The 144,179-nt window shown below is 41.2% G+C and overlaps 2 protein-coding genes and 1 long non-coding RNA gene across 65 annotated transcripts; 1 reads left to right on the top strand and 2 right to left on the bottom strand.

Annotated features, from left to right (window-relative positions):
* Positions 1–14,093: 14,093 nt before the first annotated feature.
* On the bottom strand, positions 14,094–66,367 carry ZFAND4 (zinc finger AN1-type containing 4). 50 transcript variants are annotated; one of them, XR_015156632.1, is made up of 13 exons: positions 65,744–66,068; positions 59,949–60,249; positions 55,947–56,020; positions 55,670–55,697; positions 40,435–40,510; positions 39,469–39,536; positions 35,189–35,375; positions 28,426–28,570; positions 27,230–27,294; positions 22,381–23,556; positions 21,677–21,731; positions 15,995–16,112; positions 14,094–15,014 (listed from the first exon to the last, which is right to left on the bottom strand). XR_015156632.1 is itself a non-coding variant. In XM_086381367.1 (12 exons), exons 2-12 carry the CDS (start codon positions 60,130–60,132, stop codon positions 14,879–14,881), a joined length of 2,265 nt encoding a protein of 754 aa, XP_086237493.1. In that variant the 5' UTR covers positions 60,133–60,249; positions 66,057–66,367; the 3' UTR covers positions 14,094–14,878. The 50 variants fall into 50 exon arrangements, 33 of the variants coding, with proteins under 33 accessions (XP_086237493.1, XP_086237497.1, XP_086237496.1 ...); XR_015156631.1 differs by having other exon boundaries at positions 28,426–28,573; XR_015156629.1 differs by having other exon boundaries at positions 35,189–35,390.
* Positions 66,368–69,297: 2,930 nt separating this feature from the next.
* On the bottom strand, positions 69,298–116,276 carry WASHC2A (WASH complex subunit 2A). 14 transcript variants are annotated; one of them, XM_086381358.1, is made up of 31 exons: positions 116,155–116,276; positions 115,947–116,069; positions 115,005–115,169; positions 109,350–109,412; positions 107,335–107,508; positions 105,029–105,122; positions 103,153–103,211; positions 100,915–100,962; positions 98,102–98,212; positions 97,445–97,532; positions 96,768–96,839; positions 95,943–96,061; positions 95,179–95,236; positions 94,101–94,160; positions 93,546–93,719; positions 91,299–91,426; positions 90,160–90,246; positions 88,088–88,189; positions 86,572–86,703; positions 84,170–84,333; positions 83,463–83,565; positions 81,117–81,272; positions 79,104–79,286; positions 76,469–76,597; positions 76,264–76,344; positions 75,559–75,681; positions 74,549–74,611; positions 73,983–74,195; positions 71,726–72,331; positions 70,420–70,597; positions 69,298–69,627 (listed from the first exon to the last, which is right to left on the bottom strand). In XM_086381358.1, the coding sequence occupies exons 1-31, from the start codon at positions 116,155–116,157 to the stop codon at positions 69,488–69,490; spliced, it is 3,999 nt and encodes a 1,332-aa protein (XP_086237484.1). In that variant the 5' UTR covers positions 116,158–116,276; the 3' UTR covers positions 69,298–69,487. The 14 variants fall into 14 exon arrangements, with proteins under 14 accessions (XP_086237484.1, XP_086237480.1, XP_086237485.1 ...); XM_086381354.1 differs by having other exon boundaries at positions 93,546–93,776; XM_086381359.1 differs by having other exon boundaries at positions 95,179–95,239.
* Positions 116,277–116,300: 24 nt separating this feature from the next.
* Positions 116,301–117,551, top strand: LOC147342725 (uncharacterized). The gene is made up of 2 exons (XR_015156649.1): positions 116,301–116,475; positions 116,771–117,551. It is a non-coding gene; the product is annotated as an uncharacterized LOC147342725 (long non-coding RNA).
* The last annotated feature ends 26,628 nt before the right edge of the window (positions 117,552–144,179 follow it).

Genomic DNA, 144,179 nt, shown 5'->3' on the forward strand with positions numbered 1-144,179 from the left:
CAAATTGACACGGTCACAACAGTGGACTCAAAATATCCTCTAGGTCAGCATTTACCCGCAGTGTGCTGAGTCGCTCAGTCGCGTCCTACTCTGTGACCCCATGAACTGTAGTCCACCAGGCTCCTCTGTCCATGGGGATTCTCTGGGCAAGAATACTTGAGTGGGTTGCCGTGCCCTCCTCCAGGGGATCTTCCTAGTCCAGGGATGAAACCCAGGTCTCCGGCACTGCAGGTGGATTCTTTACCATCTGAGCCACCAGGGGCAGTAGGACAAGGTCAACACCGTCTTCATTTTGTAACACACCCAGAATGCAGCACTCCAGAGTACAAAATATAGTGATGGATCGTCTGCATGTCCATCCTGTACTACGGAGAACAGGCAAGGGGCCACAACTTGGCTCATTTCTGCTGCCTGTGGCAGCGGATGTTCCGTGAAGGCAGAGCAGTATCTTCCACTGGTACTCCTTATGCCTAGACCATATCTGGGAAGCAAAGAAAGTTGTCTAGTCTATGGCCATGGAACCCTGCCATCCTTCTGAAGGAAGTGGCAAAGAACCTTTGTAGATCCAGAAGGATCTGTTAGGCAGTACTCATAGAGGCAGTGAATGCTAAGGAAAGTCCTGGCTCACCCATTACTGTGTAGGCAGTTTAACATTTGATCCCCTTTCTCCATCTATCTAAGAAACTACCTATTGAATAAAGATGAAATAAAATAATGCTGGCACACCACTTTAAAGTGCCCAGCACATCCAGTGCCCATTAAATGCTAATCGTATTATAGACCTATGGCAAGAGGCTAGTAGGACAGATCAGAGTCCCAAGGGAATGGGAGCTTACAACTTGAATATATCCAGGTCCTAGATCTGGATTCTTGCCACATGGACTGCAGTTGGGGGCTTCCCAGGTGGCTCAGTGGTAAAGCATCCTCCTGTCAGTGCAGAGATGTGGATTTGATCTCTGGATTGGTAAAATAACCCTGGAGGAGGAAATGGCAACCCACTCTAGTCTTATTGCCAGGATAATCCCATGGACCAAGGAGCCTGGCATGCTATAGTCCATGGGGTAACAAAGAGGCAGACAAGACTGAAGCAACTCAGCATGCAGGGACTGGGGTTGAGGACAAGATTACCAGCAAGGAAATTATAAGCACAACTGGAAAGAAGTCTTTGCACCTAGAATGGGAGTTTGCTGGTAAGGAAAGTGTGGGTGACCAGGTGCTCACTCCAAAGGGAGCACAATTCCAAGTCTGCCTGTGGCGATGGGGACTCCTAATATACTAGCTTTCCATTGCCTAAACCCGGAGAGGCATCGCCTACTCTTTCCTAGAGTTGTGGGCAAAGGGTCAGTCCTGAGCCAGATGACCAGTATTACCCCAAGAGCCAGTCAAACCTGACCATCCACCAAATGGTTAAACACATGTAACCATTTCCAGTTTTTTAATGTTTCACTGCAAACAAGATATAAGATATACTGCAATTGTACATAACTCTATAGTGGCATTTCCTCTAATACAGTGGCTATACAAGCAGCAGAATGATGACTATAAAGGAATAATGGGGACCTCCAGAGAGGGGACAGTAACTGGCAGAGGTGCCGCAAAGCTATGAAGGCAGCACCAGCCCTGGTATTTATGTTTCCTGATTCTAAGTGTCTTTTTATTAATAATTACAAAGTCCATGGTTTCATCATGCTGTTTGCCTCTTCTTTCTTGATTTTGAACTTCCTGTAGTACACTGGTGACAGTTTTCTTTCACATGTTGTTTGGTATATTTCAAATATAGAGTAAATGGGATTTTCAGACTGATTAGAGGTGGATGTGAAAGAACAGTGAAGGATGACAGGAAGGTTTCAGACCTGTACAACCAAAGGATCAGAACTGTCATTTAGACAGAGAAGAAGGGATATCTGCAGTTTTGGGGGGAAATCAATAATTTGATTCTGAACAGTAGACATTGAAATGGAGAAATACAGTTAGCAATGGACTATAAGATAGTGGCATTCTGGGGAGACACACAGAGATAAAAATTGGTCAGTGTGTTAAAGAAAGCCACAGGATTGAATGAGATCACAGAGAGCACTAACTTTGATAACTTCTGACTTCAATCCAGAATACAAAATATATTTTCCTTACTGACCAAATACATGTGTATAAAAGTTTCAAGAAGCAAATTTACCCTCCTTTTACCTTTATTTTGTTGGGGTTTTTTGTTTTTTTAAACTTCTGCTCCCAACTCAATTGATTTTTTAACTGAGTACTGGTTGTGTCCTACAGTTTGAAAGTCACTGAAAGTTCCTGACCAAGGACATTAATTACATAATTTCTGGCAAAAGAGAAATCCAAAGGCTAGTCACGTGGCACTTCAGAAATGAGAAGATCAGCAAAGGAAACTTAGGAGCAGCCAGAGGTAAGAGGAGTCACAAAAGAGAGGAATCCTAAAGCCTGAAGGAGGAGAGTGCTGCAGGTGTCACTGGCCCTGAGGAGCTGAGTACAGTGAGAACTGACTTTGGGTTTGGCAGTACTATGGTCTGTTGAGGGCTTCAGACCAGAGCCTTTAAGACAGTGCTAGGCTGGGACAACCCTGAGGGATGGGGTGGGGAGAGAGCTGGGAGGGGGGTTCAAGGATGGGGGACACAGGTACACCCATGGCTGATTCATGTCAGTGTATGGCAAAAACCAGTACAGTATTGTAATTAGCCTCCAATTAAAATATATATTTTTTAAAAAAGACAGTGCTAGGAATACAAGCTTGATGTTTTTCAAGTTTGAGTTTCAAGAGAGTAAATGGTGATAGCAAGTAGCTGTTTTTTGTTGTAAAGAGAAGCAGGGGAATGGCACAACAGCAGGCAAAAGATGTGGGTGTTAAGGTTTTCTGTTTAAATATTTATATGCTAATAGAAACAGCCCAGTGATAAGGAAAGACCGATGCAGCAGAGTGTGACAACCATAGAAAGAAACTCCTCAAGAAGGGGTCAGTCATCTGCAGATAGGTAAACAAGGGCTGGTGAGAAGACAGATACGGTTAGCTTGGTAGACTTGTTTGAAGCATGTGGAATTTCTTCTCCAGTTATTCATAGTTGAATAAAAAAAAATAAAAGCTGAGGGGGAAATGTTGCTGTTGGTTTCGGGAGAGGGTGCAGATCATCCAGGAGAATGCTGCAGCCCCACGCAGCCCAGCCCTGATTCCACATGGACTGCTATACCTTTCCGCTTCCTGACTTCCACCCTACAGTCTTTTTTCTCCACTATCCCCAGTATGAGTTTTCAAAACTTAAATCCAGTTTTCTCAATTCAGAATAAAGCCCAAAGTTCTTGCCTATAGACCACTCCATGAAACAGCCCTTTATTTCCTGTCATCTCCCTCACTTGCTTTGCTCCAGCCACCAGGCTTCCCCGGTATTTCTTCATTCAGTTCACTCACTCAGTCATGTCCGACTCTCTGCGACCCCATGGACTGCAGCACACCAGGCTTCCCCGTCCCATCACCAACTCTGGGAGCTTGCTCAAACTCATGTCTGTCGAGTTGGTGACGCCATCCAAGCATCCCATTCTCCGCCATCCCCTTCTCCTCCTGCCTTCAGTCTTTCCCAGCATCAAGGTCTTTTCCAATGCTGGAGCTCTTTCTGCACTCTCCTCAAGAAGCATGCTGGGCACCTACCGACCTTTCAGTGTCCTGTCTTTTTGCCTTTTCATGCTGCTCATGGGGCTCTCAAAGCAAGAATCCTGCGGGGTTCACCATCCCCTTCTCCAGTGGACCATGTTTCTCAGAACTCTCCACCATGACCCGTGTGTTCTGAGTGGCCCTACGTGGCATGGCTCATAGTTTCATGAGTTACACAAGGCTGTGATCCAAGGGATCAGTTTGGTTAGTTTTCTGTAATTGTGGTCTGCCCTCCTTTCTTCATTACCTCAGGCAAAGAACACTTTCTCCCCATTTCTTCACTTTGCGACTCTCCTTAAATGTTAACTTTCTCATAGTGACTGTACGTGACCACCCTTTTTAAAACAGCACTTGTATCTGTCACCCTTCTCGGCTTGGTTTCTGTCTTAGCACTTATTACCATCTGTGGCTGAGACATTTCCAGCTCATGAACTATCCATTCCCCACCCCCACAATTCTTACAATTAGGGCCATATGCCTAGCTCCAACCAATGGGCTGTGAGCAGAAGGATGCTTCTATGCTTCTAGGCAAAAGCATATGGGAGCCACCATGCAACCCTCCAGCTCTCTTCTGCTGTTGCAGCAATCTCAGAGATCATGTGTTGCACCAGCAGGCCATACAACAGCAACAGACTGAATCACTGAGTCACCTCCTCAGGCAGTTAGTTGCCTGAGAAGTTGCAGGGGTGAGGAATAAACTTTGTTGTGTTAAGCCACTGAGCTTTGGGGAGTTAATGTGTTACCACATCATAACAGCATCTATTTATTATGGTCTGAATTATGTCTTTAAAAGTTATATGTTTAAGTCCTAAGTCCAAGGACCTCTGAATGTGACTGTATCCAAGAAAGGTCCTTTAAAAAGGTGCTTAAGTTAAAGTAAGATCATTTGAGTGGTCCCTCATCCATTATAAGTGGGCATCCTCGTAAGAGGAGGACAGGTGCCCACAGAGGGAAGACAACGTGAAGACTCAGGGAGAAGGCTCCTATCTGGAAGCCACGGGGAGTGGCGTCACAGACCAGCCCTGCCAGCTTCTTGATCTCAGACTTCCAGCTTCCAGACCTGGCAGAAAACAAACTGGTTAAGCCACCCAGTCTATGATACGTTGTTACGACAGCCCGAGTGAACAAATAGATCCTAACACCAGTGCTCCACCTGGCATGTGTATTTCTGTGGTTTCCCTTCTCTAGAATGTAAGCACACGACGAAAGCATGCTACATCCACAGCCTTTAGAATAGTATCTGACACCTACCTCCCAGAGGCTCAATAAATATTGAATGAATGAATCCTGTATTTAAATGAAATTTAAACTGAGGGGAACCCTTAAACTGTTATGAGTAAAGACGAACTGGTAAAACCTACTTTGGAAAACTCATTACTATCATCTAATAGGTCTGTGATCCAGCAACTCTGCTCTCAGACAGACTCCAAAGAAATGTGTATAATGTGCTCCAAGGGACATATGTACCAGTGTCCACAGCAGCACTGTATGTAGTACTCAGAGCTAGAAACAACCCAAATGTCCGTTAACAGTAGATGGAAGAGTTGTGGCACCAGTCATATATCGGGTTGGCCAAACCGTTCAGGTTTTTCTGTAACATGGTACAAAAAAGTCTGAATGAGCTTTTTGTTCAACCCAGTAAATAATACAGTGATGAAAAATTCAGTACTACATGCAACCCAAATAAGTCCCACAATCAACACTGAATGAAAAAAGCCATGGAAATATATGCCATACAATTCCACTAAGAGTGTTTTTTTTTTTTTTTTCCCTGTAAAGCAAAACTGCAGGAATACATGCTTAGGTGGTAAACCCATTTTAAAAAATGCAATAAAATTACTATCACAGCAAGGAAGAATGGTGGCTACGTTTAGAGAAGAGGGGGCAGTGACTGGGAAAGGGTAGGAAGCAGGAATGAGTTCTGGGTGCTAACAGTGTTCCATATTTCTTAATGTGGGCAATAGTTTACACAGTGATTTGCTCTGTGGTTAAGTCCCTGAACCATATGTATTTTGTATATATTCACTTTTCTGTGTTTTTAAATTTTTAAATGGTTAAAAATGGGAAAAAATAAAAATGCAGGCTTTGTCTAGGGGACAGACCATCCAACAGAATTATCATGATAACAGAATAGAGGCAATGCAGAGATTACTTTTTTTTAATTAAATCCCTGAGCTATAGAAAATGTTGAGACTTCAAAACAAGTAGACACATCAAACATCAAGAAAAATTGATGCAAGTGAAATTTCAGACATCTAAAAACTAAGACAAAATCTGTAAAGTCTCCAGAAACAACCAAATAAAAAACAAACCACCTTACTATCCAAGACCTAAGTATTAGACTAGCACTAGGGTTCTGTCAGCAACACTGCATACGTAAGTGAGTAGCCAACTGTCTTCAAACTTTTGAGGGAAAAGACTGCTAGACCAGACAAACCCCCAGCCAAGGGTGAGGGCATATGAAAGACACTTTTATACACGTCAGGAAGGCCTCAAAGCTACTTCTTCCTAGGCCCTCTGAAATGTTCCTCAAGGATCCTGAACAAGAGATGAAAAGAAACACTGTTGTCTAAGTTGGTGAAGTTTCAATGGGGTGTGTTAAGACTGGATGGTAAAATAAAAGTCAATACTGATTTCCTTTTTCAGAGGGTTAGATGGAAGTTGTATAGGAGGGTGTCCTTAGAGGAAATAAACTGGAATATTTATTGCTGGATGGGCATGCTGCATGTTACTCTTAAATGGCTCAGAAAAAGACTAATGAAAATGATTATATACACTCAAAGAGAGTACAAAAATGAAAAATCAGCAGCTAAGGAATCAGTGAAAAGACTGTGGGCATTTTTTTTTTCCTGTGCTTAAAACTTTTCTGTAAATTTGAAAGGATTTCAAAATAAAACAGGCTAAATTAAAACAGAAGGCAAATAAATGATTATGTGAAGAATGTCTTCAAGACTAATTCATAGGGAATTCCCTAGCAGTCCAATGGACTTCTGTGTTTTCACTGTCAAAGCTGAGGGCCAGGGTTCATTCAATCCCTGGTTGAGGAACTAAGACCCCATAAGCCACGTATGGCATGACCAAAGTGAATGAATTAAATAATAAAAAATTAAAATTATCAAGAAACAAAGGGAGAAAAATCAAATCAATAAAATCAGAAATGAAAATGGAGAGATCACAACAGACAACACAGAAATACAAAGGATCATAAGAGACTACTATCAGCAATTATATGCCAATAAAATGGACAATGTGGAAGAAATGGACAAATTCTTAGAAAAGTACAACTTTCCAAAACTGACCCAGGAAGAAATAGAAAATCTTAACAGACCCATCACAAGCATGGAAATTGAAACTGTAATCAGAAATCTTCCAGCAAACAAAAGCCCAGGTCCAGACGGCTTCACAGCTGAATTCTACCGAAAATTTAGAGAAGAGCTAACACCTATCCTACTCAAACTCTTCCAGAAAATTGCAGAGCAAGGTAAACTTCCAAACTCATTCTATGAGGCCACCATCACCCTAATACCAAAACCTGACAAAGATGCCACAAAAAAAACTACAGGCCAATATCACTGATGAACATAGATGCAAAAATCCTTAACAAAATTCTAGCAATCAGAATCCAACAACACATTAAAAAGATCATACACCATGATCAAGTGGGCTTTATCCCAGGGATGCAAGGATTCTTCAATATCCACAAATCAATCAATGTAATACACCACATTAACAAACTGAAAAATAAAAGCCATATGATTATCTCAATAGATGCAGAGAAAGCCTTTGACAAAATTCAACATCCATTTATGATAAAAACTCTCCAGAAAGCAGGAATAGGAGGAACATACCTCCACATAATAGAAGCTATATATGACAAACCCACAGCAAACATTATCCTCAATGGTGAAAAATTGAAAGCATTTCCCCTAAAGTCAGGAACAACACAAGGGTGCCACTTTCACCATTACTATTCAACATAGTTTTGGAAGTTTTGGCCACAGCAATCAGAGCAGAAAAAGAAATAAAAGGAATCCAAATTGGAAAATAAGAAGTAAAACTCTCACTGTTTTGCAGATGACATAATCCTCTACATAGAAAACCCTAAAGACTCCACCAGAAAATTACTAGAACTAATCAATGAATATAGTAAAGTTGCAGGATATAAAATCAACACACAGAAATCCCTTGCATTCCTATACACTAATAATGAGAAAATAGAAAGAGAAATTAAGGAAACAATTCCATTCACCATTGCAATGAAAATAATAAAATACTTAGGAATATGTCTACCTAAAGAAACTAAAGACCTATATATAGAAAACTATAAAACACTGGTGAAAGAAATCAAAGAGGACACTAATAGATGGAGAAATACACCATGTTCATGGATCAGAAGAATCAATATAGTGAAAATGAGTATACTACTCAAAGCAATCTATAGATTCAATGAAATCCCTATCAAGCTACCAACAGTATTCTTCACAGAGCTAGAACAAATAATTTCACAATTTGTATGGAAATACAAAAAACCTCGAATAGCCAAAGTAATCTTGAGAAAGAAGAATGGAACTGGAGGAATCAACCTGCCTGACTTCAGGCTCTACTACAAAGCCACAGTCATCAAGACAGTATGGTACTGGCACAAAGACAGAAATATAGATCAATGGAATAAAATAGAAAGCCCAGAGATAAATCCACGGACCTATGGACACCTTATCTTTGACAAAGGAGGCAAGAATATACAATGAATTAAAGACAATCTCTTTAACAAGTGGTGCTGGGAAAACTGGTCAACCACTTGTAAAAGAATGAAACTAAAACACTTTCTAAGACCATACACAAAAATAAACTCAAAATGGATTAAAGATCTAAACGTAAGACCAGAAACTATAAAACTCCTAGAGGAGAACATAGGCAAAACACCCTCTGACATACATCACAGCAGGATCCTCTATGACCCACCTCCCAGAATATTGGAAATAAAAGCAAAAATAAACAAATGGGACCTAATTAAAATTAAAAGCCTCTGCACAACAAAGGAAACTATAAGCAAGGTGAAAAAGCCTTCAGAATGGGAGAAAATAATAGCAAAAGAAGCAACAGACAAACAACTAATGTCAAAAATATACAAGCAACTCCTACAGCTCAATTCCAGAAAAATAAACGACCCAATCAAAAAAATGGGCCAAAGAACTAAATAGACATTTCTCCAAAGAAGACATACAGATGGCTAACACACACATGAAAAGATGCTCAACATCACTCATTATCAGAGAAATGCAAATCAAAACCACAATGAGGTACCATTTCATGCCAGTCAGAATGGCTGCAATCCAAAAGTCTACAAGCAATAAATGCTGGAGAGGGTGTGGAGAAAAGGGAACCCTCTTACACTGTTGGTGGGAATGCAAACTAGTACAGCCACTATGGAGAACAGTGTGGAGATTCCTTAAAAAACTAGAAATAGAACTGCCTTATGATCCAGCAATCCCACTGCTGGGCATACACACTGAGGAAACCAGAAGGGAAAGAGACACGTGTACCCCAGTGTTCATCGCAGCACTGTTTGTAATAGCCAGGACATGGAAGCAACCTAGATGTCCATCAGCAGACGAATGGATAAGAAAGCTGTGGTACATATACACAATGGAGGATTACTCAGCCATTAAAAAGAATACATTTGAATCAGTTCTAATGAGGTGGATGAAACTGGAGCTTATTATACAGAGTGAAGTAAGTCAGAAAGAAAAACACCAATACAGTATACTAATGCATATATATGGAATTTAGAAAGAGGGTAACAATAACCCTGTATGCGAGACAGCAAAAGAGACACAGATGTATAGAACAGTCTTTTGGACTCTGTGGGAGAGGGAGAGGGTGGGATGATTTGGGAGAATGGCATTGAAACATGTATAATATCATATAAGAAACGAATCGCCAGTCCAGGTTCAATGCAGGATACAGGATGCTTGGGGCTGGTGCACTGGAATGACCTAGAGGGATGGTATGGGGAGGGAGGTGGGGAGGGGGGGTCAGGATGGGGAACACGTGTACACCCATGGCAGATTCATGTTGATGTATGGCAAAACCAATACAATACTGTAAAGTAATTAACCTCCAATTAAATAAATTTAAAATTTTAAAAATGTTTAAAAATAAAACAAAAAAATTATTTTTAAAAATGAAGAATTCATAACAAACAATATGATTTAGAACATGAACATTCTTAATCTGATAAAAGCAAAGAGAAAAGCAACTGGAAACAAACCCCATGAGCTGTACAAAAAAGGAATGAAAATGACAAAAATATGTATATTTTTGAGCAAAAGAAAGGAATTAAAGGAAAGCCCATTCTAGCAACCCTGGATTATGGAAAAAAAATATCATACTATTTGTGTCTTCAATAATATTTCTATAAATTTAATACTTTAACTTATTTGTTGCCTTTTAATGTAAAATCAACCTAAAAGCAAAGCAGAAAAGACTATATAATCACTTAAAGTTGATTTAACGAGGGTTAATATGCAATGCTTGGGAACAAGGATAGATAGATGGACAGGAAGGGAATTCCTGCCTTCACGGACTTGGCATCTTGTGCAATTCAAAGGATAGCACAAGTGTCAAAATAATACCATGGTATATTCCATGAAGCAAAAGTACTAATGTAAGAGAGAAAGGGTACTGACTTAAAGATCAGGGAAGCCTTCCTTCAGAAAGTAATGATGGAGCTGGCATCTGACAAAATAGAGTAGGTGTTAATGGGCAAACAAGCTAGGAAAACTAAAAGTTAGTGTGGGCAAATCCCAGAAAACGTGGATAAGACAGTACAGCATGAGGCTGGAGAAGCAGATGGAAACCGGAATACAGAGGCCTTACTAGTAAGAAGGGTTGGGATTTGAGTCTTTGTAAAAGAACACAAGTCACTGATACATTTTGACGTTGATGTGCTTAATTTTTTTGGTTCTGTAAGAACAGTACGTTTAAGAATATAAAATGGGTCATGAAGGGCATAGAACTAAATTCAAGGAGCTTGGTCAGGAAACTATTGCAATAGCTCAGGTGAAAGCTATGGTAACATGGACTAGGGTAATTGCAGAGGAGTCAGTGAATTTGAAATACTTTCCTGGTGGCTCAGATGGTAAAGAATCTACCTGCAATATAGAAGATATGGGTTCTATCCCTGGGTCAGGAAGATCCCCGGAGGAGGAAATGGCTACCCACTCCAGTATTCTTGCCTGGACAATTCCATGGACAGAAGAAACTGGCAGGTATAGTCCATGGGGTTGCAGAGAGTCAGACAAGACTGAGGGACTAACATTTTCACTTTTTTCAATGTAACTCAGCTGACTGCTGCTGCTGCTAAGTCGCTTCAGTTGTGTCCGACTCTGTGCGACCCCAGAGACGGCAGCCTACCAGGTTCCCCCGTCCCTGGGATTCTCCAGGCAAGAACAGTGGAGTGGGTTGCCATTTCCTTCTCCAATGCATGAAAGTGGAAAGTGAAAGTAGGAAGTCACTTAGTCGTGTCCAACTCTCAGCGACCCCTTGGACTGCAGCCTACCAGGCTCCTCCATCCATGGGATTTTCCAGGCAAGAGTACTGCAGTGGGGTGCCATTGCCTTCTCCAAACTCGGCTGACTACTGTGGGCTAAATATGTGTCTCCTCCAAATTCCTATGTTGAAGCCCTAAACCCAATGAGGATGTATTAGGTTTAGGACGAGTAAGGAAGTAATTAAGATTAATGAGGTCATAAGAGTGAAACTCTGACCCCATGGTATTGTCTTTTTTTTATTTACTGATTTGCATTCGATGGGTCTTAGTTGTGGTACACAGACTGACTCTCTTAATTGTGGCTCACAGGCTTAGCTGCTCCGGAGATGTGGGATCTCAGTTCCCTGAAGAGGGATCAGTGTCCCCTGCACTGTAAGGCAGATTGTTAACCACTGGCCCACCAGGGAAGTCATGCTATTAATGTATGTCTTCATGAGAAGAGACGTCAGAGTTCCATGTGTACACACTAAGGAAAGGCCATGTCAGAAAGCAGCTCTCCGAAAGGCAGCGAGAGAGAGGGCTCACCAGAGGCCCCCGGTGCTGGACCGTGACCTGGACTTCTAGCCTCCAGAACTGTGAGAAAGCTCATTTCTGTGGTTTAAGCCACACAGCCTGTGGTGTTCTGTTATGGCAGTACAAGCACTAGACTAAGGCACTGAAAAACTGGGAAGTGAAAGTCTAAAATGTATTATCATGCTAAATTCCTTGCCTGTAATAATGTGGTATCAAAAAATAATGTCTATTTACCTTGGCTAGTGTTATGATGGTAACTACCAAAAAAATAAAATTAGAAATCATTACGAGATTGGGGAGGTATTTGGTGAAATCTTTACTTTCATTTTTCATCCTTTTATAGTTTCCCTAAAACTATGTAATTTACTTTCATCACTTTGAAAGGTTAACATAATTTTCAAAGAAAAGTGAAAACATACCTTTTTTCCTAAATTCCAGCCACTCACATCTGTTTTTACAATTTTTGCTGTATGTAACCTTGTCAGTTTTCAATCAACTTTCTTAACCTATATCAATTTATTTTCTACTTGTTACTTAGAGTTACATTTTTCTTCTGATACACATTAAAAATATATAATTATTCTTAAAATGTTCACCTGTGTACTACTTAAAATCATCTCATGTTCCAGGAGTGGTACAGGGGTCATAATTTGGAAAACACTGCTAAATATAAGACTGAATTATCTGTCATAATGGTATAAAACCATATTATTAAATATGTATCAAAAAATTAACTCCTGTCTTTTTCATAATTAAATACCTCCATAAGTCACAACACTTACAAAACTTTAAAACATCCTAGTATGTAAAATTCCCATATTAGAATGACTAAAATTCACTAAACTTAACTATGTGAAATATTTGCAAGTTAAAAGTTAAAAATTTTCAGACATTTTTAGTGCCACTAAAACCAAATGCTTACTGTTTTTAAAAATCCAGAAGCTAGATTTTATTAGTTATATAGAACAGTATAAACGCATTTATTTTTATCATGGTTAAACTGTCCAATACAACAGCGCCTATATGTAAGGCCTTCTATTTACTAGCAATGCAAGGACAGATCTAAGGTCTCTAAAAATTATGATCACTTCCTCATAAGAATTTAAGACATTAAGAAATGCTTCCCAATAATGATATAATATCTTGAATTAAACTGGTTTATTTCTCAGTGACTTAGAAATTAGTAAAAAGACTCAACTTTGACCAAAATCTTTGGTAAACTTAAAGCAAGAGTGATTTCCACAATGCATGGTCTTGGTTTAAAAAGCATAGTGCACTAAGCATATATCAAATGTGTCCTAAGCATTCATTTTTATCTATAGAATAAAACATTTTGCTCCATTTTTCAGCAGCCTATCCACATAACAGAGTTCTTAAGATTTTAAATATCTAAAGCACAGGTGGTCTTGATAAAGGGAAAAAAAGTGAACTACGCGACACAGAAATATTTTTCACTAGCCTATACAGATAGCTCCCCTTAAAAAGCATGCTATTAACCCTTACTAGCAGAGGGAAGTAGAGGGCTTCCCAGCTGGCACAGTGGTAAAAAATCTTCCTGCCAGTGCAGGAGACATAAGAGATGCTGCTTCAATCCCTGGGTCAGGAAGATCCCCTGGAGTAGGAAATGGCAACCCAGTCTAGTATTTTTGCCTGGAAAAAGTCTCATATACAGAGGAGCCTGGTGGACTACAGTCCATGTGGCTGCAAAGAATTGGACACGACTGAGCACAAGAATGGAGAAGGCGATGGCACCCCACTCCAGTACTCTTGCCTGGAAAATCCCATGGACGGAGGAGCCTGGTAGGCTGTAGTCCATGGGGTCGCTAAGAGTCGGACACGACTGAGCGACTTCACTTTCACTTTTCACTTTCATGCATTGGAGAAGGAAATGGCAACCCACTCCAGTGTTCTTGCCTGGAGAACCCCAGGGACGGGGGAGCCTGGTGGGCTGCTGTCTCTGGGGTTGCACAGAGTCAGACACGACTGACGTGACTTAGCAGCAGCAGCAGAGCACAAGAAATAGAGGAAAGATAACAGGACTCCGCATTTTGCTCACTTCTGTATTAGCCTCTGGCACCCACACATGTCCCACCCGGGCTGGACCAGAGTTGCAGAGTCCACGTGGGTTGCCTGTTAGCTATTTGCCAGGGTTCAGCATCAGATTCAACTAAGCTTCCATAAGGCAAGCGGCCTCCTCAAAGCTTGAATGCTGTATTAGCTACATCTGGGGAGCAGGATCCTTATACTGTAAAAGAATTCTTTTATACTGATAGTCATTTTTTCCAAGCAGAATAAATTACTGATTTATTGAAATGGTTTTATTTTTTAAGTATTTATAAGAGAAAATTATTGTAAATAATCAAATCAAAATCATAATGAAATTGAATATTTATTTGAATTTTTCCTGGTAATAGCACTCAACATAAGAAAAACAAACCAAGCTCTGAGATTTTGTTTTCAATATACTCACTTTTCAAAAGGTGAAAAGTTGGGTTCTCTATTTAATGGCAACAAGTGGGACTACCATTCAAAAAGCAGTATTTTAAGAGAGATATACTATGATTAACATGATGTGTTTTATATTGTAGAATGGATACATACCAAATGCCAATCTGAATACAGAAGAAATACATGTGTTAAAACCACACTGGAAAACCAAATGTTCTTTTTTATAAAAAGCTTGACATAAAAAGGAACTTGCCAGTAAATTCAATGAACTTTCACGTATGGGTTTTTTTTAAATCCCCACCCACACCACCCCCACAAAAAAACTGTAGATTTGAGTAGAGCCATTATATGACAGCTCATTTCTGTACAACATGGAAGCTGGCTACGCAGTCAGTGTCAGCTTCCTAAAGTGCATCTTTTGAAGACTTGTTTAGTAAAATTGCAATATCAAATACTTAACACAAGACATGTAATAACAGAGCTACATCATTATGAAGTTTTTAAAACTACTTTTTAAACTTTTTGATTCACCAAAGAATAAAGGTGTCAAATACAGTAGCTTTCTCATTCTACAACAGTATACATAATAAGCTTTTGTTATTTGGCAAGTCTTTTGGAGTCGAACAAAAATAATGCAGTCTAAACAATATTTCTTCTGTCACTGTAATACGACTCCTTGTGCAGAACAGTTAGGCGCAGAGCAAGAGTTAGATTTTTGGAAGCTTTGGTGCATTAACCACAGGATTTGCCTCCTGTAAGTATCTCCTCCCTGCACTCTTGTAATCATAGGTACAGCTGTGAGTTTCTGCATAGCGATGAGATGCACAGAAGTTGTTTCCACATCTAAAGCACAAAAAAAGTTTATGTGAATAGCCACATTCCTGTAAGAGCCTCCTCTCTGGGAGATCAAAGCTTGACTTCAGGTAGTCCAACAGGAGCCTTTCGGTTCTCTTTAGCAATTTCAGAATTGACATTTCCCTTATACTCATAAACAAGCACAGGCACCCCCCCCCAAAAAAAGAACAAGTTAATTGTCCCTGAATGTCCAAGTGTATAATAAAGAATCTCCTCTGAAGTGAAAGAGGATGTAGACCTTTATGAAGCAGTAAAGCTGCGAGAGCCAATAGATACGTGCACCGCCTTCTTTCATATCTGGCAAGCCTGGGCAAACCGTGGATTTCTGAGAAATTCAGTCTTATAAGAAAATCAAATTATGTAAAACCTAACTATGCCATGGAAGGATTTTAAAGTATTTCAGCAATAAGGTAAGCTGTTTCTATTTGAACAGAATACACTCTAAAAAGCAGCAGCTTTACTTAATGCCTGGCCTCAACCTAAGAGCAGACACCATCCTTGGAGCATATTAATCAATACTACTAAATAGTTATTGGTAGAAAAACTCATTATTTTTGTAAACATATTATTCATCTCTTTTGAAACAAAAGTGTACCATATAATTAACAGTACATTAACATTAAATTTAGTCCTTTTTATTCAATTTAAAATAGAATCTTGGAAGAGGCTTTCTCCCAAGCTACATTCAAAGAAAAACCAAGACTATCTATCATAAGACAAAGAGAACACACTCTTCAATTGGTTTATATATCCTACTTTAAAGGGCAGGAGAGGATCTCAGGAGTTTGGAAATGCGTAAGCTATCTATCTGCTATTTATTCAGCCAATAAGGAGTTCAGCTGAGGAGTGCTATTTGAACATCATCTAAATGATATTATGAAGCGGCAATTTAAAGAATATTTTCTATTGTATCCCTAAGCTGGGTCACCACAAAGCAAGCATCTCAACTTTTCAGCTAGCCAACCTGCCTGCATTCGTAGCTAGTAGCCAGTCCAGTTTTCTTTCCACAGAGAAAACAATGCTTTGTTGTTTTCTTCTTTGTTTGAATAGGGGCTTTCACAGGCGGGAGGTGATGACTACATTCTCCTGTTCAGAGAAAGGACACCTTGATTAACACAGAAATAAAATTCTAAATGTGAAATACTAAGAAACAAAACATTAAACACATCCTGTCACAGCAAACCTCTCAGCCATAAATATCAATTTGTGCTTTTTTATATCTAAAATTATTTACAGAGTCTGTAATAAAGATGAACTAGAACTGTTATTTCTCTTAAGACATGGTAATTTCTACTGACTAAGACATTTTTATACATATCAATACCTTTCTGATTATTTCTGAAGGCAATACGTATATTTAAAGTACACTACACTCTGACAGAGAATCAAGAAAAATGTCTGGCTCAAAATAGTATTTATGAAGCTTCTGAGGAATAACATACGTATTAAAATCACCCTGTTCTTTCACGCCAAGCAGGAGCACGAGAATGTCATGAAACTGAGCTCTTGGTGCTAATTATACCACAGAAACTAAATGCATCGAGCCATCAGCAAATTATTTAACTTTAAAGCTTCAATTTGTTCATTTTTAAGATAACAGGACATGTATTTTTCTCCCTAAGTTTCTAAGTGTTCAAAGGTCAACTCAGTTCTCACAATAAAAAGCATTCTGAATTTTTAAAATATTAAAATTATATAAAATACGGTATTATCAATAGTGACTTGTAGGGTGCACTGTTCAATTTCACGGTACTACGACCGTTCCAAAATATATTTACTAAACTCTGGGCTATAGCAACAGGTTGACTTTTTATCTTAAATGTAAGAGCACATCTGCTATTATATGAGAAAGGATTAAATCAGTTTAATACTAAGTGAAATGCTTTTAAAACTGAGCAAAACTCCAAGAAACCCCACTGACGAGCAGAGAGGCTCAATGTCGTCATCCAAAGCTGTTACATAAAAGTACAAGTGCCCAGTGCTTGGTGGCCCCAAAGGCCAAGGAGGAAAAGGCAAACAAAGCAAACACAAAGGGAAGGCGTGTCAGTGGAAATGGCGCCCACTCTCTACCAAAACAGCTTTGGGAGGCCTGGCTTAATGCTATGTAGCAGCTGAAAGTAATCCTTCAAGGGTTCAAAACGTTGAATTACATTTAATTGGCAGCATGCCTTTTGCCACAATCCGGGTTGGGTTCTGTATATACAAGCCGAATAAAATGAATGCTTTATGACTAGTCTAAAATACACTCCCAGATCTTGCCCAAAACTGGGGGGAAAAAACTGCCCCAAACTGGAAACTAACTTATGACTCCTAATGGTGGTCAGGTAGCAACTCAAGCTAATAAGCACTTTCTTCTTCAAGGGCACTTAAGAGTTATCAAGAACATTTCACCAAGGTGATGGGATGCTTTCCTCTTCTTAAATAATGAAAATAAGACAGGCATTTGCACAGGATGCAGAGGAAAGGCGCATACTGCCAGATACCCTCTGACGTCCATCTAATTGCAATTATCTCTGGAATTCAGGCTTAGGATATTGTTCCTTAAACAGAAGTTAAAAAAAAAATCTGTTGACAAAAATTTAGTTCAGCGTAGTCATTATTTTCATGTCTTTCTTTCCTTGGGGTACTTAAGTTTCCCAACCCTTTTTCATTCACAAACTCCTGTGAATGTGCAGAAACAGAGCACACAGTAGTGACCAGCATGAGGTGGCACAGAAACAGAACTGCAGTCTTCTCCTATGACAATGGTTTCCATTTATCCTTCTCCCCACTACAGAAAAAAACAAGTATTAGTCACATACTCTATGCTGGGAACCAGCCCAAATAGGTAAGTTCCCTCCTACAAAGAGGAAAAATTCAAACTCCATGGGCTGACATTCAAGGACTTGTGTGTCCAATATGCCTTTATAACTTTCCAGGGCCATTTTCTATCACGTGCCACATCATCCCCACCCTGAATGACACACCAGATCCATTTACAAGTGCCACCTCCTCTTCTAAAACGCTCAGGAACTTTGTCAACTTAGTAACATTCTACTTATCCAGTAAGAAGATATCACTAATCATTAACTCTTCTCTGAAGCCTTCTCTCAAATATGTAATGAACATATATGAAAACAGAAAAAGTCAATAAAATAATGCTGATGTGAAAAGTTGCTTTTCAGAATGAGAATAAAGATATTTGGATTAAGGCACTTGTTTGGTACTTCCTACTTTAATATTTGGTCTAACACAATTATCTATAAAAATTCACCCAAAAGAAAAGTCAGGCAATAAAGTAATAAGGCAGTGTTTGTGATACAAGTTTGGTAGTCATCTGCCTAAAAATGATAACTAAAATGATGAGGATGGGTATGATTTCCAAGGAAGACCTTACAGTGAAAAGCAAAGAGAACCAATGGAAAACCTTAAGTCAATTAAACAAAACTTACACCAGAATTTTCACAAACTCTTCTAAGTAATTGAGAATGATACTGTTATTACTGTATGGCAGGAAGGAAATGGCAAAAAGTTACACAGCTCTAGTTTGGGGAATCATAAACTGCAGGTAGCAGTTGATGACTTGACCTAAATGAAATCAATCAAGAGTATATATCTGGGGACAAGCAGAGGGGCTGGTAAAACAAGTTCAAAAGAAACCTGAAGTTTAAAAAAAAAAAAAAACAGAAACAAAAACAAAAAGCTACAAAAATGTAACAGCCCAGAATAAAAAAAGAAAGGAAAGAGAAAAACTCTTCTAAGAAGAAGGGCCATAACAATCAAGTTAAGTGTACAGAATCATCCACTGGATTGAAAATTATGAAGATCTTTTCAGCAACAGCAGTTTCAGAAGAAAGCACTGTAGCTTGAATTAGAGTTTAGGGAGATAGAACAAGTACAATTCAAACTTCCAAGAGGCTGAGCTGTGGATTAGTACAAGACAGATTTAAATAGATGTCAAAAGAAAACTGCCATCTATTTATGGCTTTCCAGGTGGCACTAGTGGTAAAGAACCTTCTGCCAATGCAGGATATGTAAGAGATGCAGGTTTGATCCCTGGGTTGGGAAGATCCCCTAGAGAAGGGTATGGCAACCCATGCCGGTATTTTTGCCTGGAGAATCCCATAGACAGAGGAGCCTGGCAGGCAACAGTCCACGGGGTCGCAAAGAGTTGGACACAACTGAAGCAATTTAGCACACATGCTCAAAGGAAAATAATTATAATATTAAAAGTAGATACACATTAATCAAAAACAGCATGGCACTGGCATACAGACAGACATACAGATCAATGGAACACAACAGAGAACTCTGAAATAAACTCTCACATATATAATGAAATGATTTTTGACAAGGTACTAATAAGACCATTTGATGGGGAAAAGGACAGGTTTTTTTTTTTTTAATGAATATAGCCTCAAAACCTGGATGAAAAATTTGTGACCCCATGGACTGCAGTCCATGGAATTCTCCAGGCCAGAATACTGGAGTGGGTAGCCTTTCCCTTCTCCAGGGAATCTTCCCAACCCAGGGATCAAACCCAGGTCTCCCACATTGCAGGCGGATTCTTTACCAGCTGAGCCACAAGGGAAGCCCAAGAATACTGGGGTGGGAAGTCTATCCCTTCTCCAGCAGATCTCCCTGACCCAGGAATCGAACTGGGCTCTCCTGCACTGCAGGCAGATTCTTTACCAACTGAGCTATCAGGGAAGCCCCGAAAACTGGATATCCACATGGAAAAGAATGAAGTTGGACCCTTACATTACACCATATATAAAAATTAATTCAAATGTATTAAAGACCTAATGTAAGACCTAAAACTACACAACTTCTAGAAGAAAACGTAAAGGAAAAGCTTCATTAACGGTGGATTTGGTAACAATTTGTTGAACACAATACTCGGCACAGGCAACAAAGAAAAAAAAGAGACAAATTGAACTTTATGAAAATTAAAAACTGTTGAGCATCAAGACATCATCAACAGAGTAAAAAGGTGACCTATAGATGGGAGAAAAATTTGCAAATCATACATAAGGAATTAATATCCAGAATATATGGCGACAAGAAAACCAAGACACAAATTCAAAAATGGGCAAGGTGTTTTTTTTTTATTTCCTGCCTCCAGGGCAAGGAATTTGAACACACATTTCTCCAAAGATCTCCAAATAGCACATTAAGAGGTACTCAACATAACTAGTCATCAGGGAAATGCCAATCTAAATCACAGTAAGATACCGCCTCATATCTGCTAGGATGCCCACTATCAGACAAAACATAAAATAACAAATATGGTGAGAAAGTAGAGAAACTGGAAACCTGCACACTGCCGCTGGGAATGTGGCACAGCACAGCTACTATGGAAACAGATGCAGCAACTCCTAAAAAACTGAGACCAGAACTGCCACATGCTCCGGTAATGCCACTGCTGGATATGCACTCAAAGAACTGCAATCAGAGTCTCACAGAGATACTTGTACAGTGTCTGTAGCAGCATTGTTCACAGTAGCTAAACTGTAGAAGTGACACAAGTGTCCATCCATAGACGCACAGAAAAGCAAGAGACTGTGTATACACACAACGGAATGTTGTTCCGCTTAAAAAGTATGGGGATTTGGACACATGCTACAACATAGGTGAACCCTGGGAACATTATGCTACATAAAGTAAGCCAGGCACAAAAAGACAAATACTGAGTGATTTCACTTATGTGAGGTACCGAGAGTAGTTAAAATTATAGACAGAAAACAGAACGGTGGTTGCCAGGGTCTGGGGAGACAGAGTAATGAGGAGTTAAAGTTTAATGGGCACAGATTTTTCCATTTTGATGAAATGAGTTCTGGAGATACATGGTGATACTGGTTGGCTAAAAATGTGAATGTACTTAACACAATTCAATTGTACACTTAAAAATGGTTAGGATAGTAAATTTTATTACAATAAAAAAAAGTAGATATATTACAACTTTAGAACCTTGGGCTTTGTACAGTAGTGGAAACAAACCTTAGTTATCTCTTTAAAGACAGGAAACGCACATGACAACCATAATACGTAAGGTAGCCTTTAGAAGCTGGGGCTACAAACGCGGTGCACATGTGCTAGTCTCCATCCCTAGCCTGGGCACCAGGACACAAAAGGTGAAGTGATGGCTTCTTCACAAGTGTTTGGCCAGTATGCCTTTAAGACACCATTGGTAGAAGGAACGCTAATAAGGAAAGTGCTAGTCAAAGAGACCAGCCCTTTCTTTTATCCAGAAATAACCAGTTCATCAAGTGGAGCTCTTACTGTCCTTGATATTGGACCATGAGTTTAAGAAACACCTTTCTAGGGTATTTTCTCAAAACTCATCCTGTACCCCACATGGCTCTCGAGTGGCCAGGACTAGATAAATTGTGAAATACATGTTAATTTTTCATTCATCTTATCTTTTCACATAGACCATATCCTTTTCCAGACAATAGAGACCTCAACCTCAATTTCTGTTTCAGTCTTCAAATATGCCCTACGGTCAGTTCTCTCAATCGTTTCTTCAGTGGAACAAAGTCTAAGGAAGTTTGCTCTGTATACACCACAGAGAATGTTCTTCTCAGTACTCTCTGAAAATTCACATTCATAGTACGCATAATGCTATGATTATTAACCTTATATTGTTTTCAAAATTATCTGTAGCTTACCTACTCTTTTCCCTGATGTTGTATTATTTCCATTCATTCCAAAACCACGGGCAGACTACAATGAAAACACAAAACATCTATACAGGTGAGTTAATGGAAAACAGAGGAGATCACCTAACATGAAATAATTACATTTTATGACGAAAGTGTTGATGAACTTTCACTTTAAATTATTTAATCTGTTTTTAAGTAAATTAACCTGGTACCTGGCTGTCACATCCGTCAATACCGTACTTATTCTTTACCTTCAAGAGAGCCACAGCTGTCTACGGCCATATGACTCTCAATGTGTCTGACCCTGTCTGCGCCTGGAAGCTAGGCAAGGTCAGGCCTGGTTAATACTTGGATGGAAGAGAGTGAAATTTGATGGCTCAAATAAAATTTCTTATTAGGGAAAAACATTAATTAAAATATTTAGCATTTTAAAATATATGATAAAGTGTTTAAAATTAAAATAATCTTAAGGTACTATAAAAATAGTTTATATTAAATTACTTTCAAATTATAATTCTAAATTTAGAACTAAAACATTATTTAAAATTCAACTGTCAAAAATTTTTCTATAAACTAGACAGACATTTTAAGAGGAAGTTATGAAAAGAATTCAACCTTGGACCTCTTTATTTAACATGTAAACAAAAAACAAAGTACCCTGAGTCACTACAAGGATAACTAGCAGAACACATTGAAAGGCAAATACTTACTAAAAAAAATTCTGTAGTTTCTAACTGAGGAGAACTTCTCCTAAGGCTTTCTTCCTGAAAATGCTGGAGGTTTGCAGACAGCCCAACTCCAGAGGCCCGCAGCCTGCCTGCCCCACGTGCACTCTGTAAGCTGTCTCTGCTTGCGCTCCGGGCCAGCGAAGCAAGAAAACCTATATTATTTACAAAACCAACAGGCTCTTTGGATGCCCTGTTAGCCATTTCTGTGATATCCCGAGCCTCAACTTTAGAAATAATATCAGATCTTTTCCCAGTTGAATCAACTTTAACAGCTCGAAAGCGAGTAGTCCTAGAGAAAGACGAATCACATGTATTTCGAACATCCAATGACCGAAGCAGGTTTTGTGAAGCAGAAGACTGGAGGCTCCCAGACTCAAAACATTTGGACTGTCTCTGTGGTTTCGCCAGAGAATTATGGAGTGACGTTGGTGCAGAACAGCGAAGAGGTGATAAGAGTCTATTCTTGTGAGGACTTAATTCACGGCGGCTGAGAACTGAAGCCTCTACCGATTCACCATTCCACACTTTTGCAGCGTGTTTCAGATGCTGCTCTTTAGCTTTCGACCCTTTATCACCATTAATGAGACAGGGTTCTGGGTTCACCTTGCGCATGCCTCCTACGCCACTGCTCTGTTCACCAGCATTCCCTTCTGTAATGGAAGCAGATGAACCCACTTCAGGTGGAAGTGACTCTTCAGTGACACACTCTTCTGAAGTTGGAAATAAAACAGTGTCATCCTCGTTGTTAGATGACAGACTTCCCGGAAAGTGCTTTGTCCTCCGAGGCAGGGACGATCCAAGGTGGAGCACAGCATCAGCAAGCTCTTTGTCAGTTTCAAACTCCATGTGAGGCATCTGAGATGGTAGTCTGAAGCCACTACTGGAGTGAGACAGTGCGTAACTCTCCCAGTTCTCACCTTCCTTAAGAAGATCACTAGTGATCGATGATACGGGTCTATCAGCAGCGGGCAGAGCTGCCAAACTGGAAACTGCACTGCTGGCCAAGTCAGGGAGATGTGTGCTCCCAGGAGAAGGTAAACAAGACTGCCCGATGTGGGGAAGAACTCTTAACAACCTATGGCGAGCAGCTGCTGTGGAACTACTACAAGGTCGAGGAGCTACGGGCGGACGAGGTTTTACCTTGACAGCTTTCTTAGGCTAAAAGAAAGGAATGAATACATAATTCTTTACACAATCATTTTCTCCACGCAATAACAAAAATTATCAAAGAAAAGGTTACTTACATATTGGCAATTGGATTACCTCAATCTAAAATATTTAAAAAGATTAAAATCTTAAGCTTATGATTGAGAAGAATTTTGCTATCTTTCCTCATTGAGTATAATTTCCAACAATGTTAAAGAAAACCAATTTTCCTTTTCATCACTATTGACTGTCAGTTTTGTTGAGAAGAAAATTGATTATATTAGATATAACACAGCTGACCTATTTCAGATCCCCAACAACTTTTCCTAGTAAGATGAGTCAAGTGTTTGGATAGGTAGCTACTGAAGAAGAGAGTTAATACATGACCTAAACTGCTATCCTTGAAAACGCCTGCTTGCAAGTCTGGCCCTTGGCTGGCTTCTAGAAACTTGTATTTCAAGAAGGTTCCTGCTACCTTCATTGTGCCTAATTTGTTTGTGCAAGCAATATGGTTTATGCTGAACATTGACTTTTCTTCTGGGAGTCTGGAATTTTGGTACATGCTAGGCAGAGGGTGCCTTCATTAAGAGCTCCGAATGAAATCCCTGGGCACAAAGTCTTTAACGAGCTTCCCTAGTAGACAACATTCCACATGTGCTGATCAAACTCACAGACAAAGTAAGTATATACATTTTATGAGACTTCATTGGGAAAGTTTGTACCTGATTTCCTCTATATTTCACCCACCAAGCACCTTTTCCCTTTGCTGATTTTGCTTTGTACCCCTTTGCTAAAATAAATCTTAACCATGAGTAAAACGATATGCTAGTCCTGTGAGCCCTTCAAGCAAACCCAACCATCAAATCTAGGAGTGGTCTAGGGGTTCCCAATATAGTTGATTTTAATAGAAGTGTCACAGCAATTCATGATGTATGGTTAAAGCTGAAAATTAAAAATATGAAGCCTTAGCACTTATCTTTAAGATATGGACTGATATGAGCATGACAAAGAATGGAATACCTGATGAAATACCAAAACTCCCAACCTAGAAATATAAGAATAAGTAGATAATGTAATATCCAGCCAAAAATGTTTGACTTGCATCTAATCATGATGAAACAATAAGATAAATTCAAATTGAGGATATTCTACAAAACTAACCAACACTTCAAAACTATTTGACATGAATGTTTAAAAAAAGGCTAAGAAATAATTCTGCATAAAAAAGCAGACCAAGAAAACATTACAACTAAATACAGCACATGATTCTTGATTAGATCTCAAACTGAAGAGAGAACAAAAAATCAAAATAAAACAAAATGCTAGCAAATACATTATTGAGAAATGAAGAAATATGAATATAGATTATATAATGTGTATCAGTGATAAATTATGTGTATGATAACTGTATTGCAGTTATATAGGAGAAGACTCTATTCTTAGGAGTTATATACTGAATATTTAGGGGGAACTAACTCCCAAATGAATCAGGTAAAAAAAACAGAGAAAGCAAATGTGGAAAAAATGTTAACTGTTGAATCTAGGTAAAATGTCCATGGATGTTCACAGGTATAACATTTCTGAAGGACTGAACATTTTTCAAAATAAAAAAAGGCAAAGTAAGGGTTCAGACAAAGACTGAGATATTTAATTGCCAAAAGTCATAAATGAAAAAAAAAAGGGCACTAGAAGATTCAGACAGAAGGAAAATAATCTTTAAAGGAAGCAAGTAATTGCAGGAAAGAATAAAGAGCAACAGAAAAGGTAAATATGTGGATAAATATAAATAATATTGGCAATATAAAACAACTTGAGGTGTTCAAAATATATGTAAATTAAAATGCATGACAAAAACGACACAAAAGATGTTCCTAAGTGTAACTGGAGTTAGTGTTCTAAGATTCTAGCATTAAAAGAAAAGGGATAAAAATCATTTTTATTATACTATAGTCAAGAATGTACAAATAATCTCTAGAGCAACCATTTGAAAAAACTACTAATAACAAAGTAACAGGATAAAAACTGAAAAACAAAAAGTAGATTAAAGAAAGGAAGAAAGAGAGGAAAAAGAAACATAAAACAGGTGTTTAAATAGAAAACAAACAGTAAGATGATAAAAATTCACATGTATTGGTAATTATATTAAATGTTACAGAATGAAAAGCTTGTCAGTTTGAATAAAAAGATAATAAAAAAATCCATCATCCATTGATTATAAGCAAAATTCTTAAATGTAGAAACATAGGAGTAAAAGTAATAAAATGGAAAGGATATACGATAGAAATATAAATCAAAAGAAAGCTAGCTTAGCTATACTAATATTAGACAAAATAGCTTTTAACACAAGTGCATTACAAGACAAACATTTTTATAATAATAAATAACAGTATTTATAATACTAACTACAAGGAAGATACCGTAATTCCTTGGATATCATACAAATCTGTCCTATATCATCTGACCTTGTTTGACAGTTTCAAAATATATAAAGCAAAAATAAACATACTAAAAGAAAAGACACACAAATTCACAACCAAAGGAGAGATTTCTAATAAATTTCTCTCAATAACTGATGGAAAACAGACACACACAAAAATCAGAAAGGCTCCAGAAGATCGAACACAAAAAACACTTATCTAACTGATATATGCAGACCACCACACACACACACACACACACAGAGTATCAGACTACAGTCTTTCCAAATGGCATTTACCAATATGCTTAGTCACGAATCAATCCTCAACTTATTTCAAAGGTCTGAAATCATTTAGAGTATGTTCTCTGACTACAGTGATATTAAACTACAAATCAATAAAAAAGATATATAATATTCTACATATTTGTAAACTAAGGAGTTCAGAGCCATGAGTCACATGGATCTAAAGATTAAATATAATTCCTATCAAAAAATCCCAATGGATTTTTTTTTTTTTTGCAAAAATAGAATAATCCATCCTAAAATTCGCAAGTGACCACAAGGAACTCCAAAGAGTCAAAATAATCTTGACAAAGAACAAAGTTGCAGGTCTCACATTTCCTGATTTCAAAACCTACTGCAAAGCTCAGTAAATCAGAAAAGTTGGTACTGGCATAAAGACAGACATACTGGCCAATAGAACAGAATCAAGAGCCCAGAGGTTCTCTATAAATCCATTCCTAGCTACATGCCCCAAAGAAAAGAGTGCATGTGTCCACCAAAGACGTGTATAAAAGAATGCTCAAAGCAGCTTTGTTGACGAAAGCCAAAAATGTCAAAAGGAGAAAGAATAAACGAAGTACAGGCATATCTCGTTTTATTGCACTTTGTAGATATTGCTTTTTTACAAGTTGAAGGTTTGCTGCAACCCTGCATTGAGCAAGTCTATACTGATGCCATTTTTCCAACAGCATTTGCTCACTTTGCATCTCTGGGTCTCATTTTGGTAATTCTTGTAGTATTTCAGGCTTTTTCATTATTATTATTATATTTCTTATGGTGATCTGTGATCAGTGATCTTTGATGTTACTACTACAACTCACTGAAGGCTCAGATGATGGCTAGCATTTTTCAGCAATAAGTATTTTCAATTAAGGTATTTACATTGTTTTTAGATATAATGCTATTGTACACTTAACAGACTATAGTATAGTGTAAATATAAATTTTATATGCACTGGGAAACCAAGAAATTCGTGTGACTCACTTTATTGTGATATTCGCTTTATTGTGGCGGTCTGGAACCGAATCTGCAATATCTCCGAGGTATGCCTGTATAGTCATACAATGGATTAGTACACAGCAGTAAAAGAGAATGAGCCGATACATGCAACAAACGGATGAATTGCAAAAGTATTATGTTGACCAAAAGAAACCAGACCAAAAAAAGGAAGTATATTACATACGATATCATTTGTACCAAGTTCAAGAACAGTAAAAACTAATTTGTGGCGACACATGTAAGAACAGTAGTTATTCTGGGAGCAGGGAAAGGGAGGCACTGACTGGGAAAGGCTGTAAGAAAACGTGGAGAGAAAAACAGGTCCTATTTTAATTTGAGTTGTACCTACATGACTGTATATAAATGTAAAAATTCATCAAGCAATATTAAAGACTTGTGAATTTTATTTTATGTACATAGTACATTTCAATAAAGAAAAAGTTACTAACAGAGTGAAAAGCAAAGTTATAGAGTAGTGCTATACATATGACAAAGAACTAATATACAGAATATATAAAAATCTCCAAAAAAATCAGTAAGCAAAATGAACACAATCCAATTTTTTAAATGGGCAAAAAAACTGAATACACATTTTACAAAAAAGGATATCCAAATACCCAATAAATATATGAAAGGTGCTCAACTTCATTAATCAGAGAAATGAAAATTAAAACTATAATGTAATGCCACTACACACCAATGAGAATGACAAAAATAAAACAGAAGAACCATATCAAATACTGGTAAGAACCCATGAAAACTGTAACTCTCATTCACTACTGGAGAGAATTCATTCAATTATTTTGGAAAACTGACAATATCTAGGATAGCTAAACATTCCTTACCAACCCCAGACAGACCTATCCCTAATAAGTAAATATTAACAGCATTTTAAAAAGTAACTTGCAAAATTAAGGTTAGACTCTCTTTTATTATCCTTCTTAGTTCTAGAATCATGAAATTTTTTAAAGCCATGAGTTATTTTGAGTGCAATATTATCACATTAAGTACACTGCTGGCTGAAAAAAATTAATTCTTTACAGTTAATATTTCAATAAATGAGGTCAGAAACTTGAGATGAATAACATTTTATATAAATGTTTTTCCCAACAATTACCAACAGACCTCAATGCTGCGAGCCCTGCAAGGATACACTGAAGAAAGACCTGGCCCAGCTTCACCTTTTTGCTGAGATTCATGTTCTCCATCTTAGCCTTCAGCAGCTTCATCTTATTCATAGTTATTGAATTTTCAATTATCTGTTGCCCAGAAGGAGAAGGCTCTATTTCCTCATCTTCATCAGCATACAAACTATACACAGAACCACTACTGCAAAGAAAATGATAATTGCTATTGAAATGCACCTGATACCTGCCCAATGACTAAAAATATTTAAGTACAATATAAAGCTATAGATGATACTAATGATAAAATAAGTTCATTTTCTCAATGGAAGTTCAAGGCAAATGTACTTCAAAAATGTATTTCTTATGAGAAAAAATAAATGAGGATAAATACTATAATTTAACTTTATCAAAAATCTAGTATAACTGAGCTTTTCTTTAAAGTCAATATACCATAAGCGAAGATCTTTTGTTTGGAAACGGAACCACTCAGAATAGCATAGATTTTACAATGAAAAGACACACTTTGGTCACGTCATGACAAATTATTACAAATGTAAGACACTCCAATTACTGATCAATTACAATAACATCTATTCACACCTTATTATTTGGAATCCCTTCTGACTACATAATGCCATGGTATAAGGGTACTATCACACTGCCCCGCTATTACATGTCTATCTTTCCCTCTTACTCCTCTATATGTGAGCAAGTTGAAAGCAGGTATTAATACTGGGCTTTTTCCATCTTCCCAGTCTTAGCACCTGGCACAATGCCTGGCACATATTTAATAAATGTTTGCTAGATTTATTAAACATTTAATAAATGTTTGCTAGAACACAAATAATTGTAATTTCATTCAACTTTTTCAATAAGGGGAAAACTTAAATGGCTACATAATCTCAGTGTATTTGAAGAATGACTGAAATTTTAAATAGAGCATAGCAAGACTTTATATTAGTCACTGTGTCCAGTGTACTACAGGAGAACTAAAGTATGCATGCTAAAGCAGTATGAGAATTAATAAGATTCCTGTTCTACATGATTGCTAAGAAATGGAAACAATCTAAGACAACCCTAGCAAGGCATATTCCCTACCACTTCTGAAGGACTATTGCCATCACGCAAAGATGAAGCTGGGAGTGGATGTGTCCCTTCCTAAAATTCACGTTTAGGGAAACAAATGTGAAACTGGTGACGTTTTGAAACCATGGGTCAGTTACACTACACAGCAGCAATGGCGTCAGGAGGAGTAACGGTGGGAACGGGCCTCCACGATCAATTCAGTCCCTCTGCCTGGTCTGTGACCATCATTTCCACCTAAATACAAGACACGTCTAGTATAAAACGAAAACTGGCACAATGACAGAAGACCAAGTTAGCACTGCTGCTCGCTACTCAACGCCTAATCGCCAGGCACTTTCCACATAATACTTCTAATCCTCACAGAATTTACATGAAATGATATTACACCCCATTTTATAAATGAGGAGCCTGCAGCTGAGAGAAGTTAGATGATTCTGTTCAGTCATGAGTAAAATCAGAACGCGTAAACGATGCATCTAAGACTCAAGTCCTTCCTCTCTCTGGCTCCAAAGCCGGTGCTTTACCCTGCTTCCTGCTGTCCCCAGGCACCAAGCAACAGCCCTTACTGCGCCATGCTTATCCAAACGGGAGACAGAGCTCAGGGGCGTGACGGCTCTCGTCAGAGGCCAGCTACACCTGAAAATGAGGGCTGAGTGAAGATTTCTGCCAGTTCTCCCTTGGAGTTGGAAGGAATGACTCAAGATATTCTATTCTTGCTCATCTTATAATACTTTAACTTCAACTACTTCTCATTATATCTCATGGCATTTTAAACTTATCCATATTGAACGCTGAAAGAGGTTTCTGACTCACTCTTCCTGTAATAAAATGCTGGCCCTTTACCGTTTTCCCACAGAGACCAATGTGTTTCTGTGTTTCTGTGTGTGTGTGAATACACATACATACACACGTGAGAAACACTTCATGGGATGCATTGTAGCAGGTAAAAAACACTTTTAAGTTCACCTGATTTTTTAAAGCACCACCTTATTGTGTTTTCTCTCGCAGCGCACAGATTCATGATTCACTGAGAAGCCAATCTCAAGTTTTTTCTAAATGGAAAAATGTAACTAGGATAACACATTAATTTATCAACTTAATCCAAGAATATCCTTCTTTATATTTAAATGCTGTAAATATTTTCTTGAATGCTATATTTAACTTTTTATAAATCTTTTAATCTAATAATATGATTAAAGAATAAGAGATGTGCAAATGCAATATTTATTTCAACAAGAATACTGTTCATCCTGAAGCCAAGTCCTCATGCGACTTTCACAGATAAGTTAGAATTTAATTAACTTTTGCAATGCTTCCTTTTATTTCTTCCCACTTAAAAAAGCGGTAAGGTGGAAAGATTTGAGATTAATAGTGATGACTGATACTAGATGTTGCATCAAATCAAATAATTCTATTTCTTTTTTAGAGCAAGAATTGGCAAACTGAGACCAAGATCAAACTTAGTCCACCACTTATTTCTTATTGACCCATGAGCTAAGAATAGTCTTTATAACTTTAAACAGTTGAAAAAAATTCAAAATAATATTTCATAATGTGAAAATGTGAAATTCATATTTGTGTCCAATAAAGTTTTACTGGAATATAGTCACACTCGATCACACGTTACACATACTGCTCTTGCACTACAACAGCAGAGTTGACAGCTACTACGGAAATTGTACGTGGCTCTCTCGTTGCTTTGCTCTGTGGCTTAGCGCTATAAATCACAGTGGCACAGGCATAATTCAACAGCATTTTGAGTGCCATGTGTATCACTGTACAATGATATTTTTTACTAGTACATACCCAACAAGTCAAAACAAAGAGAAGAATGAATTTCAAAAGTTGCAGTTTTAAAGCACTGCAGAGAGTGCTCGGTCTTGCCAGACTCTGCAACCCCACGGACTATAGCCCTTCAGGCGCCTCTGTCCGTTCGACTTCCCAGGCAAGAGTACTGGAGCGGGTCCACTTTCCCCTCCAGGGGGTCTTCCCTACCCAGGGACTGAACCCAGGTCTCCCGCTTGGCAGTTGGATTCTTTACCACTGAGCCACCAGGGAAGATCATTTTGCGATCAATTAAGCAGCAGAGTACTGTCTTTATGATACAAGGACACTCACTACAGGTATGCTAAAGAAAAACAACATATTTGGACATTATCAGATTAAGGAATCATGACAACATGCCCAACTTGCAGGAAAGCAAGAATAAGAAAGAGCAGAAAATAAAAAATGGAATATATCATCACAGTGTGAGAACGAACATGAGAGTGCAGCCGAAAGGAGCTTCAGAGTGGCTTGTCTACCAGCCACACAAGGAAATGTTTACCAATTGTGAATTAAGCAGTTGAACACAGCAGTTGAAAAAACGTGGCCAGAGAAAATAAACTTGTTTAAAGACCATTTTTTGGCAAGAACAATTTCTAGAAGAGATGAGAACAGTGGAAGCAACATCGATAGTCAGTTAAAAGAGGAGGCAAATGAGCCACTTTCTTCCTTGGCTTCTGATGAGTTAATATAAGCCACCTGTTACTCAGTTGTCTTTGTTTATTCAGGGTATCAATACCAAATTCGAAGTGACTGAAGAACTAGACTCAATGTACAGTCTGCATGAAATAAGCACAGGTAAGAATATTTTCAAAAAAGTTGCTAAATCGCCAAGCATAGCTTGAAGTGAAACTGTGAAAGTGAGAGTCACTCAGTCATGGCCCACTCTTTGAGACCCCATGGACTGTGGCCCGCCAGGCTCCTCTCTCCATGGATTTCTCAGGCAAGAATACTGGAGTGGGTTGCCATTCCCTTCTCCAGGGCATCTTCCCAGCCCAGGGGAAGAACCCCAGGTTTTCTACACCGCAGGCAGACTCTTTCCCGTCTGAGCCCCCAAGAAGTGAGACCTGCCACAGCTGACAGAACAGGAGAACCTTGCCGAACAAATGTACAAAGCTAACGAAAATGCGAGGCACGCAGAGCCTACGGCTGTCTGTGTTATTCGTCAGAAGGCATTCCGCAGTAATACTTCAGTCTGTCACGTATCACTGAACCAACAGTGTCCATGGAAGTTAAAGGAAACCTGCATATTTCAAAAATCTGTTTAAATGTGCAATTGAGAAGCTCCACCTATGTTCAACTGGAAGTGCAACATAGTCACACACTAAAGGCAAACAGCAAAAAATACTCTAAGAGTATTCTATAAATGCCTTCCTAGTGACGAAAGTGCTCAGTTAAAATCATGTGCTCATGGACTGCTACCAGTATTTGGAAGTACAAATTTTTCAAGATAAATAAAATCTCATTCCAGATCAATATTAACAAATAAATTTTCACAACTGATTCCACAAATTTTGACAGGTAACGCTTTCAACCCCAATTAACTAAACTATTACTCCCACAAAAGAGAACTCCATTCTTCTCGTTAGTAGACCTGAATTAGATACACACACACTCAATTATTATATTTTGAATTTTGTCTGTAAAAATTTTGTGAAAATTTGTTTTATTTGGTTATGTAAGTACTTTTACATGGTATCCTTAACTTCATCTCTTGGCCTGAAAACCCTAGAATAGTTACTATCTGGCCCTTTACAGAAATGGTTGCTGTCTCCTATTATAAGAGTTAAGAAAGCCTCTCTCGGGGTAAGAAAAGAACTTTCTGCTCTGCTTCTTCATCCACCCTATCCCTTGTCCAATTCTGGTAAGTGACTACAGAGAAAAGTAAAAGAAACAAAGAATATATTAAGAGGAACAATAATATAATTTTAATTGAAATCCATAATAACATTTGGATAATGTCTTAAACACAAATAGAAGTTTTGTGTTTACTCTTAGTAAAAGGAGTAAGTGATGTTTCAAGCAAACGAAAAAGAAGTACAAAAGCATGGCATAGTAAACAGGAGCTATAAAAATGATAACAGGTGTAAAAGGCCGTCCACGCCAAGCTGTGGAGCTTAGATTCTCTCCTCTAGTAAAGGAGAGCCAAAGAGGACGTCCTGAGGAAGAAAACCGAGACAACCGCAAACTGGCGAAAGGCAAGACGGGCATAAAGGAATCCTACTCACGGCCTAAACCGAGAGACGCTGGATTAAAGCCGCGGCCTCACTGCTCCCTCTTCTCCACTTTTATGTTTAAGGCACGTTTGCAGTGCTAACCAGATTCTGACACAGAGTCAACAAAAAACGCCATTCCTGATGTCTGCTCTCTGCCAACAGAGTAAGTATGGCGAGGCAGAATCCTAAAGGAACTCCCTGATTCCCAATTCTAGGTGCTCACACCCTGTATATTCTCCTAACCTCGAGTCTGGCATGACCTATGCCTTGCTTCTATTCAACAGAATATGGCAAAAGTAGAGGGATTTTTCAGATAGAACTCAGGCTCCAAAATCAGCTGATTTTGAGTTAATCAAAAGAGAACTGAAGGCAGCCTCTACCCAAAAGCCAGCAAAAACACCAGGGCCCTCAGTCATACGACTGTCAGGAACAGGCCAACGAAGTGAATGAGCTTGAAAGCAGATTATCTTCCCCACTGAAATGTCCAGGTGGGGGTGCGCCTTTGCCAACACCTTGACTGCAGCTTTGCAGAGGCCTGAGAAGAGCACCGGCTAACCTGTGCCTAGACTCCCCAGCCACGGGACCGACTCCAGACGGCAAGTTAAGCTCCGTGCACGTGGGACTGCTGCTAGGCTTTAATGCTGTGGGATTAAATCTTAGTCTCCTGTAACCTTTCCTTCGCTGCCTGTCCTACTTCTCTTTTAAGGTTACTTTTTCTCAGAGGTTATTCCTAACTCCCCACCTTTCAGATAAAATGAAGACCCTCTTATTTGCTTTTCCAGAGACTTTAATGTCTTTTTACAACAAATAACAAAATTATATTATAGATACAATTTATAGCAGATTTCATGTTCCATAAAGGAAGGAATATAATTTTTATAACTTAGTGTGTAGTATAAAAACAGACTATAAAAGTTCAGTTAAATGTTTAGTGAATGTTTTAAAGTGAAATAAGGTTAAAAAAATCATAGTAAGGCAGAGTGCACAGAAACTTAAAACTTACCTTACCCAATTTACTAACTTTTCCACTGCCTAGCCCAAGTACCTTTGTTTCCTTCTGACTTTAAAACAACCCTCCTTCCTTTTTTTAAGGATTATACATTATATAATTTGTTATTTTATTTATTTATCATTTTTTGATGCTGTGCCCCACAGCTTGTGGGATCTTAGTTCGCAAACCAGGGATTGAATCTGGGCCCCCGTCAGTGAGAACACTGAGTCCTAACAACTGGCCCACCAAGAAATCCCCCTCTCCTTTCACAGAGTAGGGAAATAGGACTAGAGAAGTAAAGATTTATCCACCTTTAAGCAACAGTTAAATTTGGGGGGAAAAAAGAGTAACTTTAGGCTTAATCCTTTATATTATGCCATAGCTATATTGATATAACATCATACTATTATAACAAAACTCAATAACCCAGTAGGCATCTTAGAGTGTTAATGACAAATATTTTTATAAAAAATCCTACTCCATAAAGAAACTTCAGTTTTAGAAATTACTCCTAACAATCATAGGAAGGACAATTTCAGAATTATACAACTGAGGTGGGATGGGGAGAATGCATAAAACTTAGTCAATCTTTTGACTACAGTAAGATTATCCTGACAACACAAGATAAACCTGAGGTTTATGGGTGTATCATATGACGTTCTCCTTTCCTAAGTGAGACATGTAAATGAAACCTCTTTACCTTAAAGATTCAGACAACGGTGTTAGAGTGCCGTCTCCCCTGTCTACTACACGGAAGAAATTCAACTGATCTCCTTCTTGGTATACCAGAAGTGTAACTTGCTTGTTGCAGGAGGTCTTCTCCCAGACCTCATCTCGGCTGGAATCCATGTACTCAGCCATGTCCTTAAGTGGATCTTCCAGAGGAACTACAAATGGAAACACTGATAGATAAGTTTTCAATTTATATCAAGTTCAATGCATTTTTGTACACCATCAGGATATAACATGTCAAATTTGAACAACAATCCTGTGCATACAATACATATATATTATATTCTTCAAATAAGTTTTTGGTCTTTTTATAGTTAGTACAACATTTACTATGCTGTATTAATATGAGAGAAAAGAAATATGTTGTTATGTACAAAGACAGGGTTTAACCAAATGCATGAGGCTTTCCTGGGCCACTGGAGTGTACATTCACTGATTCTATGACGTAATTATCTATAACTACTTTCACTTCATATCTTTCACTCCCTATACGTTCAAATATTGGTTTCAACAATCAATAATTAAAAATTAATGTAAATTCCACTTACTTTAGATTTAAAAAACACACACACACAACTGGGAGGCATATTTTAGAAATTAGAAGTGAATCCCTTTTTCCTTTCTGGTTTTATATAAAGGCTGATTCTTCTCAGAGTTCTTTCTTGACGTGAAGACAGGTAATTTTAAAAAAGCAAAAGTGAGGTCACTCAGTCGTGTCCAACTCTTTGAGACCCCATGGACTGCAGCCTCCAGGCTCCTCTGTCCATGGGGTTTTCTAGGCAAGAGTACTGGAATGGGGCGCCATTTCGGTACATAGTAACTCAAGACCACAAGGGGGCCGCTTATTATACAAAAACTGCTGTCTGTAATGATTAATATGCTGCTACTTGAAAGCATCCGCCCAGGACCCCACATGTTCTGGTGTACATCTGTGTGTCTCGTCAGCGTACACGGCTCCAGTGATCTAGAGCAGTCGTCAGGCTTGAATGATATTGCTACCATCATCTCAAGCCACTCTCATCCACGGCAGCCACAGATCCTGCTCTTGTGGTGGGAACAAGCCTCAAGAGGTGGCTAGCTCACAGGCTCAATGTTCTAAAAGCCCCTGAACCCCAGATCGGGGCGTCTAAGTAATGGCTACAGCAAAAAGAGCTCATTCCCAAAGACATTTTCACGTCAAGTTGCACAAACACTGTTCTTTCTTAAAGAGGCAACAATTTCCCAAATTCCATAACTTTCATTCAAGTAGCTCATTTATTAACAGAATCACAGTGCTAAACTACCCTTTAGAAAGTCACAACAATAATGAATATTAAAGTCTGAAGCTAATTAACCATTAATGATGTCCCCATATCCTAAATTCAATACCCCACTATTAATAAAACACAGAAACTTTAGAAACACAGTAAGATTTACCTTGTTTTTGATAAGACTTTCATAGACACAAAATGTATTTATGCAACACTTTCCGCATTACATTAACAAGAAACAAAAGCTATGCGCTGCCATTACTAAAACCACAGGGAAGTCTTGTTTAAACCAAGAGTGTGCCCATCTTCAGGAGTCGTTGGCACTGACTCTGTGTATGCACTTAATGTCTACACACACACATCCTTTTCCAGAATAGAAAAATCACTTAGGTTTCATCAAGTATAAAATATTATGCATATAGTTTAGGATAAAATTGAGTTTTAGAAAGGAAAATATTTTCCTTTTCTGGCTGTGCCATGCAGCTTGCAGGATCTTAGTTCCTACCAGGGATCAAAATCATGCCCCCTGCTGTGGAAGCAGAATCCAAACCACTGGACTGCCAAGGAAGTCCTTTTCTAGGTTGCTTTGATAATGTTTAATTCAAAAACAATTTTAAAAGCTAAGTATTACTAGCATTCACATGATAAAGATATTTTCTAAACCACGAATTTCAAGTAAGACTCAGTAGCTAAAAATAAGGTTTCTGATATACAGTATGGAAAAGTTCTAGATTTGGGTAGTTTTTCCTTTTCACAAAGTTTTCAATGATGTAAAGCAGACAACTGGAGAAGGAAATGGTAACCCACTCCAGTATTTTTTCCTGGAGAACCTCATGGGGAAAGGAGACTAGCAGGTGAAAAATAGAGTCCATGAAGTTGCAGAGTCAGACACAACTTAGCAACCAAACAAACAAAGGAGGTAGACAACAGCAAGCTGTTAAATTTTAAAAGCTGACTCAATAAAGGCAAACTTATTAAAAACTTAATCTAAAATATCAAATAAGACAAGTTCTAGGGTTTGACTTTTTCAGTTACAAACAAGGCACAGGAAATTGTAGGCAAAATGTATGACAACACTTCAACTACAAAAGGGTAGTGATAACTTTCACTTACTTTAAATTTAAAAAATACACATATTTTAAATTCAGAACCCGTGGTGCACATACTCTTTCTTATATATATTATTGTAGTCCTAGTAAGAAAAGCAGGTAATAAATAATAATAATAATAAATAATAATAAAACATCCATGTTTAAAGACAATCCTCTACACAAATAACAAACTTCGAAAACATAACGCAATGGAATTCACACGTCATTAAATTCGCGTCTATCGTAGCAGCTCAGGAAATGCATTAGGGTTTTTGTACTACTTTCAGAATTGGTAGTATAGACGTCACATGGGCCAATTTAAGTCCAATTAATTGGAAGTCCCTGATATTACGAGTCTAGTTAATCAGCTCTCACATTATTATCTTTGTTTTTTTCTAACTTATCCATAAGAGTTCAACAGTCACAGTAACCTATCTCAAAAAATCCTCTTGAAATAGCTAAGAAAAAGACGGTGATAACCCTATTTTCTAATCAAAATTAGGAAGCATGGAGATGGAATCTGACTTGTGGAAGCAGTATTAAGCCATCAGTGGAATCAATACTTAACATTCAATTTTCTGGTTAGTAAAGGATCAAACACAAAGACCCTCCCCAAAACGAGGCCTACAGAGCAGGACTGCTCTCGGAAGCGACGGACGCCTCTGCTTTGCGGGGACTCGCGTGACAGACCTGAGTCAGGGACACAGGCGAGCACTCCCAGCTCCTCCCGTGCTCGGAGCTTTCCTGCTACTCCAGCCTCTGCTCAGGCCGCCATCCCCAGGGCGCTCCTCCTGCCCCGCGACCCTACCCCCACAGACACTGTCATGCTGCTGCCGCCCCTGCAGCACTGACAGCCGCTTAGAGCGACATCGATTCTCCTCACGCCTACTGTGGGCACTGGAATGAGGCAGGGACACTCTCTCCCAAGAACACTGCACTGAACATCTAGGAGATGCTCAACATGTGCTTCCTGAATGAATCAATGAACGGACTCTCAGAGACACCCACGTCCTGAAAAAAAGGCTTTAACAGATAGTATCTATAAAATCCAAATGCATCACAAACCAGGCTAAGAGGCGTCTTTGGAATTTCCTATAACAATCATTACCCCAGGAGTTGAAGACTCAGTGGACTGAAAAAAGCAACAAGACCAGTAAACTGCACCTGAAGACAGGGATAACAATGTAATATTTATACCACACCATCCCACTGTCCTTTCCTATACTGGTGAGGTTTACATTTAAATCTTTCTGGATTGAATGAGGAATCATGAGATTTTCTGGAACATGAGTTCCTGCCTCTGTGCATTTAGGCTTTATAAAACAATGCTGAAGGACCTATTATATGGCACAAGGAAGTATACTTAATATAATAACCTATAAAGGAAAAGAATCTAAAAAAGATACATACATATACAAATAAACACACATATAAATAAGTATGACTGAATCACTTTGCTAGATACTTAAAATTAACACACCACTGTAAATCAACTATACTTCAATAAAAATAGATTTTTAAAAAATAAAAAAAAATGCTCAGAGAAACAAGTGTGGTTCTTCTAAGACGTAATAGCAGGGAAAAACACCTGAATAAAACCTGAGGCTAGGTGACAGCCTGGCGGCCTGGCCACGTTCATCCCATCCAGACACAGACAGACCCCCCACCCTTGGCCAGTTGAGTTTAGTACCCGTGCAGATCCTGCATTCCCGCTCCAATGCAATGAAAAGTGCCTGATGATGCTGATGTACTTACAGACACAAGAACAATCTTTGCTATTATTGTATAAAGCCATAAATGTACATAAATCATGTTTAAAAAAAAAAAACTGAGGCTATAACATCATCTGGCTTGAAGATTACTACTGTCAAATGGCTTTAATATACGTAATTTGAACATATGCCTACCTCTACTAGTATTTATAGGTCCACCGCGCATAGCCAAAACCAGCTTCAAGGTACAACCGTCTGAAATGCTGCGGATAATTAACACACACAAAAAAAAACCACAAACATCAAAATACATTCAGTGTTAAATATACACATACTTATGTGTTGGTTTATCAGGCATAGTGCCTACTCTAAATGATTTTTTAAAAGATATAGCAATGTGCATAAATATAAAATGTTAACTTATTTACTTGCATAAATAATGAAAACATGAAGTTCTCATAAGACTTAAATATGAAATGAATAAAAAGTATGAAAAGGACCTCTGTGGTTTAGCCTCATCATTTCACATGTTAGGCCCTAAGAAGAAAAGAAGCTGTTAAGACCCAAAGTGTCAGAAATAACAGATCTAACTAATAAAATAGAAAAACTGCCAGTCTACAAAGCTCCCAATGCCCAGTGCTCTCCCAGCTATTCCACATGGCCTCTGACCTTTTTGTTTTAGGAAAGAATGAAGAATTACGTGAGAGAAGGGAGAAAGACAGAAGGTCAGAGAGCACACCTGCAATCGCTGATGCACAGAGTGGCGCTTAGTGTCGTATCAGGAGAGCTTAAGAAAAATGAGGCGTGAAGAGCAACACTCCCTTACCCAGTACACTTGCGAAAACCAAAGAAAAGGAGTGAAGCCAGGTGGGAGTAAATCAATATTCAAAGAAGGTAAGATAAGAAGGAAGTCTAAAAATGCAGGGGTCAACAGCTTGGTATAAATAGTGAAAAGGTGAAACAGAGAATCAGAGGACAAGGACCAGGTGGCATGGGTATGGAACCAACACATCTTAAAGCATGGAGTTTACACTGAGATCCAGGGCCAAGAATTATTCAGAAGAAGACGAGACATAATTCAAGGATTCAGAAGAAAAGCAAAGGTAAATGGAGTCATAATTCTGAGCATCTATAAAACATCTGATATGCAATTACACTCACTTGTAATAATTCAAGCAATAATCATCTTCAAGTTCCATGTTATTCCAAATTAAGTGCTGCTGACAGATGGGAATACCTTAGGGGAAGGTTATAAAGAAATTGGTTAAAACTTTAATAGAAGCTTTGGAAGAGTATGATACAAATCTATTTCATTAAATAAACAATAATAAACACAACTCTAAACTGAATGACATTGCTTAGCTAAAACGTACAGCATTGTAGGAAAAAGGCATGGCTAAAAGTAGATACGGTTCCATCCACTCACTAGAGAAGGACAGTGAGAACAGTATGTGTCAGTAGCTCTCTGGCCTTGAAACAAAGTGTAAGAATAGGAAGTTGTTTAAAAAAATATCTCGAAATCAGCTCTGAAGAGTTTAGATCTAAGGCCTAGAGAACAGTTCTCAATATTGCAAAGTACGGCCTCATTTAGTTATATTAAGCATTAAAAGTGTGTTACGAGTAGAAGGTGAGCAACATGGGTGAAGGGGGTTAAACGTGTAAAGTGCAAGTTAGAAAATAAGAGAAGTCAGGGGATATGATGCACAACATGCAGACTACAGTTAATAAGAGTGTCTTGGCTATTATAAACAGTGCTGCGATGAACATTGGGGTACACGTGTCTCTTTCCCTTCTGGTTTCCTCAGTGTGTATGCCCAGCAGTGGGGTTGCTGGATCATAAGGCAGTTCTATTTCCAGTTTTTTAAGGAATCTCCACACTGTTCTCCATAGTGGCTGTACTAGTTTGCATTCCCACCAACAGTGTAAGAGGGTTCCCTTTTCTCCACACCCTCTCCAGCATTTATTATTTGTAGACTTTTGGATCGCAGCCATTCTGACTGGTGTGAAATGGTACCTCATAGTGGTTTTGATTTGCATTTCTCTGGTAATGAGTGATGCCAGTCCAGGTTCAATGCACGATGCTGGATGCTTGGGGCTGGTGCACTGGGACGGCCCAGAGGGATGGTATGGGGAGGGAGGAGGGAGGAGGGTTCGGGATGGGGAACACATGTATACCTGTGGCGGATTCATTTTGATATTTGGCAAAACTAATACAATTATGTAAAGTTTAAAAATAAAATAAAATTAGAAGAAAAAAAAAGAGTGTGTTGTATATCTAAAAGTTGCTAAAAGCGTAGGTCCTCAAATTTTTCATCATTAAGAAAACAAACTTTTGTAACTGTATGGTGATGGATGTTAACTATCAACTAGACTTACTGCATTGATCATTTTACAATAAAGCAGCCCCTGGGTATCCGAGGGATACTGGTTCCAGGTCCCCCACAAATACCAAAATCCCTGGATGTTTAAGTACCTTATATATAAAATTTGTACATAACCTTATACTCATCCTCCTGTATACTTTAAGTCATCTCTAGACTACTTACAATACTTAATACAATATAAACACTATGTAAATAGTTGCTAATGATGTAAATTCAAGTTTTGCTTTTTGCAATTTTCTGTAATTTTTCCCCAATATTTTCAATCCATAATTGATTAAATCCTGCAGAACCAGAGGGTATGAGGTGCCAACTTTATATACAAACATCAAATCATTATGCTGTATACCTCTGAAATAATATAATGTCAATTATATCTATATTTAAAAATACAACATTTAGTTTACTTGGCCTTAAGTATTTGTATTCTAAAAGTCTGTTCCCAGAGCAGCATGTACACATGGAATAATGATTGTTTATATGTGAGATTATTTAGTGATTCAGATGCATCTTTCATACCTCTTCCAAATAGAAAAGTCAATAATCTTGAAACAGGGCACAGAATATAATTTACCATAAAACATTAATATATTAGAAAATTCCTTCCACCTTGAATGGGATTATAGTCCATAATCGCATATTAACATGCCTTTTGTAGTCTGAACACTGCTGCTGCTGCTGCTGCTAAGTCGCTTCAGTCGTGTCCGACTCTGCGACCCCATAAATGGCAGCCCACCAGGCTCCCCCGTCCCTGGGATTCTCCAGGCAAGAACACTGGAGTGGGTTGCCATTTCCTTCTCCAATACATGAAAGTGAAAAGTGAAAGTGAAGCCGCTCAGTCGTGTCCGACCCTCAGCAACCTCATGGATTGCAGACTTCCAGGATCCTCCGTCCACGGGATTTTCCAGGCAAGAGTACTGGAGTGGGGCGCCATTGCCTTCTCCGAGTCTGAACACTAAGTAAAGAATAATTTAATCTTGAAAAAAAAGTGTATTATGGACTATTTTCAGGCTTACTTGGTGGCTCAGATGGTAAAGAATACAACTGCAACGCAAGAGACCTGGGTTCGATCCCTGAGTCGTGAAGATACCGTGGAGAAGGAATGACTACCCACTCCAGTATTCTTGCCTGGACAAGAATACTTGAGAAGAGTTGGACATGACTGAGCAACTAAGTATGCACACAATGGGCAATTTTCAATGCTGAAAATTATGGTCTACAAGACAGTGTCTTCACACCTCCGTGATGCTGAAAAAGTGTTAAGGCAGAACCCACGTGTGAGTGTGTGTGTGCATGCGCTCAGTTGTGCCCAACCCTCTGGGACCCGTGGGCTGGAGCCCACCAGGCTTCTCTGTCCATTGTACTTTCCAGGCAAGAATACTGGAGTGAGTTGCCATTTCCTACTCCAGGGGGTCTTCCCGACCCAGGGATCCAACCGGCATCTCTTGCATCTCCAGCACTGGCAGCTGGATTCTTTACCACTGCAGCACCTGGGAAGCCCAGATTCCATACTTCAGCATAAACTTCTTTTTCTGCAAACTGTACATTTGAATCCCTGAAGACTATACTAGCCAGAGTGAGCATTATACTCAAGAGAACATTTAATGGTTGATATGTTGATGAATATCTTTTCCAAATACTTTACATACTGCCTTCTCAAGTTACTTTTGCTTATGATGCTACAAAAAAAGTTGACTAGAATGATAGCAGTAAGTGCAATATGTGTTAGTTTTTATTATTATAAGCTAGGCACTGTTATAAATGCTTGACCTGTATTATCATAATCTAACTGCAACAATAATAATCTTGTGAAGCAGGCAACACTATGATATATATTTCACAAATGCTAAAACTGAAGCACTGAGAGACTAAGTGACACCTGGAGAGTGTGGATTAGAGATGTAAGCCCCAACAGGCTAACTCCAGAGACCGCAGTCAACCTTTATGCTGATCAGTCTGAAGATAAGCCAGTCTCCACAAAGCAAAAGTAGCTGTTTGGGTGTATGTTTAAGTAGTATTGCCTGTTAGTAGACCTGCTGCTGCTGCTGCTGCTAAGTCACGTCAGTCATGTCCGACTCTGTGCAACCCCATAGATGGCAGCCCACCAGGCTCCCCCGTCCCTGGGATTCTCCAGGCAAGAACACTGGACTGGGTTGCCATTTCCTTCTCCAATGCATGAAAGTAAAAAGTGAAAGTGAAGTCCTGAACGGCTACTAAACATTCTTTAAATGTTCCAAAAGATCATGAAATACAGCCCATGGGCTCAGGAGGTGAATATACATGTATCTCCCAACTGGGAACAGTTCACTTTTTTGCTTGCCTGGAAAATCCCATGGATGGAGGAGCGTGGTAGGCTACAGTCCAAGGGTTCGCTAAGAGTCGGACACGACTGAGCGACTTCACTTTCACTTTTTCACTTTCATGCATTGGAGAAGGAAATGGCAACCCACTCCAGTGTCCTTGCCTGGAGAATCCCAGGGGTAGGAGAGCCTGGTGGGCTGATGTCTATGGGGTCACACAGAGTTGGACACGACTGAAGTGACTTAGCAGTAGCAGCAGCAAGAAAGAATGCCACTGAGGAAAGGCTTTTAAGCTAGAAATTATTTCATGTTAAAAGTACTTTAATATTTTAAAAAACTTAGTGCTTCCCTGGTGGCTCAGTGGTAAAGAGTCTGCCTGCCAATGCAGGAAACAAGGCAGGTTTGATCCCCCGTCCGGAAAGATCCCACATGCCGCGGGTAGCTGAGCCAGGACACCGTAACTATTGAGTCTGCGCTCTAGAGCCCAGGAACTGCAACTCCTGAGCCCACAGGCCCCAGAGCCCATGGGCCACAACAGAAGCCACTGCAATGAGAAGCCCATGGGCCACGACCGGAGAGTGGCCCCACTCAGCACGACTAGAGCAGAGCTCAAGCAGCAACACAGACCCAGCACAGCCAAAAATAAATAAAGAAATATTTTTTAAAAATGTGTTTAATATGCTGTGGTCATCTTTTCAACCTAAATTACAGGATTTTGCCAGCATAGCTAGATAAAAGCAATACGGGTAGGTAGTGAGGTGAGGTGAGGTGAAAGTCGCTCAGTCATGTCCGCCTCTGTGACCCCAAGGAATTCTTCAGGCAAGAATACTGGAGTGGGTAGCCATTCCCTTCTCCAGGGGATCTTCCCAACTCAGGGATCGAACCGAGATTTCCCACATTGCACGCAGATTCTTTACCAGCTGAGCCACAAGGAAAGCCCGGGAATACTGGAGTGAGTATCCTATCCCTTCTCCAGCGGATCTTCCTGACACAGGAATCAAACCGGGGTCTCCTGCATTGCAGCCGGATTCTTTACCAACTGAGCTATCAGGGAAGCCCATGGGTAGGTAAGACCATTATTTATTTAACCAACATTGTATAGCATTATTGAGTTAAAGAAAAAAAACTTTAAAACAGGATTAAAGACAAAGTAACAACACTGCTTAGATTAACTCCTATAATCACTATTAACAGAATCTAGCTATCAGTTAGCAAGCTAAAAATACAGAAGGTTGACACGCAAGACAGGGTGGCAAGAATTGTGCAAGACTTGAGTTGTGTTCCTGACAGCCACCTGAGTTGCTGGATGACCTTGAGGAAGTCATCAACCTCTGTGACCCTTAACCTCCTCATGTGCACACTGAAAAATATTTGGGTTCTTTCTACTATGAACACTTTTAGAATCTCAAATATACAAAGTAAATCATATTTCTTTAATATAGGGTTGTCAGATTTAGCAAAGAGAAATATGGCATCCCTCTTTAAAGGTGGCCCTTTGCCTTTAAGCCTCAACTCTTAACTACATTCAGAAAAATTAATTCCTATTAAACAAACATGTCTTCCCAAAAGACAGATTCCATATATATGATTTTTCCGTCAGTGTTTTTAGGACTTTTTACAAATTCAAGTATTTGTTTATGATAAAACAACTTATTAAAAAGACAACACAGAAATATTCAAAAGAAAATTAAAACTACATGCAGTCCTAAGTCCAATAAAATCTATATTCAATATTTGGGGTATATTTCCTTTAAAAACTTATTCCTTTTAATAAAACTGGAACATACTTTGAGCTGTTTTATAAAGTTTTCACTTAAATACTGCATACATCTTTCGTATCAATAAATGAAAATACGCCTTGTGCACAGTGACTAGACGATATTCCAGTGTGTGTTTCGGTCGTAAGTTTTATTTACCCAGTCCTCTGCTAAGATATATTTTCACACATCCAAATTTTTTACTGTTACAAAAAAATCTGTAATAATACACACGTGTACACGTATCTGTGAGTGTGTGTGCGTCTGTACATGTGTGTCTTGGCCTACGTAGGCTGCTGTAACAAAATACAACAGACTGGGTGGTTTAAACAACAGAAATTTATTTTTTCACAATTCTGAAGGCTGGGAAACCCAAGATCAAAGCATAAGTTTCATTCTGAAACCACTTCTCTTAGCTTATAGGTGGCTGACATTTTTCTGTGAGCTCACGTTTTCTTCTTTATGAGCACGCCCAGAAAAAAAGAATTCCCAGGTTATCTCTTCTAAAAAGCGCACTATTCCCATTAAGGTGGGGAGGGTCCCCACACTTACAACCTCACCTAACCATAATAATGACTCAAACATGTTTCTTGTGTCTTTTTTAGAATTTTCACACAGATATTTGTATGTTTGAGAACATGTTCATATCTACATTTATAAAATAAACCCAGAATCAATACCATTTATGGATAATTAAAGACAGTGGTGGGCTATCGCTTCCCTCTTTCAACATTTTCTCCCAAAATAGTACAGAACAAAAAGAAGGGAAGTGAATCCACACAGAAACTATGCCCTCAGCCCTCATAATTTGAAGACTGAGAATGTCTAAACTTCAAAATGACTGGAAATAAAAAGGGGCAATCTCTCTGTCCCAGAGGGGGAAGTCTTATGCTCCTGCTCCTGCAAGGCTGATCAAGAAAAACTGGAAAAGTTAATGCTAATGGCGGTATACAAGTTCAATACAAAACCATCACAAGGAAGAGGAAGGCATTTTAAGTCTGAAAAGTCTACAAAAAGGACTCACACCAGAAAACTGCCTACAAGTAAAGGACTTTTAAGGACGAACAATTTGAGGGAACTTCTATAGGAGGCAAAAAACAAAAAAGGAAGTGCATCCATTAGTAATTTCAGTTTCTGGGGGAAAAGAAACACTGGGTAAAAACTTAGAGTCCTGCAAGTAAAAAGATAACCACAGAACTGGAGACACTCATCTCTCCCCACCGTCACCACAAAACAGACGTAAAACGCCCATGTAAATGTCTGGACGTTGTTAACTGGCGGAGCACCAGTAGACAGGATCTGTAGAATACCTGAATATCACAAAATCAACAGGAGAGAAAGTAACAAATCCACAGAGAGTTAATAGTAAAATCTAAACAATGAAATTCTGCACCTATCAACCAGGGTAAACTTTACCCAGAACAGTAACCGTGAAGGAAAACTGTAAGGCCACACCCTAAACATACTAAAGCATCTGAAATATTCAGTACTCTGAATCAGGAATTCAGAAATTAAGGACAGAAAATGTCCAAAAAGGAAGAGGAGATAAAATGATTGCCGACAGAACTCAGAAAAGACAGTGGACAGTGCAGGCGAAAAGACGAGAGACGGTGCAGGCCAAAAGGAAACAGTGTACTGTGGAGTTTACAACACGCGTAAGAGAAAATGCCTGACAGTAAAAGCATAAAGGCCATCAGGGGAGAAATGAAAGCAACCGATTGTGAGGTTCTTGTAAGATACGTGAAATGGTATATCACTTGAAGACAGAAAATAAGTAAAGATGTGCATTACAGACCACCAAAGCCAATAGCTAAAATATTAGGGCAAAGAGTTATAATTGATAAGCCAACAAAGGAGAACAAAATAGAATGATAACAAATACTCAATTTATTCAAAACAAATGTGGAAAGAGGGAAAAGGGAATAAAGAACAAATGGAACAAACAGAAGACAATAAAGTGACGAACTAAAACCTAATCACAACTACAGTCGTCATACATGAAGTGGTCTAAATTAAGCTGAAAGGTAAAAGGCAAACAGATTGGATTAACTAGAAATAAAAACAAAACTCAATTATATGATGCTTGCAAGAAACAGACATCTTAAATATAAAGACATAAATAGATTAAAAGGACAGAAAAACATATTTTATGCTGACTACTAATCAAAAAATTCTGAACTGATGATATTAACATCAGATATGGTGGATTTTAGGGTAAAAATTATCACCAAGGATAAAGAATTTAATCTCACAATAATGAAGAGGTCAATAAACTCAAGAGGACATACAATCTGAAAAATGTATGCACTCGATTACAGAGCTTCAAAACACATGAATCAGAGGTTGACAGCACTGGAAGGAGAAAAAGATAAATCCACAATTCTAGCTGGAGATTTCAATACTCCTCTCCCCAGAGTTGACAGAATAAGTAAACACACAGAACATATACAACACTACCACAGAAACTGATCTAACTGACATCTGTAGAACACTGCACACATCAATAGCAGGATGCAGACTCTTCCCAAGTGCACAGGTAACATTCACCAAGATAGACAGAATTGCGGACCACAGAACAAGCTCCTAAATTTTAAAAGAATCAAAATTACGCAGAATTAAATTATAACCCAATGTAAGAAAAATTTCTAGAAATTCTCCAAATTTTTAGAAACTAAGCAACATATTTCAAGATAACCCATGGATCAAAAAAGGTATCAAAAGGAAAATTAGAAAATAATTTGAACCAAATGAAAATGAAAACACAACGTTATCAAAATATATGAAATACCAAGAAGACAGTAGTACTTAGGAGGAAACAAAGCACTAAATAGCAATATTTCGTAAGAAGAAATGAATCATATCAATAACCTTGGTCTCAAGAAATTATAAAAAGAGTAAATTAAATCCAAAGTAAGCCAAAACATTAATAAAAATCAAAACAGAATTCAATGAAATAGAAAAAAGAAAAACAGGAGGAAAAAATCAAAACAAAATCTGATTCTTTAAGAAATTCACTAAAATTAATAAAGGCTAATTTGTTAAATAATATGCAAATTACCAGTATTAGGAATGAAAAGGGTAATAACATCATTACAGACTACACAGACATTGAAAGAATAAGGGAATATTATGAACTCTATGCCAATAAAATTTAACAGATCAACAAAATCCTTTAAAGACGCAAGCTACCCAAACTCACTCAAGAAGAAAAAGATAATCTGAATAGTCCTATATTTATTAGAGATAGCTTCACATTTGAAGCTATAACACCAATTATGCTCTATCTAAAAACTGCAAAGGAAAGAATAGCCCCAATTCATTCAATGAAGACACTACTTCCCTACCAAAACCAAACACATTATAAAATAAAATCAATATTCTTCATGAAAAAAATATACAAATATCCTGACACAGTCTTAACAAACAACAATATATTAAAAAGATATACAATATGATCAAGTAAAGGGAATTCTAGAAATGCTAGTTTAATATTTTAATAATCAATGTAATTGGGACTTCCCCGGCAGTCCAGTGGTTGAGACTCTGCTGTCAATGCTGGGAGCACAGGTCTGATCTCTGATTGGGAAACTAGCCCTGCCTGCTGGGGTGCGGCAAAAACAACAAAAAATCAACGCAAGTAAACCTTTACAGGAAAATACAGAAGAAATTGTTTGTGATCTCAGACTGACATATTCTTAGATATGATATCCATTTTCATATCCATAAATTGGACTTCAGCAAAATTAACATTTTTGCTTTTCAAAAGATACTGTTAAGAGAATAGAGATAAGCCACAGTCTGGGAGAAAAATCTCAGCAAAATGTGTATCTGATTAAAAACTTGTATTTGGAATAAAGAACACTTAAAACTCGACCATTTTTTAATGGGTAAAAGAAATGAATAGACACTTTAACAAAGAATATATAAGGATGGCAAATAAGTTCATGAAGATGCTCAATATCACTAATCATTAAGGAAATGCAAATTAAAACCACAATGAGATATCACTACATACCTACTAGAATGACTGAAAAAAGATTGACTATACCCAGTGAAGGATATAAAGGAAAAAAATATTCCTGCTTCTCCGCAACTGCGTCCTCCTCACTCCACCCAGGGGAAATCGCTGTTCTGAACGTGGTATGATTATTCCTCTGCTTCTTGTCAATGCTTTGCTTCCAGTGATAGTGTTTTCTTAACCCCTTTCTGACCTTTATATAAGTAGAATCATACTGTGTTCATCTGTCTTGTTTTTTTAGTTCACCATTGTTCTGAATTTATCCATGCCGTGTACAAAGCTACACGTGTACAAAGCTACCTTGTTGTCAATTCACAGAATTTGATCCCACCATATGACACAATATTTACATATACCACAACTTATGCATTCCAGCATAGTCACTCAACTTGTTGCTAGATTTCTGACATTATCAACAAGACTACCAGGAATATCCCTCCACAAGACTTGTTCACGTGTTTAACTTTGAAATGTATTTTACAAAACAACTTTACTAATACAGACACACCAGCTTTCTTCAGGTTAGTATTTTCCTGATATATCTTTTTCAATTCTGGTTTCAACATTTTGAGAACCTTTTATTTTAGATTAGGTCTCTGGCAAACAGCATTTCATATGATTTTTTAAAAAACCAGTCTGCTAATGGCTTTTCAATTAGAAAGTTGTATCCATTTTACCTTAGGGGGATTACTGACATATTTCTATTCATTTTTACTACCTTATTTTGTGCATTCTAATTGCTCTGCTTTATCTCTTGCCTCCTTTATGTATTAATTCTGAATGATGAGAAAAGGTGAGGCACTTCTGTCATTTTGAAATTAATTCTATTTCTAATCTCAAGTGATGAATTTAGAAATTTAAATGATCATATTTAACAAAATAAAGTCTAAAAGCTAATCACATCTTTATCCTCCTCATGAACAACGCTGAGAGCCTTATGACTTCCGATACGAACAATTCCACCTTGATTTGCATGCCAGTTACTAGGATTTTAATTCCATTTTTTCAAACCTTCATATACTGCTTTTTTAAGTAAATGTTTATTTAGATTTTCCCAAAAATATGCCATTCCATCTTGCATCATCAACTTCCTTTAGGGAAGGAAGTTGCATTCTAAAATATATCCTTCAGAAGTCCCTTTGGCAAGAATTTGTTGTTAGGAAATTCAAGCTTTGTTTTTGTTTGGAAATGTCTTTATTTTGTCTTCACCCTTGGAAGTTAAATTCAGTTCTAAGTAGAAACTGTTATTTCTCTCAGCACTGTGCAGATAATATTCCACTGTCTTCTGGTTCCTATTATTGTTGCTGAAAAATCAATTGTCATGCCCACATCTTGGTTTTTAATACCATACTCCAAAAAAAGGAACCAGAGCTTCTTGAAGAAATGGCTAGTTCTAAGATAGGGCAAAAAATACACAAGATGATCCTAGAGCATCTTGCAATTCCAGAAAGCAGGTGGGGAAAAAAAAAAAAAAAACACAGTGGTTGTGCGGTTTAGAGAACAAAGATTTACATCGGAGCCAACCTCCCATTCTGCTTAGATACACCTGAACTCGCAATGTCAATAATCTACCTCATCAGATTTTTTCTTCCTGTTTCTTCTATACCACACATGAATTTTTATAGAGCCCCAGGTTACTATAAGATTCAAAGACAATTGTACACATAAATACCATGCTTACCATAAATATTCTGTTTACTGACCACCTGCAATTAGATTCATAATTAATAATAAAATGAAACTTTTTAATTCCCATAAGTATGGAATAAAAGTGTACCTCCAAAACTTCAGGGGTCAAAGAAGACACAAGGAAACATATGAAAAATTTAAAAGCACTAGGACTTTAAAAACACAATAATAAGAAAACTTAATTTTTAAAAATGGGCAAAGATTGACTAGAAACTTTACCAAAGAAGATGTAATCAACAGGAAAATAGAAATATGCTCAAAATCATTAGTTAGGGAGACGCAAATTAAAACCACAATGAGATATAACCAGGATCTATTAAAATGGCAAAAAAGAAACAAAAACACCCAGACAATACCATGTTCTGATGATACAGAGCAACAAGAAATTTTAGACACTACTCACAGGAATACAAAATGGTACAGCCACTCTGGAAAACTCTGGCAGTTTCATATTAAGTTAAAAAACCACTTACAACACAACTCAGCAATTCTACTCCTAAATACTGACCCAGGTGAAACGAAAACTTCAGTTCAGTTCAGTCGCTCAGTCGTGTCCGACTCTTTGCGACCCCATGAATTGCAGCACACCAGGCCTCCCTGTCCATCACCAACTCCTGGAGTTCACTCAAACTCAAGTTCATCGAGTCAGTGATGCCATCCAGCCATCTCATCCTCTGTCGTCCCCTTCTCCTCCTGCCCCCAACCCCTCCCAGCATCAGAGTCTTTTCCAATGAGTCAACTCTTCGCATGACGTGGCCAAAGTACTCGAGTTTCAGCTTCAGCATCAGTCCTTCCAATGAATATTCAGGACTGATTTCCTTTGGGATGGACTGGTTGGATCTCCTTGCAGTCCAAGGGACTCTCAAGAGTCTTCTCCAACACCACAGTTCAAAGCATCGATTCTTTGGTGCTCAGCTTTCTTTATAGTCCAACTCTCACATCCATACATGACCACTGGAAAAACCATAGCCTTGACTAGACGGACTTTTGTTGGCAAAGTAATGTCTCTGCTTTTCAATATGCTACCTAGGTTGGTCATAACTTTCCTTCCAAGGAGTAAGCGTCTTTTAATTTCATGGCTGCAGTCACTATCTGCAGTGATTTTGGAGCCCCCAGAAATAATGTCTGACACTGTTTCCCCTGTTTCCATCTATTTCCCACGAAGTGATGGTACCAGATGCCATGATCTTCGTTTTCTGAATGTTGAGCTTTAAGCCAACTTTTTCACTCTCCACTTTCACTTTCATCAAGAGGCTTTTGAGTTCCTCTTCACTTTCTGCCATAAGGGTGGTGTCATTTGCATATCTGAGGTTATTGATATTTCTCCCGGCAATCTTGATTCCAGCTTGTGTTTCTTCCAGTCCAGCGTTTCTCATGATGTACTCTGCATAGAAGTTAAATAAACAGGGTGACAATATACAACCTTGATGTACTCCTTTTCCTATTTGGACCCAGTCTGTTGTTCCATGTCCTAACTGTTCCTCCAGTTCTAACTGTTGCTTCCTGACCTGCATACAGATTTCTCAAGAGGCAGATCAGGTGATCTGGTATTCCCATCTCTTTCAGAATTTTCCAGTTTATTGTGATCCACACAGTCAAAGGCTTTGGCATAGTCAATAAAGCAGAAATAGATGTTCTTCTGGAACTCTCTTGCTTTTTCCATGATCCAGCGGATGTTGGCAATTTGATCTCTGGTTCCTCTGCCTTTTCTAAAACCAGCTTGAACATCAGGAAGTTCACAGTTCACATATTGCTGAAGCCTGGCTTGGAAACTTATGCACCCATAAAAAACTGTCATGAAACTTAAAAATGGCTTTATTCAACATCACCAGCAAGTGAAGGGTCCCTCAACTTAGGAATGAATAAGTGTAGGATATCCATACAATGGAACACTATTCAGCCATAAAAGAATGAACTATTGATATGCAGAACAATATGAATAAATCTCAAATGCATGTGTATCATGTATAAGCAAAAGAAAGCTGACTCAAAAGGTTACATACTATTGTATACAGTTATACGAAATTTTGGAAAAGGTAAAATTATGAGGACAAAAACACATCAGTAGATGCCAGGTACCAGGTCTGAAGGCAAGTTGACCACAAAGGCACAAAGAATTTTGGTGGGTGATGGAACCGTTCTGTACCTGGATCATGGTGGGAGTTACGTGACAGTAACGTCTGTCAACACTGACAGAACTACGAACACAGACTAGTTATGGGATGAACTGTGTCCCCCAGGAGTTCATATGCTTAAGTCCTAACGCTCAGAACCTCAGCATCTGACCTGACTTGTAGAGAGTCTTCACAAATTAATCAAGTTAAGATGAAGTCATTAGGGAAGGGCCCTAATTCAGTATGATTGGTGTCATTATAAAAAGGGGAAATCTGGAGATAGACACAGACATATACAGGGAGATGTAAAGAGACGGGTGATGCTTCTACAAGTTACGGAACAAAAAAGACTACCAGAAAACCACCAGGTGCTAGGCAAAAGGCGTGTTCTGGATTTTCCCTCAGAGCCCTCAGAAGGAACTAATAATACCAACACCCTCATCTTGGACTTTAAGCCTCTGAAAATATGAGACAATTTCTTTAAGCCACTTGGTTTGTGGTACCTTTTTATGGCAGCCCTAGAAAACGAATATAAAATAGTGAATTTTACAAAATGCAAAATTGTATCATATATAAAATTATATTTACATATTCAGTAAAAAGTGGAGTAAAAGAGTTTGCTAGATCTTGGAGACAAATGAAAACATGTTATATTATTGGTCAGAATATTGGGAGTGAGTATAAACTACAAAAAGTGATCAAATCATACACAAGCAACTCATGCAGCTCAATAACAGAAAAATAAACAACCCAATCTAAATATGGACCAAAGAACTAAACAGACATTTCTCCAAAGAAGACATACAGATGGCTAACACACACATGAAAAGATGCTCAACATCACTCATTATCAGAGAAATGCAAATCAAAACCACTATGAGGTACCATCTCATGCAGGTCAGAATGGCTGCCATCAAAAAGTCTACAAATAATAAATGCTGGAGAGGGTGTGGAGAAAAGGGAACCCTCTTACACTGTTGGTGGGAATGCAAACTAGTACAGCCACTATGGAGAACAGTGTGGAGATTCCTTACAAAACTGGACATAGAACTGCCTTATGATCCAGCAATCCCACTGCTGGGCATACACACTGAGGAAACCAGAAGGGAAAGAGACACGTGTACCCCAGTGTTCATCGCAGCACTGTTTGTAATAGCCAGGACATGGAAGCAACCTAGATGTCCATCAGCAGACGAATGGATAAGAAAGCTGTGGTACATATACACAATGGAATATTAACTCAGCCATTAAAAAGAATGCATTTGAATCAGTTCAAATGAGGTGGATGAAACTGGAGCCTATTATACAGAGTGAAGTAAGTCAGAAAGAAAAACACCAATACAGTATATTGACACACACATATGGAATTTTAAAAAATTGGTAATGACGAATCTATATGCAAGACAGCAAAAGAGACACAGATGTAAAAACAGACTTTTGGACTCTGTGGGAGAGGGAGGGGGGGACTGTATGAGAGCACAGCATTGAAACACGTGTATTATCACACGTGAAATAGAAGGCCAGTGCAAATTCGATGCATTAAGCAGGGCATTCAAAGCTGGTGCTCTGGGACAACTCTGAGGGGTGGGGTGGGGATGAAGAGGGGAGGGGGGTTCAGGATGGTAGGACACATGTATACCCATGGCTGATTCACGTGATGTATGGCAAAAACCACCACAGTACTGTAAAGTAATTAGCCTATAATTAAAATAAATTATTTTTTAAAGTGATTAAATGTATCCAATCCTATATATAACTGTGGCTACAGAGCCCCTAACACAATTTTTAAATAGTAAAAAATAAGTATTTCTGGCAAAACAAACTCTGAGAATTTAATGTCAACAAAATTCCACTTATGAAAACTTGTAGGATTTGGCTAACATAGTTCTTGGAAGGAAATTTTAAATCATAAATGGTTACATTTAGAAGAAAGTTTAGACTTCCAGTTTTATGTAAAACATGTACAGGGCATGTGAGCTGCCACTCCCACCCTTACAATAAGAAAAAGGTTGAACAAACTGAAATTCAACAAACAACTTTTCTTGGAGCCACCAGAAATATGAGGCAGGATGGCAAACCACCACGTCCAAACCTACAGATAGGAAAATCCAAAGAGTTACAGCCAAGATCTGCTTACCTGAAGCAGAAGCCTCCAGTGACATAAGCTGGAAGGAAAATGTAAACGGTAGTTTCAGGATCTGGTAGAGGCCGAGTATGGCTAACATGGGACTGAGGAATCCCTGAAGTCATAGTCATAGTGGAGCTGTAACACTTTTGAGAGTTTTATCTCTAGAAACTCCATGAGGTTCTTACTCAGAAGTCAAGAAAGATTCCCCTACAGCTCAGGCAGAGGGAGGGGGACATAAACATTATGAAAAATTCCAGAGTATTCTCCATAATGGAGGCCAACTCACTTTATTAGGGGCTGATCCCACCTGGTGCAAGGATATTTCGGTGATTCCAGACTCCTCTGTTCTTGCTTTTTCACCTAAGTGATTATATGGTGGGGAAAGGTAAGAAGCTAAGAAACACTCTGCCCCAGAGACACGGGCCCACTGAAAGACTGAGATTTAATCATTAGACAGCAGACAGTCTCCCCTCCCCAGTACCTTACCACCACACTAGCAGGACCCTAGTGTAAAACAGTAGGCTACAACAGAAAGGGCTACAGCACGCAGATTCTTTCTACAGAGGAGTTCTCAGGGCAACCCAAAGAGCACAGAGGAGGCCAAACAAGGAAACTAGAGGAGCCTGAAGCCTCACAGAGAGACAGTGCAACACTGGCACGGGGAGAGCCGTCAGGCGACTGACAGTTGCGTCTACACCCAAAAACGGAAGAGAGACAGGCACTGAATTAGTGAGGAGAGGCTAGGCTAGCTCAGTGGGTGGTATTTGGATAACTATAGAGTAAAAAAAAAAAATGGATGCCTACTTGATACTGTATGAGGCAAAATAAAGTAGGTTAAATTGAACTTACCCCAGACCATGCCTAAAATGTCACTGGTTTAAGTGACATTTAACTTCTTTTCTGCATAAGTTACATGTCTACTGCATGTCATGATGAGGGCTCTGCTCACTATAGCCACTCAGAGACTCAGGCTGATGGAGACTTCCATTCATAGCTCGCTGGTCAGAACTATTACCATGGTCCCATCTACTCAAAAAACTGTCCAGGACAACAATCCTAACCCATGAACAGAAATCTCTGTTAGGAAGCAGTAATGCCAATGACTTGATGGCAAGCCAGGGAATCCACTGCCGTGGCAATGAAAAGCCAGGTGACAATAATTTCTTACCTTTCTTGGCACATGTTTTCTTTCCAATTCCTATCCTCTGAGTACTACGTACTCTTCTCTACAGATCACTGCTCTACGTAATGATAAGCTCCAAACAATTTCCCTTCTCCGGAAACTCAGAACTAAAGCGCATTTCCTCCCAAGGGCACAGCATTTATATTGGTCAGCGCGGATCGCACTATCTCCACAGACTAACAGAGCACAGATGCTCTGCTGAGCGCTTTTCACTCAGTTCATTCGAGCCTGAGAACAGCTCCTTGAAATAGCTATTATTATTATTCCCACTTTTAATTAGCACAACTGAGGTAAAGAGAGGCTAATTTACTCAGCTGGAAATCTGGAATCAGGCAGCGTGGCTTCAGTGCTCATGGCCCATCGAGGCCCATTTAGATTCCCTTGTAGGTACTGCTCCTTCCTCATTAAGCCTCATCACGTCTATCCAGCACACTTCTTCAACCTTTCTCTGCAGTGCTCTCCATCTACCCTCTTCTCTTCTATGATGCTCTAGTTCCCAGCTTCCCACAGCTGCCCAACAGGAAGAGCAATGCAGCAGACAACCATTTCCTGAATAACTAGGCCGAGCGGTGTCGTCTCTGCCCCATTCCATACTCCTCTCTCTTGGGAGACTGGTCCAAAATGTTACTCTCAAATGTTGTCCAGGGTAGGATAGAAAGATCCCCTACTAAAGGATTAGAATGCATTTTACATGAAGGAATCCCTCTCGAAGCCTCCTGAAGAAGAGTGACTGTCCCTGCCCACATGTTGCAAGGAGTTACCAAAGCTTAAAGAACAGGAAGGAAAGAAGGGGTGAGGGCTACAGGGTGGGGAATGGGAACAGCAATTAAGGTCTACTGACCACCAGCGGTGCCTCCCACCTTTCCTTCCCCTGGCAGAGAGAGTTGATCCTACGTCTCCAGATACCTGAGTGAACTGCTCACAGGTGGGTGAGTCTCAGGTATGAGTTTGTCTTCTACGCTGCTTCTCTGACGGCTAAGCTGCTTCTCTGACGGCTAAGCACACTAACCCTGGTTTGCAGGCACTTCCAGCCTAAGTGAGGAGCACAGCAGCGTTTTCTGTAATAAGGACTGTCTCTCCTCCCCGGCGGCGCAGTGCTAAAGAATCTGCTTGCCAATGCAGAAGACACAAGAGACTCAGGTTCGATCCCTGGGTCGGGAATATTCCATGGAGAAGGAAATGGCAACCCATTCCAGTATTCTTGCCTGGGAACTCCCATGGCCAGAGGAGACTGGCGGGCTGCAGTCCACGGGGTGGCAGAGGGGGCGTGGCTGAGCACACGGAGCACGGCCACTGCTCTAAGTGCTGCGAGCTGAGCTGCATCCCCCAAGTTTACATCTCGAAGCCTAAGCCCCCAGAGGGACGGCATTCGGAGATGGGACCTCTGGGAGATTATCAGGTTTAGATGAGGTCATGAGGGTGTGGCCCTTACGCATCCTTATAAGAAGATGTGCCCGTGTGAGGACTGAAAGCAAGCCTATCTGCAGGTCAGGGAGACAGCCTCAGCAGAGCCTGAGCGTGCTGGTGCCCTGATCTCAGACTTGCAGTTTCTGGAGCTGTGAGAAAATGAATGTCTGTCGTTTAAGCCTCCTACTCTATGGCATTTTGTTATGACAGCCCTAGCAAAGACAGCAGAGGTTCTACATTACTTCATTTAATCTCTCAATAAGTATATTTGTTTTGTATGTCTAAACTAGGATTCAACTGTCTAATAACTACAAAGTACACTGCTTTTATCCTGACAATGTCTCCTACATCTTGGCTCTTATCCAATCCTGTCAGTGAAGAGTTCTCTTGGATGAGTCCCTAATCTTCCCTAAGCCCAAATTTACTCTTCTGACATTAAGATAACTAAACAGGATTCCTTCTAGAGTGCTTTAGCTGCTCAGAGATTATGCATGAAAGCTAGAAAATAATGCAGAGATTATTTAGAACACAAGAGGCTGTTGTTTTTTTTTCAATCTTCCTGCTCCTAAAAAGTTACCATTAAAACATCATATATATAAAAAAGCAGAACAAAGTCAAAAATGAACTATCATTCAGAAGCTCAAATACCAATATCCTTGACTTTACAAAGATAAATTCCAATCCTCCTCATCCTTTAATTCTGAACTTAAACTGGGCTGGAGGGCAATGCTAGTTTCTGCCTTAAATTATAAGCTACTTCTAGCTGGCACAAAATGCAAAGACCCATTTAGTGTTACATGGAACAATTTTCTAGTGTTTACTCAACTGTAAATGGCAAAAAACCACTTCTTTCAGAAATCTGCCAAAGAAAAAGACTAATTTTTAACACAAAGTAACTCTTAACACTTTTCACAAATACACCAGTCAAAAAAGAGATATTATACAACATTCAGTATCCCTCTATACTGCTGCTGCTGCTGCTGCTAAGTTGCTTCAGTCATGTCTGACTCTGTGCGACCCCATAGACGGCAGCCCACCAGGCTGCCCCGTCCCTGGGATTCTCCAAGAACACTGGAGTGGGTTGCCATTTCCTTCTCTAGTGCATGAAAGTGAAAAGTGAAAGGGAAGTCGCTCAGTCATGTCTGACTCTTCGCGACCCCATGGACTGCAGCCTACCAGGCTCCTCCATCCATGGGATTTGCCAGGCAAGAGTACTAGAGTGGGGTACCATTGCCTTCTCCACCTCTATACTGAGGAAACTTCAAATCTATGTAAATGTACACCAAAGACTCTCCTCAGAAAATCTCCACATTAAAAAAAAAAATTTTTGCAAAGCACTGTAAAAAAGTAAAAAGAGTCACTAAATTATTACTGTAAGGTAGTTACAGCAGAATTTGCACATCATTATAACCTGCTGAAAAACCATTTTAAAATATTGTTTCACACATTAACATAATGCCAGGGATTTGCTTCAAAAAAATCTGGTAGAAAGGGAAGAGCGGGGGAAATGCAGGAATGGAAGCAAGGCAGCTCATGGTAACTGCTGAGGTGGAGGAGGGGCCATATAAGGATTCATCATCCGATTCTAACCCATGTATGGTCGACATTTCTCCACAAGAAAAGCTAAAAAGGTATTACACAATCTTGAAGAACAAATTTAATCCTCATATTCTAAAAATTTTTAAAATAGACTAGTACCTTCCAATCTTTGAATTTTCGCTTTCACGGAAATGATAGCTTCAAAGGGTGAAACTCTCAGCTCAAAACAAGTTCCAGTCAGTGTTTCAATGAAGAGCTCCATGGTATCATAAAAAGGAAGTCTGCAGTACAATGGTCCCACGTTATCTTCATTGAAGAATGGAGGATCTTTCCTGTTATCCATTACTTTGACTTTTCTAATTCCTCTGGAATATGCTGGAGGCAACTGTATTCCAGTTCTAGCCAAATCAGCTTTGAACACTGGTTATATATATGGTTGCTCATGTTTTGAGTTTTATACCTAAAAAACAAGAATAATTTTTTTAACAAGCCCATGTGAAAGTCTCAGTCCTCCACAAAGATTTTCTGAACTCTGGCTTATATCAATCTTCCAGACAGCCCAGAATTCGTTTTAGTGCTTACTATGTCTACTCGTCAACTATTCACGATTGTCTTTGAAAGCACTCTCTACCGGTTAGAATGTAAGATTATTAAGAATAGATATATTTGATATATTTTATCTTACTAGAGCTCAGCAGTTACTTATGTATACTGCATGCTGAACAAATTATATGTCTTCTTGTTAATGATACTTAAACCAATGACTTCAACATGTAGGTATACATTTGCAAGACCTTGAATGTTATGCACATCCTTTCCTGAAATACACAAGTTACATTTATAACCCACATAAAGCATAATGTTATAGACATTGTACATTTGAATCACACTGAATGGGTAAAACCTCCAAGTGGGAGAAGAACATCTGGAAGACCAGGCGGACAGAATGGGAACACAAGGGCAGTGCAAAAATCAAGAAGAAAAAAGCAATGATAAATTTTTTACTTTTTTTTTTTTTTTTGCCAAAGCATATATCACTGAACTCACTGCAATTTTCATTAACAATGTGAGTAAGAGAGCACTTATTTTTTAAAACATGTGGTTTAATTAATAACCTATATCTCCATTCTACAGAGATGATTTCCACAGGCATCTGAAATCCCACACGTCCAAAACTAAGCATCTTGTCCACGAACCTCCTCCTTGTCCTAGTCCCCGTCCTGGTAAAGAGCACCACCATTAACCTAGTCACTTGAGCCAGAAACCCAGGAATCATTTTATATTTTTTCACAATCCTCAAGGTATCCAGATGTGACCAATTCTAACAGGACAACTTAATATTTCTATAATACATGACCCTCTCCAACCTCACTGATTAGGACCTAGTTCAGGCCATAATTAGCTCTTAATGGAGAAATTGTGATAGCCTAGCTATGATCTTTGACTCTTGCCTTTCATTATTCTGATCCATTCTCTAGAATGTCAGTTATCTTTTCTTAAAAAAAAGGAAAGTTTAATAAAAACTGGATTGAGGTATCATATCACATACTTCAGAAATTATTTTATTCTTAATTATATTTAAGCAGGGGAAAAGATCACACAAAATTTTAAAATTACTTAATATTTGACTTTAGAAGGCACTGCAGTGAAACCACGCATTCAGACTAAATGAGGAAATGAACCTAAGATAGCCTAAAGCCTGAATCTGTTTTCCGTTTAAATAAACTACTTTCAGAGCAGTTTTAGGTTCACAGCAAGATAAAACAGAAAGTATAGAGTTCCTAGAAAGTACAGTCTCCAAGTACAGAGGAGAGTGAAAAAGCTGTTTTGAAGCTCAACATTCAAAAAACTAAGATCATGGCATCCAGTCCCATAACTTCATGGCAAACAGAAGGGGATAAAGTGGAAATAGTGACAGATTTTATTTTCTTGGGCTCCAACATCACTGCAGACAGTGACCGCAGTCATGAAATTAGAACACGCTTGCTCCTTGGAAGGAAAGTTATGACAAACCTAGACAGCACATTAAAAAGCAGAGACATCACTTTACCACAAAAGTCTGTAGAGTTAAAGCAATGGGTTTTCCAGTAGTCATGTACAGGTGTGAGGGTTGGACCATACAGAAAGCTGAGCGCCAAAGAATTGATGCTTTCATACTGTGGTGCTAGAGAAGACTCTTGAGAGTCCCTTGGACTTTAAGGAGCTCAAACCAGTCAATAATACAGCAAATCAACCCTGAATTTTCATTGCAAGGATTGTTGCGGAAGCTGAAGCTCCGAAACTTTGGCCACCTGATGAAAAAAGCCAACTCCCTGGAAAAGACCCAGATGCTGGGAAAGATTGAAGGCAAAAGGAGAAATGGGTGGCAGAGGACGCGATGGTTACATAGCATTGCAGACTCAATGGACATGAATTTGAGCAGACTCCAGGAGGCAGTGAAGGACAGGACAGCCTGGAGTGGGGAGTCGGTGCGTTGCAGAGTCAGACACGACTTAGCAACTGAACAACAGAATTTCCATACACTCTTTGCCCGCACACACGCACAGCCTCTCACTACCAACAACTTACATAAGAGTAGTGTATTTGTTACAATCAATGAACACATTGACACAGCAGCATCACTCAACGCCCACAGTTCACGTTAGGGTTCACTCTTGGTTTTGCAAACTATCGATTGTAGTAACATCATTATAGTAACACAGAACAGCTTCACTGCCCTAAAAATCCTTTGTGCTTTGCCTCTTTATCCTTCTCTCCCTTCAATCCCTGGCAACCACTGGTCTACTGATCTTTTCACCATCCCCATAGTTTTGCCTTTTCCTAAATGTCATACAGTTGGAATCATACAGTATGTAGCCTTTTCAGATTGGCTTCCTTCATTTAGTGATTTGCATTTAAGTTTCGTCTATGTTTTTCCATGGGTTGATATAGCCCACTTCTTTAGAGCACTGAAAACCTTTCTGCTGCCTGAATGTACCAAAGTTTATTTATCCATTCACCTACAGAAGGACACCTCTTGGTTGATTCCAAGTTTTGTCAATTATAAATAAAGCCGCTATAAACATCCAAGTGCAGGTTTTTGTATAGACGTTAAGTTTTCGACTTACTGGGGTAAATACCAATGAGTATAACTGCTAGATCTTATGGTAAATATGTTTAATTTTTAAGAAACTGTCAAATTGTCTTCCAAAGTGGCTGTTCTATACTGTTTTCCCACCAGCAATGAATAGCTCCTACTGCTCTACTTCCTCATGAGCTTTTGATGTTGTCAGTGATCTGGATTCCGACCATTCTAACAGGCATGTAACGGGAGGCCTGGCGTGCTACAATTCATGGGGTGGCAGAGTCGGACACAACTGAGCGACTGAACTGAACTGAACGGAATGGTATTTCACTGCTTTAATTTGCATTTCGCTAATAACATGCAATGTAGAGCACGGTTATCTTTTTAAAATGTAGAACTGATCACGTTATTCCTTAGCTCAAGGCCCCACAATGGGTTCCCACTGTCTACAGATTTGACTCCTTAGAAAGGCTCCCAAGCCCTACTTCATTTATACACATAGCTCATCCCGTCCTGCAATACCTCGGGCGGTCTCTCCGCTAATCATTTGCACCTGCAGCTTCAGAATACATTGGTCTCTATATCGTTGCTCCTGCTCTCCTCTCCTCACTGCCATCCCCACACCTGGCCACTTGACAAGCACCTATGACCTTTCAAGACTCAACTCAAATAGTAGCTAGTCCACAAAACCTTTTATGGTTACTCCCCTTCACACTCTGACCCCCATAATACAGTGCACCCATTACAATCAGTTTCATTTTTAAAATGGCTTTTTTGCTACTTAAAGGAAGGAGTTACTGCCCCATCACCTAAAACAGTATTTTGTACATATTGGTGCACATTAAAAGGTTGTTCAATGAGAAAGTAAATAAATTTTCACCCTCTCAACTGATTTTTAGAGCAAAACTATAATACAGGGCTTCCCTTGTGGCTCAGCTGGTAAAGAATCCACCTGCAATTCAGGAGACCCTGGTTCGATCCCTGGTTTGGGAAAATCCTCTGGAGAAGAGATAGGCTACCCACTCCAGTATTCTGGCCCATATTTAATACAGTGAAGTATATTTAATATAATTAACTAACTAGGGAACCTGAATTGCATTGTGCATATACTGCAAAAGGTCTTGAAGATATGATGAAAGAAAAGCTTTTGCTGGCAGCACAGCTGCTTCAAGTGCTGTTATACTATCAAAATAATGAGTAATAAATATAATAACACAAAGTGAAAGCGAAGTGGCTCAGTCGTGTCCGACTCTTTGCAACCCCATGGACCACAGCCTACCAGGATCCTCCGTCCATGGGATTTTCCAAGCAAGAGTACTGGAGTGGGTTGCCATTTCCTTCTCCAGGGTATCTTCCTGACCCAGGGATTGAACCTGGGTCTCCCGCATCGTAGGCCGACGCTTTACAGTCTGAGCCACCAGGGAAGTCCTAATAACACAAAGTGTTGTGCTAATACTACTGCTGGCGATAGTGGTAAAAGACCGTTACTTTCACTTAAAAGCCAAATATATGGCTATATTGCTCAGGCTGTGTTTCTCATTTCCTTAATATCTTCACAGGCCTGTAGAAATAATGAATGTATAAAATGAACCCCTAACCCCTTTTTCCGTCTCACTGAAATGACTGTTTTTGGATTCAAAATATGATTTTGGATAGAATGTGGATTCGTAAGAACACACTTACCATGCTATATCAAATAAGAACATACTACAGAATTATCAGTGTCTGTACCCTCAAAGCCAAGAGCACTTTTATCTACATAGTAAGAGATGTAGTAAGAGAGGTCAGGGGTCAGAATATTAAACTGAGCATTAGAAAAATAAAGCCATGGGTGACCAGTGCCTGCCCAAGGAATTCAGAGACAAACATAAAAAGCATTTCTTTAACCACAGTAGACTTCCACAGCAATACCCTGAATATAATAAACAAGGGGTGGGAGATGGGAGAAGATAACATAAAGACAAGTTTGGAAGCCCTTCATCTACAGTGAGAATGGATACAGTAATAATGGTCTAAAGAAAAAACAGCGACTTAGAAGAGCATTCCTGGTACTAGGGCACTGCCACAAATCTAGGTCCTAATCATGCAGTAATTTCCAACATCCAAAAAGAAGCAAGATTGGTAATCAAATTCGAAACTGAAATGTATGCCTCTAAGAAATAATTATACCTTTCCTCAGTAGTAGAAATCACTGCATCAGGACACCTTCTGAAAGTTGTGGCTGAATATGCTTGACTGAGCTTACTATGGAACCCTAACATGCTGGAAAATGAGGGGCAATGAAGAATCAAAAACAGGATGGAACATGATACAAGGACAGCTTAAAAAAGAAAAAAAAAAAAAAAACCAGAAGAGGAGGAAGAAAGGACGAATGCGGCGGGGGGGGGGGGGGGGGGGGGGAATTACTTTCAGAATTTTTACCAATAATTTTTTAAAAAATGCTTAGCTATTAAGAGTAATGGCAGCAAACATTTCTCTCTTGTCTTCTGAAAAAGTTCTTAAAATACAATCACCACAGATGTAAGGGAAATGAAAGACAGGTAACGCAGGACCGTGCTGAATGACTAATTTCAGTAACTCAAAATCAGCTTTATCCTCTCTGTTCTAAAGAGTATTAGTCATATAAAAGCAGTTCTTTTAAACTCTTCTCCCGACATGAAGAGATCCAGCATATTACGCAGCCCTTAAATATACCAACTTTTAATGAACTGTTTTTACTAATGTCTGGAAATATCCGTAAGTTTTAAATATATGCTTCAGAATTACATGAACCACGTCACGCATCTGTACCCTAAGCTCTGAAATCAGTTTTCCAGCGGGATTGGGAAGCTCTTCGGAGCCAAAGCCTTCTCGAGCCTTCAAAGTAGACATTTGAAGAGGACGGAGTCACCTGCGCAGCCCGTGCTCCTCCAGGATAAACTCCGGCTACGCACACGCCCTGGCCCGATCAGGACCGAGGTCAGGCTCCGCGTCAGAATCGGCGACTCGCAGGGAAGCACCTGTCCGGCCGGGCGGGCACCCCGCGTCGCGCCCGCGGGGGGGCGGAAAGTGGAGACAGTCTCCTCCGCCCAAGCAGCCCACCGTGCCGGTTTCGGGGCAGCGGCGGCGGAGGGGGCGCAGCCAAGAGGCCAGCGGCAACAGCGCGGCCCGACTCAGCGGCCCGCGACCCTGGGCGCCCTCCCCATCCGGCCGCTCGCCCTCACCGGCTCTCTTCCACTCGCTCGCCCGCCCGCAGGTCTTTAAGGAGGCGCCGCCCCACGAGCGACGCTGCTGCAGGCACCGACGAGCAACGCTCCGCCGCCGCCGCCGCGACCCCGCCCCTTTGTGACACCGCGTACCAATCGCTCGCCAACGCTCGCGTCGCCCTCCAATCAGTGGGGTCGGGGGCGGGACCTGACCGCCGGATGCCGGCGGTTGCTCGGAAGCCCAGGCTGCCTTCGCGTTCGGTGGTGGTTGTCGGTTAGGAGAAGCCCGGATGTTCTTTATTACTAACAGTGGCCGCCTGACGAGGGCCAAAGCGGGCGGCAGGAGACCAGTCGCACAGCCTTCTGGGAACAACAGGGTTGGCCTGTGGCCGGACGAGGGTGTGGACAGCACCTTTACCAAGACCAACCTAAGGCGCTCTTAGAGGTGCCTGACTTGCTGAAGCCATAGTCCCAGTCGATGGTCTTCCAAGAACCTGTGCACTTCCACTGCGGCCCAGGAGCCATGCCTTGAATGGATGCTTCTCCACGCACTTCACTGTCCCCTAATGTTTCTAGTCCTGCCTACCTTATCTGAAATGTGGGGCCATTGCCATGCCTGGTTGAAAGCAAGGGGGAAAGAAAACATGTTCTGTAGGTCTTACCGATTTTTTCCTCATCCAACCTACCGAGAATTGTGTGGAGTTGAAATTGAGTGGGTACTTCGGGTTGTTAAACTGCAGTGTTGGGTATGCCCAACCAGCCAGCCCCTTCTGTTTTCTAATTGTCAAGCTGTTGAGCTTAGTGTACACCATAACGGACAACACAAGCCTTTCAGCCTGACATGGCCTCCATTGCTGCTTTTTCTCATTTCCCATAGGTGTTCTAAATCCAACCCTTACAGTTTTCCTACTATCCTGGCCTATTGTTTTACTAGTTGGATTAGTTAGTTGACAATAAAAGTAGTCTCCCTCTCACAGAAGCTTTTACTAATCCTTATCTTGTGACTCAGAGGAACCAGTCTAAAATGAACTGCAGTATCTAATCCTTGTCACCCATCCTTTCACATTCTCTGATAACCTACCCACAAATTTATCTCCACAATTCAGAAAATTGAAAATACACTGAAGTTTATGAGGAGGTACTGGGGCTTTCACACATCTTCAGGCTGTCTCGCCAATGATTCCTTCTTAAATTCTGAGTAGATTGGAGCTCCTTGAGGAACAAGATAAGATTATTATCTTTGTAGACAGCCTATGATGGAGTGAATCTTACTGAATCAAACCTTAGCTTCCAAACCTGCCTGCCTCCCCTCTCAGTCAGGAGAACTGAGAGAACAAGCTAGAGTCAGGTGAATGAGCTGATGTCAATGTATGGCAATAACCACCACAATATTGTAATTAGCCTCCAATTAAAAAAAAAAAAAAGCCTTGGGTTCCAACACGGGAAGCCAATTCATTATCATCATCATCTACCAAGTTTCAAGTGCCAGATAATTAATGAAGATCTTTGCATATTCTCTCTCTTAACAATCCTGCAAGGTTGGTACTGAGGCCCCTACATGAATGACAAAGAAGGAAATAACTAAGGTAAAACAAGTTGCCTACACTCAAAACAGTTCTAAGTGGCAGATTTAAATCTAGGCCTCAACACAAAACTCCAAACTTGTTCCACTATGTTACTTTGCTTCCACATTTTGCCTCATCTGTGAAATGAGGGCAATATCTGTATCTGGTAGAGTTATGGAGACTGTATGTGTGTGTGTGCATGCTCAGCCAGGTCCAACTCTTTGCAACCCCATGGACTGTAGCCACCCAGGCTCCTCTGTACCTGGAATTTTCCAAGCAAGAATACTGGAACAGGTTGCTATCTCCTCCTCCAGGGGATCTTCCCAACCCAGGGATCAAACCCACACCTCTCGGGTCTCCTGCACTGGAAGATCAATTCTTTACCACTTGAAAACAGGAATAGTGCCAACCATTGAACCAGTGAGTGTTAAGTTCCCTCTCCCTTTCAAGCATCTCAAAATAGCAATTTGCATATTTTCTAACTTTACTGTCTCTTGAATTCCCTGGAATCAGTCCTAATGGTGGGTCAGTAGATTTTATCATTCCAAAAGAAACACATGTCTAACAAATGCTTACTGAGTGAGGAAGATCCCACATTGGGCTCTGACTCAAGAGCATACAAGTAGCTCTGAATACAAATACCCTAAGGCACAGAAGGAAGATGCATTACATGGGTAGGGAAAAGGAACAGCAAACTAGTATGTACCATCTGGGTCACTCTCTCGGCAGAGCACGACGAACAGCTGATCTGTGACAGCTATACAAAATCTCCTGAGAATAAACAATTCTCAATTCAACTTTATAAAGTATCCAAGAAAGAAAGAAGTTAGTGGCTTCAGAATGGGTGAAGCCAACTGGGTCTGCTTACAAGATTGCACCACGTTACGGACTGAGCTCTCTCGTGAGCGAGAGAGCACCACACAGGAAGAGAGACTAGAAGTATCCGCCATCCACAGGGGACAACAGTTACAGAAAATTCCCATCAATGTGGAGTTCTACGGAACAGTGGTGCTCTAGAAGCCGACATTCCCATCCTCAGCATTTCTCCCTACCATTATCTGGGTTCATTCCGCTGCTTTCAAAAAATAATGCAAAGCTCCAAGGAGTGGAGACGGATGCATTATGACAACGTCAGCAAACTGCTTCTGTAAAGGGCCACAAAGGACACACCTTGGACTCTGAGCCGTCCAGTCTCTGACGCGGCCGTCAGCTCTGGCGTTTACCTACTACGGGTGCAACAGCCATCAGTTCAGTTGCTCAGTTGGGTCTGACTCTTCGTGACCCCATGGACCGCCCATCACCAACTCCCAGAGAAATGAATGGGTATGACTGCCTCCCAGTAAAACTCTATTTTCAGAAATAAATAAATAAACAAACTGTAGAGGACTGTAGTTTGCCAACTCACTGTAGCAGACCTGTAAGGTCTCTTCAAAATTCAGTGGAATGCGAGGAAACCTGCTCTCCTAGCACAAAGACACGTGAAGTGTATAATCTCTCATCCTCTTCTTCTATCTAGTGCCCAGGCTCTAAGTTAGGGCTCCCATTTATTTAGGGAAGACTTCTGGTCATGTCAGGCATTTGCTTCCTCTGGGAGTCTCTACCCACCTATGAAAGGCACAAATAGGTTTCTTCTCTAATAGACCCTAAACCCATGGCCCCACCAAGGCTAATCAAAATATGGTTTTAAAAAATAGTAACACTGTGAAACATTTATTTTTGTTTGCAGAATTAAGCATGATTTTAAAACCAGTACAGAAAAATATTAAGTATGCTGGGCAAGAGGTGAGCAAGTTGTTTCAGTATTTGTTTTCTATAATTCAGTTAAGGAGCACAGAAGACAGCATCATTAACTCAAGGATGTAGCTGAAAGATACCCTGTACACTCTACTGGCCTCCAAAGGCATTCAAGGGATCATCAAATATGTTGGAAACCTTCTGTCCAGATCTCGATTCAGTCACTTTCTGTGAAGATCGACTTTTTGATTTGGTTGTCTTAGTCTGGATACCAGAGGAGAAGATATCATCTTTAAAAATGGGGAAAAAAAAAAAAGAAAGAAAGAGTCACAGAACAGGCAAGAAAATGTGTGCTTTTAAGACGTATCTACACAAACCAGCAAAGACTCAAGTCTGATAATAGCACAGGATACCTAAAACCACTAAGAGGAGGTTAAGCCTCTAAGACTCCAGCCGGTCCTGACTCTGCTACTAACCAAGTTTTCTGATCACATACAAGTTATAGTTTCTGTCTGAGTATAATTTTCTCAGCTACAAAGCCGTGTGTGCACATGCAGGAGAGGAAATGCAGGAGGATAAGTTAATCTCCAGTCCAGCCCATGACTTTACCATCTGTGATATTATACTTATTTCTACTCTACATTCTTTTGCCTTTGGGTTTTAAAAGGAAAAGGCACTAAAAATAAGCAAAGGGAAAAATCCAATCTCAGTCTTTCAGAATAAACACATCAATTTGCAGGATCTCAATGCCAAAAACTCAGTCTAATGCCTACTTTGGATGACTGGCAGGGGGCACAATAAGATGAAAGTTAAATTAGACTTCACAGTCAAGCTCCAGGCTCTTCACCGCTTAGGATATTTATCAAATTTCTTGACATCCATCATAACAAATCATGGTTTCAACAAAATGACTAGTCAATTTACTTATCCACCGTCAGTCTATCCCAGAAATATAGAGCAGGTCAAAGGAAACCGACTAGGGAATGTCTTCCAGGAAAGGGTCAAGACAAAGACAGCGAGAGAAATATCAAGTCACTGAACGGTGATGACTCTCTCTGTCATGTACAGAAAACCAAACTTACCTGTATCATCGTCAAATATAGACTTAGCTTCCACTTTCTTTTTGGACTTTCCTTTTGGTTTTACAGTTAGGTCAGCAAAGATATCAATGTTGTCATCGAACAAGTTGGAGTCAAATGTTCTTTCCTTCTCTCTCGTTTTTTGTGAGGGTTTATTTGCTTCTGTAGCAAATATATCATCCTTGTAAGCCAAAAAACAACCAAAACAATTTTTAATCAAGGTTTTTTTTTCTTTACTACATACATTCATTTCAACAAATTGAAGAAATGCCGACTGCCACGGTGTTCTGTGACAGCCACATTAGCTGCTCCTCTGTCTGGAGAGCACTACCCAAAATCTCTGCCTGGCAAAGTCCTTTTCATTCTTCCAGGTCCCAGCTAAAACACAAGCTGCATAGAGAGCCCTTCTCTACCAGTGCTACCTGAAGAAGCACCTCGCACACCAATCTACCACTCTGCCCCACTGCCCTGGGTTGTTTCAGGCACTTAACATTACCTGGAAACGTTACTGCCCTGTCTGATCCAGTTCCCCTCCCTGAGAGCTCTGGGGAACAGAGCATGGGTCCTGGTTCACCTTGTGTATCCAGTATCCAGATTCTCAATAAACATCTGCCTAATGACATGCAGTATCCAGACGCTCAATAAACATCTGCCTAACGACATCCAGTATCCAGATGCTCAATAAACATCTCCTGAAGAGTATCACCCAAGGCCTTGCTGTCTGTGTTAAATCATCAGCTCCTGCCATGGCCTGTTTCCCCAAGAACCAGAGATTAAACATCCAAGCTGTAAAGATATCATTTTATATATGCTAATTGCAGCAACATCTGTATAAAAATGATAAAAATCAAGACCTGTGTCAATGGTAATGGCCAAGAACAAAACAGAAAATCACTTCTGAATAAGTTTCAGAGTTATTTAATAAGAGAAAGAAAGTGAAAGTCACTCAGTCGTGTCAGAGTCTTTGCGACCCCATGGACTATACAGTCCACAGACTTCTTTAGGCCAGAATACTGGAGTGGATAGCCATTGCCTTCTCCAGGGATCTTCCTAACCCAGGGATCAAATCCAGGTCTCCCACATTGCAGGTGGACTCTTCACTGTCTAAGCCACCAGGGAAGCCCTAATAAGATAACCTAATAAGAGAACCTAAGTATAATTAGTACGAAAACTTAAGTATAATTACTAAGCAAGCAGATACTGAGCAGCAACAAAACAGCTTTAATGTAATCTCTGGTTCGAATGAGCCAATCAGATATCTTCCTTAACAAAGAACCAGGCACAAAGATGTATTTTTATGTCCTATTACCTCAAATATATCTTGTGCTTTTGAGATAATATCCTGTTGACTGTTGGATTTTGACCCATTCTTCTTGCCTCTCTGGTCTGTAAACAGATCGTCCTCATCTTCCAGGAAAGGGAAAGGATTTGTTTTCTTTGCTGGTTTTGGTTTAATAGACTGAAAGAGATCATCATCACTGCCTGTCTCACCGAGAGCAGGGAACATGGGGCTTCTGTCTTTACTTCCCTCTGCCAGGTTGGCCAGGCTGCTGGCTGCCTTCACCTTGGCTTTTCTTCCTGCGGACTGAGATGCAATGCCCTTGGAAAAGATATCTCCAGAATCAAACAGATCATCCTCAAGAGGTTGACCCACAGATTTCACAAATGGGCCTCTGTTCATTCCAGGCACAGGACCACCTGCCCATGTTGGAGTGGCAGCTGCCACTGCTTCTTCTGCTCCACCAGCTGCCCTCAGCGGTGGCTGACGACCATCTGGTGATGTGGCACCATCTGTCAACTGTGCCACAAATCCCCTGGGGGAACCCACATCCTCGGCCTCAGTGGACTCCTGGGCAGCCAGGTGTCGAGCTGCGCGCGTCTGCGGTCTGCGCTTCCCTCTCACTTTGACCCGGGTCTGCAATGGCAAGAACCACATGTTGATCTGATGGTTTTTTAAAAGGTGCTCCAAGCTAACATAGCAAATAACCAACATCTCAAAATACTGTAAGGTTGTCTGGTCTGTTTCAATTAAGATACTATGTAACATACAGACAAGGTTATTTGTTAAAGATTTCCAAAGGCATTTCATAGCTCCTACTACTCCAAGACTAAGTCATTCTTAACCCTTTAGTATCCCCCATTTTTGAGTCTTTTGAGGACAATTTTTGTTCAGTTTGATAAGGCTTCCCTTACCTAGAGGCCACACCACTCTGTGTCCCACAGTGCTCCCTGGGCCCTACTCTGCCCTAGTTTAAACGCAGGTATCTTTCAAAACAGGAAAGAATCGGGGGGATTCTGGCACTAAGCTTTCTCAGAGGGCTAATGAAAAATCAGGCTCCAGAAACAGGGAACTAAGACAATGAAGAAAGAGAGGGGCTCTTTCCTTCCAGTCAACAAACACTAAATCCAATTTTAAATATTTCACATAAAAAAAAATAATGTGGCCTGGGAATCAGAACTTTCAATATATGCATCACTTATTAGTAATCACAAAATATGCATCACTTATTAGTAATAACCCAGTATTTATAATACTTTTCCAAAATACACTGTCAAGTAGTTTTAAAAAGGCACATGCTACTTTAGGCAAAGTACTCAATGGTGTTTGCCTATTTCAAGGAAATTTCCTAAATTATTTCAAGAAGTAGTCCATTTAAACTTAACAGGAACAACAAAAAAGCTAACAGAAATATAACAAAACGAGGGATGTTTTATTTTTTTGTAAGGAAAACAGTTTTGAAAATACTTAAAATGCATGTGTTTGCAGGGTCATCCTATGTACTACTGCTTACTCAAAGTACAGCTAAGACTTCTTAGAGAAGGAAGACTGGATAGAAAAAAAAGAGAACAAACTAAAATAAAAGTAAACCCCCAAAGAGGTCACGGTCCATGCAGCACAAGTCCACAGTCTTGCGCAACAGTGTGACATGGGATAACTGCCATGGGATCTCAGAGAGGGAGCCCAGGACAAGGAGCAGGAGGGGAAATATGCCAGAAGCTGTGACGTCTGTGCAGAGTTGCCAATGAGGAAAGAGCACTGCTGACTCAGAAGGTGGCATGAAGGGATGGCAGCATCGCACTGGGGCATGTATGTTCAGGGAATGGTGCCTGGGGACTCGATTTAGACTGACGGTGTGAGGGGACTGGTGGGAGCTGGAAGCTTCAGTTAGCACAGACTGTAAATGGCTTTAATACTAAACCACGGAGCTTGAACATTCTCTTTTGAGCAGTAAGGAGACAGCAGAGGAAGTACATGGTGAGGATATGATCCGCTCAGTGTCTAGAAGGTCTCCAGGGAGCAGCCAGAAGCTGGTGAGCCAGCCACTGAGTTAGAACATAAACATAACAAACGTGGGTGGTGGAAGGGTGGACACAGAACTAGGGAGGTGGAAGGAAGGCGAGGAGGCTGAAGGAAAGAAGAGGCGCCTCCTTCAAATGAGGAATCGAGGTCAGCGGACCCTGTGTTACCGATGAATTCAGAAGAAACACGCAAATTGTTCTGGTTTGTTTTTCTTTAAAAAAAAAAAAAAAAAGGGCAGGCAGGCAAGCAAAGGAGGCTTCAGTACCTTGTTCGCACAGTGTAAGGTATCTGCCTGAGCTGGAAGGTCAAAGCTCACACCAGCCTCCCCACTCCCAGGAGGAGTGGGCACACGGTCCAGACTCTGCATCCTCCCAGGTTCCGACGAAGGAGCACCAGATTCTGGCAAAACAGACTTCATTCCAGAGATCTGGGGAGCTGCTGGAGGCAGCAAGGCTGCTGGGTTGATCGCTAAATTTGCCTAAAAAAACGAAAGGAAGCTGACTCTGTATTGTTTTCTTAAACACAACAGTCAATTATTGTTACTGTGACACATGAGGAAAGACTTGGTGTACATGATGTATATAATATGAGAGGAGAAAGAGAAAGGCAGGGAAATCTCCTGATCCACTCTGAGTTGAGATGGAGGGCTATCACCTGTGCCCATCACAGGGCCCAAGAAGAGGTGTTACAGACCCAGCACACAGGAAGCAACGACTAGAGGGTGGGGAAGAGATGAGAAGACACCGGCAGCAGCTGACAAAAAGGAAAACCCAAAAAAGTGGATAGATGCCACAAGGCAGGCAATGAAGATTCCAGACATGTTATAATTACTTGTATTTTCCAGATCCGAGGGGATGGCTCTTTGGTTTTAAGTGGAGCGGGACCTGGTGAGTCCTGCGTGAAATTACATTCAGTTAAAAATCCACTGGGGAAAAGAGAAGTGTCTCTTGGATCACATTTATATCTGAAAATAAATTTGTGATGGAACAAAGCTATCGGTTTCTGTAATTCTACAACGGAAAAAGCATTTGAATCTTTCCTGGACTCTCAGAACATTTCACGAACATTACTTCATTTGTGCTTCCTTATCCGTTGAGTTAGGGGAAGGCTGTTAAGACCATACATGGAGTAAAGGAGAGACAGATCATGAATAAGATTCGTAAGAATTATAGTGTTTAGAGCACCAGCTGGAAACATTATCACGCTGGTTATCTCACACAGTAAATATTAGCGCACACAGCTTAATGCACTAGTTCTAGAAGCAAAAGAAGCTGAGACTTGAGTTACTGGAGATGTGCGAGTCCTGGAGCTTCATTTCCACAGCTCAGATCACCGAGGCCTCAGTGAGGTATCCCAGGACAGCTGTGAGCCAGGGCCGGGACACACTGTCGAGTCCTGGTCTGCTCTCAGAAGGAGCGCCTCAGAGAAGACTGCTGAGGAGGCCGGACAGCAGCAAGCTCAGAAGAGCCACAGAGAGGGAATCAAGAAACTGGATGCAATTGATACTTAATTCAAATGAAGTCTTACTCCAAGGTAGCCCAAAGGCAGAAATGAGGTTCCAGGGGAAGAAAACGTTCATTTTATCTTCACTCTACCTAGGAATCGAGTCTGCAGGCACTCCAAAAATAATAATGGTAAGTGTAGATTCATGGAAAGACCATGCAGTGAGGAGAGGAGAGAGAAGCAAGGGCTGGGGAAGCAGTAAACAAAGAGAAGCAGTCCCAGTCGCTATTTCTTCCTTAATAAAGAGAACTCTGAATGACCCTGGGGCGGCATGATGGAGTTAATCTGTATTATAAGGCAAACAGGAGACGCAAGTCCTTAAAGAGATCAGTTCTAACCTGAGGTGTTTCCGATTTCCATATGTCTTTTTCTTTGATACCCTGAGTGGACTCAGGATGTTTCTGGTTCTTGACAGAGGAAATAGAGTTGTCTTTTTTCACTACCTTCTTCTTTTCTGGGATCTTCAAAAACAAAGAACACCCAAAGTCTGTCAAGTATCATAAGACATTAAGGAAAAGTCATAATGCAAAAAAAAAAAAAGGCTTCTGAGTTTTAAGTCATTTCTCAAGGGTTGAACAAACAAATACAAAGGCAGCATTTCAGAAATAGCTTTCTGAAGACTGTGACTTTGCCGGCATCCTCTCTATGGTAAAGAGAAAACAGAGAGTCCTTAGAAAAGCTACTGCAGAAGCAGGGGCGGGGTGGGGGTGCGGGAAATGACAACACAGATGAACATTCAGATTTGTAACTTTGCGCCTGAAAGGCATGAGTGCTCAGCCATCCTATCACATGCAGTGGTCTTTCAATGAACAACTTTAGAATCACCCAAGATTTGTAACACAGTAAGAAAACCTGGTTAGTTATTGCTTTAATGCTAGTTAACTAGGAAACATAGGATGGGGACAACATGAACGCCCTCATCGGCACATCATTTGCTGTTCATTTACTTATGAGCATTTTCCTTAACTGTACAATTGGATAATTCATTTCCTTTCCCAGAAGTTTCCCCACATGCCATAGTATTGAGAACAAAAGGCTGGTACCAAAGGCTGCGACTTGGCAGAGCTGAAAAGATCATCGTCTTCATCATCTCCAAACAGGCTCCCAACACTGGGCTCTAACAACTAGAACAGACAAAACTCAAATTCAACATCCAAAACAAAACCAGTTCACAGAGTCAGGTGAGCGGCAGAAGTGCTAGTTAATACAGTAACAAAGCTATGTTGTGCAGAACCACTTGGAACTGACCCTGGATTTTTTGGTGCCAGAGAAAAGGTCAACATCTGGGTCGTTGTCCTTTTGGAGCTTGTGACTAAAAAGGAGCTCTTCATCCTGAAAGACACCTGTGCTCTTGGGGCGGGTACCAGGATCAGGACTCTAGGAAAGAGGGAAGGTCATGTACAGACTCCCAGCGATTTATCCAAGGAAATCACACAGATATAAAGATTAGACAACAAAGATGTCCCCTGTGGCTCTGTTTATAGTGTCCAAAGGTTGGACACAAGCTGAGTGTCCATCACAAAGGGAATGACACATGCACAGAATAGAATACTCAGGAGATACCAGCACAGTGGAGAATATATTTATAAAAACAGATAAAACATACGTAATCTGGGAAGATGATCTTGCAACCTTTGTGTGGTATCTGAATTGTTATTGAACATCAATCTTTAGTCCTAGTTCCATACTGAGGAACATTTTAGGAATGAAAATACAAAATTAAACAAGTTCTTTCTATCTCATTCCCAGAGGGAAGAAGAGACGGCAGGTGACTTAATAGCAGAAACTCACAGGTGGTCAAGCACATTTACCTAACTTCTGCTTACCAGCACCTTAGGCCAAATACCGGGCACAGGCGGATGCGCCAACCTTCCACTTTGTCCATCCTCATTCCACCTCATTACCTTCAGATTCCAAACAAGTTCTTTCTGTTTGCTAGGGTATCTGACATTTGCAAATTACTACTCACATTACTTGGTTTGATACTATAATGCCCCAGACTTCACATTCTAAAATTCTTCCCTTCATTCTTTAGTATCACAAACACAGATAGAAACAAACACACACACTCATTTCTGACAAAATGTGTCTCGTTAAAATTAACTAATGATTGATTACACATAAAAGTTAGTGTAACACAGCAACTAAGATTAAAAGTTTTATATCTGAAATCTACATACAAAAGCATATACAGTAAGAGAAGGCAAGAAAATACAGCAAATTATTACATTTACTGTGTGTAGCTCTCATTTATAAGCAAGGCTATCCTACTAGTGTAATAAAAAAATCATAGAACATTTGTTGTTGGACTATATCCTCAGTTTGATTTACAGAAAGTACTGGCAATCTACGGCCCAGCGCTGGTTTTCTTTTTTTTTAACACCTCTGTTGAGATAAAATTCACCTGAAGTGTGTAATTCAACGGTTTATAGTATATTCACAGAGTTGTCCAAATACCATTACGATCTAAGTTTAGCAAATCCTCACCATCCGAGAAAGAACCTCCACACCTGCCAGCTGTCACTCTCCACTTCTGTCCACTTCTTTCCCCAGACGCTGGAGCCACTCATCTAATACTTTCTATCACCATGGATTTGCCTATTCAGGACATTTCACATAAATGAATTCATATAATAACGTGGTTTTTTTTGCCCCCGGCTTGTTTCATTCAACACGCTTCCGAGGTTCATCTGTGTTGTAGCATGCGTTAATAATTTACTCTCTTTATTGCCAGAGAATATTCTCTCGAATAGCTATACACACTGTGTCTATCCATTCATCAGCTGGTGGACATCTGAGCTGTTTCCATCTTTTGGCTATTATGAATAATACCTGTTAGGAACACTGCCTTCAAGTTTCTGCATGAACGTGTGTTTCCACTTCTCTTGGATACACACCTAGGTGTGGGACTGCTGGGTCACATGGTAACCTTGCTGTTTAATAATACCTGTTAGGAACATTGCCTTTGAGTCTCTGCATGAGCGTGTGTTTCCACTTCTCTTGGATACACACCTGGGTGTGGGACTGCTGGGTCACGTGGTAACCTTGCTGTTTAATAATACCTGTTAGGAACATCACCTTCGAGTCTCTGCATGAGCGTGTGTTTCCACTTCTCTTGGATATACACCTAGATGTGGGACTGCTGGGTCACATGGTAACCTTGCTGTTTAATAATACCTGTTAGGAACATTGCCTTCGAGTCTCTGCATGAGCGTGTGTTTCCACTTCTCTTGGATATACACCTAGGTGTGGGACTGCTGGGTCACATGGTAACCTTGCTGTTTAATAATACCTGTTAGGAACATTGCCTTCAAGTCTCTGCATGAGCGTGTGTTTCCACTTCTCTTGGATATACACCTAGGTGTGGGACTGCTGGGTCACATGGTAACCTTGCTGTTTAATAATACCTGTTAGGAACATTGCCTTCGAGTCTCTGCATGAGCATGTGTTTCCACTTCTCTTGGATATACACCTAGGTGTGGGACTACTGGGTCACGTGGTAACCTTGCTGTTTGAGAGTCTGAGGAAGCCCCAAACTGCCGTCTGAAGTGGCAGCGCCACTTCACCCCCCACCAGCAGTGAAGGAGAGCACCCGCTTCCCCACCTCCTCAGCAGCAGTGAAGGCGGGCACCGGCTTCCCCACCTCCTCACCAGCAGTGAAGGCGGGCACCGGCTTCCCCACCTCCTCAGCAGTGAAGGCGGGCACCGGCTTCCCCACCTCCTCAGCAGCATGTGGCCGCCATCAGAGCAGTCAACAACAGTGAGACCAGAACGTGAAGAGCCCGGAGCCCTCCATGATCCAGCAGCTCACATCTCAGAACTGACAGTGAGATGAGACACTCTTGTCCTTCTGAAGGCCTGAACCTTCACAGCTTTGGCTCACCTTTCCTACTGCTTTTCTCAGAGCTTGGAAGCTGCTTTGATCTTCCGTTTTATCCTCTTCCTCATCAAATAAGCTAAGAACCGTTCTGGTTCTACTTTTAGTTCCTTTGTCCAATGGGGATGATGAAGAAAATAAATCAGAGTTCTTGGCTGTTTCCTGAGTAGGTACATTCAAAGATCCTTCCTGAAAATGGAAATAGTAAGGTTAAGGGAAAAAAGTGAGTAATATCTGGAAACACAAATACTATTGTGGGGCCTACCAAGCTCCTCACTAATTCAGTTACTAACATATCTGTTTCAGGGCACGACAGCTAGTCACACTTATCCTAGGTGACAAAACACTCCAGCCAATTCTTGATCAGTCACTCTAATGGAAGGTCTAGAACAGGTAATTCGTAATCAAAGATGATTTTTCCAATTAAAGATGATTTTTTTTCCCCCAAAAAAGATAATTTTTTATACGTACAGTTTAAAACCTGTATGTATAACTCCATCCAACCAAGATACATTATGTATCAGTTATAACCCTGAGTCACACAGCTTGCTCATGAGCTAGAAATAACTTCAAAGTCACAGATAGAACACAAAAGCCAATCACTGCGAATGGATTATATATTCTCTACTAACTAACTAACACATAACTCCAAGGGAGGAATCTAACTGATAGAACTGGACACTTAAATTGTAGAAGCCTTTTCTATACTCTGCAACTAGAAGAATCTCTAAAATAATCGTAAAATGCAGCATTCATTCATTCAACAAGCACCACGTTTCAGGCAAGATACCATTGATTAGGATAACTACTGTTCCTGTATGAACTGCCAAGAAAAAAAAAGGAACAACTTCTAATTAAACATGCCATCAATTGTGAGGTGCATCCTAATTTCACAATGGTTAAACCGCGAAGAAAATAAGCTTCTTTAAATAAAATATGTGAGTTTGAATGTGGATACTTGGTGCAAGGTAACGCACTAAGCACTCTCACAGATATCATGGATAGCAAAACGAACGTGGCCCCAACCCTCAAGGGGCTTATCTTCAAGCAAGGGAGGCAGCAGTGCAACCCGCAGCTGGAATCCAGGGAGAAAGCGGCCGCAGCACCACAGGAAAGGCCCACGAGGAGGTGATGAGAAGAGAAAGTCACACAACGACGCAGATACAGAGAAAACGTCTGCATCACTGTAGCCCCACGGAGCCTCAACAGCAAAAGTGTTTGTGACATTTCTTCACGTAGGCGCTAGAAGAGAGCCGATCACACACAGTAGAGAAAAGTTACCAGTGAGAGAAAGGCAGAGACTGAACGAACTGCCGATTCCCAGATGCAGCCAGCAGTCTTATTCACAGGCCTCCTATAGGAGAGGACAGACATCCCAGGAGAAGAAAGTTAATGCAGAAGAAACAATTTACTCCACTCTGTAATTCACAGGCAATAGCATCAAAGACTGGTAAATGAAAATGAAAATCTTCTTACAAGTTGTCACAGTGAATGTGATATCCTGGAGAAAAAGGGGGTGTATCAGGTTAAAAACTAAAGAAATCTGAATAAAGTATGAATTTTAGTTAATATTTTTTTTTAAAGCTGTCACTATGATTCAAGTACAAGTGGAAACTAAAAGAAACCAAAGGGAAACAGACTCCAGAGAACAGAGTAAGTCAAAAAGGACAGATGTGCAGGGAGAAAACCAAAAGGAAAAAGGAGCTGAGACAGAGAAAGGCAAAACACTGACAGTAACATAACCCGGGAAACGCGCGTCACGGTGTGCACACACGCGTGTCACGGCGTGCACACGCGCCTAGAAAAGAGAGCAAAGGCGCGAGCAGCGCTGGAGACCTCCGGGAACAGTGAGAGCAGGTATTGTCTTCTTCATGCTTTTCAGTGTTCTCAAAAGTTTCAACAACTGAGTCATCATTTTCTGTGGTAGAAAAATGTAAGGGTAAGTGCGTACATGTATGGGTTTTACAAGAACATCTGAGAGACAAAAATAACAGATGATACAAGAAAAAAAGAGTCCACCTTTCCTGACTCCTCGACTGCAGGAGTTCTCCCAAGTTCTGAGGTCCCCTTGGCGCTCCCAGCCTTCTTAGCTGCAGGTTTCACTCCAGACTGAGCCGCCTTTTCTTCCTCATCGCTGAACAGCAAAGGCGGTACTTCAGGGACAGTCTCTTTTTTCTATCAAAAGAGGAGTAAATGACATCCTCAAAAACAAACAAAAGGAAAGGGGCTTCCCTGCTGGCCCAGTGGTTAAGACACGGCGCCTCCACTGCAGGGGGCACGGGCTCGATCCCCGGTCAGGGACCCAAGATTCTGCATGGCTCACGGTATGGCTAAAGACAGACAGCAAAGTATGCCTGACAAGCATGGCAATGTATAGAGGAAGACAAACGTGTGCTCCTCTTCAGGGTTACTAGCTAAACATTGGGGTCAGCAGAGACAGGACAGGAGAGGAAAGGGGCACGAACAGGGAGGAGCAGTAACTACCACTGTCTCAGACCTGCCGGCAGTTTCTGCCCTGAGTCTGTGGTTGACTCCTGTGTCGTTAACCCCTCGTGGACGCCGTCAAGCAGCCTGTAACCTCTGCCACCAGACACTCAGCAGCCTCTCCTCTCTGCCCCCCTCCCTCCCTGCACATTTCAGCTGTATGTCATCACCCAGAGCTGACCTGCTAAAAGAAAACACCTACCATATTACTTCGTCTCCCATCCCAAACGTGCACAAGTTTGTATTAACTGTGGAAATGGCAATCCACTCCAGGACTATTGCCTGGAAAATCCCATGGACAGAGGAGCCTGGTCAGCTACAGTCCGTGGGGTCACGAAGGGTCGGACACAACTGAGCAACTTCACTTCACACGTAATCAACAGGCCCCGCTTTAAACCCGCACCTGCCTGTGCCTCCTCAACCCTCACGCTTCCTGACGCCTGCCGGAAACTCCCACTCTTCCACAGCGGATCCCCACTGTCCAGAGAAGCCAAGCCTCCATCGTCCCAGCAAGGCTCAGCTCGGGTGTCACCCACAAAGATCTTCCCGTTCCCTTTGGTAAGTCACAGCTGCTTCGTTGCTAAGAATATTTATATCTATGCCTGGCCTTTACTGCCTTCTTAACTTACACTGATAGCTGTCATGCATCTTTATCCATTCATTTCAAAGATCAAGCAGTATATTTCTCTAGCCAGTCACAGCATTTTATACCAAGTAAGGGCTCAGCACAAGCTCGGCACAAACACGACCATAATGCCACCATCCTCTCACCCCTTAATACTCCTTTTGATATAATTAACGTGAAGACTTGCTAATTCTTCAGCTCAAGGGATCACGGTGTAATGCCGTTTACATGTGATTGCTGAAAGCTATTTAGACTGCACAGGCACTAATGGAGTCCCCATCACACACCGTTACCAACGTTTGAAAACTTTAATGTTGATTTAAAGAAACACAGAATTTACCATCTTAATCATTTCTAAGTGGAGAGTTCAGCACTATTAAGTACATCCACATTATTATAAAACCAACCTCCAGAACTTTTTCATCTTGCAAAGCTCTCTACCCATTAAACAACTCCCCATTCCCCTCTCCAGCACACTCCAGGCCCTGGTAACCACCGTCCTACTGTTTCCATGGATCTGACTGCCCTAAGCACTCACGCAAGAACGATGACACAGCATTTGTCGTTCCATGGATCTGACTGCCCTAAGCACTCACGCAAGAACGACCGCACAGCATTTGTCCTTTTGTGACTGCTTTATTTCACTCAGCACTATGTCCTCAAGCTTCATCCGTGCTGTAGCCTGTCAGAATTTCCTTCCTTTTTTACTTGTTTACTATTAATAATAATAGTGAATAATTACAATCCAGGACCAAACTGTTAGTTCTTGAAACCTGCTCCTGTAAGGGATAACCTGTGCATTAACTGGCCTGCTCTGATGTTCGCGGAATTCCGTGCTCCTGGACTAAGCCCAGCAGCTCCTAACTGGCCGGGTCTGATGTTCGCGGAATTCCGTGCTCCTGGACTAAGCCCAGCAGCTCCTAACTGGCCGGGTCTGATGCTCGCGGAGTTCCGTGCTCCGGGACTAAGCCCAGCAGCCCCCCCAGGAAGGGGGCAACCGTGCTGCTCCCTGGTCTCCCTGAGACTCGGATGCCTACAGCTCGCACTGAAGGGGCTGTGTGATGCTTTCCTCCAGGCTTTGCACGCGTACTTCACCTATAAAATACCATTATCAGGAGATCTCTAAAGTCAGGCAAAGGAGTTTTTCCACAAGATTCAGGCTCCAAGGTTAGGTTTTAGGACCTCATTGAGGGGACCATCAGTATTCACATAACATCATCTCAAGGATACTTCATGGGCTAAGAGGTTAGGAATACCGTTGTTGCAGGAGGAACAGATGTGGGAGGAGAGCCGAACAGAGAGCTTCCGCTGTCAGCATCATCTTCAAACAGAAGTGATGCTCTCTGGGCCTTCTTTTGGCTGTACAAACAAACAAAGAGTCCAACTGGAGGCAAATGTGATTTTAAAAATACAATATTCTTTCCAGGCCATACCTACAGGAACCCACATACCACCAAGTCAATCGTTGACCTTACACAGTTGCATTTCTATCCAAATGACAAACTTAAGTAACTTGGACAAAACTCCACATTCTTTAGGGTATCCCGGGGGGAAAAGAAAAACAAAAAAAGACAAATCATACTTAAACCCCTAACAAACTTACGAAAAACAGTATTTTAAGGTTAAAAAAAAAAAAGGGAGAGCGCTTCCCTGGCAGCCTAGTGGTTAAGACTCCACGCTTCCAATGCAGGGAGCATGGGTTCCATCCCTGGTTGGGAAATGAAGATCCCATAAGCCATGCAGAGATAAGCAGAAGAAATCAGGTAAGGATCTATGAAGAAAAACATTTCACAGTACCAAAGGAGAATACCGTGCAAGTGAAAACCAAAGACATTCTCGTTTGGACCATCACCAGGTGATGAACCATCAGCATGTCACTCCCAGAAACTGACATCTTGCACATCAAATACCTTCACCTGTTACCAGACACTGACGAAATGATTTCTTACATGGACTATCTCACCTGTCCTTGGCAATAGCAAACAGGTCATCCTCGTCATCCTCCTCAAACAGGCTGGTCTTTTTCACGGCCTTAACCTCCTGGTGGGTGGGCTCAGGGTCCCTAGGTTCTCCTTTAGACTTGTCAGATGTGGAGTTGGTCTGTGAGTCAGTAACATGCCACTGGTCCTTAGAAGATAAAATACATGTTAAAGTCCTCTGGCAACCCCGAGTAAGAAACCTGAAAAATAAAATACAATCCTGCTCATTAAGCTGAGCTGCGTGCAAACCAAGTGCCGCTTTGGAGGCGAGTCCACGTCCACGGCTCCCGTGAGCTCAAGTCCAGACAGCTAGGCCCGCGGAGCCCACACAGCTGCTGGCGTCTCCCTCCATCACTGCCTACCACACTCTCTCTCCCCCTGTGTTAGGATAAGGGTCTTCTCTACTTCAGAGAACAAAATTAATTATGAAGGGGAATGAGAAGGAACAAGAATGTTTAAAAAAAGTCAAGAACTCTCAACTTTAGAGGAGAATGATATTTGAATTACAATTTTTTTAAATTCCAAAGTAAGCTGGGGAAAAAAATGCATAAAAAGCTCATGCAGGGGATTTCCCTGAGATTTCCCTTAGCAGTGGCTAAGATTCCAGACTCCCAACACAGAGAGCCCAGGTTTGATCCCTGGTCAGGGAGCTAGCAGTGACATCCCACTCCAGTACTCTTGCCTGGAAAATCCCATGGACGCAGGAGCCTGGTAGGCTGCAGTCCATGGGGTCGCTCAGAGTCGGACACGACTGAGCAACTTCACTTTCACTTTTCACTTTCATGCACTGGAGAAGGAAACAGCAACCCACTCCAGTGTTCTTGCCTGGAGAATCCCAGGGATGGGGGAGCCTGGTGGGCTGCCACCCATAGGGTCGCACAGAGTTGGACACAACTGACGCAACTTAGCAGCAGCAGCAGCAGGAAGCTAGACCGCATGTGCCACAACTAAGAATCTGCAAGCTGTAACTAAAGATCCCACATGCTGCAAATAAGACCCAACTCAGCCAAATTAAAAGAAAAAAAAAAAAATTCACACAACATAAATAAGACACAATGAAATCTGCAGGTAATCCTTATCACAAAATTCTGAATCTGGCCTTCAGAAAGCATTTAAGGAAACCCCACCTGGCTATGCTCACCCCTTCAAATCAAGGATCTCCTGAGCACTTGCTTAAGTGATCCTTTGGTCTCTGGAGTTTAGAGCTTTACAAATCCAAGTGGGTTTTGTAAAGCAGCAGCTGCTGTTATACAGAGTCTCAAGTTCTAACTCCAGACCTTTTGAATCAGAATCTGCCTTCATTAACAGTATATCCAGTGACTTCTTCACAAGTTACAGTTTGAGAAGTGCTTCTTAAAGAAGTCCGACTCAACACTGGCCACAAGCCAGAGCCCCCAAATGAGCTTCAAAAAACTCCACTGACGGGTCATCCCCCAAACAGTTAATTCAGAACCCCAGGGGTGGAATCGGGATCAGTGCTCTCTCAGGTTCCAAGTGACCTCAATGGCAGCCAAAGTCAAGCTACTTTTCTATAATGGAAGCCTGTTCATCTTTCCTCTGCAGGTACTATTGCTCCCTACTTTAGCTGGTATTTTTATTTTCCCTGAACTGCAATAATATGATAGAAAATTCAAATGATGGTTGGCCATTACCACAGGGAGAACAACCCACTAACAATGCTAGAAAGAATAAAAAAAAAAAAAAAGGAAAATCCATCACCGTTCACAGGTTTGAGTAGAAAAAGCAAATTATGTTGTATCATTTTAAGTTTCTTTCAACAAAAAACTGAACATGTCTATGATTGATCTATCTGTATCTTACCCTCAAAGCTTAACGACAATGTTAAAACAGAGTAATTATTATGAAATAAGAAGATTTTTAATGCTCACAGTTATTATCATCATTATACTTAGTCTTTTCCTACACTGCTAAATCTGAACAGCTGCTAAACTGTACTCTCCGCTGGCTCCAACAATATATATACTCCAGACACCAGATGGCAATCCTGTGAAGACTTACAGACAAGGAGTGAAACCAGCATAAGCCACTCCTACCTTGTCGAGCTACAGCCCTTGATCAGTGAAACACAGCGATCATTCAGCAACGTGAAATAAGCCCTAATTCATTTGGATAAGTATGTATTATAAATTTGAGGACCATACTCACTTTATGCCCAAGTATTTTGAAAAGATTAACCTTTAAGTTAATGTACTATAATAAATATCTTTCTTCAAGAATAGAATGACAATATTGTGAATACAGTCTTTAGTAACCAAATTTCACTAGATCTACACTAAGGAGAAAAAGAAGATGTTTAGGACAGCCGTAACTCTTAAATCCATCAAACCAACCCCGACTCCCCATTAGGAGATAAATTTCCACCCACCTCCTCATCACTGCTGAACAGTAAGGCAGATGCTTTCTTTTTGGGAGGCTCAGAGGGCTTTGTTTTCTTTTGGCTCTGAGTCAGTAGAGACGATGTCTGCTTCTTAGCAGCTGGAGTATCAAAAAGATTATCCTAGAAAAAAAAAAGCGGGGGGTCAGAAGAGTATGACAGCTTTGAACACATAAAACAAAAAACTAGATATTCTCTTGTGTTAAATTATGAGAGAGTAAGTCTCCAGTGAAGTGAAACATATATATAACATCTTTGGGGGGAAAAATCATACAGTGCCAGTAGATGCCACTTCTCTCTTATTATAACCCTACAGCAACCGCTTACCATATTCTCTAACTGTATTCAGTCATAGAAGTGAAACAGAATTCAAAGGCAGCACACTCGGGTGGGAGCACAAGGGTGAGTAACAAGACAAGGTCACAGAAACAGGAAGGAACTTGGCTCCGTCTGGGCCTCCTGTGGGGGCCCTCTATGCTCACTGGGAGGGCCCAAAGCCTACAGAAGGCAGGGGGACAGCACAGCCCCTGCAGCAGCCGGCAGCCTGCACCTTTCTTTCTATGAATTACAAACCAGAGCAATGAATAAAAAGAAAGAAACGGGAAGCTTTCTCTACTCTCTTACATTTATGAAAGACACATACCTGGGGAAGAGAGAACAAACCATCAAAGGGCCTGAGCCCAGGTTAGACAGAAAAACACTCTTAACAATATACCACAACAGGTGAATGGCCCTGAAGCGTTAAGCTCAGATAAAGGGAGCCCTTAAGGAAATCATGCAAAGGCAGGAAAGGCCGTGAGAGTAATGACCTGGCCCTCGCTGGAGATGTCCGAGACAGAGTAACATTCACCACGCATTTACTGCGTGCCAGGTGCTGTGCCGTCACAATGACGCTGTGGACTGTTAAGCCAGAGGAGACTCAGCAAGGTTGTTATCAGTACTTGCCCAAAGTCCCTGATCTGCATGTGGGGACCTACGGTATGAACACGGGCCCTGATGACAGAGCCCGTGAGCTCAGCCTCCCCGTGATTCTGTGTAAGAGCAAAGGCTTGGCTTTTCTTCCCTCTCATTTCTTTCCCCCACTTGGCTCTCTCATCCAGGGTGGGGAAGAAAAGCAAAGCAGGGACATGGCTGTCTTCTCCCCTCTACTCCCACTTCATCTGAGACACTCTTGTAGATCACTGGGTTTCATCCCCTGAAACTATTCCTTAAAGGCAGATTATACAAGTGCAATCTACAAAGTCTTGCACAGAGCTGGGTCAAGAAATCTAAGGGCTGCCCACTGTGCAGCTGAGAACTTAAGAAAGGAATCACTGAGATAAACACCGAGATGTGTGTGTTACGTGTGCCTCAGACGGCTCAGCTGCCTTCCCGCCGCCCCTCAGACGGCTCGCCTGCCTTCCCGCCGCCCTGTTCTACTGTAAGAGCCTCTGGATGCACAGCCATGTTAGCAATGGTTTTCTACCAACTGAAAACTCGATTAGCTTGTGTTGCAGAAAGTGTTTACCTGTCCATCTTCATCATCAAAAAGCAAGACTGAGCTGCGGTGTTTGCTAGGCAGGACACTTGCATCTTTTGACTTACTCACACTTTGACAAGAAAACAAATCCTGTTGGATCAAGATTAAAGTTCCTGGTTAATAAAATGTATCAGTTTTAAAGTATCAGATATAAAATACTGAAGTTTATGGCACAACAGATGCCATCCATCCAGGTCTCTCTTGTCAGAGAGGAAAGCGGGCTGTCACAGTCCTCGAGGAACACACACCAGACTCTGTCCTTGCTGTGTGCAGGTGAGAAGGAAGAGACCCACACCTGACTCCAGGCGGCCTCACAGGAGCCCAGAGGCTCCATTCTCCCACCTAGATGGCAAAGGACAGGGCGAACTTTGCCAATCAATTTCCTACCATGCTTAAAAAATAACTTCCTTTTTCTGTCCAGAGAATCAGAGAGATAAACACATGTAACAATGGAAATAGAAGCTAGATTCTCAAATTACTGGACCTGTGACACTGTTTAATGTAGTTATACCCCTTTTTCCTCTAATAAGAGTAGGATACCAGTCAGTTCAGTTCAGTCACTCAGTCATGTCCGACTCTTTGCGATCCCATGGACTGCAGAATGCCAGGCTTCCATGTCCATCACCAATTCCTGGAGCTTACTCAAACTCATGTCCATTGAGTCAGTGATGCCATCCAACCATCTCATCCTCTGTCATCCCCTTCTCCTCCTGCCCCCAATCCCTCCCAGCATCAGAGTCTTTTCCAATGAGTCAACTCTTCGCATGAGGTGGCCAAAGTACTGGAGTTTCAGCTTCAGCATCATTCCTTCCAAAGAAATCCCAGGACTGATCTCCTTTAGATGGACTGGTTGGATCTCCTTGCAGTCCAAGGGACTCTCAAGAGTCTTCTCCAACACCGCAGTTCAAAAGCATCAATTCTTCGGCCCTCAGCTTTCTTTATAGTCCAACTCTCAGATGCATACATGACTACTGGAAAAACGGAGCTTTGACTAGATGGACCTTTGTTGGCAAAGTAACGTCTCTACCAGACCACCTCACATGCCTCCTGAGAGTAGGATATGATTTCTTCTAAATAAATATATATTCAGTTTTAACTTTAAAATCTTTTGTACTCTTGACATGACAGCTAGGAAATGTTGCAAACTAGACAAAGATCTGGTAGATTATGAAGAAACTTCCAAAATGCTGTAAAATGTCAGCCTACAATGCAAAGCAAGACCTGCAAACTGAGTTACATGAATCAGAAACATGAAATAGGACAACTATTCCCTCGGGAAGAAAATCTTCAATGTGTAAGAGTCAGGCAAGTAGGACAAGAACACAGTTTCAAAGACTCTCTCGATGAAATCGTTTTAATCATGGAATCAATGTTTACTCAGTGCAGTGCTAATGAGTTCATTAAGTGAAAAGAGCTACACTCAGCCCCGTGGTTTTTGCCTGGGCCCCAAAGAGCCCCATAGGTCTGTTTAGGTAGAAAGAGCCACACAGGAGGAGCACCAGCTTCCCATGCCTCTCCTGCCTTTTACACACTGGCAACAGTTCACTGAAAGAAAGAGCTCTGTTGCTTTAAAAAAAATAAAAAAAAAACCACAAGCATCTAACCCAGAGTTCACAATTTCCTGAAATTACATGTAAATTTCTGCCATGTCCACATCTTTTTCTGTGAAGGAAGTCTATTACTTCCAGGGATACAGAGTGTGTGGGTCACTACATACGATACCCACTGTTCATACGATACCCTATTCCTCCTGAAAGACGAAGCTGTGTGTGTACTTCTGTTCTGGAAGAAGCACCTCATTACACTGCACATCAATTCACAGCCTGAAATTCGAGCATCCTGAGTTTTCCTCCTAGGAGATGCACTGGATTTAAACCCAACAGTGACAGGACTGTACGCACATTGCTTTCTAAATGCCATGTGTTCTCAAAACATTGTTTTCAAAGAAAGAACTAAAGTACTGACTGAGTCTTATACCTCTGAGACATCCTGAATCAGAAATAGTTCCCATTGTCATATCCATGAAGTAATTTCCAGAACTGAGAAAAAGAATTCCTTACCTCAGAGTCCTCCTCATCTGAAAATAAACCTTTGTGAGTCTTTGTTTCCGACGAGAGCTTGAGATTTTTGCTGGAAGGTAGCATAACCTTTGTTGAAAAGAAACAATTAAAGAATTAACAAACCAGAAACCTGGAAATAAGGGTTCATTCACTCACTTGTTCAGGAGATGTACTGACTCTCTGCTAGGTAAGGTCCCAGGCCACGCACCAGAGGAATGAAAACATCATGGCCGTTGGCCGCACATCAGGTGCATATAAAGAATTAATGCAGAAAGAGAAGCACCATGGAAAAGGATTTAAAAATTGGTATATGTTAGGAAAGAAGGAAGCAGCAGTCCTTGTAAATTTCTCAGGACAGATGGGACCTAGACATGGGCCATGGTTCGAGCAAGGACATTCTGGGCAGAGGGAACCATCAAAGAAAAGAAAAACCAGGTAAAGCAGAGGGCTCCTCTGGAGGCGTCAGTGTGGAACGACTGCCCACAGCGTGCAGAGCACAAACGGGATGTGTATAGCTGGAGCCGGGGTAGCAGCCTGCTGAGTTCTGAACGCTGGCACCCAGGTGGATGGCAGCAGCAAGGCCAGGGTTTCATAGGAACACATGACAAGAGATGTGCTTCAGCAAGAGGACAGATCGAGCTGTGCAGGATAGCAAGGGAAGCGACAGGAGCGAGTAGGGCTTAAAGACTGAGGTGGACGCAGCCCTCTAGCCAAAGACAGGTCAATCTGAGCATCAAAAAAACAATGACGTTAATGGATTATAAGATAATGAATGGAGAATCCATGATTCTATAATGATACTAAAAAGACAAGAAAGAAGGGGGAGAGAAAGCTCTTCTGTTCAGAAGAATCGCAGCTAATCCACACAGGAGGAATGACAGAAGTAAAGCAATGTTCTTTTGCACATGATAATGCGTCCATCTAACACACCCATTAAACCACTCGGGAAGGTAAAAGCCAGTAACCGCTTACTCTAGGCGGTAGCAGTTACTTGGGTGTTTGCTGTATTCTTTCAACACTCTACACATCTGAAGTTCACCGTACATTTGCAAGGAAGCAATACCTCCCTGTGGGTTCCAGATGAATTAACAAAATGCCCCACAGATTCACACCTAAGTTTAGTCTTCCCTCCTGCTCACCTTTGTTTCTGCTCTTGCTTTGTTTTCATCTGTCTGATTCACAGTAGCTTCTGGCAAAGCCACTGTTCTTTCTTTGAACAGATCTCCTTCTTCATCGTCAAAGATACCGGCAGTGGACTCGACTTTGTCTTTAGAAAGAAACCACGGCGTAAAGTTACACAAAGTCAGAAATCCCACCACAGAATTCCACGATGAAAACAACTTCGCTCTCAAAGAATAAACAGAACAAGCATGTTACTGCTCGATTAGTTACAGAAGAAATATTAAGTGGACCAGCTGGAATTTTTCACAGGGCATGAGAGCTGCTCCAGTGAAACACACAGGGCAGACAGCTTCACTATCTCCTGCATCCTCTCCAAGCAGCGGCACGCGCTTTGAGGGGTCTGGACTGGCCTAAGAGGCAGAGAGGGACCTACGGAAAGATCATTGACAAGTCAACCGCTCTAGGAATCTGAGAAGTGAGGGCTGGCTTCTGCTACCCAGGTTCAATCCTTGGGCAGAAAACCAAGATCCCACAAGCTGCATAGCCAAGAAAAAAAAAAAAAAAGCCAGGGACTTCCCCAAAGATCTAGGGGTAAAGAATGCTCCTACCAATGCAGGGGACACAGGTTCTGTCTCTGGTCCGGGAACATCCCACACGCTTCAGGACAACTGAGCCTGTGCTCCCAAGAGCCTGTGCACCCAACAAGAGAAGCCACCCAATGAGAAGCCCACACACCACTCTCCACAACTAGGGAAAGGCCACGAGCAGCAAGGAAGATCCAGCACAGCCGTAAATAAATAATTCTTTAAAAGCACCGAACTACACAGAATCAAATAATAAACATGCCCCATAATTCCACCTGCCCACCCAAACGGGAAGGCCAGCAGGAAGAGTTTGACGCACATACTTCTAATTTCCACAAAAGATATAGTAACATGTTAACTCTAGCAATTCACAAACATGGCTCTAAATAACATTAAAAAAAACCTTATGATTTGCAGTTTTCCTTCCCAATACCTAGGGTGTAATATCTAACCACGTCAACACAGATAAACTTCCGTTTTTTCACAGCTTCACAAAATTCCACTAAATGGAAGGACCGTAGTTTGCCCCACTGGTGACTATGTGGGTGGTTTTCAACCTTTCGCAACCACAAGCACCGCGTCACTGAATGAGGTGTGAGGTGTGTGTCCCTGAAATGAGGGCACTGGTTCCTGAATGTCCCAGGAGAGCAGCAGGCCCAGCAGAGTGGCGCCCACTTACCTGGGATTCCAAATGAGTTAATGACACAAGTGAGACGCCTTCCAAGCCCCGGGAAGCAGTACAGCCTTTACTCACTGTCCTCTCAGCCAGCCTAGATGTGAGCATATCACGTGTCCAGTCTGCACGCTTTTTAAAACCAGGCCATTACTTCCCTTGCATTTCTGCTGCTGTCCTTACTCCACACTTATTGCTGGAAAATAAGCTAAAGTCGAACAGCCTGCTTCTCGATGCATCCTGGTCCACGTCCTTAGGAGAAAGAGCTCTTTGCTCAGGTAGCTGGAAACTGTGTGCACCTCAGCAGTGTCTACCTTTCTCTTCCGGAAAACAAACCAGTGAATCAAACCCTCTGCCACTCCAAGTGCAACAAACGGACCAGTGATCTCTGCCCACCAGGGAGCCTGTTAGAAACGGAGACTCAAGGGCCCCACCCTAAATCCACTGAACTGGAATCTGCATTTTTACAACAGTCCTGGGAGAGCCATCTGCTCATTAAATAACTGATTCAGAGGAGTGACTTCAGGAATGCAATGGCTGAGATTTGAGGGGTGAAGAAGGACAGTGCCAAAGCAGTAAAGGGGCCGAAAACTCCATCACAGAAGAGAAAAGCCAAGGTCACCTGGGCTTGCTGGAACTGGATACCTGGCATAGATGGTCTGTTCACATACAGTTTACTAAGGACGCCGGAAGAAAGCACAATTAAAACTTTCTTGGTAACTGAGAAGGTCCAAGCTAGAATCCTGATCATATTAGAGGGGAGCAGCTTTTTCTCCCTCTGAGGAAGACAATCCTAGTAATTAGTTTCTAAAGAGGAAAAGATCGGTCCATAACACAGAGACTGCCGAGGCTCCATAACCGAATAGAGATGAGACGCCTCTGACAGAAACGCTTGAGAAGGGACTCTAGCACTGTACGAGAGCTGAGGAACCAGAGGAACTTCATGCCTTTTTAGGTCAACATTCTTCATCCAGCTACCTTCCCTGAAACACAGGCTGGAGCAGTACCTGTCTTGGGAGGTTTGCTACGGGATGCCGAGAAAAAGTCATCGTCATCGTCGTCATCATCGAAGAGGCCAGCCGACGCTGGGACATACGCGCTTTTCCCTGGAGGGGGCCGCTCGTGCTTCTGGGGCTCCCTCAGTGCCGGGGCAGAGGTGGCACCAAACACATCAGTATCCCCTGTGGGTGGAAGGACAGGACAGACCAGCTGCGAGCCACTGTGGGTGGGCTTCCTGACTTCACAGAAAGAAAAAAAAACAGTTCCACCACCAGAACTTGTAGTTCCGATTCATCCACAAACATTAACAGGACCCAACAACGTGCATCCTTTACTGATACAGATCGTCCCACAGTGGGAAACCAACTGATCACCCAGACTGGAAAAACCCAAGGCTGCTGGTTTCTAAGGGAACAGGAGCTAACACAGGTGAGTGAGCTCTCTGTGGATGCCCTCTGAAGGTCTTCCTGTTCTCCTCCCTAGTCAGCTCTTGGAAGAGGACAGTATTAAAAACACAAAACTACAGTATGTAGTTATCAAAAACAAACTCTGAGTTATGATACCTAAAAATACAGAAACAGCTCCTGCCGGGATTTTCTTTCCAGGTTTAGAAGATGAAGATGCTAAAATGAGAAAGAGAGAGAGAACATTTCAACAAAGAAAGCAACTTTCCTTGCTAAACGCACCTTCCTAAAATATGTACAGCACAACACAGAGCTAACAGGAGACTCAAAAGCTAATTTTTCCTCAAAGAGCCATTTAAAAGTTCCTTAGTATTATCTTCTCTACCGACGTCATGACTTTTCTCTTGGTATTAAACCAATCTAGGCTGTGACTCCCATGGAAGATCACAGACTCTGGACAATCACAGTGGGGCTGGCTGCCGAGGCCAAGGAAGATGCAGAGCACAGATGGGGAAGGCGGGAGCAGAGCAAGCAGGGCTCAACAGTTCTGACTCCATCCATCCCGTTTATGAGAACATGCAAGTAAAAAACGAACAGCAAAATATCTGAGACGTCAGTGCCCAAAACGAAGACAGTAACAGGAAAGCGGGAAAGCAGGCAAGTCACAGATGCCAACAAGTGGAGAGTAGGAACCTCAAGACAATCAGGTCAGCCAGCATCACAGTAGTCCAAAATCTGATGACTTCTGGCCTGGGGAGACCAGGTCACTTAAAATAACTCATTCCCAATTCTCAAGACTATCATAGACCTAACGGATTTTAAGTTTTTTAATAGCATATGTGTGCTTAAAAATGTCACAAATTATTCTAATGTACACTGGGCTAAGGCAGTACTGGTCTCCAATTTAGATGCAGAATTGCAGAAATGTTTCTTTGAACTGAACTTGATTAAATTAAGATGTCCTCAACAGTACCAGAATGCTTTCCCTGGTTGACTTTTTCTGCTTTCTCTATGAAAGAAACAAAATTGTGATATGGGTTTACAAATGGTACTTTTTTGTTTTTGCAACACATGAATTAGTGCAAATGAACCGCTTTTAACTAGATGAAGGCGAACGTAACAGCTTCCTGCCTAACAAAGTTTGGGGATAACTTCAAGGGCTCCATCTCCTGACAGGAAGGAACCAGTTCTGGAAATCTATAACGAAGAAGCACAGTCAGCCTCAATCCACGCTCACCTTCATTAACAGGGGTTCGAGCTCCCCGATCCTGAGGGGCTTCTGTGAAGAGGTCACTCTGCTTATAATAAAACAACACAGTTCAAAAACAGCACAGGAAAACGGAGCTGTATTTCAAGATTTCTAAAGAAAAGTGTCTTATAAAGTTTAAAAAATACACATCTACTGTCTTGACAGAAAATCAATTCCAAAGTGAAGACTATGATGAAATCAGACCCTGAAACAGTTTAGGTCTTATTGTTATTATTCAACCGCTAAGTCATGTCCAGCTCTTTGTGAACACATGGACTGTAGCCCCTCCAGGATCCTCTGTCCATGGGATTTTCCAGGCAAAGATACTGAAGTGGGTTGCCATTTCCTTCTCCAGGGTATCTTCCTGGACCAAGAATCAAACCCACATCTCCTGCATTGGCAGGCAGATTCTTTACCACTGAGCCATCATGGAAGCCCAATTTAGTCTATAGAGAAATTAAATACAAACATGTAAGAATATGATAAAAGACATTAAGAAACAACCACTTAAGCAGTAAATGTAAATTTTTCACTACTAACACTCTCACATCCTCTCCCTACTTAACAAAGGCATCAAGATACAGTATTTCCTCACTTTGTGACCCTTAGTTCAAAATCTCCTAAAATATGAAAGTAGAAGCAACTTCCAACTAAAAAGCCATTGTTTCTTTACTAAAGGAACTGAAAGTTCTTTCTTCCTTGCAAACCCATGACACAGCTATGGAGAGCTTCACTGATTACCACGGGCTTACCTCCTCATCCTCATCATCAAAAAGTCCCTTCCCTCCACTGAACAGGCCGCCTCTAGAACCAAACGGCGAGAAGTCTTCATCTGTCAGCTTCGGGGGTGCGAATAAGTTATCTTCTTCATCTAGCAAACAGAAGGGAATGCTTTGCATGGAGAATTAAAGATGGGTTTGGAACTCCAGTTCTGGGGATTAACATTACAATACCTCCACAACCGGCAGGGAGTTTATCTAACCATATGTAATAAGCACTATTTGAATGCTGGTGGTCTGAGGGCCTTCAGACAAAAACCCATCGAATTCCTTAAAAGGTTCTTTGGGTTCCCACTCTCAAGTCTGTTAAGCGTCTGGAGCAGAGTGAACTCTGCAGGCGATCCCTTTCATCTCATTTCTTCTGAAGCAAGTATATGCTTTAGTTGCCATCAAGACCTATCCCACCAGAATTTGAGCGACAGAAGGGTAGACTGAGGGGAGATGAGACTGACACAGCCCCAAGTGGAAATACAATGGACATTGCTGCTGAACGTGAAAGGGCCTGATATGATATTCCTTACTGAAAACAAATGCTAGCAATCCCTAGTTTATAAATGTCTAGAAAGACAGCTAATGGTCCCTGTAAAATCCAGTAAATCAAACCTTTAAAGCATTTTTAACCCACACTCACTTCTCCCCACACCCCCAAAAGCATGCTGTTAAATCCTTTCTAAAAGTGAACGGAGACAGATCTCATTTGTCAGCTTTAAAAGAGGCATTTTAATGAATTACGGAAGCGATATTCCCCTTCCTGAGTCAAGAGCCTCCTAAAGAAGAGGATCAAGGGGAAAGACCTACCATCTGAGGGAGTTTTCCTTTCCTTCTTCTCTTTCAACGTCTTCTGAGGTTTTGCTTCCCCTGGGGATAAGGCTTGAAGAATATTTCACAGTTTAGTAACACTCAGTCTACTCTACTGAAGCTTCATGCACATCCGCCACCCTCACAATTCCTAAGATGAGAGCAAGACATTCAACTTTGTGTGTCTGCTCCACCAGAGCACCCACTCAGCGCCCTACCCAGAGAAGACACTCAGAAGTGCCTCTTTTTAAGGCAGAAGGGTCCAGCTATCACAGCAGGTCACACACATACCAGGATTGCACTTGCTGAAAGATTTCTTCTGATATCTTTCCACTTTGTTAAACCACTAGAAAATATTATATGCTACACTGTTAGTCAAAATAAAATACAGGAGTAAATACTAAGCCAGGGATTTTTAATCCGGGGCCGATGGTTCTCTCCGTTATTCATTAATCCCCTGAAACTTCATATATAGATGTGTGTATGTGCATTTTTCCTGGGGAAGGGGGCAGTCCAGTGTTTACTTATCAGAGAATCTATGAAGCAAACCTGGTAAGAACTGCAATTTATGCTTTTCATGCCTCAGTAATTAAACAGGAAACCCACCTCAGGGCAGCCCAGAGAGGGGTCCCGACGGCCCACCGCCCTGTGAGTGCCTCTCAGAGGCGGCGACGTACCTGTGCGCTCCCCTTCCATCCTGCTCGAGGCGTCCCCTTTGATCCGAGCTGCCAGTTCATCAGCAAATGATGTAGGCCTGCTTCTTTTCTACAGCCAGGGAAGACCGAAGGAATCACTTGTTTGTACTATTTTTTGTGACTAACTAGTAGTTTATTTGGGGACACCTAACAAAACTATCCAAACAATGGCAAAGAAGGTGACTGATGAGAAGATATGTTTTCACTAAATAAATGTAAACATATGCACCCTATAACAGATCACCTGAGAAAGAGGACTCAGTGTTCCTTCAAAGGGAGATGCTCTCTATTTTTTTTTAATACTTCAACTTTAAAACTCGAAGATCTAGACAAGAAAAATACCACAAGGTCCTTGTGGGGAGGAGTGTTAGGATCTTGAAACTCTGAATGTGAATATATATTGAATGATCTAACTAGTAAAATCTTAATATTTGGAGAAGAAAGTGGTACTTGTTTGGCAATGTGGGATGCTCAACTATTATTCCGAAAGTAAAAATGAATTACTGAGCAAAGTGATGAAGTGAAAGGTGAGATGATGCGAAACAAGACGGTTACAAATATAAATGACAATGAAAGGAATGAATCCTAGGGGTTGTTTCTGAACCCTCGCCTGGTGATGGCAAGTAAAGCCTTTCTTACAGGCCTAGAGTTTTCTTCCATGTCTTCAACATCTTCCTCCTCCTTCTCAGAGTCAGCAAAAATGTCGCAACCATCATCATCCTCTTCTTCATCACTCATCGTTGCAATGTGCTAAAAGCATAAACCATCGGATTAAAAGTATCAGATACGGGCATCAAGCTCAAAAAGATACTACCACTCAGCTTTAGACTTCTTCAAAACGGAACAACAAATAATGCAGCAACAGTTCCGAAGCAGTAAATGTGCTGGAGCAAATCATACACGAGACTTATTTTCTGTGCAACAGCAAAAAATGAAATATTAAAAATGTCCACCACTAGCCTAAAAAATCCCATGGACAGAGGAGCCTGGTGTGCTGCAGTCCACGGGGTCGCTAGAGTCGGACGCGACTGAGCGACTTCACTTTCACTTTTCACTTTCATGCATTGGAGAAGGAAACAGCAACCCACTGCAGTGTTCTTGCCTGGAGAATCCCAGGGACGGGGAAGCCTGGTGGGCTGCCGTCTCTGGGGTCGCACAGAGTCGGACACGACTGAAGCAACTTAGCAGCCGCAGCAGCAGCATACTTACTTATGTTCATTTCTCTGCTGCTGCTGCTGCTACGTCGCTTCAGTCGTGTCCGACTCTGTGCGACCCCAGAGACGGCAGCCCACCAGGCTTCCCCGTCCCTGGGATTTTCCAGGCAAAAGTACTGGAGTGCGATGCCATTGCCTTCTCCGAAGTAAGTATACTACTATCTTAACAAAAATATTAATAGTTAAAAAGAATTAGCTGTAACAACTGGAGAGACACCCAAGGCGGTCCAAGCAACAAAGCAGGGAATGATAAACCCAGAATGAACTCGCTGCCCCCGACACACGCCACTGCTACGGACACGGGCGTATCTGTGAAAGCGAAGGACAGCACTTGGAAATAATCTACTTTCAGATAACACCAGTTACCTCTAGACAGTGTAAAGATATGAAGAATAAATGACTCAAACAATCTTATGTGTTAAGTTCTAATTTTTACAAAGGTAGCCATTGTATATAAAAACTGTTTGGTTTTTTTAATTTTTTAACATTTAAATCAATAAACTGTGCCAATCACTATGCTTAGATCACTTTTTCAACTAATTTAATCCTTTGAACTCTGAGGTTAGCAATGGCACACAAGTCTATTTTCAACAATACAAATAGTTCCACTAATGCTTTTAAATCACCATATTATTTGAAAAACTGTCTGAATTTAAAGTGTTGTCCTTTGCTTTTACAAATATGTCCATGTTTGTAGCAATGGTGTGTGTCAGAGGGTAGTGAATCTTAATAGTAAATTGCGTAAAAACACACACTCTCCAGAAGGACCGACTATTACAATCATAAAGATAAGCCACATTTGTGACACACGGCAGTGAAAAACAAAAGTAACATCAAAAGGTGCTGAATCTTTCATTGATAGTTGGAAATTTTTGTGGAAAAATTTTTTCTCAATTAGGAAAGCGAAATACAAACTGGAATCATCTCAATGTACTGCTGAGCATGTTCTACCGCAGAAAAATCATACGTAATTCCAGTGCTGATGAATCTCAATGTACTGCTGAACATGTTCTACGGCAGAAAAATCATACGTAATTCCAGTGCTGATGAATCTCAATATACTGCTGAACATGTTCTACGGCAGAAAAATCATACGTAATTCCAGTGCTGATGAATCTCAATATACTGCTGAACATATTCTACAGCAGAAAACTCATACATAATTCCAGTGCTGATGAATCTCAATGTACTGCTGAACATGTTCTACGGCAGAAAAATCATACGTAATTCCAGTGCTGATGAGTCTCAATATACTGCTGAACATATTCTACGGCAGAAAACTCATACATAATTCCAGTGCTGATGAATCTCAATATACTGCTGAACATGTTCTACAGCAGAAAACATCATACGTAATTCCAGTGCTGATGAGATTCTGGGAAATCATTACGCGCCATCTGTTAATCTGGAATGTCTCTTAAACAGTAGTATCAAGTAGTATTAGATCACCTAATTTCTAAGAAAAGAGGTCAGAGGCAAAGGGTTTTTAGGAATGAAAACTCTGAATGTAGTATTATCTCAAAAATAAAAATCTTAAAACTATTTCCCATACACATTTAGAGACTACAACAGTACCATGCTGCTGCTGCTGCTAAGTCACTTCAGTCGTGTCTGACTCTGTGCAACCCCATAGACAGGAGCCCACCAGGCTCCCCCGTCCCTGGGATTCTCCAGGCAAGAACACTGGAGTGGCTTGCCATTTCCTTCTCCAATGCATGAAAGTGAAAAGTGAAAGTGAAGTCGCTCAGTCGTGCCCGACTCTTTGCGACCCCATGGACTGCAGCTCACCAGGCTCCTCCGTCCATGGGATTTTCCAGGCAAGAGTACTGGAGTGGGGTGCCATTGCCTTCTCCAACGACAGTACCATACATGTATGTTAAATACATAAGCTTACAAAACAACTCACAAAGACGATTTAAAACGACAAAGAAATCCTTGTGATGAAATTCATATGAAAATTTCAATACGGGTAATTGGGCTATTTAGAGGCTCTGTTTCTCAATTTTTTTTTTTTACTTCTTTGTTGTCCAGGAAAAATGAAGAAAATATAAAGTAAAATTGAGAATATACAAGGAAGTAGCCTAAAAACATTAAAATTTGAAGCAAACATGAATATCTATAAATATGAATAAATCCTTACTTTTCCGTAAGTCATTCAAAAGTAATTTTAATATAGATTTATTATACATGCTATGCTTAAATTAAAATTTAAAAGTCACTTCAATAGATGCATCTTACCCGGTTTTGATCATTGTCACTATGATTGGCAAAATCTTCATCTGACTCCTTTTTGGGGAGAAAAGAAAGGTTTTATTAACACTGGCTCCACTTGGAAGTACAGAAATGATGTCGTGTCTAAGTCTCTAGGGCAGCCACCACTGACTGGTTTCTGAACTGACTGCTGATCACCTGAAGCATCAAGGTGCAGATGAGGTGGAGAGTTGGCAACATCACCAAGGGCCACTCCAGTTACATATCACTTCTGTAATTCTTTTTTTTTTTTTTTTTCTTTAAAAATTTTGTCCTTTTTATTGCATGGTTCTTTTTTCTTTTTTTTTTTTTTTTTTTATTCTTCCAATTTTATTTTATTTTTAAACTTTACATAATTGTATTAGTTTTGCCAAATATCAAAATGAATCCGCCACAGGTATACATGTGTTCCCCATCCCGAACCCTCCTCCCTCCTCCCTCCCCATACCATCCCTCTGGGCCGTCCCAGTGCACCAGCCCCAAGCATCCAGCATCATGCATCGAACCTGGACTGGCAACTCATTTCCTACATGATATTTTACATGTTTCATTGCCATTCTCCCAAATCTTCCCACCCTCTCCCTCTCCCACAGAGTCCATAAGACTGTTCTATACATCAGTGTCTCTTTTGCTGTCTCGTACACCGGATTATTGTTACCATCTTTCTAAATTCCATATATGTGCGTTAGTATACTGTATTTATGTTTTTCCTTCTGGCTTACTTCACTCTGTATAATAGGCTCCAGTTTCATCCACCTCATTAGAACTGATTCAAATGTATTCTTTTTAATGGCTGAGTAATACTCCATTGTGTATATGTACCACAGCTTTCTTATCCATTCATCTGCTGATGGACATCTAGGTTGCTTCCATGTCTTGGCTATTATAAACAGTGCTGCGATGAACATTGGGGTACACGTGTCTCTTTCCCTTCTGGTTTCCTCAGTGTGTATGCCCAGCAGTGGGGTTGCTGGATCATAAGGCAGTTCTATTTCCAGTTTTTTAAGGAATCTCCACACTGTTCTCCATAGTGGCTGTACTAGTTTGCATTCCCACCAACAGTGTAAGAGGGTTCCCTTTTCTCCACACCCTCTCCAGCATTTATTATTTGTAGACTTTTGGATCGCAGCCATTCTGACTGGTGTGAAATGGTACCTCATAGTGGTTTTGATTTGCCACTTCTGTAATTCTTTTAAACCTCTCCGACAATGTACTCATATCAATCTGCCCCATCATTTCTAACCTTTGGATTAAGAGTTGCACATGTAATTAACTAACTTATCAAAAGCTAGTTTGCATTGGTTTGCGTTGGTTTGCATTCTCTATTTTCCTTCTAAGTAAAACCACTACTTCATCAGGCCCAAGAAGGGAACATCAGTATTTAATACAAGCCATTAGGTAAAGAGTTGCTTCAGTGGCTAAAAGCAAAGGGTTTATTTAGCTACTGACAGTCAGTGAAAGCAAGGCTGTTTTCACAAAGTTCATTTCCTTCTATCAGGTGTTTTGAGGGGAGGGCTGGAGGCAGGAGGAAAGGAAACCGATTGTGCAAACAGAGGAGCAGCAGCGGGGAGGAGCACGCTACAAAACTGTCGCCTTTGAGAAACCAACATTCAGGAACGATCCTCCGGAGAGTTCCTACCCTTTGCAGTAACACATATTCCACTTAAAGGAACAATGCCAGATACAACAGGCGTCAAGGCCAAGGCCCGCAGACTCTGAGGCCTCAGAGAACAGGGAGTCGGATCAGGCTCTTTGGGTGTGAAGATGCCAGAGGTCGCAGTAAAGCTAACATTTAAGTGGACGCTTTCAGCAAGCTTCTGGTCTAGAAGGTTTTAGAGTAAAGAAAGTTTTAAATATGGACTTTTCTCCTAGAATTACTCAAAGATAGAACTTACTCAAAGACTGTATCTCAGGCAGAGATTCCACCAAACTATCTAAGTTGTCCCCCTCAAAACACATTGGTAAGAAGAGGGTTTGGTGGGGAGGCAGGAGGGAGGGTAACGGTTAAGGTAATGTAAAAGGTTAAAGCAGTTTTCTGTGGTTTTGTACACAGGAAAAAAAGGAACTTCCCATCCCAAGGAAAAGACTTGAGAACATGGCTTCTATTGCTATTAAGAGATTGTTGTAAACAAATTGCTAATTCGTGAATATGTTATTTACTGAGCCTGCTAAACCCACCGTAAGTTTCCTGCCCACTATGACCTGGACACACCTGCAAGCCCTTACCTCTTCCTCGTTCTCTTCTTCACTGTCTGCGATACTCCCACGATCACTGCCTACTGAACCTTCTGGTTAGAAGAAAGATAAAGGTTATAGCCAATATTCATAAGGAAACATTCTTAATTTCTTCTCAAGATCACAAACCGCCATACATCAACATCAAAAGATTTTGATAAAACCATCCATACTCATTCATTGGAATTAAATTGTCTTCACTATAGTGAGGAATGGAATATTTACATAGGCTCAAAGTATTTCCCCACGTGATATTTATTAGTTACAAAAAAATATATTAGTTACAAAGGAAAAAACTGGCTTATACTCTCTGACGATGTCACGGTTGTGAAAAGCAAAAAGAGGCTGAGAAATGGTATCAAACCAAAAGACCAGAGAGATCTGACAACTACATGCAGTGAGGAGACTGGATTTTGAGCCAGAGAAAAAGACTGCAGAGGCCATTACTGGGACAACTGGAAAAATGGGAGTATGACTGAGGACTAGCTAGTATTAAATCCAGTAAAATCCCCTAACTTTGGTAATCATACTTTTTGCTACTGTTGTTGGAGACCTGTCAATTGGTGACTTTATTTCATATAAAAGTTACTAGGGGAAGAGGTCAAAAAGTCAAGTGTACTTGACTTGAACACTCTTGCCAAGTCTCACAAGATGCAACCACTTGGATTAATTTTTTCCATTAATAAGCAGGATATAAAAACTAAAAGTCTCACATCAAAGCCCCATACATACATCCAACCAAGATGACAGATGGGCAAATGAATATTCAGAATGTGCAACGAAGTAAGAGAAAGTTCTTTTTCTTCAGATCAGATCAGATCAGTCGCTCAATTGTGTCCAACTCTTTGCGACCCCATGAATTGCAGCACGCCAGGCCTCCCTGTCCATCACCAACTCCCGGAGTTCACCCAGACTCACGTCCATCAAGTCAGTGATGCCATCCAGCCATCTCATCCTCTGTCGTCCCCTTCTCCTCTTGCCCCCAATCCCTCCCAGCATCAGAGTCTTTTCCAATGAGTCAACTCTTCCCATGAGGTGGCCAAAGTACTGGAGTTTCAGCTTGAGCATCATTCCTTCCAAAGAAATCCCAGGGCTGATCTCCTTCAGAATGGACTGGTTGGATCTCCTTGCGGTCCAAGGGACTCTCAAGGGTCCTCTCCAACACCACAGTTCAAAAGCATCAATTCTTCAGCACTCAGCCGTCTTCACAGTCCAACTCTCACATCCATACATGACCACAGGAAAAACCATAGCCTTGACTAGACGGACCTTTGTTGGCAAAGTAATGTCTCTTATACTTAGAAATACACAAAGAAATACAGCTGTCCCTCAAGGGATAGGTTCCAGGACCCCCTTTCCCCAACAGACACACACAAAGACACCAAGATGGCATAGTGTCCACATATAACCCACATCCTTCTCCTGTAACAACCTTAACTCGTCTCCACGTTACTTGTAACACCTAATACAATGTAAACGCTATGTAAACAGTTGCCTGTGCAGCATGGCAGCTATTTGCTTTTAGGACTTCCTGTAATTTTTTATTCCCAAATATTTTCTATCCAAGTTGGTTAAATACATAGATGCAAAACCCATGGAGATGAACTGCCAACCATATACATGAGTAAGGCGGCATGATGTCTCCTAAGTAGGTTCAGGAGAAAGTAATACTATATATAGAGAGGGAGAATGATACACGAATATGGCGAAGTATTCACAAATGGAAACCTGGGTAAAGGGTATGTGAGAGTTCCGTGTCCTAGTCTTACAACTTTAAGACTTTAAAGTGAAGTTTGAAATTATTTTTAAATAAAAAGTTAAGCTATAAATGTTAAAAGCAACAAAAGTATGCAGTGCAAAAGTGTACCTTCACTAGAAAGCTCTCCAAGACCAACATCTTCCTGCTCCATGAACAGCTTTGACCCAATTAAATAAGGTAAAGGGCGGTCAATGTACAGATCCTGTGAACAATGGAAGGGAACAGGCAGTTAAATACTTAAGTTGAAAATCAAATTAGGTATTCCATTTGGCATCCTCTTCCATCTGACTACCCCAAAAAAGTTACATAATAAAAGAGGATAAGAAACACAGCAGGATTTTTTTTTCAATCACTAATTTTAAAAAAGTTAAATCCTAGGTAAAGATAGAAAAGTAAAGCTGATTCATAAAGACTTTCCCTTCTCAAGTGCCTAATTATATTAACAAAAATGGCAAAGGCTTGTAAAAAGTTTACCAGCAGTAACTGAACAAAGAAAGGGGCACAACTTCATAGCAACATGCCCCAAAGGAGGAGGACCAAGGAAAGAAACTGGAAATCCTGACAAGCTTTGATGATGGTGACCTATCTTCCTCCCCTGAAAAGCAACTTGGTGAACAAAGATCAACCAATCAACGACCCTTGAGAACGAAGTGCTAAATGTGGAGAAGCACACGGAGGAAATAACACAAATAGTCAGTGGGTAGTGGGGTGTGTGGACAAACAGGCAGAAGGCACTAAGGGAGGGAATGGAGTAGGCCGCCTCCACGCTGCGTCGGGCAGAGGCAGGAGCACAGGCAGAAGGCATGGGCTGGACAGAGAGAGAGAGCTATTTACCGAGGACTGTCAGCCACCTACAGGGCAGGTATCTACGGTCAACATAATTAACTAAAGGAATGTTTCCAACAGACTGGTAAGAACCTATCTAGGAGGGGGGGGGAAAAAAAAACCAAAGAAAATAATAATAATGCCCCTCAGAGGTTCACGTGGTAGAATTTAGAGAAGTGAAGTTGGTAAAATAAGATCAGAAGATCAAACAACAGAATAAAATGAAGTAGACTATCTACAGGTACATGTTAGAGATTCTTCCATTTCAGGCCATTACAAACATCAAAAATTTAGAGCCAAGAAAGCACTCCACCCTGGAGGCATGGTCCTTTGGCTTTAACAACTCTTCCCTATTAAAAAGACACTGGGAAAAGAAGAGAACAGTTCTGTCCTTGGAAAATGACAGAAAGTTTGCGAAGGTTCATGTAAAGGTCAAAGATACAGCAAAAACTAATTTAGTGCAAAGAAATCAAAGTGCTAATTGGGCTGACTGTTCAGTGACTCAGAAGGCTTGTTCCCATGTCTTTCTGTAACAGAAAAACTGGTGAGAGACTTGCAAGGAGGAAATGTGACCCAGGCAATACATTTCCCAAGGTCTGCTGTGTGAGTTAGTCACTCAGTCGTGTCCAATTCATTGCAACTCCATGGACTGTAGCCCACCAGGTCTGTCCACGAATTCTCCAGGCAAGAATACTGGAGTGGGTGACCATGCCCTCCTTCAGGGGATCTTCCCAACCCAGGGACTGAACCCTGGTCTCCTGCACTGCAGGCAGATTCTTTACTGCGTGAGCCACCAGGGAAGCCCTGCTGCTAAATCCCTACAGTGAAAAGGCAAGACGACGACAGCGTATCAGGGTTAAAGGACCAGCCCCAGCTCGGCAGGGTTAGCTCTAACTGGAAGAGAAACGTGCGGTGAATACACGATCAGAAGAGACTGGTTTTCCAGCATGCGCCAATTCACAAAGCACTGCTGTGTCACAAGGACTCTCAAAATCAGTAAGGCGACCTCTTGTGTTTACTACTGAGCCAACCTGAGAGAAAGTAACAGTAAAGCAGTAAGTACCTGCCAGGCCAATAATCTCTTCATGAACACTCACAGCGGTTTTATTCATACTGGCTAAAACCTGGAACAACCCACATGTCTTTTAACACTTCTGAGGTCCCTCTTTGTGCAAGCTACAGAATGTCCATTTCCCAACAACCCCTGCCTCTCATGAGCCTCCTCATCCTTCGAAACCCAATTCAAATCTCATCTTCACCCTACTTTCTCCAGGCAGAAGTCAAAACATCTATGGTGGTGACTTTTGTAACTGCCGCCTTTCTCTGGCCATCTGGTATGGTTATGACAAGCATCTTGAGAGTAGGAATGAAGCCCTGCATCTCTGTACTCCCCCAACTTGGCACGCTAGTACCCAGTAAGTGCTCAATCGATGCTCCTGAACAGCACCCTCTGACTGATGGAGTCAACATGAGAGCACTAAGTGGCACCGTCACTTCTTACAGCTGAAGGCCCCATCTTAACAATTCTGCGCCCAAGGACCCAGATCACAACAGGTGTAACAGTGAGTATTGCAGTTGAGTGTCTTTACCTTTGGCTCAAGGATCAATTCCAGCCGCTCATTAGCATCATCTTCTTCAGAGTCTGAGTTTCCCGCTTTTATATCTAGTTGCTCAAACGCACTGTCCAACACCTGTAAACCGTAGTTCACGGCCTCCTGGACTTTAGGAATCAGATCTACTTCTTTCTGTTCCCGGGTCTTTTCCTAGAAAAAGTAATTTTTAGTAAGATCTCCAGTATATTGATACCACCCTAATAAAACACTGGGAATGTTCACTGAAGCCTAGACTCATGCTCAAAAACAAACAAAACCAAAAAAACTTAATTAAAAATGTTGTTCTTAATCATTTACAACGTTAAAATGTCGAAAGTCAAAGATTTTGCTGAATGCCTCAGCACAGACTTTGGAGTGTTAAGTCCCAAATGTGTCTATGCACTGAACACGCACCAAACTACAGAAGGCTCTGGAACTCCAGGTTCATCATTCACAAAAACAAAAGCACAACGGTGGGATGGAGCAGCCTCTGTAGACCATGTAAAAGCGCCCGAGAACAATGAACAGCACATCACAAGACATCAAGGGCACCTTCCCTCCCTGCTTCTGAAGGAACAAAGGGCCTAGGGTTTTAGCTTGGCCATGACTGTACCCACTAACCTTGGTTAATGGTCCTTAGGACAATTTCGGAGGTTAAGACTTAGAAGAAAATACTCCAGGCAGAGTCGTTATTTTTCAATTACAGTTAAAAAAATAACTGGACGATTACAGTTTATAAACTTGTTTCAAACCAAGAGAGAGTCGGTTTCATCTCTAATCTATCCTGTACGTTACCCTGGAACGATGCCCCCCACTTCGACAAAACTTTGTACACAACACCAACCTGCTGAAAAGATCCCACCCATCTCCACTTCCTGTGACAGCAGTGCTCACACACTCAACTGTGTCATCAGTTGTAGGAAGTATTGCAGAATATATTTAGTGTCATTTCCTCTCCTCACAAATATTCTGCAAGCTGACATATAATTACAGAAACAAACCATACAGTTTTCCCTTTTTATGACACACCACGTGGGATCTTCGTTCCCCAACCCGCGCCCCTACCCTGGGTCGGTGGCGTCTTGAGCACTGGACCCTGCAAGTTCCCATACACTGCTGCTTTGAAAGCCAAGGGAAAACCTAAGGAGTGCTTGATACTTCTACCCCAAGTGCAGAAGTCTTCTAATTCACTTTTTCGTTTTGGCTGCGTCTTTTTTGCACTCTGGTACGTTTGATTCTAAGTTAAACAGCTAACATGGTACTAAGTGTGCAAAAACATGCTTGTGGATTTTTTAAAGACAATTCACTAAATAGCTATCACTTTAAACTGAATCTTGACTTGGTCTAACCAGATATTACTACACTTAAAACAGTTTAGCAAATCTATTAAAAATAAAAATTTTTTAATAAATTTTTAAAGGCTAGAAACAGGCAAAACTGTAGCTGGTTGCTAGTACCCTTTCTTAGTCTACTCGTTCATAAGTGACAAGTAGCATGGCTTTCTTCTTACTTTCATTCTTAAACTGGTAGTAATAAGCAGCAGCACAGTCCTGAAATGACAGGGATACACAATCTTCAGAGAACTCACCACCTACTGCCCAGTATGGCCCGTTTTGGTTTTTTTTTTTAGTAACCCTCAAGGTAAAAAAGGTTTTTACATTTTTAAAGGAGGAAGGGGAAGGGACAGGAGAGGAAGAAAAGAAGAAAAAGAAGCAAAGGATAGAAATCAATGCAGCCAGCAAACAAAATATTTCTTACCTGGTCCTTTACAGAAAATCTCTACCCACCTCTGCTCTACTCTTAAGCCAGAAATCAGGAACTTAATCTACACATTTCTTAATACAATGAATTTCAGAAACAAACAAGTTCAATTGTTGAGCTGTCAAAACCAGCTTCTCCCATTTCTCCCAAAGTCCATCTCCCTGCCCCCCTCTCCCTCCAGCAGCCGTATCATAAATCACTACTTTTCTTCTCTAAAGGAGCCCAAGAGAAGAGTAATTCAAAGCAAGTACCTGTTCTGGTTTTTCCGCCTCAGTCTTGAGCACCGGCTCCTCCACCTCCTCATCATACACACGCTAAACACGGAAGCAAGGTTCAGCTTTTAGTCAAAACAGCATTTGGAATCAATCACGATGTAAGAATTCAATATACAATTTAAAAAGACAAAGACAAGAAGAAATGATTATTCAAGAAATGGCTGAGGCGAAGCAGAGAAGAGTAGACAACTTGCCCAAAATTAAGTTTAAAGAAAAGACACAAAAGACTAGGAAACATGAAAACAAAACAAAACCTTCAATCTCATGGTTGACCACGGTCACAAAATTAACAAGAAACCAGAGTTCACATGTTCTCGTTTAATCTAACCCAACGCTGGCAGAGCACTGGCGCAGGCCCTCGACGTGCGGCTCTGAGCGTGTCAAGTGGCAAAACTTACCCACCAGGTGTAAGAGCTTTCACATTTATACAGTAGAAACCATGAAGCTAAGTTACTTTTATCCTGTTGCTTAGAATGGTTGATACATTTTTATTACCTCATCTATAAGAAAACAGGCCAAGCCCACCAATGATGTGTCAGAAGACCGGTCGTGGGACTCGCCCACACAGCTTGGGCAGGCGGCTTCTCTTTTCTAATACAGAGCCATCGTTCTGGCAACTCATTGTCATTTTTTTTAACTATTTATTGTTGCCTAAACTCCCAAAGCAAAACATTCTCATTATAAATAGTGCAGTGATGAGAATGCTCTAGAATTAGACACTAGTAATGGTCACAAAACTCTAAGAACACACTAACATCTACTGCCTTCTATACTTTTAAAAGGGTGTATTTTATAGTGTGTAAACCCTATGTCAAATAAAATTAAAATGTCAATATAAAGATAGTTGCAGAAGAGATATATTTAAAAACAATTCCATCCCTGCCTCCAACCTCATCCTCAGAATAATTAAGTTTGGTGTGCGCTCCTCTTTGTTTCCCAAGGCTCTTACACAAATTTATACAGACATAGGCACACATTCAGTTTTCTGCCCTTCCAGCTTTGAAACAAAACTGCATTCATATGACACGTATCCTTCTGCCCCACTTTTTCACTTGATATTCTCATAAACCACTTTCTAGGTCAACGCATATAGATTTGACTCAATTGTTTTTATATCTACATAATATTTTATGGTATGAAGTTGACTATAGTTAGTTCAAGAATTCTCTATTACAGAACATTAAGGACATTTCCAGTTTTTGCTAGTGCAAACCAGCTACTGTAAATATGTACTAAGTTCTTAGGCCATGGATCATTTATTTCTACAGGCTTCTCAAAAACAGGATTGCGAAGCCAAAGGACAAAACTCTGGTTTACTCTTCAGAGCTTCTTCTAGATCTCAGTGTGGAACAACTCTCACTGCCATGGCAACACACCCCAGTGCCCACTTCCCGGACCTTCGCCAGCAATGGAATGAGGTCGCCCATCTTTTCAAAATAACTATCAATCTGATTAGACAATGTTATTTTCAAATGTTCATATCTTCTAACCCAAGGTCAATCTGATTAAACGGTGTTATTTTTAAATGTTCACATATTCCAACCCAAGAATTCTACTTCTTGAAATTTGGTTCCAAGAAAAATAAATACAAGCAGTCAGATGCTCATGGCATCAGATTTACATTCAAAATCACAAACACCAAATCTGTAACTCTCTGCAATTCCAATCAAAATACTAGTAGACTTTTCTGGGGAAATTAGCAAGATAATCCTCAAATTCACAGAAGTAAAAAAGCCAAGGATAACTATGAAAATTATGAATAAAGAGAAGTCACAGAGATTTGCCCTATTAAGTCTTACTAGAAATCTCTGGTATTTAGGATTGTGACACTTACTACAGCAGATAAAGATAATAAAAGACAGAGGTAAGAGGCAGACGCACAGTCCCACGTGAGCCTATTTATATTTACAAGAACACACAGTCACATGTATGTCACTGAGGGAAAGACCTACACGATAAAAGTTACCTTATATGGAAAAGAAACAAAGGAGACCCCCAGCTCATACTACACACACGTACCGATACACGCCCAAAGACTATATACATACTCTCCACGTTAGAGTAAAGAGACGGCAAAACAAACGAGCCCACACCCAAAGTATTTACAGCTGAGGAAAAAAATATTAACATCTGTTAATATAAGGCAGTGCACATTATTAGCATTTGTGGTTATTATCTGTTCTTTCCTACATACACAAAATATTTTATCTTAAAAAGTTTTGTATGGGGGATTGTTAAATAATGGTAGCCATAAAATGAAATAGAAACAGAAATTAAGTTCAGTAAATCTTACAGATGTGTTAAAATGCTTATAAAATAATATGCTAACATGAAGAAAAAGGCAGGCTGCAAATACATACATATAGACAAGGTTAAAGTTATGCACATACATATGATTAGAAAAAAATATGCCAACGTGTTGAGTGGCTGGTTAATTTGGGGTGGTAGAATTATAGTTGACTTCTGTAGCTTAAATTTTTTCACATTTTAATACTTTTTATACATATTTATCTCTCCTACTATAAGTGTCCATTATTCTTACAACAACAAAGGGAAAAACTTAGAGTCCAATGTCTGCATGGGAATGAATTTGGAATATACATGTCAAAATCTTGAGAGGCTCTTCTTTAGTATCTGAAATTTCATATGCTGTTTCTTTTTCCATATTAAAAAAAAATCATTCTACAAAGACGAGAAATTAGGGGAGTAATTTTCAAAGGCATGAACAAAAAATGGCAAATAAATCTTAAAATTGAGACTTTAAGACAAGACAGCTGCCAAGGTCACTTCAGACTTTAAATAGCAAGACCATTTAACTTAAAAGACTGAGCTTCAAGCTTAGGTCTGAACAGCATCAATACCCTCCTTTTCCTCCTGCCTGTCATTAAAAACACCTCACGAGACATCAGCAGGCTTCAGAAAGCCAACATGGCATCTGGGAAACCAGCCAGCAAGCACACAAAACCCGTGGGGGCTTTTAAGGGTGGGCAGGACCACGCGTCTCAAGTACTCAGTTCACAAGCAGGTAAACAATGCTGACTCACCTCACCCTTCAGACTGAACTCACAGCTTCATGGGTTGCTCAATCACTTTAAAATCAGGTAGCCATTCACACAACTGTCAAATATCTTTGATATTTCTACTTGAAGAATCTTTTCCTCATTTGGGGAGATGAGGTAAGAGGTGAAGGTGAGGAATTAAGAGAAAAATCTGACAAGGGGCTGAGATTTCCTCCCACATTATACACAGCCATGGTCCTCTTTACTTTTATGATCTCTCATTAATTCATGCAAATATTCACTGAGTCTCTATGTATCAGGCTCACGGTGAACCCAAAGAACATAACACTTAGTAAAAATGTGGGGCTTGATTTAGTAGAGAAGTTCAACACATCAAACCGTATCGATAGATGTAGAATTACAGTCATAGGAAGTGCTATGAAAGAAGTCGTTAATTAGGTCACTCAAGGTTTCAGGACAAAATTCCTAAAGGAACAGATTAATGAAGCTGCAAGAACTGTATTCCCTACCAATAAGGCACTGATGCACTGGCCACTGCTAATCAGCATTTCTCCTCCTCAGAGTCCCCTCGTGAGCCTTTACTAAAGGTACTGATTTTTCTTGCCCTAAAAAGTCTTGATTGCTTTTCAGTTTCACTAACTCTATAATGCAGCTCGCAATCTACTAGCTGCCTCTGAGGTCAGTTACTAAAACCTAAAAACCTATTTGTGTATTTTTCCAATAAACTACCATGAAACCAAATAGCACCACCATTTAAGACCGAATTGTAATACATGAGTCCTGATGTCAGGGTTTGAAGAAAACATTTGCAAAGCCAAATCACTGCCAAATGTATTATCAGCAGGTAGATTCCTCCAGTTTTATTAAGCGTTAGCCATCCTTTAACAACATGACGCTCTACCACAAATGGAAAGAACATGTAACACGTGGCATTACAGGGAAGTCTGGGAACCAGTTCGACTTGGCAGTGGCCACAAGCACGTCTAGAGCGAAATTTGGCCGCAGACTGGAAGCGGAAGAAGCACAAGACAAAGGAGACAGAGAGATGGATGTAGGGAATCCAAGGAGCGAACAGAAATCATGAACTATTACCAAAAAATAACCAACAAAAACAAAAGTAAACAAAAAAACCTCCCACAAAAATTAGATTATCAGAAACTCAGAATCTAAGAAAACTTGGAAAGAAAAGAAGAGCTGGGGAAAGAGAAGACCTGAAGGTTATTATTCAGAGAAAGAAGCTTATAATGCCCATTTCCCCCAAAGTGCCAGTCAGGACCAAGCCAGTATCAATGTGCTACAGGCACACCAGGTACAAAAGAAGGCTCCCAATTCTACTCCTTGCCCACTCTAGGGCTGCAAGGCTGACTGCTGAGAAGAGCTAAGCACCTGATCCAGCGAGAAAGGTACAGAATGAGAGCAACAGATATAGTTAAAAGGACACAGGATTCAGCGCGATGAAAAACTAATAGGACCACACACACACTACTAAAGCGGAGACGAGAGTCCTGTAGACTGCCTCTCCCAACAGGAACATGCTCAGGACCAAGCACGGACGTTCTGCGCAGATGACAAGAAAATGACTACAGATTTAACTAGAAGATTGGCTATATCTTAAGTTACAGGCAAAGAGATATTTAAAACCTTTATTCAGATCTTTATTTTACACACAGGTTCCCCCAAAAGCCCAGTAGTGGCATTTCAACCTCAGTTACTAAAAATGTACAAACATGCTGTGTAAGATATCTGCAGGACAATATTTAGTCTCCTCTTAACAATCCTAAATCTTTGTATAATCTTGCAATTTTCAAAATCATTTTTATTACTTTGTATCTAACAGTCTCAGGAGATAGCCTAATTTAATAATCCTCTTTTCACAGTATAACTAACACTGATACTTAGAAAGTTAGTCACTCTATGAGAAACACAGGTCAGCTTAACTAAGCTTCCTCTCCATCTTCTAGAATAATCTCCCCTACAGTCATGGAGCTCCAGCCACATTTTATTCTTTTTTATTCTGGAATAACACTATTACAGAAAATTGTGATGTTCTCTAAGAGGGGGCTCTAGTTTATCTACGTGTTCCTAGAATCTAAAACTTTGAAACTTGATAAACCGACAAAATTGCACTTGGGTTAAAGTGCAACAATCTGTTTAGAGTTGATTTTATGACACAGCTTCAGCCAGCATAACAAAGCATTAGTTCAGAATAGTCCAAGTAGACACACACATGCTTTTAATATAACTTAACAGAACATAATGCATACAATTAATAACATGCTGGTGCCAGAGGACCAGACCAGGTGTATGGCTTTCCTTATAGAGGATAACAAGGCTTGTTGGAGGGCCATGCAATTCACCAAAACTGCTGACAACTCCAGAATTAACAATGGATGAAAACATTGGAATATCAGGAAATTTTTATCATTAGGTTTTCTCAAAGGCTTGAAAAAACAGGTAAACTTTACTAATAAAAAGGGAGGGAACATCAATTACCAAGAAGTACTACTTACACCAAAATTTAAGAGAACCTAACAATAGGTCACTTAATATCAATGACTACTGCTCCTTCTAACAGTATTATTTGTTTAAAAATCGGATGTCACTAACTCACGTTTTCAATGAACTGGGTATTAGACAACATAAGGAACTCATTGAAGACATTATGCAGGCGGCAATCTGTGGCTTTAGTCTCCCGAATTAGTCCATCCACCTGTTTCTTGATTTCATGAGTCCTAGAGATAGTCTGTTGTGAAAATTCCTGTAGAAACTGTAGTAGCTATTTAAAAAAGAAACACATACAGTAGTATCAATATGCATCTATTACACGCATCTATTCTGCACATCAAAACAGAGAAGCAGCCACTTCCTTTCACCTTGGTGTGTGTGCGTGCTGGAATGGGAAAGGGATGCTGCTTTTGACAGTACCAAGACCAAGCAGCACAGAAAACCATTGAGAAAGCTCGTCAGAACAGTGGCAGTGAGTCAATGGACACTTCCTGTCTCGTCTCCGGAGAAATTTTAAAGTGCTGTTTGGTTGTCATTCTTCAGGGATCACAGACGAGAGGCAAAATAACAAAGCACTACTCATCCAAAACTCCTACGCAAATGGGACTTTGGAATCACGGCTCTGAGCTTGTTGGGCCCCAGGCGTACGTAAGGTGTCTTACTCAACGATATTCATATACTGGTTTGTCTCCCACCCCACTCAGTCCAGGTCTCAACAGGGAGTCGCCTATGAGGCGCCTCTGTAAGCCTGCGGCGTGGTGGAAGCCTAACTCTCAGGATGGAGCTGGCGCCTGGCTGAAAAAACCAAACAAGGAAGAGACCACCCTGCGATGGGCGGCAGTAAGTCAACCGGCCGGCATCCGCCCAAGTGCCTGAGGACTGCCACCAGGAAGTTTTCGAGAGCAAGAAGGGATGTTATTTAGTCCACGAGAGACAGAGCGGGATCGACTGGGTGGAGAGGGGCTGGGACTGATGTCCTCCGCTCGCAGGCCGCGCATCACCCCCAGACGGCCCGCCCTCCCCTCCCGTCCCGGGTCCCGCCTCTCACGCCCGCGTCGGCCGCCAGCGACCAGCTCTGGCTGCTCCTGCGGATCTCCTCCACCGACCAGGGACGCTCCCACACGGGCTCGGACGCCGGCGCTCGCTCCTGGTCGGGGGTGGTCCGGTTCATCTGCAGCGGGAAGGACGAGAAGAGGGGCTGAGCTCCGGGGAGGCGGCGGACGCGGCCCAGCCCCAACCCAGAGCGCGGCCCTCACCATCCCGGCTGTGCAGTTTGGTGGGCTCCGAAGCCGCAGGACCGCACCCGCCGAGCCCCCAAAGTCTCCGGAAGCCTAGCCCCCAGCAGTGCGGCCTAGCACGTGACCAGCCTCACGTGACCAGAGCGCCCCGTGACCTGCCCCTCACGTGACCGGATGTGGGGCGTGCCGCCGAAGGGAGGCTGCGCCAGCTGGCTGCGTGTGAGTCACGTGCATGGATCTAGCGATGATCCTACAGAAGGAGCTAAGAGAAAAGGAGAAAGGCAGATATATGATATCACTTATATGCAGAAACTGTATGTGAAACGACACAAATGAACTGTATGTGAAACAGACTCGCAAATGCAGAGAACAAACTGGTGGTTGTCAAAGGGGTAGGGGGTCAGGGGAGGAATGGATTGGGAGTTTGGGGTTAGCAGATGCAAACTATTACAGATTTAACGGATAAACGACGCGGTCCTAGGAAACTATATTCAATATCCTGTGGTAACTCGTAATGGAAAAGAATATGAAAAAGAATGTGTATGTGTATAACCCTCACTCTGGTGTACAGCAGAAATTAAAACACTGTAAGTCAACTATACTTTAATAATTTTTTTAATCTGTTTCACTTTAGAAAAGGAAAAAACAAAAAAAACCAAAACAAAACAGGAAGACTGCGGAAGCCAGGGGGCGCTGAAGGGGTGCATGAGTCAAGTTGAGCTTCAGCTGAAGGGCCCGAGTGGCCGGCGCGTAATTAGTCCGGAAGTACGCAGGGAACCAGATGTGTTCAGAGGGGAGCCAAAAGGATCTTGGAAAACCCATCCAAAGAGCTTTAAACGTCCGGAGATGTGTGCAGAAGAAGAGCTCGCGGCTGCTGCGCCTCTTCCTTGCTACATCTCCGCTTACTGTCACTGGATCAGCACACAGAAACCCAGATTTACTGGAGATTGATCTATCTCGTTATCCTCCTGCTTTTAAGGACATGCGCGGTTTCAACTCACTGGGTAGGGCCTCCTTAAAATCCTTTACTCCCTAAATCCTTTACTCCGTAGGCAATGCCCTCAGATTCAAGTCCAAATTTCTCGTGTGACAGGCAAAATCCATTTGTAATCTGACCCCTGCCTATGAATCCATTCTCAACTTTCCCGGCTTCCCAGGAGCGCTCAGTGATTCAGCTGCTCTGCCTCACACTTCCCCGAAGATCCATCTGCAGAGACCTTCTTCTGCCAGACCAACTTACCTTTTAAAATGAAGATTCCAATTTCTTTCCATTCCTATGTGCCCATGGGCAAGTTATTTAATCCTTGTCAGTTACCTGTCTTTCAGGAATGTGGTGTTAAATGTGGTAAATGTGGTATTTGTGAAGTACCAGGGTGCCTGCCATACTGTAAGCATTAAACGTAGCTCTTCCCGTGTTTTCTATGCCCTTTGTTTATCAAACTCTTGCCCTATGTTTTGTGTTTGCCTTGAGTGAAGACTTGCCTTGAGTGATTACCCCAAGGATAGTTTTGAGTGCCCCTCCTCAGTTATTTGGGTGGGGCTTACCTCCTAGCTCAGTTCCTAAAGAATCTGCCTGCAATGCAGGAGACCCGAGTTCTATCCCCGATTGGGAAGATCCCCTGGGGAAGGAAATGGCAACCTACTCCAATATTCCAGCCTAGAAAATCCCATGGAGGGGGAGTCTGGCAGGCTACAGTCCATGAGGTCACAAGAGTCAGATACAACTTATCGACTAAACCACCACCACCACCTCAGTTATTTTCTACAAGTTTGCACAAATATCCAGGCTTCGCTGGTGGTTCAGAGAGTAAGCAATCTGCCTGTAACGCGGGAGAGCCTGGTTCCATCTCTGGATTGGGACGATCCCCTGGAGAAGGGAATGGTCACCCACCCCACTATTCTGCAGCCTGGTGGGCTGCAGTCCATGTCCCGAAGAGTCGGACATGACTGAGAAACTAACACCGTCACACTTTTCCCAAATATTCATCATAGAGTATCACATTATATTATGTTTTATAATGTCTCATGTATAATAATATATAACATATTTGAAGTACTAAGAATTTACTACTTTATACATACTACTTCATTTAATTCTCACAATGACTGTGTGAAGCAGGTACTCTGATGCTTGCATCATAGTTGAGGAAATAAGAGGCACAGAGAGGTTAAGTGACTTAGACAAAGCAGTAAACAAGCGGTGCCTGGAGCCACGCTATCAGCCACTGCGTTGCTCCATAGCTAGTCTTACTTTCTTGAAGCAACTTCACTTTTAAGTTGCATCTACCAACCTCCTGGCCATTCCTTCACGTTCATTTAAAATATTTTTAATAAATAAAACCGCTTTAGAATTTGGTTGGTAAAACTGGGCCGAGCCAATTACCAAACTTACGTCTCCTCTGACATCATCATGGACAACTTCAGTGGGCACGTGGGTAAGCTTGGCCTCAATGTACCTTAATCTGCATTCCAATTCTCAGAGCCCCTCAATTACCCACACCCTGGACCTTATCAACTGAAACTGCTGACTTCTCACTGTGGACTGTAACAGAGCTGCCTCTTAAACTTCCAAGTCCCTCTGTTATTCCCTGGTCTTTTCTCAACTAACCCAAGTCTCTCAATGCCCCACCATGCCATTTCACCCTCTCAGCTTTATTTTCTGTCCTGAGGTGTCTCCACGGGGATCTTGCTAAAATGCGGATTCTAAAGGAACAGGTACAAGATGGGGCCTGAGACATTGCATTTCTGACAAGCTCCCAGGTGATGCCCAGACTCCTCAAACTAAAGAGTGTTGGAATAAAGAGCCAGGCTGAATTCCCTGGTGAGCAGTACAGCTGCATGGCCAACCTTGTGAGCCAGTGTGTCTCTGTGCCATATGAAAAGTCACTAAGAAAGGTTGTCATAGAGGAGAGAGACCAAGTGTTGCTTCGGGAGGCTCCCATGGAAGCCAGGAACTGGGCCCTACAATTTATGTAGAGGGTCTTCGGTGGGAGTGCAATGTATTAGGGTCAAACCCTTTGCATGGTAGTGGAAGAAAATTGCTTAGGCTTAGAAACTGAAGTAGCCCTCTCTTGAACTGTGGGCTAGGGGGGCCCAGACATAGCAGGACTCCGCATTTTCCTTGCAGCCCCCTGGACCACTGGACCACAGGGGAGAAGGAGAGGGGTCTGCCCAGTCATTGTCCAGGCACCAAGCCAACACAAGTTCAGGGGATCAAGCATTAATGATGTTTATACACCAGGAACTTTGAGAGTCTAGTCAGTTAAGTAACCAGTAGCCACTGCATTAGGAACTTCAAAGGAGAGAAAGAAATAGAACCAGTGGTACTGAGAGAGTCCACTCCCAGGTAGGTTGATAAGAAGTCCAGGGTCCCCAAGGAGGAGAAAGGGGTCTGGAGCCCTTGAAAAGGAGAAAGGAGTCTGAGGCTCTCCAGGAGAAAAGTACAAACGTTATCTTCTCCATTGTTTTGTCTTAGTCAATATAACAATGTATCTCCCTAAGGACAAGTTTCTCCTTAAGGAGGTTTTCTGTCTAATCTTGTTATCTTAAAACATATGTTGCGGGAGTGAGTCTGGTAAGACCTTTCTATTATTAGCTCTAATCTTGTTAATTTAAGATGTATATTGTGGGAGTGGGCCTGGTAAAAGTATATAAGGCCTTGATCAGGCTAGTGAGTGGGGGCACTGCCTCTGTCCCCATTCTGATGTCTATGTCAGAAGCTTTCTCTGTCCCTTTTTATACTTTAATAAAACCCTGCTACATGAAAGCTCTTGAGTAATCAAGCCTGGTGCCTGGTAGCAAAGCTAAATCTTCGGAGATCAGGAATCCAACATCATTCACAGTAAGCTATCATTACAATACAATCAGCAGTACTGTAAAAATTCAAAATGTAAATTCCAAATAGATTCTGCAAATTTTGACTTAATACTGGGGTTTCAGAATATGGATAAAGTTCTGAGGGCTGTGGGGCTAGAGAGGAAATACTTTAGACTTTGCAGTATGAAATTTGAATTTAATGTTCTCGTAAGTATTTTATTTCTACAACAGCATCATTTTAGAAGAGCAAATTAAATTTTCCAGGTTGCCAAACAGAAGGATTTATAAGCAATTGATTGGAAAGAAGGGACAAATTTAAACTAGCAAAATGCGTAAGCCTGATACTAATTAGTGACATAAAGAGTTGTTCTGAGTGTGCTTCCGGATTTCCCCTTTTCTTAATATTATATGCTAGAGCTCGGAAAGTGGATAGCTCAAGAGAGGTCACAGAAAAGCTTTAATAGTCTAGAAACTATTGGGTCGGTTTCATTGTGTCACTGAAACCTTACCTGAAGTATAATTTTTCCAGCCTGCTTATATAAAAGACGACTTTCACACACACACACACACACACACACACACACACACACACACGCAAACACACACACGCCTTTGCTTAGCAAGGTGCTAGTAACCTGCATATTCAAGAGTGGGTGCTACCATCCTTAGTCCACAGCTGAGTATGGCGGACGCCTCTCCTTCCTTAAGATCCCAGCGTCTGGTGAGTACTGTGGGGTAGAAGGGAGGGAGGAGAGAGAGAGCGTGCATCCTGTTGTGCGAAGGTTGGTAAGCCACTTGCCTACACAGCCCATTCCCTGAATGCATAGCTAGTCTAGGTTAGCAGATCTGCCGTCTATGCAAAGGCAAGCGTGTCCAGAAGGAAAAGAACTGTAATCAAACTCATTCAGCAAATAATCAGACTTTGAAAGTAAAATCAGACTTTACAAAGAAGACTAAAGCCCTGGTATGTACCCCACTCCAAACTCTCCCCACAAGCCAACATGTACTGCTCACCCCACTCTTCATCTGAGCTCATCCCTTAGAGATGACCTTTTTTTTTTTTAATTTTATTTTATTTTTAAACTTTACATAATTGTATTAGTTTTGCCAAATATCAAAATGAATCCATCACAGGTATACATGTGCTCCCCATCCTGAACCCTCCTCCCTCCTCCCTCCCCATACCATCCCTCTGGGTCGTCCCAGTGCACTAGCCCCAAGCATCCAGTATCGTGCATTGAACCTGGACTGGCATCTCGTTTCATACATGATATTTTACATGTTTCAATGCCATCTGATGTTTAAGTTTTCAGAGCTTTTTCTATGTGTTTATGTATATGTGTCTACCTATCTATCTATCTGATCTATACATACAGGATTTATTTATGTGGTTTTACACATGTAAACTGCTTCCCTGATGGCTCAGTAGTAAAGAATCCGCCTGCAATTCAGGGGACGCAGGAGACTTGGGTTCAATCCCCAGGTCAGGAAGATCCCCTAGAGGAGGAAATGGCACACCACTCCAAGTAGTCTTGCCTGAAAAATCCCATGGATAGAGGAGCCTGGCGGGATACAGTCCAAAGGGTCACAAAAAGTCAAACGTGACTAAGTGTCCCTGGCTGCACACATGGACACAGATTCTGTACCTTTCATTGTGCATATTTTTAAATATTCACAATATACCTCTCCATACTATCAGAAGCTAAACTATTCTTTTTAACTACTGTGAAGTATTCTGCAGTAAGAACATGCTATGGCTTATTTAGTTGTTACCTCACTTACTTAGGTTCTTTCTAATATCTCACTGTTACAAGGCGAGCTGCTAGATATCCTTGACTATGCTTCCTTGCACCCATATGCAAATATTTTTATTTTAATAGATATGCTAAATTGCTCTCCAACTTGTGCCAAAATACACCTCCAATGGTGGTCTATGAGGGTGTAACTGTCCAACTTCCTAACTAACTTGTGCTATTATCAAAATTAAAATATTTGCAATCTGATCAGTAAAAATGGCATCTCGGTGCCATATATTTGTAATTCCTTCATAACTAGGGAGATTGAGCATCTTTTCCTTAGCTTATTGGCAATTTTCCTTTTCCTCAAATAGTTTTTTCACACAAATCTCCCATTTTTTTAATTCACTTTAAATTTTTTTCTTCTTACAGTCAATCGTTTGTTTGAATTTAACCATGTTCTCTTACTTTGCATTTGCTATTTCCTGTGGTCTCCTTTTGTTTTTTTCCTCCCCATTTCTGATTTCTGTTGGGTTGATTAAATTTTCTTTGTTCCATTTTTTTTCCTCTGCTGGTGTGAAATTTATATATTCCATTGCTATTTTTTTACTCAATTTTTTATATCCACACAGAAAGTTATACTTGCCTAACAAAATCTAAAGTTAATCAGTAGGCATATACTCGTCCCAAACAGGACATTTTCACTTCCTTCTGCTGTTTCCCTTCTCCCCAAATCCTCCATTGAGATCAACCAGAATTCTAATTCTAGATTGTTCTTGTAAACATTTTTGGTAATCAGTACTAACTTAGTCTTAAACTATAGGAATAGCTGACGCTCTCCCCAAATCCTCCATTGAGATCAACCAGAATTCTAATTCTAGATTGTTCTTGTAAACATTTTTGGTAATCAGTACTAACTTAGTCTTAAACTATAGGAATAGCTGACGCAGTGGTTGAGATTACTTTTTTCATACTGCTTTTTCTTCCGGATTCCTTCAGTCTTTCTCCTGTGTGGGTGTACACCTTGAGTACTTGTTCCAGTGAGAATCTGCTGGTGCTGAACTTTCTTAGAGGCTGAATGCTTAAAATATGCCTCTTCACCTGTGCTTTTAAGTGACACTATCTCTGAGTGTAGAATTCTAAATGACAGTGACTTTTCAATAGCTCGTTGAAAGTATTGCCTCATCGTCTTCTTGTATTTTAGGGTAGCATATCCTGAGCCTCATCACTATATATAATATCATGTCATCCTTATCTGTTCTTTATGTCTCTTAACTTTTTCATTTTCCTTTCTTCTTTGTACTATTCTGTAAGACCCTCTCAACTTAATCCCCAGCTGGCTAATTTACACTTTAGTTTGTCTGTTCTGTTATTCAGAATATAATTTGACTTTTTCCTTTTCAGTAATTTGGGCTTAAATTATCAACATTTCTAATTGGTTCTTTATCATAAATCTTTGGTTTTATTTTGCTTTTTTAAAAAATTTATTAATTTATTATAACAATAATAAATTCATTGCATATCAGCATAAATTACATATTTTCATGAAAAATTAATTATATGTTCACAAAAGCAATTTAGTCAGAGAGTGCATTGGCTTACATTTTTGCAGACCTCTTCAACACCTGGCTTAATAAAACAGTATTTCTTTAGTTGGGTAAATAGGAGAAATAAAAAATGCCTACAGAAATAATAGTTGACAAATAACATAACTTTCTTCAATGCACTGAATAATAGTCTATGGCTCATAAAGAACCATAAGTTGAACTTGAGTTAACAGTGGAAACTTAACTCCAAAGTATCAAACACAAGGTCCCACAAGTTTGTCTTTCTTTGTGGTGCTAAGATGCTGAATGAACTTGTTTTAATAATCTACTGATCATGTGTAGCATCTTCCGTTTGCTCAGGGCTTCCTCTGACACTGGCACTTCTGACTGTACACTAATTCTGGTTTAGAGTTCTCCCGCCTGCTTCAGAATTCAGCAGAACCTCCTTGTGGGTGTGGACTCGGGTTGCCCGAGGCCTTGTCCTCTGTCCTGGCTCGCTGTCAGTCTCTTTCTTGGGGGACCTCGCTGTGTGTTTCTGTACTCTCAAGCACTCCCTCCTCATGATTTCAAGCTCAGGCGTGACCCCAGAGATTTAATTCTTATGTCTGTTTTATCAGGTATAAGGATAGGGCCTGGACATGAGTAATTTTCAGACTATCTTTATTGCATAATCTTAAATCCCTAAAATATTAATACATGTTTTAAAAAATCTCAGCAAAAGCTTTGCTTTTTACTTAGGGGAGTGGAGAGTATCAGACATCGGCTCAAAGTAGGTACGTGGCTTTGTGAGTGTGAGTGTGTGTGTGTGTTCACATGCCCATGCTGTGACATTTTAACGTGAAATGATGTTTTAGGGTCAGTACACTAAATAATTCAATTTAGTTTATTTAAGTCAATCTGAATCTCCTGTTTTTTAAAAAAGGAGGGTTAATATCTATAAGGAATACTTTAAAGGAGTAATGGATAAATAATTCCAAATCTCATGATAATATAATCTACTTGTTTTTGTTGTGAATCCTGTTGCTCAATACAATAAAATAAAATTCGTAGAGCTGGTTCAGGTAGCTCTGTCCTTGCCTCTCATTACAATCTGCAACAACGGTGAGGACTCTCCTTTGAGGTTTGGACTTAATGCTTCACCTCCGGGCACATGCGGTGGAAGATAGCCTCTGGGCCTTGCCTGTAAATCTTGAGTCCTCTGGCAAAAAGCCACAGGGTGGTAACATGATGCTTTAAAATGAGATGTACTGCCTTATAAACTGGGACTCACTGACTGCAGTTTCTCTTCAAATAAATTTTTCTTTATTGAATATAGGAAAAGATTTTAGGGATTTTTCTCTGTTGAATATAAGAAATAAAGGTGATCTTATGAATGTCTGTGCGTCTAAGCTTTGGAGAAGAGTGTTTTTTTAAAGAATTTTTGAGATATAATCAACGTATATTTAGTTTTGGGTGTACGGCATAATGATTTGATGTTTGTGTATTTTGCAAAATGATCACCACAGTAGGTCTACTTAATCGGCATCACCATACATAGTTACAGAGTTTTTTCCTTGTGATGAGTACTTTTATGATAAGATTTACTCTTGGAAACTTTCAAATATAAAATAAGTATTATTAATTATAGTCACCATGCTGTAAATTACATTTCCATGACTTATTTATTTTATAACTGGAAGTTTGTACCTTTTGACATCCTTCACCCACTTCTCACACCCCTCCACCCTCCACCCTGGAACCACCAATGTATTCTTTATAGGTACGAGTTCATTTTGAGGAGGAAGTTTGTCTGCTTGTTTGGATTTGTTTTTGTTTTCCTATTCCACATTTAAGAGACATTATATTTTCTTTGTCTTCCTGGAGAGGAATCTTTATGACCTATTTGGACCCTAGGGAGATTAAAAACATCTGTTTAAATAACTTTTATTGTTATCTCTTGCTTCCTTGATCTGTGAATACTATGCCATCTTCATCTTCTTTTTCTCATCTTCTCTTTTGCCATCTGGGCCCAAGTTCCCATCTTTCTGGTCTTTGTTTCTTCTTCTTTTTTGACCATATGTGAACCAGAAAAAATATATATATATAAATGATTGGCTGTTTTAGCTAATATAAACATATTATCCGTGTTTTCACTGCCAAGCCAGTAAATAAGATTTTTTTTTATCATTTCTTTACTGTAAAAACAAAAAACACTGTGCCAAAACTAACAGAATTATTTGGATTATAATATACCTATAGAAAAGCACACCTATTGTAGCTATAGAGCTCAACTAATTTTCACAGATGGAACAAAGCCATAGAACCGGTACTTAGATCAAGAAACAGACCATTGCAAACACCCCAGGAGCCCCTCTTCTGTCCCCATCCAGCTCCCCTCAGACCTCTACTGTCATTGATTAATTCCAGCTATCATTGTGCTTCGTATCGATGGAAAGAAATATCCTGGCTTCAGTCCCCTTAGAAGCTGACCTTGAGAGAAGGACTTTGGAGCAGATAGTTTATTGCAAAGTAGAGTGAACTCTGGGCAGGGAGTGAGCAAACAGAGGTTGGAAGGCAGCTGCCAATGAAGGGAAGGTTAAAAGTCAAGCTATCATGGTGAGTGGCTGGAGCCTGCTCCTGCAGGGAATCTTTAAAAGACCCTTCAAACACATGAGCGCTGAAGAATCGATGCTTTTGAACTGTGGTGTTGGAGAAGACTCTTGAGAGTCCCTTGGACTGCAAGGAGATCCAACCAGTCCATTCTGAAGGAGATCAGCCCTGGGATTTCTTTGGAAGGAATGATGCTGAAGCTGAAACTCCAGTACTTTGGCCACCTCATGCGAAGAGTTGACTCATTGGAAAAGACTCTGATGCTGGGAGGGATTGGGGGCAGGAGGAGAAGGGGACGACAGAGGATGAGATGGCTGGATGGCATCACTGACTGATGGATGTGAGTCTGAGTGAACTCTGGGAGTTGGTGATGGACAGGGAGGCCTGGCGTGCTGCGATTCATGGGGTCGCAAAAAGTTGGACACGACTGAGTGACTGAACTGATCTGATCAAACACATGCCTCAGAATTCTCTCCAGGGGGAGGAGGAAGTTGTTATATTCATATAGCCAATTATTATTTGTCCCTGCGATGCCTTTTCCTGCCCCAGCATCCCACCCAGAACCTCACGTTGCATTCAGTTGTATGTCTCTTAGGCTCCCTCAATCTGGAATGGTGCCTCAGTCTGGCTTTCTTTGGTTTCCTTTCGTGGCCTTGGCTTTTCTGGAGAGTGCTGGCCAGCCCTTTGTAGAGTGTCCCCGGTCTGTGGAGTGTAGGCTTGTCTGCATCACTCCTCATTTTAGGGTGAAGAAACAGAGACACAGAAAAGAGAAATAATTGTTTCAAGGTCACACAGCTCACGAGTAATAGAGTCTGTACTTGAATCCAGACCATATGGCTCCAAGTAGCTGGTTCTTAACAGCTAAGCAATGATGAATTCTTGGACTATTTAACTGAACTATTGTATGTTACAAAGTGGTAATGCTGTTCTTACCTGGAAAAAAATTTTTTATCATTTTTACACATATTAGGAATTAATAATTGGAAAAGACTCTGATGCTGGGAGGGATTAGGGGCAGGAGGAGAAGGGGATGATAGAGGATGAGATGGCTGGATGGCATCACCGACTCGATGGACATGAGTTGAGTGAACTCTGGGAGTTGGTGATGGACAGGGAGGCCTGGTGTGCTGCGATTCATGGGGTTGCAAAGAGTTGGACACGACTGAGTAACTAAACTGAACTGAACTGAGGAATTAATAAATATTGATAATAAGTATTTAAGGATCCAAGCAGTTTACAATTGTGTACTAAGTACTCAGAGTACAGAGTAATCATGAGCCTACTCCTGGACTGCAGTAAGTCACCATCTAATAAATGAATGAGTGATCTAAATTCACAATACAGTGTGATTCATTATGCCACAAAGTTTGTTTTAGAATTAATGCTTAATATATCCTAATAATTCACTGTTTTCCTAAAAATACAATGTAGTATGTGTGAAGCAAAAACTACATGCAAAAACTTCACTTATGGAGAGAATAAATTTTGGGGGTCTGTTTTCTTATTTGAAGGCAAGGGCACCCCACTCCAGTACTTTTGCCTAGAAAATCCCATGGACAGAGGAGCCTGGTAGACTGCAGTCCATGGGATCGCTAAGAGTCGGACACGACTGAGCGACTTCACTTTCACTTTTCACTGTCATGCATTGGAGAAGGAAATGGCAACCCACTCCAGTGTTCTTGCCTGGAGAATCCCAGGGACGGGGGAGCCTGGTGGGCTGCCGTCTCTGGGGTCGCACAGAGTCGGACACGACTGAAGCGACGCAGCAGCAATCCCTATTTCACAGGGTTATACGCAATTAAGCAGATAGTACATGAAGAGCACTTAGAAATGCTTGGTGCGTAGAAAACATTCGAGAGAAGTGTGTGTCCTTAACATAATAAAAGTCATACAGGAAAAAACCCACAGCTAAAATCACGCTCAATGAAAGACTGAGAGCTTTCCCTCAAAATCAGGAACAAGACAAGGATGTCCGCTCTTGCCATTTCTGTTCATCACAGTAACAGAAGTTCTAGACAGAGTAATTAGACAATAAAAGAAATAAAACGCGTCTGAAATGTAAAGGAAGGTGCAAAACTATCCCTGCAGATGACATGATATTATATATAGTGATGAGGCTCAGGATATGCTACCCTAAAATATGGCACCGTGGGAAATGGAAGCTATAGAATTTTGAGAAAACAGCAGAAGCAACGTCACGCTGATCTTTCCCCACTTCTCCCCTGAAACAGATAATAAAACTCTCATATGTGCCCTCTCTATACCCGGCAAAAAGGAACATCCTAATCTCTGATGACCAAAGGATGCCAAGAGGAGTACTGATGACAAGGTCTGGCTAAGTCTCCTCCAGCGTACTACAACCACCTCCTATTACGTAAGCTATCGTTTCCCTCCATGACTACCAACTTCATTAAACCTAGTACCAGTCAGTCAATTCAGTCGCTCAGTCATGTCCCACTCTTTGTGACCCCATGGACTGCAGCACGCCAGGCCTCCCTGTCCTTCACCAACTCCTGGAGTTTACTCAAACTCATGTCCATCGCGTCGGTGATGCCATCCAGCCATCTCATCCTCTGTCGTCTCCTTATCCTCCTGCCTTCAGTCTTTCCCACCATCAGTGTCTTTTTCAATGAGGCGGTTCTTCACATCAGGTGGCCAAAGTATTGGAGTTTCGGCTTCAGCATCAGTCCTTCCAATGAATATTGAGGACTGATTTCCTTTAGGATGGACTGGTTGGATCTCCTTGCAGTCCAAGGGACTCTCAAGAATCTTCTCAACACTAGAGTTCAAAGCATCAATTCTTTGGTGCTCAGCTTTCTTTATAGTCCAACTCTCACATCCATACATTACCACTGGAAAAACCACAGCCTTGACTAGACGGATCTTTGTTGGCAAAGTAATGTCTCTGCTTTTTAATATGCTGTCTAGGTTGGTCATAACTTTTCTTCCAAGGAGCGAACGTCTTTTAATTTCAAGGCAGCAGTCACCATCTACAGTGATTTTGGATCCCAAAAAAATAAAACGTGTCACTGTTTCCACTCTTTCCTAGTACAAATATACTTAATTCTATTTCTTTGGTTGTTTGTTTCCTTATAAAGTCTCTTGTATCATAAAACTTATACTAAATGAATTTTTATACACCTTTCTCTGGTTAATCTGTTTTTGTTAGTTTATTTCAAACCCAGCAAGGAACTTTAAGAGAGTTAAGGGAAAATGTTTTCCTTATCTAAAGTAGAAATCCCTAAGTATTGCACAAAATATCTGTTAGAGATAATAAACAAATTCGGCAAAGTCTCAGGATAGAAGATGAACTCATGTAAACTAATTGCATTTTTATATACTAACAATGGGCAATACCAAAGAAATTAATAAAACAATTCCATTCATAATAATATCAAATAGAATAAAATACTTCAAAATAAATTTAAAGTCTTGTATGCAAAAAAATGGCAAAAGACTTCTACACTAAAAACTACACAAAACTGTTGAAAGAAATTACAGAAGACACAAATAAATGGAAACATGTCCTATGTTATGGATTGAAGGACTAATATTATCTTAATATTGTTAAGATAACAATGCTGCCCAAAGCAATCTACAGACTCAATGCAACACCTATGAAAACTGCAAAGACTTTTTTGCAATTTGCAATTTAGAAATAGAAAAACCCATCCTAAGATTCGTATGGACTCTCAAGGGACCCCACAAAGGCAAAGCAATCTTGATAAAGAACGAAGTTGAAGGATTCACACCTGTTTATTTCATAACTTCCTACAAGTCTATGAGGTAATGAACGTAGTGTGATGTTAGCACAGGACAAACGTATAGACCAACAGAACAGAGAGCCTGGGAATGGATCCTCATATACACGGCCAGGTGATCTTTAACAAGACTGTTCACGCAATTCAATGAGGAAAGAGCAGTCTTTTGGCATTGGGAAAACTACCATTTGGTATTAGGAAAACCGAACATCCATATGCAAAAAATGAAGTGGAACTTTATACTATATACAAAAATCAACCCATCTGGCTGTACAATGATTAAGACTCTGTGCCTCCACCGCAAGGGACAAGGGTCCAATCCCTGGTCAGGGAGCTAAGATCCTGCATGCCTCATGGAACAGCCAAAAAAAAAAAACAAAAAACAAAAAAACTAACTCAAAACAGACCAGAGACTTTAAATTATAACCTTGGCTCCTTCCCTGCCTTAGCTGTATTCCTTTAGAAAAGGCTTCTGTTGGGGTCCGTCTCCCATGGAGACAGCTTCTGGTAATGGTTCCCACCCCTAGGGGTTAGAAAGCCGCCCTGTTACTGGCAGCCTCTGGGAGCACCACCTCCTGTACCCACCTATATGTGCAGTCCTTTTCCCAGCAGAAGTCTAACTGATACATCAGGGGGGGAAAGAAGGAACGAGGAAGAGGACATGCTGACGCAAGGAAAGTAAACAGCCTCTCATATGCCAGATACTGTTCATTTTGCATTGTATTTTATGTTATCCTCACAACAAACTTGTAATAAAGATTCCATCATCTCTGTTTTCTGAGAGATTAAACAATTTCTCTGGATCCCCCAAATAGTGAACAGAGTTGGGGGGATTTAAAAGCAGGTCTTCCTAAAATTAAAACCCATATTCTTTCCCCTATAAGATCTGCAGGTATTATACAAGATTCACTTCTGTGCTGCAAAAACTGTTATACAAATGAAATCAATTAGAATCTGCCATGTAAAGCCTTCCCAGGTGGCGTGAGTGGTAAAGAGTCCACCTGCTATGGCAGGAGATGCGAGAGAGGAGGGTTCCCTGGGTTGGACACATCCCTGGAGGAGGGCGTGGTAGCCCACTGCAGCATTCTTGCCTGGAAAATCCCACGGGCAGAGGTGCCTGGCAGGCTACAGTCCATGAGGCTGTAGAGTTGGATATGACGGACCACCATAAAGCTCCACATGAGATATTTATTTTATAAATTTTTTAAGGGATTTCAAGGAGTTTTTAAAAAAACACTTTTTATTTACTTTTCTATTATTTGGGGTTGTACTGGGTCTTTGCTGATGTACTGCCTTTTCTCTAGTTGCGGCAAGCGGGGCTGCTCTCTCGTGTGCAGTCTCCTTGTCGCAGTGGCCTCTCAAGCAGCACAAGCTTAGGCCGCGCAGGCTTCGGTAGCTGTGGCCTCTCGAGCAGCACAAGCTTAGGCTGCGCAGGCTTTGGTAGCTGTGGCCTCTCGTGCAGCACAAGCTTAGGCCGCGCAGGCTTCAGTAGCTGTGGCCTCTCGAGCAGCACAAGCTTAGGCCACCCAGGCCTCGGTAGCTGTGGCCTCTCGAGCAGCACAAGCTTAGGCCGCGTAGGCTTCGGTAGCTGTGGCCTCTCGAGCAGCACAAGCTTAGGCCGCGCAGGCTTCGGTAGCTGTGGCCTCTCGAGCAGCACAAGCTTAGGCCGCGAAGGCTTCGGTAGCTGTGGCACACGAGCTTAGTTGCTCCACAGCACGTGTGATCTTCCCAGACCAGAGACAAACCCTTGTCTCCTGTATTTACAGACGGGCTCTTTACCACTGAGCCACCAGGGAAGCCCCTATTTTATAAAATTAAAACCTTCAAAAAATTTTTTGTTATTTAAAAATTTTAGAAATCCAGGATGGAAACTGTTAAGAATCTGGAATGCTTCTCCCTTTCTGAGAAGAATTATGTAACTTCTTTTTTTTTTTTTGCCTCCCTGGAAACCAGGAACCTCCTCCTGCCCAAGTTCTCATTGTTGCTACAATGGCCCTTTTACACCCATGAATTCTTCTGCCTTATTTCCTTATCTTGATTTGCTAATTCTATTCAATCAGCTTAATTGTATGACTCTCCTTTAAGCTTTGTTTAGAATCCCTTTTGGGATAAGCATGAAACTGATCATGTATTTCACTTAGCTTTGTCCGGTTTTTAGTTGAAGACCCTGGCCTAACATCTTAAGGATGATACTGAAAGGGTCAGAGTTGGGTATAGGTCTCTGTGGGGCCTTAACCAGTAGCAGGGTAACTTGCCCTATAGCAGGAAACCAGCAGAGCTGTTTTTCTTTACAAAGCAACTCTTTGCACTGTTAATCTGAACTTTGACAACAGTGAGCTGATGATTAAGGAAGAATCAATATGTACATGCCATAATTTAAAGCCAAAATATAAACATCCAATACATCTAAAGAAGTTCCTTCTTCTTTCATCAAATACTGTTTGCCCATGTATTTCATGGGTAATTCGATAAGAAGTAACTTTCTCAGATTTCTATCCTAAGAAGCCCCAAAGCTAACACTGCGACTGAAAAACTGGGAACATGCCAGCCCCTATGTGTCACCATCCAGATAGGTTATAACTATAAGATAATGGAATTTTCACAAGAAACTTTCACAAGAAATTCACAAGAAACGCAGGTACAAATTCTTCTCTCGAATGAGTCAGTTTCTTTCAACAATGCCAGTCCATTCCTTGAATTCAAAGCTCTGTGGCAAATTCTGGCCTCCAAATTTCTCAGAATCTGACATCTGAAAACACACTTTTCTTTCATGTGGTGTGTGTGTGTGTGTGTGTGTGTGTGTGTTGTCTGTAGCTGAGAGTGAACTGACCCTAACAGCCAAGAGTAGAGGCTATGAGCCTGCACAGGAAGAATCCCCCAGGGCTACAGATGAACTCAAGCGTGGGCTGAAGGGATGTGGAACAAGCATTGATAGCATCTGCAGCAATGACATTTAAGAAAAAGTCACTGACCACAGACTCCCCACCCCCATAAAGGAAGAACCTGCTGCCCAGCTTCAGGGAGTGTGGTCGATGGCCTCCAGCTGTCAGCTGCTTCGAGGTCCCTGGTCTTTCAGAGTGACCTTGGATCACCCCGGGCTGCTGCCTTCCTGGGGCAGCCTCATCCAGCAATGAGGTGAAGTAGAGTCCAAAGCCCTGAGCATTCTGGTTTGAAGTGGACGCTGATGGCGCAGTTGCTCTGTGGCACCCCCAGGTAGGTGGAGGCTTTGCAGTCTCTGCCCGTCTGCTTTCGTCTCCTTCTCTTCACAGGTGCTGAACTCTACTAAATATCACACACCTCAAACTCCATCTATGCGGCTGCTCTTGGAGAGCTGAACTCTCAAAGCCCACCAGATACCTCTCCCTGTCTTTATTCAGAGTACAAGGAAGGGCAGCTTTTCCCCAGAAAGACCTGCCCGCCCACAATCACTTGTCTCCTCCAAGATCAGGCAATTGGCGAAATCACATTCTAAGTTAGCCGGTGCCCCTGGTCATTGTTTATTCCAATAATAGACTCAGTCGTCGACTGCTCCTCACTGGTCATGGGCCAGTCCCTCAGTGTATTAACCACACAACCATTGAAAGGTTGTTGTTGAATCACGCGAATACACCGGGATTCTTGGCCCCTGGAGAAGAATTCAATCCGGGGCCAGAGACAAGGCTTGATCGCTCGGAGCTTTTGTGTAATTAAGTTTTATTAAAGTATAAAGGAGATAGAGAAAGCTTCTGACATAGGCATCAGAAGGGGGTAGAAAGAGAACCCGCTTGCTAATGTTGACAATGAAGTTATGTACTCTCCAATGAATCCAAAGAATGTCTGGAGGTTGTAAAGACCTCATCAGACCTACTCCCATAATTTACATTTTAAGGTAACACTGTCCTCAGGCAGGATACATCCTTGTAAAGACCAGGTCTACTCCCATAATTTACATTTTAAGATAACAGAAGGTTTAATCCAAAGACTGTCCTTAGGCAGGATACATTATTGTTATATAATCCTAAGGAATGTGGAGAAAGAAAAAAGGTTTGTCCTTTCTTCCTCCTTGAGAATTCCAGACCCCTCTCTCCTTGGGGACCCCTAAACTCCCTATCAACCTGCCTAGGAACTGACTCTCTCACCATCAAGAGCTATTCTGCCTAGAAATACCCCAGAAATACTCTCTCCTGGAAACCTGGTGCTCGATGGGTAGATATCCCAGGAACCTCTGTGATAATTAGACTATTCTCCAGTTATTGATGGAAACCTAGCTCCAGTTCAAGAATGTTTCTGGTATGCATTGCTGACAGAGATCCCATGAGGTATCAGCATGGAATATAAACACAGTCAAGCTTTTCTGGTCTGACTCTGAACTAATTGCACAAAATAAAACCAGGATCTAAAGCGTTTGCCAGGTGTCTCTTACGCTCTAAAACCACACATTCAAACGAATTGCAACACGATTCTGATTAGGTAAGCACCAGGGCCGTCACACGTTTTTGTTTCTGGATGGTAGAGCTCAGCGGTTAAGTCTGCCGCCTCACTAGCTGCATCACCGTGAACCAGCTACCTGATCTTTTTGAGAATTTGTTTCTTCACCTGTAACATAAGGATCATGATATTTGGCTTATAGATCTGTTGTGAGGTTGACACGATGTATTGGAATGACTCCAATACGCTGTGGGCACTTTGCTCAGGCTAGTTGTCCTGACCCTGATAGTTACCTTACTAGGACACCTTCTTAGCAGTCACCATCTTTTAAGGTCTTCAGTAACTAAGACAATATCAGAATATTAGGCTCACAAAGGCTTGGAAAGTATCACTGGCCTCGTAAAGACCACTAACTTCACGGTGAAGCAGAAGCAGGTCATAGGAATAAACACTTGTGATATTAGAATATCTCCCTATCTTAACGTCTTTCTTGCTCTGACTTAGGAGGCTTTCAGCATCCTGACTGCCCACATCCCATATAAGTAGTTGGGACTCTTATTAAGAGAGACAGAGAAAAGGAGCGTGATGCTTTCTTCTTGGCTCTTCTCTGCATCTCGCAGATGCTTGTCATTCCATGGTTTTCAGAACTTGCCAGTTAGTTTTCTAAAAGTTTCAAGAGGTTCCAAGTGTTTAAGACTCCGAGTTTTTTTAAATCCCATTTAAATCTATTCTTATTCTTTTTCAGAATTATTTGAACTACTGTTGCTTGTTTCTTTTCCTAAATGAACATTACAATCATCTAGTACCAAAAATATCCTGTGAATATTTTAAAAATAGATTTATAAGTCAACAGGAAGAATTGACATCTTCTCTGTTTCTAGTCAAGAACACAGCATGCATTTCCATTTAATCATGTTGTCTTATTATTCCTCGGTAGAATTAATTCTTAGTAAAAACTTTATTGAGATATAGTTCAAAAATGACAAAATTCACCATTTTAAACTGTACAATTTACTGGGTTTTAGTATATGCACAGAGTTGTCCAACTATTACCAAAATCAATTTCAGAACTATGTAGAATTTTAGAATACTCCAAGACAAACCCCATACCCCTTAGCTATCATTCCACTGTCCTCTGATCTCCCACCTCCTAGAAACCATTAATCTGCTTTCTGTCCCTGTGATTTTGCTTGCTTTAGATATCTCATGTAAATGGAATTATATAATACACGGCCTTTTGCAACTGGCTCCTTCTAACGAGCGGTGTTCTGAGAGGCAGCCTTGTTACATGAATCTGTACTGTTCCTCGTCATTGCCTGTTTATATTTTACTGGATGGACAAGCCACGTCTTTTTTACCCATTCAACAGCTGATGCACATTGTTTCTGCTTTTTGACTATCGAGAATAACACTGCTATGAGCATGTGTGTAGAAGCATTTGCTTGAGTATCTATTTTCAATTGTTATGGGGGTATACCTAGGAGCAGTATTTCTGCCTCATATAATGGCTCTATACTGAAGACTCGGAGGAACTGTTTTCCAAAAAAGCTATACCATTTTACTTTCCCACAGGCTACGTGTGAGGGTTCCAGTCTTTCCACATTCTTAACAATATGTGTTAACTTCCATCTTTTTGATTTACCCATCCTACTAGATAAGAAATGATATCTCATTGTGGTTTTGATTAGTTATTAGTCCCTAATGACTAATGATGGTGAACATCTTTTCATGTGCTTATTGATGATGAAGACGACATCTTTAAAAACTTTTCGTTTTGACATAGTTTCACACTTACAGAAAAGTTATAGCAGAGCTTTCCTAAAAAGTCCTGACTACCCTTCACTGTACTCACCCTAACTGTAAGCGCTTCATCCCATTTGTGTTATCATTTCTTCTCTCTGTCTCTGTTTCTACACACACACACACAGTTTTTTAGTAATCTGAGAGGAATTTGCATATCGTGACCCTTTATCTATAAATGCTTGTGTGAATTTCCTGAGAACAAGGGCAATTTTATTAAGTATAACTTCAGTACATTTATCAAAATCAGAAAATTAACATTGGCAAATTAATGTTATCTAATCCACAGTCCATATTTGAACTTTAGTACTTATCTCAATATTCCCGATTCAAGCCCAGGATCAAATATTGTACTCTGTTTCTTATTTCTTTAGTTGCCTTTAATTTGAAACAACTCCTCGGCCTTTCTTCATCTTTCATGGCCTTGATACTTGAAGAGTAGGGGCCAGTTATTTTGTAGAATAGATTTGTCTCATATTTCCTTGTGATTAAATTACATTATGCATTTTTCACAGGAATTCCACAAAAGAATGTCCTAGGGCATTGTGGCAGGAAGCTTACTTACCCCATCACTGGCAATTAACTTTGAATATTTGGTTAAAAAGGTATCACTTAGTATGCATTGAAAAATTACTATTTTTCCTTTGGTAATTAATAAGCCATTTTGAGATGGTATAGCACTCTGTCCTTCATTGGCTCTCATTCACTGGTCTCAGCATATTGTGTCTTTTTCTTGGACAGTGCTGCATAGCTTGCAGGCAACAAAAGCACAAAGTCCTAACCACGGGAAGCTGGAAAATTTCCAACATTCTGTGTCTTTTTTAAAATAAGTTTTGGGGTATAATTTACATACAACGAAAATTTTTCTATTTTGCATTTCTAATGGGGTTAGTTTTGACAACTGTGCAGATTCATGCAGCCATCACCATCATAAAAACATACATTTCCCTTCCTCTACAAAGACTGAAAGGAGAAGGCGATGGCACCCCACTCCAGCACTTCTGCCGGGAAAATTCCATGGACGGAGGAACCTGGTGGGCTACATTCCATGGGGTCGATAAGAGTCGGACACGACTGAGCGACTTCACTTTCACTTTTCACTTTCTTGCATTGGAGAAGGAAATGGCAACCCACTCCAGTGTTCTTGCCTGGAGAATCCCAGGGACGGGGGAGCCTGGTGGGCTGCCGTCTATGGGGTCTCACAGAGTCGGACACAACTGAAGCGACTCAGCAGCAGCAGCAGCAGCAGCAGCACAAAGACTGAAAAGGAGACCTTCTTAACTATGTGAGGCAACAGACACAAGCTAGACACGTTCTACTCTAATCTTAAAAAACTCAGTCTCTCTGACGCAGGCCTGGTCTTCAAGATCATTGTCTTGGTAGGAACCCAAAGCAGAAGCCAGCGTTGAGGCCCAAAGCAGAACAACAACCCCTTTGTCCCAGGTGGTACCCACCTCTTCCCTGACTCAGTGAGTGAAAGGACTTCAGGCAACAGGACTCACGGAACAGGAAAACCTATCTGGAAATGTTCCCACAAGTATTTGTGTGCACACTCAGAGTTCTGCTTGTCCTCAGCACAAGGCTCACGCCTGCCCAGTGGCCTCTCGGGGGGGACGGGGCGCTCTGCCTGCCCGGTGGCCTCTAGAGGGTAGACGGGACGCTCTGAGACGTGCGCCTCCCCCGCTCTGGAGCCCAGCAGGCAGCACACTCGTGCTGGGCCTCGGTGCTGTCGCCGTGTGCCAGCCCATGGGGATGCTCCGAGACCTCCTCTGTTCTCCCTGGACCCCTGGAGAAGTGAGCAAAGCTCTCCTTTCCCCACTCCAGGACCCTCCCAGGAGGGCCTCTGTTTTGGGGTCTCCATTGGTTTCCCAAGTGGCTCAGTGGTGAAGACTCCACCTGCCAATTCCAGGAGATGCAAGAAATCTTCTTTGGGTTGGGAGGATCCCCCTGGAGGACGGCATGACAACCCACTCCCGTATTCTTGCCTGGGAAATCCCATGGACAGAGGAGCCTGGGGGATGTAGCCCACAGGGTCACAAAGAGTGGGATACAACTGAGTGGCTAAGTACACACGCACGCCATTGCCTGCGCCATTTCCTCTGCTGCCCACCCTAGGTAGTGTAACGAGTAGAATACAGAAGTCCCATTCAAGGACTCATATGGATCCGTATCTACATATTCTTATCAGGGAGCCGTGACTCACTGTATTGTTCCCCTGTCCAATTCTCTCTTTTCCCCAGGCCTGTGGGGTCTTCATCAGTCTGTGTGGCTGTTAGGTATTTTCTATGCCTAGTGTTCAGGCTCGGAGAAGGCGATGGCGCCCACTCCAGTACTCTTGCCTGGAAAACCCCATGGACGGAGGAGCCTGGTGGGCTGCAGTCCATGGGGTCGCTCAGAGTCAGACACAACTGAGCGACTTCACTTTCAGTTTTCACTTTCATGCATTGGAGAAGGAGATGGCAACCCACTCCAGTGTTCTTGCCTGGAGAATCCCAGGGACGGGGGAGCCTGGTGGGCTGCCGTCTATGGGGTTACACAGAGTCGGACACGACTGAAGCGACTTAGCAGCAGCAGCAGCAGTGTTCAGGCTAATAATTGAATGTGTTGATGTCCCCAAAGCCTTTTTCTCCTAAAGCTGTTGGCTCTGCCATGGGTTATGAAAATCTGTTTTGAAACTAAAAGTTGAATGCTAAAGTTGAGTCACTTTTTTATGAATTACCACAAGAAACATCCCCCTCTCAATGGAGGGATACCAGAAAGTAGAGTAGGGTGGGAAGAAAGGGCAAGTCATTGCCTAATATTTGTCAATACCATCCCATCATTGTTCAGCTGATTTGGGAGAAATAAACACATGACTTCATGTTTACCTACCTTAAATATTATCATTATTTATCTACATCAGTCTCTACTTTTGACCTCTGAGTAAACCAAATAAGAAAATATCTTTATTTACTTTTTATTTTTCTTTTCCAGTAGTGTAGCAAGTGGGAAGGGACATAAAGGCAAACAAAGACGACTGCCACTGCCAAGTCGCTTCAGTCGTGTCCGACTCTGTGCGACCCCACAGACGGCAGCCCACCAGGCTCCCCCGTCCCTGGGATTCTCCAGGCAAGAACACTGGGGTGGGTTGCCGTTTCCTTCTCCAATGCAAGAAAGTGAAAATGAAAGTGAAGTCGCTCAGTCCTGTCCGACTCTTAGCGACCCCATGGACTGCAGCCCACCAGGCTCCTCCGTCCATGGGATTTTCCAGGCAAGAACACTGGAGTGGGGTGCCATTGCCTTCTCCCACAAAGATGACTAGGAAAGCAATAAAGGATTAGATCTTGTGATGGGGTGTGAGTTCGGGCTTGGTAGAACAGTGCCTGGGCCTGAGGGAAAGAAAGGGAGCTTACCAAGCAGTGAGGAGGATGGTGTGTGAGCTGATCAAACAGAGTAAGTTTAATTGGAGGGAAAAGAAGACCATGTCCTCAAGTTCATCTCAACTTGGTATGTTCACTGTACAATAAATACATTTATAAAGACGTAATGAATCTAATACCGCTTTCGCTTCTCCTGGGATGTTACGAATGGTTTCTCAGTGTCCGTCGCAGACCTCAGGAGTGGGGGCTCAATTCTAGTGATTCCAGTGACTGCGACATCTTCCGTTCTGTGTGGGATCTGTGTGGGATCTGGGGCATTGCTTTAATCAGTATGAGGGAATCAAAACCACAGGAAGCTGTCACCTCCCACCTGTCAGAATGGCCGTTATATGAAGCATACAAATAACCGACTGTGGACCTGGGTGTGGAGAAAAGGGATCCCTCCTGTATGTTGGTGGAGATGTAAACTGGTGGTTTCACAGTGCAAACAGTGCAGAGGTTCCTCAGAAAGCTAAAAACGGGGTTATCATATGAAACAGAGTTCTCACGTGCTATGGCAATTCCACTCCTAGGAACATATTTAAAAAATGAAAACACTAATTTGAAAAAAAATACGTGCACCCCAATGTTCGAGCAACACCACTTACAATAGCCAACATGTGGAAGCAACCCAAATGCCCTTCAGCAGATGAATGGATAAAGAAAACGTGGTGTATACATACATAATGAAGTAATACTCAGCCAGAAACAGAATGAAATTCTTCCATTTGCAGTAACATGAATGGATCTAGAGAATACTATGCTTAGTGAAGCAAGTCAAAGACAAATACTTCATGATATCATTTATGTGAATCTCAAAAATAATACAAAGAAATGTGTATGCAAACAGAAACAGACTCAGTTCAGTTCAGTTCAGTCGCTCAGTCGTGTCCAACTTTTTGCGACCCCATGAATCGCAGCACGCCAGGCCTCCCTATCCATCACCAACTCCCAGAGTTCACTCAGACTCACGCCCATCGAGTCAGTGATGCCATCCAGCCATCTCATCCTGTCGTCCCCTTCTCCTCCTGCCCCCAATCCCTCCCAGCATCAGAGTCTTTTCCAATGAGTCAACTCTTCGCATGAGGTGGCCAAAGTACTGGAGTTTCAGCTTTAGCACCATTCCTTCCAAAGAAATCCCAGGGCTGATCTTCAGAATGGACTGGTTGGATCTCCTTGCAGTCCAAGGGACTCTCAAGAGTCTTCTCCAACACCACAGTTCAAAAGCATCAATTCTTCAGCTCTCAGACTTCTTCACAGTCCAACTCTCACATCCATACATGACCACTGGAAAAACCATAGCCTTGACTACAAGGACTTTGTTGGCAAAGTAATGTCTCTGCTTTTGAATAAGTTATCTAGGTTGGTCATAATTTTGCTTCCAAGGAGTAAGCGTCTTTTAATTTCATGGCTGCAGTCACCATCTGCAGTGATTTTGGAGCCCCAAAAAATAAAGTCTGACACTGTTTCCACTGTTTCCCCGTCTATTTGCCATGAAGTGATGGGACCGGATGCCATGATCTTAGTTTTCTAAATGTTGAGCTTTAAGCCAACTTAAAGTTTCATCAAGAGGCTTTTGAGTTCCTCTTCACTTTCTGCCATAAGGGTGGTGTCATCTGCATATCTGAGGTTATTGATATTTCTCCCGGCAATCTTGATTCCAGCTTGTGTTTCTTCCAGTCCAGCGTTTCTCATGATGTACTCTGTATATAAGTTAAATAAGCAGGGTGACAATATACAGCCTTGACGTACTCCTTTTCCTATTTGGAACCAGTCTGTTGTTCCATGTCCAGTTTGAACTATTGCTTCCTGACCTGCATACAGATTTCTCAAGAGGCAGGTCAGGTGGTCTGGTATTCCCATCTCTCAAAGAATTTTCCACAGTTTATTGTGACCCACACATTCAAAGGCTTTGGCATAGTCAATAAAGCAGAAATAGAGGTTTTTCTGGAATTCTCTTGCTTTTTCGATGATCCAGCGGATGTTGGCAATTTGATCTCTGGTTCCCCTGCCTTTTCTAAAACCAGCTTGAACATCAGGAAGTTCACAGTTCACATATTGCAGAAGCCTGGCTTGGAGAATTTTGAGCATTACTTTACTAGCATGTGAGATGAGTGCAATTGTGCGGTAGTTTGAGCATTCTTTGGCATTGCCTTTCTTTGGGATTAGAATGAAAACTGACCTTTTCCAGTCCTGTGGCCACTGCTGAGTTTTCCAAATTTGCTGGCATATTGAGTGCAGCACTTGCACAGCATCATCTTTCAGGATTTGAAATAGCTGAACTGGAATTCCATCACCTCCACTAGCTTTGTTCGTAGTGATGCTTTCTAAGGCCCACTTGACTTCACATTCCAGGATGTCTGGCTGTAGGTCAGTGATCACACCATCGTGATTATCTGGGTCGTGAAGATCTTTTTTGTACAGTTCTTCTGTGTATTCTTGCCATCTCTTCTTAATATCTTCTGCTTCTGTTAGGTCAATACCATTTCTGTCCTTTATCAAGCCCATCTTTGCATGAAATGTTCCCTTGGTATCTCTAATTTTCTTGAAGAGATCTCTAGTCTTTCCCATTCTGTTGTTTTCCTCTATTTCTTTGCATTGATTGCTGAGGAAGGCTTTCTTATCTCTCCTCGCTATTCTTCGGAACTCTGCATTCAGATGCTTATATCTTTCCTTTTCTCCTTTGCTTTTCACTTCTCTTCTTTTCACAGCTATTCGTAAGGCCTCCCCAGACAGCCATTTTGCTTTTTTGCATTTCTTTTCCATGGGGATGGTCTTGATCCCTGTCTCCTGTACAATGTCACGAACCTCATTCCATAGTTCATCAGGCACTCCATCTATCAGATCTAGGCCCTTAAATCTATTTCTCACTTCCACTGTATAATCATAAGGAATTTGATTTAGGTCATACCTGAACAGTCTAGTGGTTTGAGAGGAGATCTACTTTTGGAAAAATTTAGAATTGGATTTGAGCCCCTAATAGCCTAGGCACATTTTTTTTCCTTTTTTGTGGGGGCCATGTTGCTAGCCATACAGGATCTTAGTTTGCTGCCCAGAGAACTCTCTCTGTGTTGGAAGCATGGAGTCTTAACCACTAGACCCCCAGGGAAGTCCTAGGTACCTTTAAAGGTCACTCAGCATGACCACCTGCAGATTAAGTATAATTGGACTACAGAGCTAAAACAAAAAGGCAATGTAAAGGAAACCATAAGCACTGTATAAATTTAACTACTATTGCTATTTAAGCCAGCCAATTGCTTCACAAGCTTGAAAATTGTCTCCCAAGTTCCCTTGCTACTGTCAAAATTCCGCCTTAGGTTGCTTAAGACTTGTGAGTCTCCACCTGAATCTCCGTGTGTGCTCTTGCCTAAACAAAGATGCACATCCTTGATTTTATGTGTGTGTCCATTTGCTTTTATGCCATCATTAAAGGCACTTGGTATTAAAAATTTCCCAGCCATTGGCATACACAAGTTTGCAGTTAGTGGAACCCGCCAGGTATATCCTTAAGAGAGGATCACAGTGGTGGGGTAGGGCGTCAACATACGCTGGGGGGAGGCACAGACGTTCAGTCTATAATACCTGTCTAGAATTAGTCCTGTTTGTTTTCTGATAATGTATTTGACCAATATATCCAAAGAGTAAATACATGCACTTTAAGTTTGTATGGTTATGGCCTATGTCTTCATTTATAAATAATAATAGGGGCTTCCCAGGTGGCTCAGTGCTAAAGAATCTGCCTGCCAAGGCAGGAGATACTGGTTCGATCCTGATCCGGAAGATCCCACGTGCCTTGGAGCAACAGACTGCGTGCCACAACCACTGAGCCTGTGCTCTGGAGCCCAAGAGCCGCAACTGCTGCGGCTGCGTGCTCCAGCACTTGCTGCACAGCAGAGAGGCCGCCACAGGGAGAAGCCCACGCGCCACAGCTAGAGAGCAGACCCTGCGCCCCGCAGCTAGAGAAAAGTCCATGCGGGACAAAGACCCAGCACAGCCGTAGATGAATAAATAAAACTATTTAAAAAAATAATAGTAGTTTCAGAAAATATCAGAAATCAAAGCTAAACCTGAGGCCTTAAAACAGCTGGCTGATGTGTAGTTGTGCGGGCCCTTTGGTCACGGGTTTCTGACACTCCCTGGGCAGCACGAAGGCTGCCACTCCTATGGTCTTCTCAAGCTGGGTGTCAGCAGCCACTTATCACACTGGCCCAGTTCCCTGCTACCTTTTACACACATGTCTGCATCAAAACTGAGATAAAGCAAGACAAACTGGAAGTGATAACACATTTCACGAGAAACAGAATGCAAATTGACTCAGAGAAGTGAAGGCTCTTCCTAACCTGTGTTTAACATCTAAACGCCACACCCACTTCACTCACGTTTCCTAACTTGCCACTGAAGCATCTGAGCTTGTCACCTCCCTTCAGTCGCCAAAGAGGAACCTGAGACCTGGGAGAGTGATCCATTTGCTCAAGGTCACATAGTGAATTAGCTTTTCAGTCAGTTAACCATGGTTAGTTAACAAAGTCTCAGAGGCACGCATTCCCCTAGGAATGCCTATAAGGAAGGGTGGATTTAAAAAATAAAAATAAAAGCATGTGGGTTGTTAACCTTGGCCAAAATTGTTAGGCTGATTAGCATCTATTGGAATTTCCTGATGCCAAAAGCCATGGGAGGCTCAGACCCATTGTCAAGGGAGCGGGAAGGGAAAGGAAGAGGGCAGTGAATTTCCCTGGCCTGAAAACCCCATCCAGGTAGCAGCTGCCATCCTGGTGCTCTGGCTCCATGATGCTTGTTTCTTTTTGCTTGAATCCAGCGGCTTCAGGGCCCTTCAGGCAGGTGTGGGAAGAAGACCATAAAAGGACAGTTATATCAATATATGAATCTTTAAAAATTATACAAATGAACTTATTTACAAAACAGAAAGAAACTCACAGACATAGAAAACAAGCTTATGGTTACCAAAGGGGAATGAAGAGAGGAATAAGT

Source organism: Bos grunniens, chromosome 28 (assembly GCF_055505025.1).
Source record: "Bos grunniens cultivar Pamir isolate PY7600 chromosome 28, Bosgru_T2T1.0, whole genome shotgun sequence".
In the NCBI taxonomy this organism is placed as follows: Eukaryota; Metazoa; Chordata; class Mammalia; order Artiodactyla; family Bovidae; genus Bos; species Bos grunniens.

What these genes read in the sequence shown, in the direction of transcription:
- ZFAND4 (XM_086381367.1), bottom strand. Translation starts at nt 60,132, where the DNA reads ATGGATAACAGGAAAGATCCTCCATTCTTCAATGAAGATAACGTGGGA. An exon ending in ACTGGAGGCTTCTGCTTCAG is followed by an intron (nt 40,511 to 55,669) that starts GTAAGCAGATCT and finishes CCTTCCCCTAAG; the next exon opens with GTATTCCCATCTGTCAGCAG. An exon ending in CCGTTGTCTGAATCTTTAAG is followed by an intron (nt 28,574 to 35,188) that starts GTAAAGAGGTTT and finishes TTTTCTTTGCAG; the next exon opens with TAGTGGTTCTGTGTATAGTT.
- WASHC2A (XM_086381350.1), bottom strand. An exon ending in AAGGAAAACTCCCTCAGATG is followed by an intron (nt 96,062 to 96,767) that starts GTAGGTCTTTCC and finishes TCTGTTTGCTAG; the next exon opens with ATGAAGAAGATAACTTATTC. An exon ending in AAGCACAAGATATATTTGAG is followed by an intron (nt 70,598 to 71,725) that starts GTAATAGGACAT and finishes TTGGCTTACAAG; the next exon opens with GATGATATATTTGCTACAGA.